The 108,725-nt window shown below is 44.6% G+C and overlaps 15 protein-coding genes and 1 non-coding gene across 17 annotated transcripts; 8 read left to right on the top strand and 8 right to left on the bottom strand.

Moving 5' to 3' along the window:
• Window positions 1–23,294: 23,294 nt before the first annotated feature.
• LOC131263467 (NADH dehydrogenase [ubiquinone] 1 alpha subcomplex subunit 11) lies at window positions 23,295–24,264 on the bottom strand. Its single transcript, XM_058265668.1, has 2 exons — window positions 24,198–24,264; window positions 23,295–23,902 (listed from the first exon to the last, which is right to left on the bottom strand). The coding sequence occupies exon 2, from the start codon at window positions 23,895–23,897 to the stop codon at window positions 23,397–23,399; it is 501 nt and encodes a 166-aa protein (XP_058121651.1). The 5' UTR covers window positions 23,898–23,902; window positions 24,198–24,264; the 3' UTR covers window positions 23,295–23,396.
• Window positions 24,265–25,178: 914 nt separating this feature from the next.
• On the top strand, window positions 25,179–25,914 carry LOC131265407 (oxidoreductase-like domain-containing protein 1). The gene is made up of 2 exons (XM_058267666.1): window positions 25,179–25,510; window positions 25,579–25,914. Exons 1-2 carry the CDS (start codon window positions 25,391–25,393, stop codon window positions 25,789–25,791), a joined length of 333 nt encoding a protein of 110 aa, XP_058123649.1. The 5' UTR covers window positions 25,179–25,390; the 3' UTR covers window positions 25,792–25,914.
• A 6,087-nt stretch (window positions 25,915–32,001) lies between these two features.
• Window positions 32,002–43,949, bottom strand: LOC131267180 (23 kDa integral membrane protein-like). Of its 2 annotated transcripts, XM_058269975.1 has the most exons (6): window positions 43,875–43,949; window positions 43,650–43,744; window positions 34,413–34,604; window positions 34,165–34,332; window positions 33,826–34,073; window positions 32,002–33,381 (listed from the first exon to the last, which is right to left on the bottom strand). In XM_058269975.1, exons 2-6 carry the CDS (start codon window positions 43,713–43,715, stop codon window positions 33,372–33,374), a joined length of 684 nt encoding a protein of 227 aa, XP_058125958.1. In that variant the 5' UTR covers window positions 43,716–43,744; window positions 43,875–43,949; the 3' UTR covers window positions 32,002–33,371. The 2 variants fall into 2 exon arrangements, with proteins under 2 accessions (XP_058125958.1, XP_058125956.1); XM_058269973.1 differs by lacking the exon at window positions 32,002–33,381 and having other exon boundaries at window positions 33,813–34,073.
• A 1,268-nt stretch (window positions 43,950–45,217) lies between these two features.
• On the bottom strand, window positions 45,218–57,877 carry LOC131265460 (tetraspanin-1). The gene is made up of 5 exons (XM_058267725.1): window positions 57,812–57,877; window positions 48,252–48,440; window positions 47,992–48,174; window positions 47,737–47,916; window positions 45,218–45,860 (listed from the first exon to the last, which is right to left on the bottom strand). Exons 1-5 carry the CDS (start codon window positions 57,875–57,877, stop codon window positions 45,627–45,629), a joined length of 852 nt encoding a protein of 283 aa, XP_058123708.1. The 3' UTR covers window positions 45,218–45,626.
• Window positions 57,878–58,785: 908 nt separating this feature from the next.
• Window positions 58,786–60,253, top strand: LOC131262015 (mitochondrial ribonuclease P protein 1 homolog). The gene is made up of 3 exons (XM_058263907.1): window positions 58,786–59,129; window positions 59,209–59,427; window positions 59,504–60,253. Exons 1-3 carry the CDS (start codon window positions 58,807–58,809, stop codon window positions 60,177–60,179), a joined length of 1,218 nt encoding a protein of 405 aa, XP_058119890.1. The 5' UTR covers window positions 58,786–58,806; the 3' UTR covers window positions 60,180–60,253.
• Window positions 60,254–60,338: 85 nt separating this feature from the next.
• Window positions 60,339–64,688, bottom strand: LOC131262014 (ATP-dependent RNA helicase DHX8). The gene is made up of 3 exons (XM_058263906.1): window positions 64,580–64,688; window positions 60,961–64,492; window positions 60,339–60,561 (listed from the first exon to the last, which is right to left on the bottom strand). The coding sequence occupies exons 1-3, from the start codon at window positions 64,671–64,673 to the stop codon at window positions 60,339–60,341; spliced, it is 3,849 nt and encodes a 1,282-aa protein (XP_058119889.1). The 5' UTR covers window positions 64,674–64,688.
• Window positions 64,689–65,067: 379 nt separating this feature from the next.
• On the top strand, window positions 65,068–65,742 carry LOC131263622 (ragulator complex protein LAMTOR2 homolog). The gene is made up of 2 exons (XM_058265852.1): window positions 65,068–65,273; window positions 65,353–65,742. Exons 1-2 carry the CDS (start codon window positions 65,206–65,208, stop codon window positions 65,660–65,662), a joined length of 378 nt encoding a protein of 125 aa, XP_058121835.1. The 5' UTR covers window positions 65,068–65,205; the 3' UTR covers window positions 65,663–65,742.
• Window positions 65,722–67,086, bottom strand: LOC131265222 (dynein axonemal assembly factor 3 homolog). The gene has a single exon (XM_058267484.1). It carries the CDS (start codon window positions 67,084–67,086, stop codon window positions 65,722–65,724), a length of 1,365 nt encoding a protein of 454 aa, XP_058123467.1.
• A 181-nt stretch (window positions 67,087–67,267) lies between these two features.
• LOC131262341 (phosphoacetylglucosamine mutase) lies at window positions 67,268–69,558 on the bottom strand. The gene is made up of 2 exons (XM_058264320.1): window positions 69,282–69,558; window positions 67,268–69,126 (listed from the first exon to the last, which is right to left on the bottom strand). Exons 1-2 carry the CDS (start codon window positions 69,383–69,385, stop codon window positions 67,578–67,580), a joined length of 1,653 nt encoding a protein of 550 aa, XP_058120303.1. The 5' UTR covers window positions 69,386–69,558; the 3' UTR covers window positions 67,268–67,577.
• A 346-nt stretch (window positions 69,559–69,904) lies between these two features.
• Window positions 69,905–71,938, top strand: LOC131262720 (pre-mRNA-processing factor 19). The gene is made up of 4 exons (XM_058264782.1): window positions 69,905–70,043; window positions 70,164–70,313; window positions 70,380–71,580; window positions 71,650–71,938. The coding sequence occupies exons 1-4, from the start codon at window positions 70,025–70,027 to the stop codon at window positions 71,792–71,794; spliced, it is 1,515 nt and encodes a 504-aa protein (XP_058120765.1). The 5' UTR covers window positions 69,905–70,024; the 3' UTR covers window positions 71,795–71,938.
• A 170-nt stretch (window positions 71,939–72,108) lies between these two features.
• On the top strand, window positions 72,109–74,212 carry LOC131263070 (eukaryotic translation initiation factor 2 subunit 2). Its single transcript, XM_058265215.1, has 3 exons — window positions 72,109–72,265; window positions 72,551–72,980; window positions 73,266–74,212. Exons 1-3 carry the CDS (start codon window positions 72,248–72,250, stop codon window positions 73,787–73,789), a joined length of 972 nt encoding a protein of 323 aa, XP_058121198.1. The 5' UTR covers window positions 72,109–72,247; the 3' UTR covers window positions 73,790–74,212.
• Window positions 74,213–74,285: 73 nt separating this feature from the next.
• Window positions 74,286–75,236, bottom strand: LOC131263071 (uncharacterized). The gene is made up of 2 exons (XM_058265216.1): window positions 74,758–75,236; window positions 74,286–74,695 (listed from the first exon to the last, which is right to left on the bottom strand). Exons 1-2 carry the CDS (start codon window positions 75,221–75,223, stop codon window positions 74,292–74,294), a joined length of 870 nt encoding a protein of 289 aa, XP_058121199.1. The 5' UTR covers window positions 75,224–75,236; the 3' UTR covers window positions 74,286–74,291.
• A 178-nt stretch (window positions 75,237–75,414) lies between these two features.
• LOC131263488 (uncharacterized) lies at window positions 75,415–90,523 on the top strand. Its single transcript, XM_058265692.1, has 3 exons — window positions 75,415–75,560; window positions 82,822–83,430; window positions 86,730–90,523. Exons 2-3 carry the CDS (start codon window positions 83,288–83,290, stop codon window positions 90,139–90,141), a joined length of 3,555 nt encoding a protein of 1,184 aa, XP_058121675.1. The 5' UTR covers window positions 75,415–75,560; window positions 82,822–83,287; the 3' UTR covers window positions 90,142–90,523.
• On the bottom strand, window positions 79,045–80,555 carry LOC131265221 (uncharacterized). Its single transcript, XM_058267483.1, has 2 exons — window positions 80,514–80,555; window positions 79,045–80,445 (listed from the first exon to the last, which is right to left on the bottom strand). The coding sequence occupies exons 1-2, from the start codon at window positions 80,553–80,555 to the stop codon at window positions 79,045–79,047; spliced, it is 1,443 nt and encodes a 480-aa protein (XP_058123466.1).
• LOC131265220 (DNA-directed RNA polymerase III subunit RPC9) lies at window positions 80,639–81,037 on the top strand. Its single transcript, XM_058267482.1, has one exon. The coding sequence runs from the start codon at window positions 80,639–80,641 to the stop codon at window positions 81,035–81,037; it is 399 nt and encodes a 132-aa protein (XP_058123465.1).
• An 872-nt stretch (window positions 90,524–91,395) lies between the features above and the next one.
• On the top strand, window positions 91,396–91,477 carry Trnas-cga (transfer RNA serine (anticodon CGA)). The gene has a single exon. It is a non-coding gene; the product is annotated as a tRNA-Ser (tRNA).
• The last annotated feature ends 17,248 nt before the right edge of the window (window positions 91,478–108,725 follow it).

Here is a 108,725-nt window from a genome sequence, read left to right as displayed (position 1 = left end):
AACCCTTGCAGAACAAGCTTAGGAACGACGTTCGGTGGAACCTTTTGGGAAAGCGGTTTCCCACGGCAGGGGGTGTATAGTAAACGGTTTTTAACCGACCCGCATGTGCTTTAGGGAGGTAAATGTTATGGCAGCGATGTAATTTAAGAAGCAAACAGCAATGTACACAAGCAGCAAAGCCACCTTTCAAGGTACTGCATTTTGGCACGCCCGGTGTCGCCGTTTCACCAAAAATTCCATCCACCGTTTGCGGGACCGAGCACACGATCAAACAGAAGACAGATTTATCAAACATTCCTTTGCATTTTACTTAAACTATCCTGGTTTTCCAACTCGTTTGCATCTCCTTCCAGTTGGAGCAATGCGCATATGTATTTTGTACGTTGGAAATATTAGGGCCGGAATCTCGTTTCCAGCGCGATATGATATGTGGGCGCAGGCAAGAGACAGGATCGACATACGATCGTTTTTATAGTTGTTGTAAACAAATCTCACACTCAACGCAACAGGTTAGGATTTTATGTTGTGTCCTCGCAGGTGCGCGCCATGCAGTGAGTAGGGACAAGGACGACCCGCGTGTCTATTATTGTATTTCAAATAAATCAAAACTACGATCGTAAAAAATAATCATATGTACAACATAGTTTTTTTTTTAATTCCCAAAAGTGTGTAGTTTGTAGTTTGATGAAGTTAATAATTGATGCAACGTGGAAAGAAAATACACTCGCGATCCACTGTTCTATGGCGACGCTGGTGAAGTACGCAAAAGGAAAAACACGATCGAGTTTCCCGATCAAGGCTGAAATTAATCCACTTCTGCCAGAGCGCAACAGCGCGTGTTGTAAATGTGCGCCTTTCTTTTCTCCGCACACCACAGAAAAACACACTGTGGGTATTGTGATGACGTTTTCGAGTGTGCTAGAGTTTGAGTGCGATCGTTTTCATTCGGGATCATGGATAACGGCAGGATGCAGCCAACGGGAAGCAGCGGAACGATGTGAAGAAAACTCTGCTCTAAGATGGAAAATATGATTCAAATCTCGAAACTAACCGTCCGGGTCGCGTTGGTAAAGAGAAAAAACACCCCAGCCTCCTTTGCTTCGCCTTTAGAACGTTCCCTGTTGGTGCGAGAAGACAAACATCGGCTGCGGAAGCGTAAAGGAGATGCAGAAAAATAGAAGGCAGCTAGTGGTAGAAGAAAGGCACGTTTTAATGCTGATGCTTGCCCATATTTTATCCCTTCCCGCGCAATCGTCGACGCCGGCTTGTAACGGGGTAAGTTGGGTTATTTTTCATCTCGCACCGGAATTTTACTAAGCACGATTATCGTTTTTCTCCGTTACCACCATAGGAACCGCAGCGCTCCAGGAGAAAGGTTTACAGCAACTTACGTGGTTGCTGGGATGGTTTCCCTTCATTGCAAGTGATTTTCGTCGGTGTTTCGGGTGTGTGAGCGAACAGTCAGTCTCCACCATGCATAGCAGGAGTTTGTTTGGAAGAGCTAAACGCGAAAGTACGCCTCAAACTCATGAACAAGTTCCAAACTTCACTAGTTAATTCGTGACTGTGGGGAAGAATTAACGCCACGAATGGAAAAGACAATGCTCGCCATTATTCCACCCTCGGACTAGCGGGCGATGAAGTCTATGATGAGGTGGAGAAGATGGGCGAGAGAATGTTGATTTAACAACAGAAGCAGACGAAAACTTGGATCGTTTCTTGGCCGCCGGAGAAGAAAGGGAGCAGGAGGAATTGGAGGTGTCGGCAGATTACCGTATTCCAACTGCTACTGCTGTAGGTTCAGTGTTTGAGTCTGACTATACATGTATGTGTGTGTGTAAATGCTTTTCTATGTTTGCGCTGTCGAATGTTTAAACATGAAGCATAGGTCGCTGCGGGTTCGACGACGTGGAGAACCCCGCGTGGGGCCTATCAATGAGGGCGACCTGTTGTCATCGCATCACGTCGCCATCATAATCGTCGTTCGCCGGCGTGTTACCACACTGATGTCGATGGAATTTGCTGTGGCCCATCCATCCCCACAAACGACAAGGTACGTATATGTATGTTTTTCAACTAATGCATTCGTTTTCCTTCTCCCAATGTCTCTCCTAACGCGATAACTTCGTCGTTGATCGGCATATCAACGGTTCAAGCAAACGATTACGGTGCAATATTTCAAACTTCCCCCCACTAAACTTCCGAATGGAATTGGGGAACCTTTCGGCGTGTCATGAAAAGGTCAAAGCTCTTGCCAACATAGGTCTTGTAGAGCACAGGCTGTCTCCTGGATGATGTAAGGCAGAACTTGACGTCTGCGGTATGCCTTTTTCGTGAACGAATTATGATTTGAAATTGGAGACTTTATTGCCACGTGATTTGGTATCCGTTACAACGTTGAACAAACATTTGATAATCTAGTTGGCCTTTTATATTGCATTAAAATAAATCATTGCTTTGCAGTAATGTATGTTCAGTGCGCAAATAACCAGTTGTTGGATTCAATTTTCGAATTCGTTTAAGTTTTGTAGATTGTTTATGATTAGGAGATTTCATGGTGTTGTTGTGGTTTTTTAAATATTATTTTCTATTATCGAAATAAGAGTAGATTAGAAACTTGTGAATTAATAAGTAAGGATTGGTAGTCACAAAATAAACTGGCCACATATCTTGGTGAATCAATTAGTAAATAAACAGTAACACATTTTTCGTCGTTATCAAGCTAAGAGCAAAAGTTGAATTTTAGCTAAAACCTATGAATCACTTATTAGTTGTTTTGGTATGTCGTTAGTTTAGTTTAACACTATGGAAGGTGAATGGAAAACCAACGAATAGAGCCCTTCATGTCGGAAACGGATAGAACTTTTCATGTTGGGCATAGGCTTGACCAGTGGCTACCGTCATCTCGATAAATCATCTCGAGCTTTGATCTTAAACTGAAACTGAACTCCTAAGGCGCAGAAGCAGCCACTTCTTCCAGTCCCTTTCGCGATACGCTCACGGGTGGCATATTAGCGTCGATAGTTCACCGAGGCGAGTGGCCGTTTCTGTTCCATTTTGTCCAGCCGCCTCCGGCCAGCTACCATCAGACAAACCCGTGGTTCGCCTTTGCTTGGGCCGACCGTAAAGGGCTATTTCGTTGCGCCTTTTCCGCCAGTAGGCTTGCCTTTTTTCTCCCATTTCACTGCTCTGCTATTATAAGCTAGGGGTTTTCCAGGTCACCCAACAGGCACGCCGGCGACGGTCTGTTGTGGCCTCGTTCTGACTAGCCGTTGAACAATCGCCGATGGCGATCGGTATTGGTTATTCCAAGAAGCTCATGGAGGAAACACGGGTTCCGGTTCAGCCATGCCATGGCGGTGCCAATCTTTCAAAAGGAAACCTCATGCAGTTTCACTTACTGCATCATGCATGCAAGGTAATTTCAATAATTCCTTTCGGTGGGTTCAGTTTATGCAAAGGTTTTCCTTCGGGATGGTTCCTTAGGAGGTCAGTGAAGATCACTCAACTCGGGTAGCGTGCGGAAGAGATCGTGCATACAAGATTCCCTATGATGTGTCGGTATGATTTTCTAGAATTTAAACTTTGAAACTCCGCGGAACTTACAGGACGGTAGAGTGATCCATGATGATTCGTTCGTTACCAGAGAAACAACCACCTCTGGTCATGACACATCATGTGCAAAAAGTGTTACAATTTGACATCATCCGGTTTTGAGTTCACGTTGCTCGAATAAATGTTTCGCATGTTTGTTGCTTCAAATTACCAGCATAACCCAGCGCTGATGGTCAATCAGTTTAACATTGACTCAAAAGCGATTCGTTATAAATGCTAAATAGTCCCCGTCGTTGCCCCGGGGTTCCCTCCAACTTGCCGTCTGACCCTTTTAATGTTGTTACTACACCACCCTGACGCCCACAGATTTTTGTCACGCTCGGTACATACAATGATCAATCGATGCCAACATTGATGACGCCATTTGGTGGAAAGCAAAAAAACCGTTTTTATTTCTTGTCCATTTCCACGTCTCGGTGGCAGGTTTACGTTTCGTTAGAGTTCTACATAGGATTGAGGTCACGCGCGCGCACCCTCAACTACCCCACACGAGAACCTTATTTGAGCGGGTCGCGGAAATGGCCGTTTAGGGTCTTGCGCAGGCAAAAGAAAGTGTCAGGAATCAGAACGCAGACCATTAGTCAGTGTACGTGCCAGAAGTAAGAAAAACGGGTCGCGCAACATAGGAAGCAACCGGTGGTTTACTTGGCCTGTTTCCCGGGGTGTGTAGTATGTTTGGGTCACAAACAGTAGTTGACTTTTTGTTCCCCCTGTTTGGTAGAGGAGAACCGAGTCGTCGTAACCTTCTCGGTTACAAGTGCGCCAAGCAAAATGTGTGCAAATGAGTCAGTTTAAGCTTAGGGATGTCGTTTTTTGTGTGTGGATAAAACAATAATAATATGCTGCATAGTGTGCCGTTAAGCCGGTTCCTTGGAAAGACCCTTTCTAACAGGGTATGGAGAAGCTTGTAGCTGTCGTAAGATAAACAATCCCACGGAGTTGGCTTCAAAACCTGACTGCCACGATGTGGTAATAAGAATCCCGCAATACATACACGGTTTGACTCGTGAAATGCGTCTGAACATTTTGATGGCCATGCGTTACAAACCTCCATACCCTATAGCCTATACCAGAACTTGGAGATGAACGAACGACTGTGTGAACCACGGTACGTGCAACTGATCGAGTTAACGAACCTGTACCCGGGACTGGTTGCATCGATCGTTTGAGTTCTACCATCGGAAACATTAGCAGGAAAACATTAACCAGATGCGCAGCCGAACAGAACTATCCAAATTAGTTCAGCAAGAAGGTACTTGACTATTTCGGTGCGACTCCGGACACGTACGTTTGTTTGTTGTTCTGCCAAAGGAGGATGGGTGTCTTCAAGTGGTTGGAACTAATCGTGGCTTATACTTTCTCATGACTCGACTCAAAACTTCCCGGGATCGCGTTGAAGAAGAAATTTCATTTGCCCTCTTTCCAAATCACACAACATCACGATGCCTCGGTTTTTCTTCTCGATCTTGCGATCTCTTGTGCACGGCTTCTGGTGTGGTGGCACGTTGTTTGTGCCCTGCGCTTTCAGTGTCTGTGCTCCTATTTTCCCCTGCGGTGGGTGTTTTTAATTTTCCGCTTGCGGCAGCGGATAGTAATTGTCTCTAAGCTTTCACAAGCATCGCCGGGTACATATTATCGCACATTATTGTTCTACTTTGTGCTGCAGTGTGTTGCTGCCATACAGTGTGTTTTTCTCCTTTCGAAACAAACGTACAATATTGACGACTTTGTGTTGATACCCCGCGAAACTTTGTGTGAACCAACGCAATGTAGCATTATGGGAAGCATTAATGCATAAGCCGTCGGATGGCGGTAATGCGTTATACATGAGACAGATACCCACTTTAAGCTTTTCGATTGGTTGCGATTTGGAGTTTAACATGGGATCACAAAACACACAACAACGAGATATAGAGAATCGATTGGATACATACGTTCACTGGTCTTGTAATCGGAGAGTTTTCTGGTAACGCTTGAACAAACCAATCCCCCATTGTAACATGGCAAGGGTTGACACTTGCCCCGTTTGCTTGCATCCTTGTGTTACCACGTCGTCAATCTTCCAACCGTGATTTCCCTCCTCTCCAACGTTTTTTTTTTCAAATCCGTACCGATTTGATCGTGAATGTCAATCCGGAGATATTCGCCATCGATGAGTATCGGGTGACCACGGCTGGATTCTGTTATTGTTCGTTCCACGAAGCACAAATAAAATTATGGGGTCTCTGGTGTGAGGTTTTATTTTACATTCGACCACAACGGGAGCAGCCGTTGGTGCGTTGGAAGCAGCTTTGAAAAGTCGCGAAGAAAATAGTGAGTTAGTAATTGTTTGTTTAAAGTTGCGTTCGTTAGTTCAGGCTTGCAGTGGAGTATGTTTTTTCTCCTCTACTCATATTTCGCCCGAGCTCCCCTCGATTGTAAGCTTAATGACTATTGATCTTCGTTGTGTATCAACTTGCAACAATCGACCCTTTTCTTAAGCTCGGTTACGGTTGAATAATAAATAAAGTGTTAATTTATTCCTGAATACATTTACTTTCAGCCGAGCACGCCAAACGATCGACGAATTCGTGCAGATGATGCCCCAACATGCGACCATAATGATCATCGGCATTTCTTTTAAAAAACCTCATTCAACGATCGAGCCAAGACTATGTGGAACACTTTCGCCGGTAACGATCACATTTACTTTTTGACTGATCATTATTTCTCCCGGTCCCCGGTTCGCGATCAAATGATGCTTTCCAACCGCATGGCTTTGGTGGGATGTTTTCCCCCTGCAACGAAAAGAAAATTGCAGCATGGTTGCGTGTCCCGTGGTAGTAGGGGTGGTAAAAGTAGATCACCAGTTCAGCTGCATCGTTTGAAACTCTGGTAACCTTTCGCGCAAGAGACGATCGATCGATTCCGCAGCCGCGAAGAAAGTGAGATCCAAATTCAAAAAGCTTGGCGCGTGCATGCAGACATACATTTATTGGACAACGCATACCGGGGGTTTATGATTTTATCGAGCACCAAATGCGCTCGATCAGCACCCAGTAACTGATTTCGATTGGTTGATTGATGGTATCACTTTTTCGGCCCCCCCTTCGCTTCTGTTTGTTTAATTCCTTTTCATTCATCTATTTCCGCTGGGCTTTTTTTCGATTTTTCACACCCTTTCATACCAGATTCCATTTTTTTTTAGCTTTTCCGTTCATCAGCTCCCGGAAATCGGACCCCGTGTCGATCGCGCTTCGGTTGAATTTCTTTATTTAAAAAGTGAAACCATTAGACATCTTGACGCTCGCATCTCTCTGTGAAGCCGTGCCCTGCCCTCTCGAATTTTCGTTAAGATTCGTTAGCTTGGTTCTTGCTCTCGGGTGTACAAACGAATGACGAATCACGTGACCGGCGGCCATGCGTTGATTACCTCATCAAGCGGTAGCTTCATCAGGGTGGTGGGTTCGTTGCGGTTCGATTTTACGATTCATCAATGAATGTACCCAGGCCCTGCGCGGTAGCGTCGGACGAGCCGTAACCGGCCTTTCGGCCCTTGTCAAAGCCGCCATGATGAACGAAGTCCTACAAACGAAACCCCTTTTTTCTGGGAATCAGGGACTCTGCGGTTGATCTTCCTCGACATGACGATCTTCTCCCCGAGATCTTGGTGAAGTGCCGCTTTTGTTTGTCCATGACGTGGGAAATAAGCAGTCTGCAGTGTGTGTATGGTGAGGAATCGTAGGTGCAACGATGGTGGCATATCGAACCGTTGACTCATCTCAATTCACGAGCTTCCGATATCGCGAGAACACCAATGATCACGTCCCGTACCGGGTGTTTCTTTTTAGTTTTCGCACCGCCATTAAGCTGACGAGAAGGCGCCCTTTGGTATGTAGATGACTAATGATGCCATCCCACCAATACCAGCACCAGTATGTAACTGCACGGCTTGGAGCATCCGTACCGGATTGTGTGGTCGCGGGCGATCGTGTAGCAGATTACCTCTCATTTCCTGTGAAGCCTCCCTGTACGTATTGGTGCCACACGGCACTCCGTATTTAAATGGCAATGGTGATTGATTCAGCACAGCAGCGTATCCCCGCCAACCAGTAACCAAGCCAACGGCAAGCCCCGGCCTTGCCTTAACGATTCTTTCTTTTACCACGTTGCGGCGCGGTGGAGATCACCGGCAAGCGGTCTCCAGTCCACAGGGGTCCAGAGGTAGGGCACTGCAAGAATGCAACATTCCTCCGCGGCAGCACATTCCCTTACGGGCACCGCCGGGGCTTCCACTCAAGGGCGACGGATGACAACGGTACGACGCGATGGCGGCTGCACTGGAGCGAGTAAATAAAACGAGTTTGCCCCAAGCCATCGCCAGCTCTACGCTCGCGTCTGTCTGTGTGTCGATGGTCTGTGGTGGTTTTCTGGTGGTACTGAAGGTAATACTTGAAATCATTCGCTCAGCACTCGAGAAGATTGCCTGCAAGTAGTGTAGCAAGTTTCGGACATCTGGACAATGAAAAAGCAAGAAATGGAAGATCATTACGAGGCGCTTATTTTCCCCCCATTAATGGTTCACCGTGTGACCTCCAGAAGGACGCCCCGATAAGCGACATGGCATGGGATGAATTTTTGACAGCCTCCAAAATGTGGATGGACCAATCCATGAGGTGTACAGGCGTACAATTCGTCTTTCAACTCGTTTGATGTAACTTCATAGTCGTTATCGTTTCTTTTTCATCTTCACCACATGTGCGCTGTTACTGTTTGAATTTAAACTAGACCTTCGCTAGAAAACCGCACAGTATGTGTGCAGCAGCAATAAAATAAACATTTTGCAAATATTAATCATAATTGAGTTCTATTCCAAGTGTAGAGATTCCGAGTATTGTCATTATCAAATTTTCAACACAATCGCTAATTCGACACCAATTATTCAATATTTCAATAACAAACCGTATAAAGGTTCTTTCAAGTACTGTAAACATGATTCTCCCTATGTATGCCATGTTTTATGTTTGAAATTTGCTAAGGAATTCCACGGATTGTTCAAAGTAGTATGCCCTCTACAATAAAATCTCTTGCCTCTCCTAGCACCGGTTACACTGTTGTTGGACAGTCCGTAAGATCAAAGTGGTAGCTGTGTTCGAGCGATCCAATTGAAATTGGGGCTTATTGGGGTCAACGAGTGGGGATATAGTGTGTATATTATTGCCCGGCACAAGCATGAAGCCAACTCGCGTGAGCTGTAGATGAAGGCTAGAAAAGCTTTGAGATTCATCCACTTCATTAAGCGTCTCGGACAGTGGCGAAGAAAATAGCATCAAGAGTGTGGCTTACGTATTTTTATGCTTACAAAGTGTTCTTAACCCTCAGACATCGCCCCGGTATAAGGAAATATTTATTTACGTGTATTTATGAACGATTTTTTTATTCTGAACTTCTGAGCCATAACTAAGATAGAAAAAAACCCATCCGTTCAGCTGCCATTTAACACATATGGGCGACTTTGCTGTTATCTTGCATGGTAAATAAACGCTCCATTGCAACGCGCATCGATACGGTGGAAGAAATTGCTTGCTCAATTTAGAAAACGCTTCACACAATCTTATTATGCAAACATCGATCGAGCCTTATGTTGCGCCTGCACAAAACCCGGCACAGAGAGCGATGGAGGAAGACAGCAGAGCATACGCAGTCCGCGAGGTAGAAGATGGTAAATATTTACACTCCATTTTAAACACTGCACAACGTAGCGAGGGCACACGCCCTACATCCTTGGGAGCGTATTTTTTTTTTTTGCTGTTCATTTTCTTCCTACACGCAAGGGCCGGGAGAAAGAGACTGATTGAACCACTCGATCATTTTGTTGGGAAAAAAAAGCGTTAACGTTACGAAGAAAACGGTTTAAATTGTAACCGCAAAAACCGTTGCGATTCGTATACCACACGCATACACACACTCGATCACGCATGCTTCGTTTCTAACGTGAGCATCATTTATGATCAGACGGGAGTGCGACCGAAAGGCTGAAAAAAGAACCAAAGAAAGAAGCGAAGAAGTTAGCAATCATGGCAAATGGGAAAGGCAAACAAACAGATATCGAGTGCCGAATGCCTATTTGTTTGCTTGCGTCCCGTTCGAAACACAAACATTGTCATTCCGATGGCGAACCAAGCGGCCATTAGAATTTCTGGTAACATTCTTGAGATCCAGCCTTCTTGGATGTGGTTCTGTGGCCGTAGCGGATCCTCTTGGGTTGGGTCGATGTGGAATGTTTGTTTTCTTTTTAGAAACCTGGTACATGCGATTTTGTTTTTATCATAAATGCTCGCAAAAAAAGGTAACAAGGTGAGAGAAAGTCTTCCACGTTCGCTCGTTTGCGTTTAATCATCTTCAAGTAGTTGGTTTTTTTTTCAAACCGATGTCGCATGTTCCGGGTAGGGCCCGAGTGGGGTTAACAAAATGTATGGAAGGGACAACCCGATCTAAATGAGGCACGGATCCGGCGACCCGACAGCATGCTGCAACCATGCGATGTCGTAAATCATTTTTTTATGCTCTTTCTTATGACCTCGAATATTCTTCTCTTTTTTAAGCCAGCATCAACCGGCAAGCAAGTAATCTGAGAAAGTTTACAAGGGTCAGAGCATGCATCCAGTTCCCATGCGATACCCTTCGAGAAGGATGTTTTCTTTAGGAAAAGAAACGATTTCTCATTGATAAACCAAAAGCCTCGTTTGAAATGAGTTATTCGACTGATTTGATTTTATCTATACTATGGTAAGCACTGCCTTGGTTAGGAAAGCTCTTTTTTAGGCCGATCGAAAATACATCGACATTTCACGAAAATTTACAAAAATGTTATACAGTCTGTTCTCGAGTTACGCGGTTCTCGACTTACGCGGATTCGGAGATACGCGGTTTTCAAAATTTGACAGTAGATTGGGTTTATTACATCGATTTAAATTCCTGAGATGTACAACCACACGAATAAATATGTAAATTACACATTTGCATAACTTACGCTTTTTATTTCGTTTGTTGCAATTTATGTTGTTTGAATACGCTTGCATTGCGTTCATATTAATGAACAAAGAAAATTTTTGAATATTCTGTGATACATGTACACAAGAGCTCGATCTCTTAACTCCTAGTATAAACTATGTGTCAAGCAATATTCGAGATACGCGGAAATTCGAGATACGCGGATTTCTCTGGTCCCCATAATCCGCGTAACTCGGGAACAGACTGTATCCTCCAACCCCCAATGATTGGTCACCATTTTAAAAATTCGATGTGCCTTTACGTCAACTGAAAGCAGTACTAGAATTCACCAGCTATATGCATCTTCATCATAACACCTTATTTAAATTTATTAATCCTAACAGTGCATCTGTTGATCATTGCATGAAAAGTGTTTGTAGAGAAGAAAAGTACGATCCCGTAGCAGGATACGGTTTGATGGTAGCTAACAAGCCCGGCCTATGCTTCCCAGTTGCGAGCATAATTTCCATAAGTAACGAACCGTCCAGCATCCGTTACGGTTGAAACCAAAGCCAATATACCGTTTTCTTTTTGGTGCTCGGAAGATCACCCAGTGAAGGAACCAGTGGCGTACGGAGAAAAAAGATCTCTTCACACATACATGCCACAAGAGGGTTGCATGCAACGATGCTGGATGATTTTTCCTCCTTTGCTACGTGTCGGAGAATTTGCACAGATGCACCAACGTGCGTCGCCCATGGTTGCACATGGAAGTAAGGCGCAATAAAACCAACGCAAAACAACGGTCTCGTTATGCTGCACCGATGGTGCGATGGTGACAACTTTCATGCCCCTTGGAATTAATAATATCTTCATAGCTGTTTTTTTTTGTTTGTTGTAGGCAGTTTATTTTCTTCAGAGGACCAACAGAGTTTTTCAACAGGGAGCCAATAAACCCATCCCCTACAGCGCGATCGGCTTGTTCCAAACGTGCGCATAAAAATTTGTTCAATGTTTTTTTTTCCTGTATTCTGTATAAATAAAGCAGAAGACATGCATAACGTGGAGCTGACTGAATCCGGTTTCTTGCCCGATTTTGGCTGGAAAAAGTAGAACTAAATTTTGTTATACAGTCCTGTAAGCATTAAAGCGTTTCAACAATTCGATCATACTGGTTGTATGAGGATTTGTACGTGTATTATAAATATTTCTTCCTGTCGTCATCAAACGATGCTGCTTTTTGTGTCCACCTCTGTGACGATCTTCGAACCGGCGAACCCGAAGACTTGTTCCGTTGCCGGAAAGGGTTGTAAAAGTTTGATTTAAAACGTCCCACCCCCGGGGGGGAGGGGGGGGGGGCCCGGCACGATTGGGGACGCTTTTATGACACCAATACGGGCACGGGGAGGTTCAAAGAATCGTGATCATTGTACTACTGGAAGGAGATTAAATTGTTGCTGAAGCGCGTGAAGTCACCAACCTCGACTCTCGAGCGCTCCAGATTTTCGGCTGACGCGAGATGAAACTCATGATGTCGTGATAAACGCTCACCCACTCGAACTGCTCCCTGGCTTCCGCGGGCAACAGCTATAATGTCATGTGTGTTGAGCAGAAAGGTCGTGCACCCTGACGATCGTAAATTTTTAATTTACGAAAGGATTTCGGTACTTTCCATCATCGTTTCGTGCGCGTCGGGAACGCTGGAATGGAATACCATTAAGCCATTAACCGGCGTTTAAATCGGTCGTCCCAAACACGCACATACACACAGACACGGACACCATCCGTGTGCCGTCATGGCATTGATTTACGCATAGATAATTAACGTAAATCAAACCGTGTCGCGACAATCCACGACGAGCGCAACAAGCGATTCTTTCTTCTTTTCCTGCTGCTCTAAATTGGCCTTGAGTTGCAGCTGCAACTCTTCCCCCCACCAATGGGTTCGTGCGTATGTGTGTATGTGTGTCTATGTGTGATGCATTTGATGCAACGGATGGTGGATGCTGGTGCAAATCAACACCCATTGCAGCGCCGATGCAGCACCGCAAAACCTGGCTCGTCACGATATATGACCCTCGTGCGGTTAATTCGCGTGCTTGTTAGAACGCATTAAACGATGCATCACGCCGGCTGGTGGCCGCGATTGATGATGCAGCGTGAGTCCACTTCTGCTTTCTTCATCATCGCAATCGTGGGGTGCACCGATCATCATACCGTGCACTTCATGATGGTGATGGACAGCAACCCAATCCCATTCCGGTGCAAATCAACTGCACAGTGGTTACTGTTGACCATTTAGTCGCCCTCGTGTGGTTCAAAATCTCTCCTTTCTAAGGGCAACTTCCCCGTTGATTATCAATTGTGTTAATTCCTAAGGGTTGAAATATAACCCGATAAAATCTTGCGCATTGTGATATGACGATTTGCTGTACACGGTGACATTCACGTTGGCACCGTTATAGAGTACATCAGAATAGCAATAATTTAGTAAATTGTCATTTCCGTGGACCATAATGTGTTAATTTGAAATTTTGAAATACTTAAACGGCGGGAAACACCTTGAGTAATGGTTCTTCATAATAAACTCTATTTCTTACATACTTTACTTATTTCTACAAAGCATGTACATTTTACCAGATTTTAAATGCCTTTTTCGAAGAAAGTTTTTTGCGTACAACTTGGACTGGGGTTTTTGCATATCTTTGATTGGAATGTTTGCAAAGCGGATTTCATGGTCGTTAAGCAACAAATGGAAATTTTTATTATGATAATTTTTAGGCAAGTAGCCTTCATCAGGTTTGATCATTGTTTCTTTTATTGTTCATGGTTCAAAGTTTTGCATATTATGTTCCAAACGACCTCTCTGATGGGCAAATGGAACGGTATTGCATCTCGGAAGAGTCATTAAGTAATTGTTAATTAACCAGCTACTTCCAGCGGAATGAGTCCTGCAAGTTGAATTGCAAGAAGAGGGCAGCGAAAGGAAATTTAAATTGACAATCAGAAAGTTCCCGCTTTGTGCGTCGTCTCCCGTATAAATTAAACTCGCGGCAAGTGCTGCTGGCGGCGTGATTTTTTCAATCAAAATCTGCTGGCTGATGTTATCGGATCGTTTTCACTCCGGTTGCATCGGTTCGCCGTCCCGAGGACAAAAGCGTCCAACATGACAGTCTCGCTGACGAATGACAGTTTGATGACATTAGATACAATTAGTTTTATCGCTTCTCATCGCCCTGCCCTGCTTCATCGGCATGTTGCTATAGATACGCGCCGGGTTTTTGGTTGTACGTTTTGGTGCAGCTTACTTGACAAACGGAATTTTTCTAGTGCCGTCTGCAGCCTTTTGTTTTCCACAGGAAAAACCGAAAGGGGGTACAATCTTCTCACTTTTTGTGTGGAAATTGATAAACCCTCTGCAGGGTAAAGATCGGAAATGATCACCAGTATGCGGCATAGATGAACTCCAAAGGAAAACATAACCCAATCGTGGAGGGAGAATATTTGACGAACCTTCAGAGGGGGAAGATCCATGATCAATTCGTATTTTAGACCCGTTTTATTTTTTGCCTTTCGGTGCTTCCAATCGTTTCTTTGATTTACTGATATGTTTCTTCTCACCCTTCTCTTTGGCCCGTGGTGCAAGAAAACACCGCACATATGTGTGAGCCGGAGTTTTCCCAACCCCACCAGCAAACTCCCGGGTACATGCGCACGCCGCCAAGATTTAATTAATTTCTCGTTGTTGTTTACTGAACTCGCGGGGTCACATCGGGGCCTGGTTTCCCCCTTTTTTCATGAGACCGCGACGTAACCTTCTTCGTCTTCTTTGGAGAATTATTACCATCGTGGATTAATTGGTGGCTTCGAGGAGCGAACGGAGGGGAAAGCGAAGCCAACTCCGATTCTCCCAATGTCGAAATTCGAAGGTCTTTCGGTTCCGGAAAACCCTCCAATTCTGTATGCACTTCCAAACAACATCTCGCCGTCCCCTGGGTGAATAATGAGAAACACATTAGAATCATGGCTTTTTAAATGCTTCATGCAACGGGAGATTAACTCCAAGTCTACTGCACGCGGTTTGGGATGGTTGGTAATAAATTTTAAAATTCACCCTTTCTGCTGTACAAACAGTGAGAGGCCGGGCCGCACTCCAAGAGCCGGTGTTTGAACAATCGTAAGCCTTGTGTTGAGCATTAATCTCGAACGGGAAAGATGAAAAACTCGAGATGATCATTTTCATCTAGACTGACAGTTCTTTTTCCCGCACGCTCGTATTTTTGGTGGGGGGAGGAATTGAAAATACACGTGTATTCTGTCAGGTTCAAGTCGGAAGGAAATAAAATAGTTATGTCTATGCAGCTAGAATTTCCTATCCAATTGGTTTTCCTTCCTTACAAAATAGAACCATCCGAATGCCGCTTCGATTGTCGATTTCAACTTGTCCATTTGGAATCGTTCCCCGGCACAACAGAACAGATAAATAAATCAAGCCCAAAGATTGTGAATGGCCCGCACTCCAGTCCCGAAGGCAAAGAACAATATTTATCTAAGCGGAACCTCATCGGATCGAAAGTACCATCCGCAATGTCAATCTCGGACGATTCCCTTTCCGCTGGGACAGGAAGCAATAAATCACCAGCACCGACGGCGGAGGGCGGAACAAAGGCAAACCTTCCGAGGGAAACCGAATCCATCGATTGAGTGCTGACAGTGTCGAAAATCTTAGTCCATTCGGTGGCGGGTGTATGATGTCAATTTTCCTTCCATATTTTCCCCCGGAAAAGAGGGGTGACAATCAACCGATCGTAACAATAAACCCATCAGACGGATAACCCGAATCTCTAACGATGGGTTTGAGCCACTGAAGATTGCCATTTCAACAGTCCATTTTCGCTCCAAATCGGATACCAAAACATGCCAGATTGTGCAGCTGCCGGTCGTCCCACCTTTTTCGCGCTGGGAAGCAACGCTCGGAAGTGGTCCTGCTGCGATGCGAAATTGCAACCCCCTTTCCGGTTCCACCGGCTGGTCCGCTAGACGACATCAATGGTAGACCTAGTGGGTGATCCGGGTGTTTGTAAAACCCATTAAAAGGCAATTAAAAGTGCAATAAATTTGTCGCACCACTCCACAGACGGAGACGACTTGAAACGCTGTGCGCCGAGATTTGTAAGAGAACTGACGAGGGAGTCCCATCATTGGCTTGACCCTCGTTACTCGGGAAATGGGTACTCTGTCCATTGACGGTGTCTGTCGAGGAGTGAACAGAGTGGAAACTTGTATTTATTGGGTTCTCTTCAGCTTCATACAATTTCAGCAGACAATAGACTACGAACCCGAGGGTTTTTAAATGCTTGAAATGGAACCGTTTGAGTCTTGAAGATTATTGTTGACAGACGTTTCTGTTACTATTGAACAAAGTAGAAATACTTTAAGCTCCAACAAATATTTATTCGTTCAGGGTGTGACCATCAGCCACCACATGAGGCGGCTTTCCCGGCCGTGCTTGTTTCTGATGGTTTGATTCCAAACTCGATATCAATTGGTCTTCGATGTGAACTCATTCTGGGCAACCCTTGGGAGAAGCATAAGTTGATAAGGCATATCAGGGTGTTGGTCATACAACCAATCGCTTAGAAGTATGCTGCAAGAGAGAACCCTGAAGGAAAAATATATAACTGCGTATGCTTTATCAACCCTTGCGAGAGTGGAAGATTGTATGAAAATCGATACGAATAGCTATGAGTAGTTCCATGGCTCTAAAATCAAATTGCTTATAGAGAACAAACAGTGGATCGAAGTGTATTACGTTTTGGTTTCAATCCTTATTTTAATTCCACTTAATTAGCATGAGAAATGTTTAGAACTAAATATAATATTTCGCTGCAAATATGCATTAAGTTTCGCATTTACAAAAAAAATCACTTGGTGGCCAAAATGTAATTGTTGCTTTGGAAATGTTATCAAAAACCTATTTGTAACTAAACAATTATTATTTATTTTATTGTACTACAATTTTATGAGCTTGTAAGGATAATTTTACCCCGTCCAAAAAAGAACACAGTTTGTTCTTTAGCTGGCTTGGGAAAACCGCACAAAAACCGACGGAACCCTACGTGTGCCATGCGCCAAGCAGTGTTTCCAGGGAGCCATCTGGACGAAAAACGCCCATACCGGGCAAGGGAAAACCGCTCACAGGACGCCGGGTGGGTATCAACTTTCATGCGTAACTTCAAACGCCGCCCAGAAACTCTCGGAGAAGGTTCATCAATTGAACCATTTGAACGGCATTCGCCGACATTTTTCCGGGTAGCCAGTGAGTTTGGTAGGACTTCCGAAGCCGAAGGAAGGGAAAATGTATGTCATTCGAATTGAATAAAAACAGGCTGGCGTCAACGGTGGAGGATTTTTGGCAGCTTTAGAGCGATCAGGGAACCGTAAGCCCCTATAGGGGGAAGATTTCAATTTCCGCAGGCCAAAGGTGTGTGCAGTGAACGACCCTCGGTGGGATTATGCAATAACATTTTTATTTTCTACACCAATTTTCCATCCCCCGAACCGTACAATGACCGAGTTCGGAGTCCCCCAGGTACACTCGTTCAGAACGTTTTTTAACGGATCAGTCAGAGGGTCGGGGACGGCGCGGTTTTACAGGAAAGTCGGGTACACAGCGGTATCGAATTTCCCTCCAAGGACCGTAGAAAAATCAGCTATCGTAGTACTACGCCACCGAGGATGTAAAACACGACAGCAAAGACAACACTGAAAACCCCACAAAAAAAAACACTCATAAACTTCCGCCAAACGGCTTGCGAAGGGAACTAAGGAACGTCCGGTCCTCGGTTCCATGTTGTAAAGTGTGTTCGCGTGGCCAATCGTCTTTACGTTAGTTTTCATTTTTCCTTTCCTTTCAGCTTCACCGCCGCTCCCTCCAAACGCTCGTCTTGTGCTCACCACTTGTAGTGTCGTGCGTCAAGCGCTTCTTGCTTGCTGTTCTTTTTGTGCCGAAAATATACAAAAATATGCCCGAAAGCGGAGAAACCTACCCAAGCAAGGATGCCCGAAACCGACGTCCCACGGTTCCACCATATGGCCCGGTTTTAGGAGCATCAGATTGGTCAAATCGTTCGCGAGCCCAACCGGGGTTTCCATCTTCCTCCTACGTAATGCAGCGGAGAAGGTGATCACGAGCAGCAGCAGCAGAAGCAGCAGGTTGCGTTGGCTTCTTTCCTACACCATCTTCTCATTCATTCGTCTTTTCAGCCTAAAACAAGCCCAAGCTCATGGTACCGGATCCTATCCATTCCGTATGGCATCTGTACTTTGGGAATGCTTTTTAATCTACCTTATTTTATTTTCCGTTTCTTCGAAGATCGCCCGAGCTCGAATGCCCACGATCGGATCTTTTCTACCGGCATATGGGCATTCCGCCCGGCTGCAGGGACTTTTAGTTTTCGTTTTCCATCAAGATAGGTCCTTAAAGCTTTTTTTTTCCTCATTTAGTCCCTCTTTGTTTTCCTTGTTTTCTCGGTTCCATTCCTTTTTTTTTGTCCCACATCTCTACCATTTCTCTTGATCGCGCAGGTAGCAAAAGACGTCTTCCGGAACAATAACACTCCCCTTGGGTACAATAACACAGAAAATTGGTACCGAAGGACGCACCGGTTTCGTGACGTCCATCTTCGGTTCGGTTTCTTGTTCCTCGTGTATGTAATTTTCTTGTAGTTCCCAATACCCTTCAGATTGACACGCAGGAAATCTTCCTCTAACTTTGTACGATTTTGTTCGTGTCTACATTCGAGTATGCATCGCGTGTTGGTGTTGGCTTGAGGAAAATTACTTCCGGTGGTAGTTATGGCAACATAAATTTGCATGCAACACTGTCCGGTACGCCGTGCTGTTTTCTATGCATTTACGTTGCTTGCAGCATGAAGGTAACCTGTCGTTTATTTGTTTATTTATGGGAAAATATCCAAAAGGTTTAATTTATAGAAAAATATTACGTTTAAGCGTGTAAAATATTCCGAGAATTGTAGGTGATGACAACCTTTACTCATTTATTACTCGGGAATTCTCCTTGTAAGTACGAGTACTTCAGCTATAAAATGATTTTCAAACAAACCTTTACCAAATCTCTTCATTCCTTCCCGCTATTTTCCCACCTCTGCGCTTCGGAACGTTGCGCTTTGGCAGGATTCCTCAACGTATTACCTTTACCCATTTCCCCATGCGTATCCGTATCCGCACGGTAATAAAGCCTAATTAGGGACGGAAGGTAAGGAAGGATATATTAGGACGAGGGATTCTCAGGGTGCGACGCTGGCTCGGGGAATGCTCCTCGTTTACAAAATCACGTCCCAAAAAAAACCCGGGGCCCTTAAATCCCCTGGGAAAGAGATGGAAGAGAACGTGTCCTCATTCCGTCCAATAAAGCTAATAGTCCATACCCTGCGGTAGATAATGAGGACTGGGGCGTTTTCTAGCCGAGATTTCACATGAGAAAAGCCGAAAACTTTTTCAGTAAGTCTAACGATCATTCATAACATTATTTTGATAATGTGGAATTTATCTTGTCAAACCTTTTTGTGTGGTCCTTATGAAATTGTTAAGGAATCGACGATTCTGACTGTCGGAAAGCCGTGTTCAACTAGAAGTGTTGAGAATATTCAGAGAATATAAATAAGTTGAAAATGTATTTTGTCCAATGGGTTTCCATAAGATTCAAAAGTATTACTGAATCACTGGTCGGAAAAGTTGCCCTTGAAATCTTACTGGGACATAGTTTGAGAAGCTCTGTTCCAGGTTAATGAACCATACTTGTTTTAAAAATCACGATCTTTATCTACTTCTCACCGTTTTTCACATTTTCACAGCCCGTAGAAGAAGCTTCCGTAATCCGGTAAAAACTCCCTTTACATTAAATGGAACCATTCCGGTTTTAACTTAGCGAAATGAGTCTAATTTATTTGATAACATGTATAGATTGTGTACCAACGTGCCGCTGTTGTTTTTTTGTTTTTGCGAAAAACCTTGCCCGAAAGGTGAAATGGTCGGACTTTTTGGGGGGCTTCACTGGGAAACAGTGCAGTCTGGTATTTTCCCATCCATCCATCCGTGGCAGCGAGCGAGCGGGTTTGCTCTCCTACCGAGCGGAGACACACACAAAAAGCAGTACCATGCTGCAAATAACCAACGATCCGCAACGATTTCAGCGAAGCTCCAATTCGTTTCCAACCCCGCGGTGTAATAAAACACGGGCTGGTTTGTTGGAGCCTGTTCCGAGGGAAATTAAACAACCCAATATTTGTGTATCGTGCACAGAAAATTAGATGCTCCGCATGTGGACAAGCCCTCTACCGCGGCGAAGGTGCGGGTGGTGACATTTCTCCCCGTGACACAATAGAAACAATCGGAAACCAACAACCAACCCCCGAGGGAGTTGCATCGGATGCCACACCTAACCTTAAAAAAATGTGTCGTCTAACGAGTTTCGGCTTCCATTTTGACTTCCGTGCCCTGTCGTGGTGGCCGTTCGTGGAGCCACAACTCGCACCGTGGCGCAGAGATCGACTGACCCGACCGTTCGATACGATCGCCTTCCTCCCCGGTAAACGGATTGCATATTTGAAAAAGCCAAAACCGGTACGCAAAACGCGTGCCCATAGGCCGTGACTGAGTTCTTTAGTATGTTAAAATGTGCCCTCCAAAACCGGTAAATTATCGCCCACCAAATGGACGCGATGAAACATCGGATGAAGATTTGTGTTGTCGTCCGTTTTCCGCTGTTTCATTGTCCAGGGCTTCACTCTGTTTTGACTGTGTCATCCGCTCCCCCCTCCACTCTATCCGTTTTCTCTTCCGATCCTGTGCGGCCATGATGGTCATGATCCAGTTCGGGGGCAAACAGGCGAACCTAACCGGAGTTAAAAGGAACGACCAAAAACCGGTACAGTTCGCTGGCTTACGGGCTTGGCATCCAAACACAGACAAGACCGCTAGACACCGCGCCGTGGCCACGTGGTGGTGGGAGACTGTTTTCGATGGCAACCATTTTTTCCTTTGTCCATCTACCTCTACTGCCCGGTAACGGGTGTGCAGTAACAACGCATACCGGGGTCCAGTGTTGCCTCATCTGAAGCATGGCATTGTGGACCACAACTGTTCAGTTCCTCCCTATTGCCCTCGAGAAAGCCTAACCAAACCGTCCCAAGCCACCGCGAGAACGAGAGTCCACCACTGAAGCGCCCCTAGGCTTTTAGTGTATTTAGGCGCTACGCCAACCTACGAGAGTTTTGTACTTCTAAATGGCCATTTATCGCGTGCTTTCGATCGACACTTTGTGCTTGTTCCGATGAACGTACAATTTCCATCCGTTTATTACTGTATCGAATTGTGCTTCGTTTACTCAAAAGGTTTTTGTAATGCTTGAATCATATTAATACATGTTCTTTGTTACTTTTGAAGAACACATTTTACATAAGACAATATTCTCTTGCGTGTTTAGAAGTTATTTGGGAATGTACTCCATTGGAGTTTCACGATATTTTATCGGACATTTGATTCGCAAGTGTTTCTGTCATTTTTGAAATGCTTAGAAAGTTAAATGAATTTCTTATTTTTCCTAGGTGAATGCCTCAATCACGGGTTTTTTAAATCCAACTTTGTCCAAAGATAACATCAGATACAACTATCCGATAAAATCAAACGATTTTGATTTTATCGTACGATAAAATCGGATGACCGACTTCTATCTATCAAAACGCAGACAGTCAAAATCTACCGCGTCCGAGCACAGACACCAGCTTTAGAAATGTGATTATATTTTTTTTTAGATTTTTCATTTTCACTGCAATGATATAGGTTCACACGGGTAAATTAAAATCGAAGATTTATCCTCGATTTACAAACCTTTTCGTACCCACGATCTCTCATAACCAATGAAAGCAGTTCAAAAGAATAACCAACAGTAGGGAATTCAATTCTTCTTCACTTTCGTGGGGGGTTTTTGAGTTTGCCCGCCGCCCTGGAGGCAATAGCTGCAGTCTACCGATAAGATATGGTTCAACCCAGAACCCCCGGAGCCTCGCGGGATGTCTAATGTCCGCTGCAAAGAGCTACTTGTAGGTAAAGCAAAGGTGAGTTGTAGATAAATCGAGCCGCTTCACGCAGCCACTGCCCAGGTGCTTATTGAACAAAGCAGGCCAAGATAGCTTTTTCAAACAACATACATTCGCTCTATGCCACGCTAGACATGCACATCGTCGCACGTTGACCTCGTTCCTGGTGAGGGGGGGTGCGCAATTTGTTGATGGTTCTTTAGCCCTTCCAGCGAAGGGTGGTAGACCCTTTTCGAAATGGAAAAGCAAATTTTATTGGACCATCACACACCCACACCGGTTGGTGATTCCAGGTGGACGAATTATGCTACCAACTGCATGCAACTAAGAGCATAAAACGTTGGCCAAACTTCTTCATCGGCCTGGGTCGGCTAACAAAAACGTCCCCCGGCGACCGCATGTGATTAAACGTGGAATCCAGCCAATGTATGCCGTAGCACGACGCGGGTGGTGAGACACGACCGGTCTGATGCACGCAGGAAGCACACCGTGTTTCATTTTTATCTTTTTTAGTTTCGCGAATGAAGGAAACAGAATGTGAACAACTTCCGGCTTGAATCTTTGCGCTTCCTACCTTCTTCGGTTGACTCTTCGTCATCAGGTACGCCGAAGCGTAAGAGAGTCAAGAACGCGAAGAGATTTTTTTTTTAAACGAAGATCGCTACTAAAAAGCAAAAGTGGGTCCACAACAATGTGAACTCTTGCGGGAACGTTGGGAAATCATTTTCAAATCCATCCACCGGTGCGGGGGAGGAGTGCGATGAAGTGCGAGAATTAGTGTTTGAAATTTCCATTCGCTCTAGGTGACAATTTAATCACCAATTAGTTCACACAACAATCGAGCGTTTTTTGTTTGTACCGATCACAGGCGTGACCCTTTCACCGACGATTTGAAAATGGTGTAACGGCGAACGTCACGATTAATTAACCGAGGACGGGCTTTAAACAACAGCCGAACGATGGGCAAACGTGTCCATTAACCCCACGTGAGGGAGGGTAATTTGTGATAAGTTTTACGCGTTGGAAAAAAACGATAAAACCATGCCACGGACAACCATTTCCTACTTCCTGCATCGGGTGAGCATCCTTTAGAGGTAGCTATTTAAACCCGAGGGGAACCAGGAAGCGTTGCTTTTAATCATCGACGCGGTCGCACGGAAGGGTCACGACAAAATGTTCCACGTCGATGCACACTAGCCACGCTGGATCGATGGAACCTGCCACATTTCGGGGCGTAATCGACCGTTCGGGCTCAATGCTTTCATGTTGCTTTGAGGGGGGTTTCAGTTCCAGATGCGACCCACCTGTGCGTACCGGAAGAAGGTGGAAGGGATTTTCAATTCCCGGGGGGAAAACAAATTTACTTTCTCGTGAAACTATGGCAATTTATGATATCGAGCAGGGTACTTGCATTTTTGTGCAATTACATAGTTGCAGTTGAATATGTTTTTTTACTATTACAATACCTCGGTATTTGATTTCTATTGAGCAAAAAACCGATGGAAGAATATTCAGAATTATCGATTACACAAACGTAATACCCAATCGAACCACACCATACATACACACGACTCCTTGTACACGCTGTAGTATCCACAGTATTTATTGCCTAACATGCTTTACAACATAACCGGAAAAGGGTCGATTTTGCGTTCCTTCATATCACCGCACTCTCATCAACTGCCCCCCCTATTTGCCGGTCGTCCATCCACGTTCGCGTTCCTGCGTGAGGGTAAAATCGTAGCGGTTCGGATTTATCGAGCTGACGGCGTGATGCTTCACATCCGGGAAGAACTCCCAGCCCTCGTCGATGGACTGTTTTTTGAGCGCACCGGCAACGCCGAAGATCAATCCAGCGACCAGCCCACCGACCACGGTCCGTTTCCAGGCACCGTAAACACCACCGGCCGCGAACGCTCCGGCCACATAGTTCCAGCCATCGTCCCGGCCACGCAGCTTGTTGGCGGCGTACGCACCGACCGTGAACGCCGAGGCCATGCCGACGAACGGGCCGGTAAAGTACACGTACCGGGCAATGGTCGGCAGGTAGCCCTTGGGCTTCGAAACCATCATCACCTCAACCGTCGACCAGCCGAGACCGCCGGCCAGAGCGTACTTGTTGGTGGCAAGCATCTTGCCGAAGAGATCCTCGCCCTCCGGCTGATCGTAATAGTTGGCCTTTAAGCTCATTTCGACTGAAACGCGATAAAGGGAAATAAAATGATTAGAGTTGATTGATGGCGAACTTAAACTCTCTAGAAAATCGATAAATTTTCACATTATTTTGATACTTTTCGTTTATCAAACGCATTTCGTAAAACCAAAACAAACGATTTTGCACTTGCGATTCTCAGCGGAAATCACTCATTCTGTGTTGAAAACATCAACACGTATGTTTGTAAGGTATAGAAAAGATTTTTCTATTAAATAATACTTCTTTTACGGTTAACAGTGGGAATAATTATTGGTTTTTTTAATAGAAAAACTTACCGATCTCTTTGAGGCCTAGCAAATTTTACGTAACTTCAACTTGGACTGACGTTTCTCATGCGCTGGCTGCGTACTTTAAATCAGGAACTGTCAGGGAAAGTGTGTGCCTAGTGGTTAGAATGCACTGGCGGTTTGATGAATCGGACGGATGGTTTGAAGCAAGATTACTAAACACTAGACAGGTTGCGACAAGCAGAACATTTTTACCGGTTGACGATAAAAAAATGAAAGAAAAATTTGACAAACAAGTTGGAATGGTTTGTTGCGCTGCTATTTTCAATCAAAGAAGGCTTTAACCAGATTATTAAAGTTAGCGGAGGGACAGATTCACAGTTCCACGAGAGCAGGCGTTAAGAGAACTCGAAATCTATTGAACACTATCTTTGAGTACCGGTGTGCCTGTAGCCGGGCTAAATCCTCGATAAACTTAGTAAACGATTTTTACTGGGGACGTACAAATGGATGAAGTTCATATCATTCTTCAAGATCAACTCATTGTACACATTGGGTCCTTCCTCCGATTCTACGATTTAGAGCAATGTTGTTTCTCACATCTTACGCATATCACAGCCTATATGGCCATGGTCCAAGCAAACCAAAAGAAGATTAAAAGAGAAGTATTTTTACGCGAGCCACTAGATAATTTCCATCATTCCTGCAAACCACAACACTATTGACAGCCAAGTTGTAAACAAGATATCCAAAATGGTTCCGAGCAAAACTGCTCTGTCGCAACCTGTCTAGTGTTTAGTAACCTTGGTTTGAAGAATAGAATTTCTAGTTTGATTAAGTTGAAATACAGTTTTCGATGCCGGGATGTATCGATTTTATTTTAAGTTAATTTTGTCCACTTTGAATACCTTTCTCTGCTTAGTATTTAATTCGCAACTCATAATATTTAGGCACCGCTGGTTTCCAAATCCCATTGTGCATGTCAAATGGATTGTCAGTTTTGCAACCTCAAAAAAGAAAAGTAAACAATTCCGCTCAGCTGTTTTTGTTTAGTAATTACTTCATTGTTTTCATAGTGCAATAGCAGAACAATCGACAGTTTTACCAAATAAATAAACAAACAAATGTTGGCTGGTTTGAAAAAAGTGTGCGCTATGAAAATAGTTTGTTGAATAATCAACCTTACCCAACCTAAGCGACCAAAGGACGAACTGCGCCACCAACGGTGCAAGGTGCAAGCTATGAATTGCGCCATCAACCGTAGTCGTATGCTTCTTCGTAACGCATATTTAGGAAATGTGGCTCGCCCTTGTTCGTCCAGTTCCAAAGGAAATGAACCAAAAGGATGTAGTACACCCGAGGTACTTGAATCTATTGGATGATGTGTTCCTAAGACCTGAAAAGGATTGAGCATTATTTCTCGTTTCAGCTTCCACCAGAGCCCACAACGTGTTGCATGTCCGGTTGCCAGAACTGTGTGTGGATTCAGTATGCCGCTGAGCTGACAAAAATACTGAACGATGGGGGCGAAAAAGCACGCGAACTCGTGTTGGAGAAGATAAGTGATCCTAGTCTGAAAATGTTTCTCAGAATGGAACTACAAAATATAGAAACCAAAAATGATCCGGACGATCCAACGTAACGGCGGAGCTAACAATAGCTGTTGAAAGGCCCATCGTTTGCTCAATGAAATATTCTTGCACTCAGCCCAGTTATTTTGTAGTATTTTAATGTATGAACCAAATAAACGAGAGGACGATTTATAGAATTACATTACCTGGCTGTTCAAGTCGATTTTGTAATGCGTTCAATCCAAAAACGATCAGATCGCCTCCAGCCGCCGATCGGATCGGACGCATTTGGTGTTCGCTCCACGCTGCGCGTTGTCGTCGCTTCGGGTTATTGCGCCCTACTTACCGTGTTCTAACAGTGTTTGTGCCTGCATGTGCAAAGTTCGTCCAGGCGCACCGATCACTCGGTCACCGCCGGGACCGTCCCGTCACCGTTATTGTGTGATTCGCTTCGTTCGTTTTGTGCGTATCTTCGCCAAACTCGAGGGAATCAGGTGTGTAAGTGTCCTTTGTCTTTCCCGTGTGGCTTATCTTTTTGGGTAAGTGGTAAAGTTCCTCCGTTTCTGTGGCGTATTCCCGAATTTTGCAGTGCGATTTCATAGTTTATGGCCAGTACGGCCGTGGTCGGTATGGAAACCGACCAGACGGTGGGCGGAAAACGTAAGGCCGCGGATTTTCCCGTGGATCCGACTGTTAAAAAAACGGTGACAGCAGCGTCCCGAAGACCTCGAGCCTATCCGGAGGCATGGCGGGGGGAGTTTCGGGTGTTCTTCATGCCAGGAGCAAAGCCCCTGAATCTGCGTTCAATCGCAGGTTCACTAAGGGCGCACTATCCGGCCGTGACGGACGTACTCCGCGTTCGTACAAATAGGATTCGGGTCACCGTAAGTGACCGGCTACAAGCTAATGCGATTGCGGCCAATCCGGTCTACACGACGGACTATCGGGTTTACATCCCCGGTAGCGTGGTTGAGATCGAGGGAGTCGTCGAAGACCTGGACTTCCCCCCGGAGGAGGTCCTAAAATTCGGATTGGGGGGATTCCGTTCGACAGCACTTCCTGCAGTGAGGGTCCTGGCGGTGCGCCCGATGTATGCCTCTTCCGTCATGGCGGATGGAAGAAAGGTGTACAGGGAGACGGGCTCAAAGCGGGTCACCTTCGAGGGAGATGCTCTTCCGAATTTCTTGGTCTTTGAGGGCGCCCGCGTTCCTGTAGCCAGGCCCTTCGTGCCCAGGGTACCAACTTGCAACAAGTGCAGCCAGATTGGACACCCGACAGATTTCTGTTGCAACAAGGCCAGATGCTCTAAGTGCCGTGGGGAGCACCTTGCATCCGAGTGTATGTCTCCAGCTTACAAGTGCGTGCACTGCAAGCAGGAGTGGCATGAAACGACTTCATGCCCCGTGTACCGGCGGAGGCAAGCAGAGCTGAAGAAAATTCAGCTCCAGCGAGCATCTGGTTCGTACGCGGCAGATTTGACGGGTGTCCCATCGAGTAATAACATCTACAGCGTGTTGAGCGACACCCCAACGGCCAACGCTCAGGAGGCTGTAGAACCAGCTCCGGCTCTTGTGCGAGTGGATGTGGGTTCGAAACAGAGTCGGACCAAGCCTCTAAATAAGCAAACCCAAAACGCAAAGCAGTCCAAGCCCCGGGCAAACCCTCGTCCACGCAAAGTGCCCCGCCCCACTCACAGCAAAGACGAGTCTTCCTCTCCCCTCCCTGAGCCAGTCGCCATTCCCGCCCCTTCCTCAACCCCAAAACCCCCCCGCCCCTTCCCATCCCAAAGCAAAACCCGCTCTCCCGAAAAAGAGAACATCCCGACTCTATCCGAGTTGATCAACTCATTGTTGACCAGCTTTAGCATCCCTGATCCGCTCAAAGCGTTGTTGGCCGTCGGTATGCCATGGCTAAAAGGTATATTGAAGCAATGGCTTGGGCAATGGCCAGCTTTGAATGAGTTGGTGAATTTAGACGAGTAAATCTCTAAATGGCTAACATCATACAATGGAATTGTAGAAGTTTTATTGGCAAAATAGACCTTTTCAACGGGCTTACAAACCATCACGACTGTGATTTGTTTGCCGTTTCTGAAACCTGGCTATCTCCGGACACATTTCTCACCTTCCACGGATATAACATCATACGTCAAGACCGAAACACATCAGGTAGTGATAGGCGTGGAGGAGGGGTGCTGATTGGAATTAGAAGTGGTCACAGCTTCTATAGAAAATCGCTCCCTCCTCTACATGTCATCGAAGCAGTCGCAATCCAGGCTAAGCTAGGTGGTCTTGACGTATGTATTGCCTCCATTTATATCCCTCCAGAAGCCAGTTTGGACTTGTCAGAGATCGCAATAGACCTCGAAACAATAGCATCGGCGCTCTCCACGCCGTATTTTATCCTGGGCGACTTTAACGCCCACGGACAAGAATGGGGCAGCGTTAGAGAAGATAACCGCGCCCCGATCATCAGGGATCTTTGCGACAAACATAGATTGGTCATTTTGAATTCTGGTGAAGCAACTAGGGTAGCTAGACCTCCAGCACGACCCAGCGCAGTGGACCTGTCTCTAGTTTCGTGGTCGCTGGCACTGGATGTAACGTGGAAGGTCATTCAGGACCCGAACGGCAGCGACCACTTGCCGATCAAAATCTCTATCCCTAAGCGGAGCCCCCCGGTCGAAAACTCCTCTGCTAATTGTGACTATACGAGGAATATTGACTGGGGGAGATACAGCGAGTTAATGTCTCGCTCCATGTCTCTCGTCGAACCTAATTCATCTCCTCTAGAGGAGTACAAAAATCTCGTTTCTTGTATTAACGAGTGTGCACTTGCGGCCCAAACAAGGAATCACCACCAAGGTACTAAATACAAGAAAACTACCAAACCTTGGTGGGACAGAGACTGTGAAGCAGCTTCGCAAGCGAAGCGAGAGGCATATGTTTTATTCAGAGATACCGGCTCCATGGCTCTATATGATACATATAAAGCCTTGGAGAACAAATGCAAAAACTTGCTAAAAGCAAAAAAGAGGAGCTATTGGCGAAGATACGTAGATGGTCTCAACCCCTCTACGTCACTAAACTCGCTATGGCAATCGGCCAGAAGGATGCGAAACTGGAACGTAACAAATGCGAGCGAATCTTATAACGATGATTGGCTAGAGCCCTTCGCACGAAGGGTTTGTCCAGATTCCGCTCCTGCGCAAATCTTCACACAACATGCGCCTGGCTGTGACCCCATCATGGACTCACGATTCACGATGGTCGAGCTCTCCCTCGCCCTTCTTTCTAGCCGTGATTCCGTTCCAGGCCTGGACATGTTGAGGATCAAATTGATCCAAAACATGCCTGACATGGGACGGAAGCGTGTTTTGATGCTCTTCAACAGAATGCTGGAGCTCAACACCGTGCCGGAGGATTGGAGAGAGATGAGAGTCATCGCCCATTTGAAACCTGGTAAACCGCCATCAAGACATGAATCTTACAGACCTATCGCTATGATTTCATGCTTACGGAAGCTCTTCGAGAAGTTGATCCTTTTTCGACTAGAGAGGTGGCTCGAATCAAGCAACCTTCTCTCCAATACCCAGTTTGGTTTTCGCAAGGGTAAAGGGACAAACGACTGCCTCGCGCTATTGGTAACCGAAATAGAGATGGCCCGCTCTCGCAAAGAGATGATGGCCTCGGTATTCTTAGATATAAAGGGGGCCTTCGACTCAGTATGTGTCGATATTCTATGCCAAAAACTACAGTCGGCTGGGCTTAGCCCGCGACTCAATAACATGGTATATAACCTCCTTTCGACCAAGGCAATGAATTTCGAGCACAACCAAACAAAGGTTAGACGGCTCAGCTTCCGGGGACTTCCGCAAGGATCCTGCTTGAGCCCTCTATTATACAATTTCTACGTGCGGGATATTGACTCGTGTATAGCGCCGAACTGTACACTTAGGCAACTGGCAGACGACGGGGTGGTCTCAGTCTCCAGCAAGACCATCGCCGGTTTACAAATCCCCTTGCAATCCACACTGGATAATTTAACCACGTGGGCGGACGGCCTAGGTATCGAATTTTCGCCTCAAAAAACGGAAATGCTGGTGTTCTCATTCGCATATAACACGGAGAGTAACAGACAGAAAAACATGGTTAACCCGGTCTTTGATGTCTTTATCTATGGCACAAAAATCACAATTGCCCGAACTTTTAGATACCTAGGCGTATGGTTCGATACAAAAAATGTGTGGAGGACACATGTCAATTACTTACTACAGAAATGTAGTAAGAGGATCAACTTCTTGAGGACAGTCTCGGGATTTTGGTGGGGAGCTCACCCCTCCGATCTCCTGAGGCTATACCAGACCACGGTGCTGTCCGTCTTGGAATATGGTTGCATTTGCTTTCACTGGGCGGCCAAGACGCACTTGATCAAGCTTGAGCGGATCCAGTACCGTTGTTTGCGCATCGCTCTAGGAAGCATGAAATCAACGCACAATATGTCCTTGGAAGTGATGTCCGGAGTGATGCCGCTGATTCTTCGTTTCACCCAGCTGTCGCTTCGCCTTCTTATCCGAGCCAGTGTATCTAATCCCTTAGTGATAGAGAATTTTGAGAAGCTGCTAGAGATGGGGTCAAAATGCAAAATCATGAAAACTTTTCATGACTTTCTATCACTTCAGGTCTGCCCTAGCTCTCCTCCTGTTGCATATCGTACTGCTCTCCCAGAATCCTACAATTCCCTGATTTCTATAGACACCTCATTCAAGGAGGAAACCAAGGAAATCCCAGATTCCCTACGCAGGATGTCCATTCCCAGCATTTTTGTGAATAAGTTTGGCCACCTTCCGACGGCCAACACGTTTTACACAGACGGCTCATCCTCGCACGAAGGCACGGGTTTCGGAGTGTTTAACCACACCTCCGAGATCTTCCATAAACTGCGCCAGCCATGCTCCGTCTACATTGCAGAACTGGTAGCTATCTTGCATGCACTGATGATCATCAGCGCGAGACCACCTGACACCTTTCACATTTTCACAGACAGTCTAAGTGCTGTGGAAGCGCTAAGCTCAGCCAAGTCTCTTAAGAGCAAAGATACCATTATTCATAAAATACACAACGTCTTGTGCTCAATGTTTGATAAAGCGTTCAGAATATCGCTAATATGGGTTCCAGCCAAACGCGGTGCCCACGAGGGCAGCTTCTTTGAGAGGCCGATTCCGCCTCACGAGTTCCTTTCCATGCCACAACAGCTCTGCTTATCTAGGTGGCAGAGGATGTGGGATGACGATGAGCTCGGGAGGTTTCTGCATTCGATCACACCCCAGGTAACTTTGCGCCCCTGGTTCAAAGGATTCGGAGTGGGTCGTGCGTTCATCCGCATGATGTCTAGACTTATGTCAAACCATTTTGCGATGAATGCACACCTGCAACGTGTAGGCTTGGTTGGCTCCAAAGCATGCGGCTGCGGCGAAGGATTCCACGACATTGACCACATCCTCTGGTCATGCGTGGATTTCGACGCCTCACGTCCCGAACTATTAGCCGAGCTCCAGGTATTAGGGAGGCCCCCGGCGACCCCCATCCGTGACATCCTGGGGCAAAAGGATTTCAAATACGCGTGGATAATCTTTAAATATGCCAGAGAATATGGAATCGCACTGTAAATAAATCCTCCTCCCATCCAAATTCCCTGTCTTCCTTTTGTTGTGTGAATTAATGTGTAGGTATGGATGCAATGGACTTCGGGGAGGGGATAGCGTGTGGTGGGGGGCTGCATCGCTGCGTCTGCCGAGCACCACACATGCGATCTCCAGCCACCTCGCACCATACATGAGACCCAACTCACCGACCGCCCGCACCGACCACAGCACAACCCGCCCGCACCGACCACAGCAAAACCCGCCCGCCCAATCCACAGCCAATCCGCCAACAACAACCGAGTTAACCCGGGATAAGGTTACAGCTGCTGTTAGCTGGAGGAAATGCCACGCTACAATTAGTTTTAAGCAGTAGGTTAAGAAAAATGTTATATTTTCGGTACAACAAGTACAATACGGCCTGGCCGTCCAAATATATATAAAAAAAAAAAAAAATCCAAAAACGATGGGACTTTCTTTCATACCTCAACAAAACAATTCCCATAGGACGTAATACGACAAATAATAACATGTATAACCCACGTAACAGATACGATCTTCCCCCCAGACACAATACGTAAAATGTACAAAAGCGATTGCCCTCCATTCAGACACAAAAGCACAAAACAAACACACCGCGTACTTGTTACAACGACCGAAAAAAATATTTCATATATTTTAACTGTATTTTGAAATTTGTCAAAAATTTAACTGCATCCTTTACAAGGCACGGCCGCTACGCTATATATGAGCGAATAAATCTTCGCTAAAGAATCCAATTTGTTCGATTTACAGGAACCTGAACCTATTTCGTGTGATGCTACTAAAACATTCTGCGTTACGTTCGATACTGACCGATGGCTTATTGATTGTGGGGTTTTACATGTTTAAAATGTTTTGCAAAACATTCAACTTCGTGTGTAGAGTACTCTCAATTGAGGGCGGGTGAGGAAAATGTTCTCTTTCACCTGGTTTTGTATGGCGTTTCGTTACGCAGTTAGTTTTTCATGTGTGTATATAAATCGTTAGGATGGATAGCTTACTTGCTACAAAAGTTGCTCGAGTGTTTATAGTTCCGAAGCGATATTCATTTTCGCGTATGCACCCATGCAGACACTCGGGAATAGTCGAAGATCGGAAAGAAAAATTAAGTGAAAGAACAGCGTGTGTCCTTTCCTTACCCCGTTGCTTGGGGGAAAAAGCCTTTTTGAAGCCAAATATATAGATAAATAAGCATATCTTTTTTAAATGTAGATATATGTAATGATATAAAGAAATGATGTTCTTCGAAAGCACAAAAAACTTGGACAAAGCAACCCATGTGCCGTAGTTCGTTCGTTCTCGTTCTTTAGAGCCAGTAGCCTACTTGTCCTCCGGTTCATTCTTTTTCTCGCATTGCTCTCATGTAGATTCGTTCCTTTTGCTGCTGCTGCTGCTGCTGCTGCTGGCACTGTTGGTGTAGGTTGTGTTGTTTTACATTCTGCTTCCGGTTATGTACAGATGCATTTCTGTACCCCTTAGTGGATTATCTATGTTGTGCAATTGATCCGTAGTGTATGAGATATCTCCTGGTGTGTTTCTCCTTGTCGCCCACGCCTAATAATGTTGCTCGCTGTTGATCTTCTGCTTCTTGGTTTAAAGTTGGTGGCTTGGTTTTTTTGTTTTTTTGTTTTGCACTATTCATCGTAGAATTTGAACAAACACGTCGAAAGCTTCTGGTGAGATATGCAGTGTACAAATAATACGAAAAAACAACCGCACGATGATGATGGTAATAATGATGGACATACTACACAGTCACGCCTTAAACACTATTTTGTAAGCGCAGCGGCTTCCATTTACGCCTCCGAAAAAGCAAGGGCAGTAGTTGTGCAACGAGTACGTGCGTTCGAACGGCCACCATAGATCTTCCACTGCCCGGCATTCGCCCGTGTGACACATTCCACAACGCCCACCCCCACCAACCAACCAAAAAGCGAACGTGTAGTGTCGGTTTTCTGTAGCGGCTTCTTAGCTGTATCTGCAGTTGTAGGACGGCACGAAGAACAAAGACAAGACACACAAAATATGCATTAGAGAAAATAGATCATGGTGGGATCGTAAGAGATCCATCACTGGAGGGAAGGGACCACCAGGCTGGACGTAATGAATGCAGAAGACAAATCCATCGACATCTTTGGCTTGTTCGTTTGGGTACGGGTAACTCGTTTGTTATTGGGACCAGTTATGATTCGGTGAGACATGTTAGTAGTAATTAGTAGTAGTACTAGTAGTAGTTGATGTTGTCAGCCTTGGGTTTTTAGCTGTCCTTCCACTCGGATGATGTTGGGTGAGGAATCGATGGTGTTGGGAAGAAAAAAGGGAGGAACGCGCGTACGTCGGTCGAAATGGAATGAATTCTTCTTGTCCCCCTCCGAAAGGAAGTATGTGGCGCTTCAAAAGTCACTTCTTTTAATAATCAGACCTTCTCTGCTGGTTGCGGATGGCGTTGGCCAGACAGCAGGCCGAGATGAGTCCGAGCAGCTCGACGGCGGCGACACCAAGCGACACCCAGGCAACAATGTTTCCGGCACTGTCCAGGAAGTCGGACAAGCGGCCCGTACAACCTCTAGCGAAGGGTACGCAAAGGGGAGCGTTACCGGGGGAGGAACAGCACGACTGCGGGAAGTCAACGCCATAGTCCAGGAAGCTACTCTTTCCGCAACACTCAAGCTGTGGGAAAACAGAGGCAATGGAAAATGAATTAACGAGATGCGGGATAAGTTGGCGAAGGATAGCTGTTCAGTAGTGGAGCGGAACTTACGGAACGTTGGATCGTATCAATCAGATCACGGTTGACCGGGTTGTCTCGGTTTTGGAAGATGCGCTCGAAGCCCTTCTTCATCGCGACGGTGACGTCACCGATGAACACAAACACCAGCACGGCGATCACGATCTGGGCGATGACCAGCAGGATCAAGAAGAAGCTGTACTGTGGTTGGGAAAAACGCAGCAGAAAATTAGAACGTTGAAGTTTTGAAACACCCAACCCAATGAACCACCACTACGTACGGTCGAGGTCATGCAGTACGATTCGCGAATAGCACCGCAGCATCCGAAGAAGGCAATGATGAACACGACCGAGCCGAACACGATCAGCAGAATGGAGGGGGCCACGATGTTGTACTCATCGGTGATGTCGCGTATCTCATCCAGCCGGACCAGCGAGATGGCACCGATCACGATCAGCGCAATGCCGCATAGCTGAAATGGAGAAATAAAATAAGGCAATGGTAAGCGAGGGTTAACTGTTGTACTTAGTCCGAAAGCATGGATGCTTTACTAAGAATGGAGAGTAGGTTTCCATTACGTGCATCCCACAGTCTCGTTAGAAATGGGGCTACTCTCAGTGTACTTAAAAAAAAGGACCCAATCGAACCTGTGAACAATATGACGTTACTTTTTCAAGTCTATCACAGATAAGTACGGACCTTTCGAAACGCAATGTCCATCTTTTCTTATTCTTAATTTGATCAACATTTTAAATTCAGCGATATTGAAACGATCGTGTCACCGGCCATATTTACGTTCGCGACAGCCTTTTTTTTGTCGATTTATCAGTAGAACTATTTTCACTATGGTGCGATAATCATGCGAAGCCGAACCATTCAAACAAAAAATAGCGAAAACTTAATTTCATCGATCGTTGGAGTTGTAGCTAAAAGAAATTTGTTTGAAGATTAACTTTCCCTTTACCTCTCTGTGATTAAAGCGTATGTTTGAAACATTTGACAATGAAACATGTTCACACCATCGTTCCGCTTAAATCGCGGCTCGGAAGCATGGGAAAAGTGTATCGGCCGGTAAGTTTCCCTCGCAGAACCACAATTAGATTCGAACGAACGATGGCAACGGGGGGTACGGGGTGTTGGTTGTGATTTTCAATCTTCCTTCGATCGATCAATTCATATCAAAATGCTTTCCTGATTAGATCACGCCGTCTCAACACCTAAAAGAGTACCACCGAACCCTATCCCTGCCCCGCCAATTGGTTATCGGGAGAATCCGTTCCTTCCGAAAGGAGCGCACATTCCTATGTCTGCGGACGCCAGAGCATCCGTCCCCCTCCCCACCCTCAAACCGTCGTCGTACGACAAATAGGACAATCGTCATCCGACTAGAAATCGGTCTCAACATTTACTGAACCACCACCACACATCACCTCGTGGTTCCAGATGTTGTTTGGCGTCGTGCCGCTTCGGGCGGTTGAGAAACTTTTACGCCTTTACTACTACTATACTGGTGCCACGATTCTGTGGGTTGGGGCATCGGAAGCGGAAAAGGCACCGCCATGTCGCCGCCGTTGACGCTCTCTGTGTGTGTATGTTTGCTGTTTTTTTGACGACGCCAGGGCAGCTCCTACACCACAACAGTCCCCAGTCTCCAGTCCCGTCGCCAATAATTGCGCCGTTTCGGTTCAGGATAAACTCAGGGGCCCATAAAAACAAGGAAGTGAGATGATCGGAGGAGAAGAAGACGGGGTGGTGTCGGAACATATCCCACTTAAGCAACGGCGTAGGGATGAGAAGAAAACACACCGCTGGAGAGATACGGCCGACACACAAAGGGGGACCCCCGAATGGAGTGGAGTCTGCGCATGAAACGGTGGGGACTAGTGGCTTTGGTCCACATGGACAAGAGACAAGCAAAACTAGTCGGTTTGGAATTTTGAATTTAGACATACGAGTATTTGTTCCTTTTTTAAACTTTTCAGTACAATAGTATTTAAATTGGTTTGGAATATAGAAATTGCTTGAATTTGGTCCACATGGACAAGAGACAAGCAAAACTAGTCGGTTTGGATTTTGAATTTAGACATACGAGTATTTGTTCCTTTTTTAAACTTTTCAGTACAATAGTATTTAAATTGGTTTGGAATATAGAAATTGCTTGAAAACACCGGGTTGCAAATTTTTTTCAAAACACCTGGTAACAAAACCAGTTCAAAAATCTTACATAAAATGATCGGTTGAATTCGTTATTAAGTTTTTTATTCATGAAGTCATTGACTGATTGAAGGGAATGGACATTTGGACATGAGTAATGTCCCACAATTTGTTATCGAATCACACACTCGAGATTTCTTGTTACTTGTGTGGAGAAAGCGATGACTGAGCTGTTAAGAACATTTGGGGGACAGAAAGCACGGGTTAAACGATACTGAATCATCAGCACGATCGCGAAACGGAACGGAAAATACCAAATCGTCTGTAAATTAGCCTTTGTACTTGACTGGCCAATGGTTTATGGAACCGTTGCAAGGCATCCAGCGTCTTCTTAACGTTCAATCCACTAAAAGATTGTTCGTGCTTGTTTATCCAGGTTGAACAGAAAAGCTTAAACTATCCCGATAGTTTTTCCTTCCGGAGGATAGATTGTAACTTTAAGAAAAATGGCAAGGTTCTAATATTTCTCTTTGGAGTAGAATCGAATGTTGAAAAAAATTGCACGGGCAGGGAACAACTCAAGTTTCATCACCATCTTCAAGTTCCACTAGCCACATCCTGTGGATATTATTCTCCAAAAGTGTTGAGGGTTGAGAAAGTACGATAAACATTCTTTCTTGCTGATTCACTCGAAAGATAAGAGCGAAAGCCGAGATGTGCACACAAGCTTAAAATAACTATATGACCATCTACAAAAGCCAGTGCAATGCCAACTATGACGACGACGACGACGACAGTCAATGCCTGCTCGATTGGATGACATATTTAAGATGAACAATATTCGTCAGCTTTTCCTTACGCCATTTGCATATAAACTGCTGGACACTGCTTACAATCAACACCGTGCGCGCGGAAGAAGGATGATGTCATCCGGGTCCGAATGCGAATGCCAATCAAGGCACACGAACTCTGTCGGTGTGTGACGGAGAACAATCTGCCATTAAAAGCGAACCAGACGGAGGCGACGGGGTTGGGAGAAAACCGTACCTCGCACACATGAAACATGGTCACGGTGGGGAGGGAGGGGGGGGGGGGGGAGTCGGTGGATCGGTATTCCCTTCAACCACTTGACCGTTCCTTCCCCACCTACCTGTTGTTGTGGGGGACCTCGGATAGCACATTTGGATTCCCCGGCGTTGTACCCGAGGAGTATGGAAGAAGGTAGAGGTGCTTGATAATGGGAGCACCCGGTTTTGGGAGGGGGTGGGAATTATAACTACAAGCGGGGTAGTATTTTACATCGGTTCCACCGCCATGCTCGCCACATATGCAACAATTCCGCGTCAACTCGGGGGATTTCGTTGTCGCGCACGACCTTGGCCGTGGCCATTAGTAGTCAACGGCGCGATTGTTGTGCTGACCCGCACACCCATTCGTTGTCAGACATCAACAGCATGTGTAATTATTGTCCCCCCGTTAGCCATTAGCATGCACGGAGCGCTCATCAAGGTTTTGGCTGGACAAAACAAGGATACCATCACTTTCTCCTGCAGTTTGTTTGGGACGCGCCGAAGGATCATGAGTGAATTCCCAAACGTGTTTTTGTCATAAAATAATCCTCACTCGCGACCTATTTTTGGTCGCGAAAAACCCGACACGGATAGCCTTTCCTCACTGCCAAGAAAAAAAGGAGACATTTCCTTTCCGGGGGTGAACGAAAATGAAATCCATCCGGAACACAACATCACCACCCAGGCCACATGGTCGGGGCGCGCGGCCACCGTCGTTTGTCATCGCGCTCCATTATTCACAACGTTTGTGCGTTAATGGCACGAAACGAGAGTGTTAGCACGGGGGAAAACCGGGAGAAATTAGGTTATCGAAGGTGAAAATTGAACGGCCCACGGACATGGACTTTTCCAATCAACAGATTTCCTTTTTGCTCGGTGGCTCCGAACCACCACGATGACCTTCGGTGGTTAAGTTCTGAAATCTTCTCCTCCGTATGTAGGTCGTGAATATTATTTCTTGCCCCGTCATGCTTGTGTTCGGTTGGTTATTTGTGCCCCAAAGGTTGATGTGCACTATAATTCTAGCCATTTTTTTTTTTTTGGGAAACAGACAACACACCACATTAATGGACACCTGACACAGGGCCACCAGTGGGCTCTCTTTTTACCTATATTAGAGAAGCAGCGTTAAATTAATAAATATTCCATCGATCCCATTACTAACGCCATCGTCACAACGATGTCGATCGAATGCCGTCCCAGGCCGCCCCATGTATCACATTTGTCCATGAGTCAGAATGTTTCCAGCCGCGTGCGTTTCCCGCCATTCGATTCGCTCATCAAATGAGTGGTTTATGTTAGTTAAATCGTAACCAACAAAAAAAACAACCCCCGGATTATTCTAATCCATCCGAAAACTGGTTGGCGCCAATAGGGTGGGCTCTTGCCGTCTCACTTTGTGCTGCTTTCCTGCCTTCTAAGCGCCAGCGAAGCGACGCTAAGACACGATGATACTCACGGATGGATGGATTGGAGATGGCGGGGAGGAGGGTTGGTTTTTGTTGTGTCCTTCATTTGTCCAATCTCGGGGGAGTTTACTACCAAGACATGCTTACGGTCTAGCAACTACACACCGCGTGGGTTTAGCAAGAGAAGCAGCATATGGCAAATTGATTGCCTTGAACTAAATGCAAGGCGACGTGGGTATCATGGGTTTGCAGTGCAAACTTTGCACATTAAACAAATTTGTAATAGAAAACATGCGATTTGAGCAACGTCTAGCAAAATTATAAAGTAAGGAACAAAAGATGATATAAAAAGGAACTATTTTGCTCAGTCAACTTATCATTAAGTTCATCAGATTCTTGCCCTTTGGCATTGGGGATGCAAAATGCACTCGAGTGTAACTCGTATGACCGATTGGCAGCGATACCATACAGATAACCCTCTCAGACAAGTTTGAGTTAGTAATCTCAGCCGGGAAAGCAAACACTCTGTTGATAGCTCTGTTTGTATCGGATGATCGTTATTCGCACTATCCGCCATTTGCAAACGACGGCCGTGTCGTCACCGGGGGCGAGTATTTACACCGGATAGGGCGAGTGAGTCACTTCGCAAGATGCACCTCGTCCTGCTTCTCGATCGCCCATCTACTATAACCCTCCCGTCGGCATCATGTGATCGTCATGCGGCGGTGGTGGTTACGGCGCAATGGGTTCGCAGAAAAACACTTCCGCGCCCGCGAGAGCAGGCATGACGTCAGGTACGGTGAGTCGTCCAGAACAAACAGACAAACGATCGTGCAAATTTCCTCCGAACCTCGATCACCCATCCGTATCGCGCGCACCAGAGCCAGAGTCAGCAAACGTTGTAAATGTTGGTGGCCACACTGATGGGCTTAGATCAAAGCGCGAAATACTCACACACACACATCTTACATCCCCCTCCCCCTATATAGTGTCTCTGCCATCCCCCCAGAGGGCAGGTGATTCACGCGAGCAGTGCGTTTGAAAACTCACCAAGAGCAGATCCAAGGGGTAGTGGCGTGATTTTTCAACCCTTCCTTACCACCTCCACTCTCTCTCTCTCTCTCTTTCTCTTTTTCTCTCGATGGCATTGGAAAACTAGCCACACGCAGTAAACGCTTTGGAAAAGTGTTTGTTTTCGAAAACGGAAAATCGTGCAACCTTGGCGTCGTTTATCGAGAACGGTGTCCAGTGTATGCCAAAACAAAACCACCAACCGCGACCCCGTCGTCGCTCGATACGTCAGTCACATGGTCTCACGTGCCGCCATCGAGGAAGGATCTTCATCAAATAAGGTGTGCGTGTGTGAGCCAATCAATATACACGCATCATACATCAGCCCCGGGAAGTCCTTCGAGCTGGCGCTGAAAAAATCCAATGACGCTAATGAAAAGGCAAACAATTAAAAGCATGCAACAAATACGGGTCGACAAGGTTCTAAAATCAAAACAATGTTAATGTTTATTAATTTTTTTAACCTCCCGTTTCACGAGAACCGGCACCGAACGTAAGATAGGGGATGAGCGTAGGACCAGCTTGGGTTTAGTTGGCTTGCAAAAAAGCACATATTGAAATAAGTGCTCGAGCACCCGCGTTATCTTATCATCATGCCTAATAATTCTGAGTTACGACCTTCCCCGAAGCTCACCGAAGTGGCAAATTAGTCACCATCGGACGTAATTTATTTCCATTAATATTATGGCATACACACTTCCGTCTGGTGTCGAACTTCTTGTTCTGGGAGACGTTCTGTTGTCAACTTAAAAAATCCACGAACCTGTCCCCCCAAAGCTATCTATATTACTTGCCTCCGGTGTTATCGGATCGCATGTCTGCGGCTCCCAACATATCGGTTCTATTTCAGTGATAAATTGCACAATATGTGTTAGGTCAGTTGATTCGGTACTGAGCTGAGAACTTATCGCATCGTTTTTTGGACGCAAAGGGGGTTTCAAAAAACACGATAAGATAAGCAGCTCTTCCGTTCGTGATGTTGCCTGATAACTCCCTAACGTGCCGTCATACCCCGATCAACCCCCGATGATCAATGGTGACCACCCCCCGAGCTGGTGTCTTTGTTATTTAACAGTAAATGAAACTTTACTACATAGTGTTGCGTTTCCCATTAGATACATTTTCAAACAACGATCATTATAAAATCGATTAGTTTTAATAGGAAATTACGCTGTACGAGAAGAGTAAACAATACTTGAGCAAATGTGGTAAAACAATGTTACCATCTGCCTCGCTCAGCTTTGTGGGGAATTGTTTTTCGACGACAACGTAGGATTCCCAACGCCGGAAGATTACGGATCGAATTCATGGTTCGATTCATGGCACGATTTGTTTATTTGACTTTCAAACTCCACCATTGCTCCACACTCTCCACCAGGATGTTGTGCCGGTTATGGGGTTTACGATCGCACCAAGCAATCGGTCAGTTCGTCATAAGAGGGACTATGGCTGTAATAGTTTGTTTACAAACTTATCGCCCGAAGCATGGCCAGTAGGGTGGAAATCTCGATTGGTTTTCGAGGTGGGAAGGGGGGAGGAGTTCTGAGAATGTGACCAAAGGGCGAAAGATTTACTCAAAACAAAATGAGCACGTCGAAAGGGCCGACGAATTGTTATAAACAATTTTCTGTCCGTGCCACACGGTTTGGAGCGGTAGAGCCAACTTTTTTTCCGAATTGACCGGGAACGGTTGGAACAAAAAGTGGCCAACCTTTTTCCACTTGTGTGACTCATAGAATGCACCGAAAAGGTGTGCCTCTCCCCTCACTCCTCGTATCTCTTATCAACTGTCGGTTCGTTTCTAAATCAACAGGTTACACGTACGTTTGCTGGTGTACACATATTTGCTGGCGGGGGAGCGATTGCTACATAAATAGATACTATGAGTAAAACCACTTGTGTGAGGAAGAAATATAGGACATTTCGATCTGAACTTGCATCGTGGGGAGTGTACGAGCAGCTTATCATGCGATAAGATAATGCTGACAATTGATTCAATGGGAAGGAAGGTTCCGAGGGGCATCGGACTGGACGAAATCACCTTCAGCAAACACGCGGTGATAAATTGGCGAGAGTATGCTACCACTGCTGCCAAAAGTTGCCATTTCACGAGAAGCTTTTCTAGTCGCAATCATTTAAAAGTCCAAGGCATTATAATTTTTTTAAAGAAACACCCTTCCCAGCCAGTCGGCTTGTGTTTGTGTGGGGCCTATTTTGTAACGCCCGGTGCAGGCATGGTACGCAGGGGGGTAAAGGGTTTAAAATTTCCATTTATGATTGGAACTGGCACAGGCCCCCAACACACGCGCATGTACGCTCCACAAAACAACTCCCAGGCGCGGCCATGTTGCACGCCAACCGCGCTGCAGTCGGTCGAGGTGAAACTTTGTGTGCGCCACGGAGTTAGTAGGGCTCGCGGGAAGGAACGACGTGTGTTTACGTAAGCGCTTTTGAACCCGCGTGAGCTCACGGCATTCTTTGGGGCGGAAGGGACCCACAAACAAACGCACACCGTGGCGCGGCGTTGGAGCGCACACCTTTTAAAAACAGAAAACTTTTGAATCGTTTCTTCGACAGTTTGTGTCTCTTATTTTGTTTCTTTTCTTGAAGCCACCGCTTAAGAGATCGGTGGTACGCTACGGTCACCATATCTTGAGGTCAGGACAAACACACACACTCACACATTTCGGGCCAGCCAAAAGTGTGCGTTCATGCGTCCGCGCAAGCATCACGAAGGGAGTGACTCGCGCATAGGGGAAAAATACCTAGAAACAAGACAAAGTACCATCATTCCTTCAGCGGCAAACAAGGTGGCGTCCAATTGGCACCACATTGCGAAAGTTTCCCCGCCTTGTTGTCGTTGCTTTATCAATGTGTAAACAAACGCTCGGGTTCTTTGGTTTGCTTTCTTCCCTTTTTTGCACGATCAACCTTTCTCGGACGTTGAGACGTTCGACGTGCTGTGTACTTGTCCTGTCAAGGTAAGCAAGTAGGCATTTGGTCCTTCGAACCTCGTCACGGAGCAATTGCAGTGTGCGTGTACAGCGTACAAACACGGTCAAAGCAAACCATGCAGCTGCACGCAGTAAGCGCAAAAGCGCAATTCTCGGTACCAAGACCTTGTGATCATTTGATTTATCACACAATCCACGCTAGTAGACACAAGAAAAGGGTTAGAAAAGCATGTTCGCAACAACAAATTCTACTTTCTTCGAATCAACGAACACCCCGAAACGGCGAACAAAGCCTACGGCCGGTATGTTTCTATTTACGCATCTGTTTATTTGGTATTGACGCTCGTAAGAAAATGGGAAGGGAAACAAACGCATCCCACACCATTCTTCTCCGGGTGTAATAAGGGACTGCCACAAAGAAAGGCACGTCCGCCGTTTGTCTGTGCGTGGTATATTCAACTTCAGCTGCGTTAGCCGCTCGCAAACATCGAATGTTTAAACGACAGCCCCAAGAGTGCATTCCGCCGGCTTGAATCGAGGTGTAACATGACCTGTTGGATGCTAAATATATATCCGAAACCGTCTGTTTTGTCGCGGGAAGTGTGTAAATTTAGCGTGCACGACAAGCAGGGAGCACGGAAAGCGCGGTGTCTTGCGCCCGCCAGACAACCATTTCCTACTGCGTAGTGATCGTAGAGACCACTTTCCCTTTTCTCAGCTCACATTGAACCACGACGGGCCAGAGGGCATTTTTAATTTTGTCTGCAACTAACGTTCACCGAACGAGACGCGATAACGCTCCGCCAACCGGAGGACCCCAAATCGAAAACCATATTCTAGCGCACAAAAGCACACATACCGAGCACAGGAGGTTAAAGATGAACAGTAGATACTTTATGGTCGAATGACCGCAGTTGAGAGCCATTTTGCACCGCAGGTGTAGTTTGCTGCTTACTAAAACAAAATAAAAGCACACGAGAAAAAACTTTCGTCACACCACTGTCGAATAAACTGCGCCTAGGAGGATTATTTTGCCAGCACTGCTCAAATTACAACAGGCACAGCCCTTAAATCACACACTCACGGGAAGCTTAACCGTTCGTCGGACGAGTCACAGAAGTAGAGCAAATTATCAACCAACCGCCTCAAATGCTGTCACAATACTGAATGCGCTATTCGTATTACGAACGATTTCTACACGTTGAAGCGGACCCGAAGATTTGTATCCGGAGGCGCACACGCCGTGTGCGAGTTCTTCGGGCACGGGTTAGCGAAACTCCTCCCCGAAAGAAACTGCTGCTGCGAGAGTGAGCAGCAATATACTACTTACCTTTGCAACCGTACAGGAGATTTTATCGGATTTTGCCGAAGCACACTTCGGCTGCTCGTTAGCCGCGCTCGAAGAACGCGCGGACGGTGTGTGCACACCCGCTATGAGACGTTGCAACAACAAGCTTCAAATACCTTGGTCACAGCTTGAAATAATGACTGAAATTGCTTATTTGTTAATAACTTTTTAGTGCCTCGGTCAATTTCACCTCACATGAAAGGTCTTTTGAAGGTAAATAACTTGATACAACAAATATTCCACCTCGATTCTTAGTTTTATGAAATAAACATTTGAATGGGATGTAGGTACAGATACCTTGTTCGGTATTTTCTGTTGGAATAACGAATTTGTTGATAACTTGAACGATCGAATAATCGATCGTTCGTAGAAAATGTTTATTTAAATTTTTTACATCGAAAAAAACATGGTATAGATTACATCTTGTTTAACAAATTCGTGTTAATCAATAATTTATATTGCAGTTTTAAAGAACATACTGTCATAATTGGTACATTTTTTAAATTACATGAATTCTTGAAGAAGCTAGTAGTAATCTTGGACGAATGGCGGAAAATTGTCTGACCTTTTGTGTTAGGTACGCTAAATGCTAAAAGCATGATTTTGATCCTTGCTTGGTTATTTTGTACAAATAGTTTTGTAAAACCCTTCATCATCCCTCAACACATATACTGCTAGTTTTTTTAGATGTGCGAACAAATGTCGGAAAAGTGGAAAGTAGGGGAGTTTGCTCTTAACAACGTTTTCACACTCCTAATGGTAAACATCCCATCCTGTAATTCAGTGTATCCGTAATATGAATGAATTTGATTTATTAAATATATTTCGAATCCAAAATTACCTCACACTCTCCTTATCATTATGGCTGTCATAGAGTAGACTGATTCATCACTTCCACTCTACCGTCTGTGTATCAGATAATACTGTTTAAACAATAACCAGATGATTCAAGTCTGTGGAAGTCCCACTGCTCCGCTCGAGGCACTACATTCTCTTATCGTTGCGTGGTAAGTACTTCGTGTCTTGTTCGTAGTGTTGTTTTGGGTACCGCAAGTTTAGCTAAATTGTTAATTTAATCGGTGAGTTTCGGATGATTAGGACGATTCATTGATTACTCATCACCTGTACTGCTTATTTTAGTTTTAATACGATTTAATATTAAATATTTTATTCGAACATTTGTTTGTGCTCAACCATTGTCGCACGTTGTTTGTCAGCTTAATTAGATCGTCGCGTTTTTATGTACGGAATTTAAGTACGTTGGCCTGTCTGTCTCTCCCTGTCTTCCATTCTTGTAACCCACATTACCACTAGCGTCCAAGGACGAACGATTAAAACAACGAAACCAAATGCCAACACACTGCGCGTTGCGGTGCTCTCTAAAACTATTGCGATTCACCTAACTGATATCGCATTAATAATGATAAAATGGGAATCTTATGGGCACTTTTGCTGTAAGCTGGCAGATTTGAAGTGAGGTGGCTAGATTCAATGGGAGGACGGCTTAATGACGGGTGGGTCCACTCGCGTGGCGACGGGCTTTAGCGGGATAGGTGGTTTTGTACTGCTGTGTGGTGTCGGATTGCTTATATTGGCCGCCGATAGTGGAGTCATCTCCCGCGTACGCTTTACCCGGATCGAGTGGTTATCTCCGTTTGGCAGCATTATGGTTGGTCGTCGCAGCAGCATCGTCAGTTGTATCACGCAAAAAATGCCGAGGCTCTGGGAGGATATAGGAGTGACGGAAAAAGTATGATTAGTTGGAACTGTGTTGAACGAAATTAAACAATTTTTAGGTTAATTAAAACATGTGGCAGAATGCAACGTTTTCAAAAATACCGTTTTTTCTACCATACCACCATAGCATGCTACATATTTCATGAAACTTGCACGCAAACTTGTATGGCACGTGAAACATTTCACTAACGAATGTTTAATTTTCCCACGTGGCTCTAAGAGACTTCGATTTTCCAACTTGTCCTAAGTTAATTTTCTCTTCTAGCAGTAGATTTTTCATCCTTCACATCCACCTCCCCGAAGGCCACAGCGAGACTAAAGAGGAATTTCACGAAAAGATGGTCAAGGTGCCGAGACCAGGACCGAGAAAATAATGGATGAAAGCAATCGTGTGGCGGGCCCGATTGTTTATTATTACTTCTGCCCCGCAACAACCGCGCACAGAGCGGCAGAAAAATTGTTTGCCTTTTCCGTGTGTTTATAAACTGGCCATCGAAACATTGCAGCAGGGGGCGAGTGGATCTGCAAAAAAGTGTGTGTGTCTGTTTGTGGCTGTTTGTGGGATGATGATGTTTATATGTTTGGGAATTGTGTGTGCGCATTTTCTGACCACGCGCAACAAAGAATTGTACGTACAAGAAAGGGAAACACACAAATCCGTAGATCCCGCACATAGACTTCCGTAATTCGACCTTAGCTACAAAAAATTTAAAATTATCTACGAACGATCGGAATGTGGTTTCAAGATATTTAATCGAACTGGTTCCTAGTTTGAATGTATAAATCGGATGATTTATTCGACCACAGATGCAGTAACGGTTGGCCGTTGTTCAATCCATACCCTCCTCCATTGCTTTGCATGAGACACCCAAGTGAAGAAATTCATTGTCAGAACGTTCCCAGCGGCACCGTTGGCAAGGTTCCATCGTAAAAACCGAGAACGGTAGAAGACCATGACCTACATCGACTGAATTTCGGGTACAAAACAGACGCTACAAAACAGAGTCATCGTTTAAGCAACAGGTATAAAGCAACGCTCACACCACATGACCGGGTTTGTCTCCTCGGGAGAAACTGGTTAAAACTGGGGGGGATGAATCTTCCCACTCGTTGGTACACAACAATGGCTACATTGAGTCCGGAGATTCGTCCGTTCGTCGCGGAAATCCGTCAGAAAGAACGTCTATCTTCTGATCGTCCGTCCAAGTCGTGTGGACACTAAATCAGCCAAGCAGGCTACCGAACCGGCCATTCGGGCAAACCTGCAGCAGCAGCAGATGTCGAGGAATGAGTGGTATTTGCCATACATTTTCTCGGGACATTCTGTTGTGCTTCGAGATGACGCGCAGAGACCACCGCCATGGGGAGGGAAAATCCATTCATACGCATTTTCCTACCATTTAGCATAACGGGGTCTACGTGTGCGTGCGTACCGGCTGACAGACAACGGACGCGTGACGTCGTCGTCTCAAGGGAGCAGACAGACGGACGTAGAGGACGCGCGTTTTATTTTTGACCACCCGAGGGAGGATCGAAGCGAAGAATGATGCTGCAACATCGCATGCACGTTTTGTAGAATATAAATAATCTATTCATTATTTTGAAATCCTTCCACCCGCTCACGCTCAGGGACCTTTTCTTTTCGTCGTTCTGGACGGACGTACGAGGGGAACCAGGATGACTAATTTTCTTAATTAGTTACTCCATTTATGCTACAAAGATTTATCACCACACTAAGCGCGCCATTGGAAGTGGAGCAATGGCGTTCTCCCCCGCAAACGGATGCACATTTCGTGGGGGGGAAATTAAGTGGCTAGCATTCTTACGCCATGCCGACACCAACACTGTACTGCATCCCTACCTGTATCAGCGCGGAGGCAATCGCGACCACCGCGACGCGAATCATATTCATCTCGATACTTTTCACGAACACGTGCATGCAACCGGCATTGAACACCTTCGAGTTGACCGGATCGTAGCAGGACCAGGGGACACCTACTTTTTTATAGTCATGGATGCCATTGTAACCGCAGCAGTGAAACTGAAAAATAATAAACAACGATAGATTAAACGCTGGGGAGGCGCGAAACCCTCGAGGTAGCCACTGTTGACTTACGTCCCGCTGTAACCGGTTCCATATGTGCGTTTGGTCCTTGGTGGTGCTGTCTTTTGCCAGAAACTCCCCAAAGCTGGACTCAATGGCTAGCTCGGCCGGGGTGATGAGATGCGCCTTGGTGGCCACCGACCAGCCACTAACTAAGAATAAAATCACAATGAGGCCCACTAAAAATGCGCAGAACTGAAATGGAAGTGACACGTGAGTGAGACGGGCGATGGGGTGATCAGAAAAAGGATCTCCAACCAGGAATAGCTTACCGTTCCTAGGTAACACCGATGCTTCCGGCTCGTCGACGTCCAGCCAAGGTAGCAGAGGAGCTGTGAGATCAGCCCGAGCACGATCAGCACTGCGAACGGTTCCCAGAACTGATCCTTTACTATCGGTGAGTACTGCCGGTGGGTCCATAGGAGGAATGCTCCGATTACCAGCTGTGCGCCACCACATATCTAATTTCCAGGAATCGTTCAGAAACCCAAAAAAAAGAGAGAATAGTCAATTCCACGCTGACTCAGAATTAATTTCCTCCCTCCAAACGTCTTGTAGTAAACATCGTTCGCCAGTGATAAGCCTCGTTACATCTTCGTTCATTTGATCTCCGAATGAGGGTCCGAGAATCAGTGCACCATTCGCTGCGGGGTCAGCGAAACGAATAGTGTTAATTAGTGTAGTTCGTAAAATGCGTTTGAGCCATGGGCCCGCAGAGTAGTATAAACAAATTCGAACGAACGGTTTATACGAGCGCGACGAGTGTGTAAATTAAGATAAACAAACGCCGGAAGAATAGCTCCCTGGTCCACCCTGGGGAGCGTTGAGGCACAACTTTCTCGGAACTCGCCCACCACCGCCGTGGGTTTTCGCGGCAACATTCTGAATGTTTTGTTCGACACAAAGGAGTTCGGTTTTACTACGTCTAGATCTTCGCGTCTTGATGGTGACTCGCTGCATCCATCAGCGCCAAGCGGCGGAGGAGAGTAGGTTAATGTAATGTGAACAGGTTTTGGGGAAAATGAACTCCCACTTCTAATGGCAGTGTGGAGAAGCCGGGGGAGGTTGTGCAAAACAGACCCTTTCCGTTGATTGACATTCTAATGCCGGGGACCGTTGGGTTGTTGGGCAAACCGAAACGTGAATCCGGTGAGTCTGGCTGATTGATCGCTGACAGGTCGTGGTGTTTTGGGGCCCGGGAAAGCGAGAGTCATTAAGATCACTTCTCGAACCAGGCGTACCGTAAGCTGGTTGCATCGCGGAAAACTGCATCATAATCTGTTCGCACCATCGCGCCCGGGGGGACAGTTGAGAAAGTGTTGCTAAGGGGACATGTTACGAAAAGTGTTTTAGAACCATCGTTAATGCATCCATAAAGCATCGGATTAACTATTTCTAGTCTCGGCAGTTGCTCGCAGAACCCTTATTGTTAAACATCGATTTAAGTATTTGCGTAACATTAGTAGGCGGGAACCAAAAATAGGGACCGAAACAAGATTTTTTAATTACTTGAATCGTAGTAACGACTGCTATTTTGGAGAGTGCATCATTAGGAGTTTCTCTTTTACAAGATGGAAATGTTCTTATACTTGTTGGTTCTTGATCGTTTGTTTGAAAAGGGCTGCAGTAAAATATAATGAATCGAGTTTTTTTATTGTTAATAACTTGTTCAACAACCACATGGCTTGAACATTTACGATCTAAATGGTTAAAGCTAGTCTTCTCTACAATGAGCAAAACTAAACTATGATTTATGTTAAATACACTCCAGCACGTTTACCGTCCCTTACGCATATCAGCAAATATTGAAATGTAATTTCCTACACCTGTACTTTTCCACGACCGTTGGCTTATCATACACACGCGGTAAATATTAACTGTTTGCAGTTTGATTAAACATACCATGGAAAAGCATGTGAGAGTGTTTATATTTAAAGCGCTTGTTCAGGGCGGATTGTACCGTAAGCCTGTATTATTTAAATCTAATGTTCGCCTTACGTCGCCCAGTTTCAAAATGTGTCCAATTTCCTTCAGTTCCGTCTATAAGCGATTTGGAGTCACATTCTGCCAAACCCGGGTAATGAATGGCTTCCCCTGTCCGCGGGGAAAAGAAGTCCATCACGTAATAAGTTTTCTCGCCCGGCCCAAATCGTCAAAAGAGCCAACGTCGAACGGCACGCGAACGATCGCCATTTGTAACCACAATCCACAAACACCATTCGACAGATTCGCGCGCCCGAGATTCATAATTCTCAGTCCTATCACGTCTACGTCCGCCGCCGCGAACGGTAAAAAGAAAGATGCCTGGCACGATTCTCAGGCTTTGGCCTTTGGTACGGTCGGAGTGACACATGATCCAACGAAAAACCGATATTCAAACCGGAAGGGCACAAACTAACCGCCAACCGATTATTCGAAACTAACTCCGATATGGTGGGCTTTCTTCCAACTAGCATGCATTATGCATATTGTGCTCTGTCGGGGGGAAGGGAAAGAATTTGCGTCACCAGTGAATGGTTCGCTTTTCTTCTCCTTTTTGTGTTGTGACGAACTGAGATGTGGCGTAAAATTTTACCATAAACTTTTACCCTCCCAACAGACCATTTTAAACTTCTTACTGCCTCCCTTTTGCTATTGTGTGCCCCCATTTGTCCATTTTATGACTCAACAATAACAACAAAAACTGATGCCGGTGTTATTGTGCGTTGGTTTTGAGTAACACAAGCACACGACGAACATGGGGGCTATCTTTTTTGATTAAATTTACAAACAATGTACTAATGTGCACATTTGGAAAAGCCCTCATAAAAGTATCCGTGATGTGAACCGTTTTTGCCGGCGCGAATTGAAAGCCATTTGAGCATGTACTTGGCACTACTTTGGCATGCCACAAAATGGTCTCGGGCGATCGATAAAAACGGGTGGTGGATGGGAGGTTGGTCGCGGGAATTGAGACGTTGTTGATACACCGTTGGTCGTTTGTACGTGGAAAACCAATGAAGTCATCGATAAAAGTCCCTCATATCGAGGAATTATTGAAGTAAAATGACCTACGGTGATATCAAGCCATGTTTGCCAATTAATACGTAACAAGATTCCTAAACAAAGCTGATTGAACATTCATTTACTAATTTAATACGATCTTCAAAAACCCTCAAGCTTGCCACCCTCCCCGCGTCAGGGAAAAACGATACCATACATCTTGAACGTTTTTTTTAGCTGGCCAAACGCCAACAGATGAGGAAAAACTGTATCAAGAACGAACCATAATTTTGTTCGAAAATTTATTAGAGCGACGCAACGCCCGTTCACACACGTTAGCGAACCGTTTCTGGGCTATTAGAAGGAAAGCATCTTCAAAAACTCTCGCAAACACACAAACATGAACTCCTCCACATCTGCTCTTAGACGAAACGAAAATCTCCTAACGATCGACAGTCGCGACCGACACAGATGTACATATATTAAGATCCGCGGAATGGAGTCAGCAAAGGAGAAAAAAGGCAACCAACTCACATCTCGATGGAATGCAAGGGGAGGGGGATGTGTTTTAGTAAATGAAGTGTGACTATAAATCATTTCTTTATGAAAAACAGATACGACAGCCCGTCTCACACCACCGAGCAAGTCAGTCAGCGGCCAAACTCAACTCTCGATACACCGAAACCGACGATGATTTAGATGAACTTCATCCAACAGAAGGGGACGGCGAATGTTCATCCGATTCTAGGCAATTTTTTAAATAAAAAAAACGCAAATTCGAACTGCATTTGCACCGCTTCGAAAGCCGTCGGAGATCAAAGGGCTCATAAAATGTTTGGAAAAACGGTTTGACTTGTGTGTGGAATAAAACAAACTGTGTTCCATCATCATCTAAACATGAACATTGAACGAACGTTTTATGGGTGCTGTTTTACATAGTCCAACTAGACGGGGACTTTGAGTTCATAAAAATATCAGCAGTGGATCATCATCATCTCCTGCTGAAGCTGGAAGCTGGGCAAGAACACGTGCTTCCTCTTGTTCTTCCGCACAGGCTCAGCTAGAGCAGCATCCCGCATACAGATGTTGATGGCGGACAGCGAGGGTTTCTAAGTAGCACACAGCACATTAAAATGGCATCAAGAGGATACATTAGTAGCGCAGTTTCGATGGGATTTCCGAACAGAGACTGGTGATTGCTCTAAATGCATGCATAATCGGTTACCCAACGTGCACTTGAGTTCACCGTTAGCTTAGCAATTGCCAAGAAATAGGTATTCAAGAAATAAAAATCCAATGCAACAGACTCTCGTCTCGATGATGGATGTGCCATCCCTGTGCTGGTTCTCCCTACATTCGTTCCCTTCGGCGGATGCAGATTCAGTTCATGGCGCGCACTCTGATCGGTATATCCATTAGCAGCATAGACTAGACACAGCCGCAACCAAAGTCCACGCCCTTGCCAACATCCACAGCTGCAATGGAAAAGGGAACGGAGACAATTTTACCGAGATGCCGGGCGGGTAAATACTCTCCTTCGTGTACTTAAAGACTCTCGTCTATATGGCTAAACTTAGATTCGATCGGTTGAGCGGAGTACACACCTTCGACGTAGTCTTTTTGTAGCACGAAGATCGGTCTTTGGAGCGCCTGAGTATCGTTTTTCCATTCCCCCGTCGGGATCATTAAACGCCTCGATCACGCTCGATCCCGGTTGTTTGCAAAGCTACAGATTGGTGGCGACACGGGTTTCGAGAAGATGTTTTCCAAGTCGGAAGATATATTGTATTGGCGAACTACAACCGCACGGTTCGATGAGGTCCAGCAGCACGATCGAACTAACCGCCCCCGCTTAGCTTCCTCCATCCAAAACAGTCGGTCCAAAGCGACACATACCGACGGTAAATGTCATTTGTTTATTTATACGATCCGCCCGACCGAAGTCGGGAAGTGTATTCGGCTGGAAACCTCCAACCTTCCTACCATTCGGAAGATGTGAATTCTAAGCCGCAGAGGGTACACACCGCAGGAGAAGACGCCGGAAAATGCACCCTTCCGTAGCAAAGTTACGCAAAATCAGACAGACTGAAGCTGTTTCGCTACTCGAACGTTTGTCGGTTTGTTTGCTTTTGCAAAACGAGCAGAAAGTGCAACATCGGTTAGTTGCCGGTTCAGGTTCCTTGTTTGACAGCATTTGGCGGGTAGTGTAGACAAAAACAAACATTACCAGCGACCCTTCAACGGGCGGTCTGTCTTAGGTCAATGCGACGGAAAAGAAAAGATCCTTAATAAATCTAATGCCAATGAAGGTAAGTTTTGTTAACACGAATAAACCCAACATAAGAACCGAGCGAGCACAAGAAAAAGAACATAATTAGCAAAAGCTACCCAAATAATGCGCATCCTTTGAAGTGCGATCAAAAGGTGTGATCAAACAGTTCTAAAAATCGCTAATTTGAGAACTTGTTTGAAAGAGACCTAGCATCATTTAGCATCGATTCTCACCTTCGGTACGGAAGATTTGGTCCCCTCTATCGACCGGAACACCTTCTTGTGTACTAACCGGTTGTTTGTTGATAGCCGATTGAATTTATTGGCTTACAAAGTTAATTTGACAACTAAACATTGTATTGCTGCTAAACTGCTAACCCGCTGGGAACCCGCTCCATGCCACACCAGGTGGTTTCCACGCGGTTAACGTGTTTTAAGATAATTATCGGCTCTTCCAGCAAAGAGAAAATAAACATCCAATCCGACAAAGTGGGAAACTTTCTAACTTTCTTGTCTAGTGAGGTCTTTTGCAAGGATTCTGTTAAGTGATTGGGGTGGGGAGAAACCTTCGTTCTGTTCCGAAGAAGTCACATCCAAAGTTGGTGCATCGTCTTTTTATCGTCCTGTTACATGCAATGCAGTTACATATCTTCCACCGAGACTATTTCATTAATTGAATGAAGCCCTTTTCGCCACAATACGCAGCGAGCGCTTGCAGACATCCACTTCCATCCAAAGGGAAGGCTAAAATGGAACGTTTTCAAAATGGGGACGACTTATAAACTAATGCGTAAATGTGCAACGCGTTATTGCGTATTTACCCGGAGCGGTACCACAAATCTAGTTCTTTCTCTCCCTTTTCGAAACCGCAGGATACGCATATTCCGACGGAAGTTGGAAGAAGCTTGACACAGCGAATGCTGGGGTGTTCACATGAAATATGGTTGAAGCGGCAGCATCTTTCCGCGCAATAAAAACGGCACAATCTCGCGGCATCTGATCTATGCAAAATAAAGCCATCTGTGGCGTACGGTCGGGCTTCCCGGTACCCGTGGGAGGAAGACGATAATTTCCCGAGCCAGTACGAGGGAACAGTCAGTTCTGGCGAGAGAAGAATCAAGAATTCCATTAATTTCACTACATATGTTTTGTGCGAACGGAAACCGTTCCGTTGGCTGGTTGGGTGGCTGGTGTCATGCCAATGATGCAAATCGTACATTTCTGACCCCCCCATGTGGGGAGGGCTTTACATATGTTTAAAGCAAAACGTACACGCTTTCCGGGCAAGACAAACCGCCATGAAAATGAGATGTGGTACGGAGAGTAATCTATGAAATGCTTTTCTGCAGGATTAGAGTAATTGCGCCCTGGTTCAGTAAACGGTTCGTAAACTGACCAACGGGGTCAAGGGTCAACGCGGGACGTAGATGTACAGTCAGGGGCCGGTTCTGTTGAAGCGTGCTCATAATTTGGACCACATCCAAGCCAATGTTCTTACGACACTGGGATTGTGGTTCGTTGTGCGGATTACTTATGCGAAAGAACCGGCCAGCCTCTTTCGGTTGGTCATGGATTTGCTTCGAGCGTGGCGTTGGAATATTTTTTTTATTGCCCAAACATGTTAAGAATTATTATGATAGCTCCACGAGGCTGTACGAGTACATCGAAAGCTTAACTGAATTAAATGGGGAAAGCCACACACGACGAAAAGAAAGTTTGAGAGGGGGAGGGGGGGGGGGGGGGGGGGGGTAAATCGGAAACCCCGAAACGATTAGACGTCGAATCAACTTGGGCGGAAAGTAGAATCCCACCAAAAAAAAAAACCAAAAAACACACACAAAACAACAAACTGGGGATTAACTCCCGGTCACGATAATCCTTGCCAACTAGTTCTCTTTGGCCGGTTAGAGATACGTAGGGTCCGGGTAGATGCTAGGTCTGTAGGGCTTCATCAACAACACCACCAGCCAGCAATTCTGGCGTGACGAAAGTGACGCGTCCAGGATGACATTTACGTGTCTGGCAGGGATATGGGAGAGGTTATGGAGTCATTCCAGAGCAGATGGGAAGGAGCACTGTAGTGTGCTTGTTCCATTACTTTTCCCCACAGGCACCATCATTGAGTATTGTTTAGCAACCATTTTCCAGCCCAGTGCCTTTTTCTGCACATAACAGCCATGTCTAACGTGGCATCGGGAGAAGGGAGATAATTAGAAGCGTGTCGGGCAATACCGTGGAGAATTTGTCTCGCCAAAAATGCTGAAGATAATGATGGCTCTTTTCCTTCCCTTCCCAGGCTTTCCCTCCTGGTTCGGGGTACGGTGGACGACATCAACGATAACGACACCCGGGACTGGCCTCGGGTCGGATGAGGAGTGTGTAGTTTAGTGGCTTTGTGTCTACTCGTTTGCCATACTCAGCGCGCACTCGTTGTTGTTTATCATCAACAATTGCTAAACAGAAGACAAGATAAAACAGAGTCTACGGTACACACCCAATATTTCACCCCAACCTTGTGGGGATGAGTTTGTCGGTTTGGGGTAGGTTTGTTCTGGCTGTCTTTGTACCGTTCCCAGTGTTGTTCCACTACCTGTGGTACATATTTCTTGCATGCGTCAATGGGAGCAGTCGCGATATGATTGCTCAGCATGTTTTGAAGTAGCGTTACCCGAAGCATCATCTCGCATGTCGAGGGAATATTGTTGGGGTAGGGAAATTTGATTCTTCCCTCTCGAGAGGGAAGTGAGGTCATGGTGTGCATTCGAGGGTTGGCGAGTTTGTTCCTTTGTAAGACCTCAACATCACATATTCTTCCTTGTAGTTTCGAATGACATTTTTATGCTCCACTCTTTAGCTGCCCTCCGTATTTATTTACGTAAACCATAACGCGTTAGAAAAGGGAAACGTTTTTGGAATGATTTTCTTGGCTAGATTTCGTGGCATCTCGCACGCGTTGCGTTTTGGTAGAATATTTTGTTTGTTTAAACTTCGGGACCAAGTCAACATTAACGCCACCGGAAAACCACCGAAAAGTCGTTCGCGACGGACAGATGGATAGTCCTCGATTGCTTGGATTTCCCCCCAGAGTAAAAGATGGGTCATTTTAAAACAGTACCGCTATGCTTAATCATCCTTTCCGGACCACGATAACCGACAAGGGTAGCGCCTGTATTCCGTTGAAAAATGTGGCCGCAAGGGATGATGAATACAGTTTTCCCGCAACAAAGACTACTCCTTTCTGCGAAAAGCTATCTATTTTTATCACAATTCCAGTGAGATTTTGCCTGTTTTCTGAAAATGGAAAAACCACTGTCACCTTAGTAACCAACCGTCAACTTTTCGCTGGAGACTAACGGTTATTCAGTCTACATTCGTTTGTTCATCCGCGTTTCACTCCACACCGCGTAGCATGGCTTTCAGATTGTGCACCGAAGCATAACACCACCATGAGGTTTTCTTTTTTCTGAATTTTCATTGTTTGTTGTGTGATGATTTTGTCTAATGTGGGCAGCCGGTTAAGTCAATGAAACCTCCTAATGATGTTTAGCCACGCATTGAACCGTGTTTTCATAGATTTTTGGGAAAAAAATCAGCACTTTTCGTGTGTTATTTGCGTGATCTCTGCGCTTTTGATGGATAATACGCTGCCAAGGAATATTCCACAAATACCATGATCAACATTGAAGGGTCCGTTGGTGCAAGATCACCGACGATCGTAGCATGCGGCCTCGAGTCTGCTGCGATTACACCTTAAGTTTTTTTCCTTATGCACCCCAAGAAGTACCTACACACCCCCCTCGGCACGTTTTTCTCAACGAATTTTAGGGTGTTTCTCTAACACCACGAAACAGGCTTTTTTTCTCTTTCGTACATTCACAACTTTTTCCGCTAGTGCCGTTCCCTTCGCTCTAGCGTCGGAAACATTTTCTCACCTGCAAGACTTAACTTGCGCGTTGTCTGTTTTATTTTACCTGGCTGGCAAAGGAGGTTTGTAGCATTAATTAACCTGGCACTACGAAAGATAGAAAGAGAGCGAGAGTGGGCCGAGGGGTGTCGCCGATCGACGGAAATTCCGGTTTAGAGAAGGTAATTGTGTAGGTTATACCTGCGGCGCATTGTGGCGTTGTTTGAGAGATGCATGGAACTGATGCGATTCTGACGCAAATTGATGCATTTGTTGAGATTTTTCTTACACTAGGCACACTGTTTAAAGGGCCGATGGGCCACGGGGACAACGTGTGTGCGTGAATTGCAGATAAATAACCTTCGGCGATCCCTTCCAACAGGCAGCAGAAATGGCTGAATCGACGCGAGAAGGGGTGCACACCTTCGGCACGACACATCATCAATGTGCCCATTTTCATCAGCGGTAGCATGAATTGCATGATCACTTGCGAACGTTGCTGTTTAGCAGCAATCCAACTGCAGAAACTAACAGGAACAACAATCCTTGAAACAACCCAATTTACGAACGGATTTCAAACGAACGAGATGCGACGCCATACCGCTTGGAGGGGTAGGTTTTTCTTGCGGAATAAACCTTTTATTTTTGGAAAAACAGTAGAACCGACTCACTCACCGATATTAAAATAACATATGCGTACACTAAATACTTGAAACACTTGATGCGAGCGGAAAGACGCATTTTAGTATGGCTTGCCTACGATACACTCGATGGAAACATGGGATCACTTCGAAGCACGGTTAAGACGGAAACTGCACTGTTACTGGCGTTATTTCAATACATAGCATGTTTTAAACTGGAATTGCATAAAACAAACACTGACAATAAACCCACAAAGATACTTCTGAAACGCACGGCACAAAAGGCGTGATTTTTAAAAACCGAACCGTCGCGATGCACTGTCTTGGCTCAAGACAACAAAATAAAAGCACACGAGAAAAATCTTTCGTTACACCACTAACCTACCGTCTCAAATGCTGTCGCTATACTGAATGCGCTTTCTGTAATTCGAACGATTTCTTCACGTTTCCCGAACGGACGGATGGTACGTTGCAACAACAACTACAACTAGAACGAAGCAGCGGCGCGCCAACAAGCTTCAAAAACCTTGGTCACAGCTTGAAATAACGACTGAAATAGCTAATTTGTTAATAACTTTTTAGTGCCCCGATCAATTTCAGCAACAGACCACACAAATGAAAGGTCTTTTGAAGGCAAATAATTTGATTCCATAAAGATTCTACCTCGATTCTTAGTTTATGAAATAAACATTTGAATGGGATGTAGGTACAGATACCTTGGTTGGTTCTGCTGAAATAACAAATTTGTTAACAACTTCATGATCGCTTGATCGATTTGTACATGTGACTCCTCAAAAAAAGTCTTTTCAGGACACACAACTTTGTGGTACAAAAGATCTTTCCGTCTTTTATAGTTTTTGAAAAAACTAATTGTGCGGGAAAGAGACAGCCGGGAACAAGGTTGATAAGCCTCGATTACTGACACCGGCAGCGATTGTAAACAAAGCAGCATGCGTCTAGTTACGAAAATCCATCCAATCGAATCTTGTTTTGTTTTTCCTCGATATTACTGTTGGTAATTTGGCAAAAATGTTAAGAACTTTTGCAAAAACAACGAGAATGCTGCTACAGGCTTCCTTTGCAGCCATTCCACCAGCTGCAGGAACTAGTGTACTCCAACCACGTGGGATGTTGTGGAAAAATTACGCCAATTTTCCCCACAGCAAAGAACGGCCAGAAAAAAGTGTTACCACCGAAGGGACAAAAGTACCGAAACCGTCAACCGATATGGAGAAACGTAGAAAAATTCTCGAGCTAGAGATCGAAGTGATGCGGCAAGAAGGACGAAAGGTACCTTCGTTATCCACAATCAAACCAGACCAGTGGGAACATCTGCTAACACTAGGCTCACGGTAAAGGAATGCAGTGCTGGATAAAATGTTGCTGGTTTTTTTTCTTGCTTCGTACATTAACTCATTGGTTGCTCAACAGAAATCAACGCCGGCATTATTATATGTACTTGTGGAACATTGAAGTGGTACGCCAAAGCCAGAAGATTAAAAAGGAACGCAAACAAGAAGAGATCGCCAAGCGACGAGAGGAACTAATGAAGGCAACCGCGGAAAACGATCACATCGTGTACGGTCTATTTCACAACACCATGTTCCTGAGGATATACGACTCAACTGTGGACCACTTCCATAACAATCGGTTGGTGTTACGGTAATGGTTGTAATCCGACCTGAAGTTTCTCAACGTTCTTTTCTGTCGTCATTGCCCTTTATAGGCTCATTCAAGCGATGCAGTTTGGTATCAATCTCGTGATCGACTGCTCCTACGACGAGTACATGAACGACAAGGAAATGCGCAATACAGCGAAGCAGCTAATGCTATGCTTTGCACAAAACCGTGCCCATCCGGAACCGTTCAACATACACCACTGCAATGTAGACTACCGTAAAACGACGATGAAACAGCTCGAAAAGCATCTCGTTCAGATCCACCAGCCCGAGTTCCCGTTCAACATTACCGAACGCAGCTATCTGGATCTATTCCCGAAGGAACGGTTGGTGTACCTAACGCCGCACTGCAAGAACGATCTTACCGAGTTCAATCCGGACGATATCTACATTATCGGTGCGATGGTGGACAAATCCTCACAGGAAGCGGTATCGCTGGGAAAGGCGAAAAAATTGGGCCTCCGAATGGCACGACTACCGTTGGATAACTATTTTCAGTTTAAAAGTGGAAAATCGCTTACCCTCGACCAGATGGTGATGATAATGTTGGAGCTAAAGGGAAGCAATGATTTTGGCAAAGCTCTTCAATTTGTTCCCCGGCGGAAGATTATAACGATGGATGAAGAGACGGAAAGGGAGAAACAGAGGCAAGAAGCAAGCAAATTTAAGTTTAACTTTAAACGCTCTGGTGACAAATGGAACAGTAGTAAAAAGTGGCGGTAAAAGCAAATACGCAACTATAGTTTATGTTAGTAATACACATTGGTGCACCCATATGCGCTACCGACAGTGGTATATTTCAATTAACATTAAAAATATCTTCATCCTCTCTGGTGAAGATGAGGATAGTCCAGTCTAGAGCGCCATGTCGTCTGTCTATGCTTAATTTCTTCGCCGTCTCGTTCGACTGATACGCCACGCGTTCGGTTCCTCGTACTTGTTGTATAACGGTTCCAACCGTTGGTTCTTCTTGAACTTGCTCAGCTTGGTCGGGTCGGAGAAGCGGAAGAACGCCGGGGCAAACTCCACCAGCCACTTCGGATCGATCGTAGTCACCTCGCGCATGTACTCCTTGGTCGTCTGTACGAGTTCGTGATAAACAACCCTAAGAAAGAGACAAAGAAAGAAATAATCGTTAATGAAATTTGTTATTCTTTAGGCTATCATGCGCCGTCGTTTGTTGCTGGTTTCTGGTTATCCCACGCACGCAGGATATCTTGCTTTTGCCATGGTTACCTTTCTAATAGCCTACTTTAATTGAGGCAGTAAAGTTCGTTGGTTTAGCGAAAAAAAGTAAACGACGAAATTTTGACATAAAAAAAATCGAGATTTAGTTTTTCAAATTCTAAAACCAAAATCGTTAAATCTCCAATTAATAATCAAATCTTCTTCTAGGTGGGGTATTGTTTAGGCTAAAGTTCCTGCGTTCAGCTTTCAAACAAGGAGCATTTTGCATATAATTTTTCGTCAAAAACGACCATATGTCCATAAAGATACTACTTACCATTCCGGCTGCCGATTGAACAATGCACTGGAGGGATGAATGTAGACGACCTGTGAATCAACCAACGTCCGGTAACCTTCCTGAGGGTCCTTTTTCGCTGCGTTCCTGAAGAAACCGGAACAGATTGCCTTCTGCACCCGGACCGTGTTCTTTCCCGCCGACACCACGTCCAGTTTGTGACGATCCATAATGCCCAGCAGCTGCTTCCGGACATCCTGAGCGCGCTTAAGTGTACGAATCTGCACAAAGTTTTCGTAGCACCACGCGTTGGAGAACTTATTGTTTTTCCAGCTATTGTAAACCGCCAGTAGCGTTAGATGGTCTCCCTCAATCTGATTAAACTTTGCCTTCTTTTGATCGGCAAGTGCCTGCTTGTCCTTTGGCCGATAGAACACATTCTGAACGGAGAGCATGGAAACGATCGTGAGTACCTCGTCGGAGCACTGGAGTGCCACGGACATAATGAGCAGCTTGGAAAGGTTCGGCTCGAGAGGAAATTCGGCCATACGTCGGCCGAGGCGCGTCAGTAGTCCCTCGTTGTCGAGTGCCGACAGCGAGTGGAGCTGTTCGAGGGCCATCACTAATGATTCTACGGGTGGGGCGTCCATGAAGTCGAAGTGCAGCAAATCGTTGATTCCCATCGTTTTCAGCTGCAGCACGGTGGTGGCAAGGTTCGTTCGTTGGATTTCCGGTACCGGCGTGGGTAACATTTCGTCTCGATAGGCACGCTCCGTGTACAGACGGTACGCTTTGCCCGGCCCGGTACGTCCAGCACGGCCGGCACGTTGTTTAGCGGCTGCCTGGGAAATGGGAGTTACGACCAACGAGTCCATGCCGGTCTTTGAGTTGTAAACCTTCTGTTTTACGAATCCTGGATCGACGACGTAGTAGATACCGTCGATCGTGAGTGACGTCTCGGCAATGTTGGTAGCAATTACAACCTTCCGGCTGCCGGGTGGTGCTGGGTCGAAGATGCGCGTTTGCATTTCCGAAGGAAGGGCAGAGTACACGGGAAGGATAATCAACTCCGGCACGTCAGGGCCGAGCGATTTCATGCGCTCGTAAAGAATCTCGCAGGCAGTGTCGATCTCCTCCTGTCCGGTAAGGAAAAGCAGAACATCCCCGGGCGGTTCGCGAAGGTGAATCTGCATCACGGTAATAAGCGACGCGTCGAGATAGTCCGTTTCGGGTTCTTTTGTGTAGAGAATTTCTACCGGAAATGTTCGTCCGGGGATGGTGAAAATTGGTGCTTCGAAAAAGTACTGCGAAAATTTAACCGCATCCAGCGTTGCCGACGTTACGATCAGCTTAAGTTCGGGTCGTTTTTGTACCGCTTGCTTTAGCAACCCGAACATGACGTCGGTGTGGATCGTCCTTTCGTGTGCCTCGTCAAGCATAATAACGGAGTAGGATTTGAGATCGAAATCGACCAAACACTCGCGCAGCAACATACCGTCCGTCATGTACTTGATCACCGTCTCCTGGCTGGTGCAGTCCTCGAAACGAATCGTATAGCCCACTTCCTGTCCGAGCCGACAACCGTACTCTTCGGCCACGCGCTTTGCCACAGACATGGCAGCAACACGACGCGGTTGCGTACAGCCAATTTTTCCTCGCGCGATAAACCCGCTCTCGGCGAGATACTGCGTGATTTGAGTCGTTTTGCCTGAACCCGTTTCACCGATTACGATCAGTATTTGATTATCGGTGACGGCTTTGATGAGATCGTCCCGGAGTTTGTAGATGGGCAGTGATTGACGTTGCTCGACGAGACTCATGTCTGTTTTTCGCCCGAACGAACTCTTTTTACCACCAATGATGGCTTTCTTCCACTCCGGCACATCCTGCGTGGACATACCGACACCGCGTGTGTTCGCTGCTGTCGTACGCTCGTCGTCCTCATCTGGCAGCGGATCGATCCAGTTTTTGTTCATGTTGGTCGGTACCGCGTCCATTTCCTGCTCTCGCTGGAGCATTTTGTGCTCGCGCCGTTCTTTTGCCAACGCAGTCTGCATCATGGCAGCTTGCGCAAGAGAACCATCGGGATTTTTAACGATCCTCACCGGTGATAGGTCGTGCAGAGCTCGTCCATGGCCCTGCAGGAACGGTGGTTCATCTTCGACGATCTCAATCTCAATATCCGCCTCACTATCTTCGTCCTTTGGTAACAGGCCCGTCTCTTCGTCGAAATCGGGCATTTCGGATCGATCGATCACACCGGACGAAATCATCTGCTTGATTTCCCAACGCTCGGGGGAGGAGATTCTGGTAACCTTTTTGCGGGAAGTTTCCTCTACTGGTTCGAGCGTGCCCTCCTGAAGGTTCAGCATCGACGGAATCATCGACATTGGCCGGTCGGGATTGCGACCAGGTAGATCTGATTCGGCCGCATCCTTAAGGTGTGAGTGCGAGAGTGGGTTCAGATCGCGACCCGTCGATTGCTCCACTTCCTTCATGCTTAGGGAAATTTTATTGCCCGCTAGGGACATTACTTTTACCTTCACGTCGTCGCCTCGGTTTACGACATCCGTCACGAGGTTCACGCGCCCCTCGGTCGATAGCTGCGAGATGTGAACCAAACCTTCCTTTTTCCTTCGGAAGCCAACCAGCTGCACGAAACAACCGAATGCTACGATGTTCACCACTCGACCATCGTAGATTTTTCCTGGTTCCGGTTCCTCCGGCATCGGAGGCGTACGTTTTCGTTTCTCCACCATCATGCGATCCATCGAAGGGCTACGATTCCGTTGTCGTGCACGATCCTTCGAACGACTTCTGGAACGGCTTCTTCTTGTCTTCCGCTCGCGATCGCGTTCACGATCCCTGTCTCGGTCACGTTCACGATCCCTGTCGCGGTCACGACCACTGCGATCACGTTCCCGATCGCGGTGTCGTTCGCGACTCCGCGTACGGCTTCTACGTTTACGATCCTTTGATCTGCTTCTCCTCCGACGATCGCGTGATTTGCTTCTATCTCTTCGCTTCTCGCGCGATTTGCTCCGTTCCTTTCTGCGCTCCCGTGAGTGACTGCGACGATCCTTTCGCTTTACTTCCTTTCCTCCGTCTTCGGTCGATTTCGACGGAGCGAGACTCTCCAACTCTGCAAACATATTATCCACCTCCAGTTGTTCGCGGGACTTGCTGTCGATCTTTTTCTCCACCTTGGATGGAGCCATTTTTTCCAGTTCCGAAAACATATCGTCCACAACCACTTTGTTCGTAGTCTTTTTATCTTCCTTTCGGTCCTTCACGTCTTCCTTTTCGTCGTATTCGCCTTCGTCGGATGAGTAGCCTTTTTTGTTGTTCGGTATAGCCAGGCCGGGAAATTTGTATGCTAAATTGTTTCCATCGTTCGCGTCGTCCTCGAAGGCGGATCCAGTGCCTCGTTTGCCCGATGCTGGTTTCATCAGCTGGATAATGCGCAGCAGGTTTGTCGTGAAGGAATCGGAAAATTCTGCTCCATTCTCAGCCAGAACGCGCTTGAACGCGTCGAGGGCTGGGTTTTTGTGTGCCAGATCAATGATAAACTCCGCTGTAGAAGAAAAGTTTTTACTTATTAGATACATGTTCCATGAGGTCACTACCGTCCAGCACCATAGCTCGGGAAAAATGTCCTTACCCAAATCCTTATCGTTCAGTCCAAGGTGGTTCTCTAGTTCCGTACATATCTTCGACACCAGCGAAAGGTGTTCCAGTTGCTCCAATTCATCCATTTTGTTGGACGAAATCAAGTAATTACAAAGGAAGAAGTAACTTTTTTATCCAACCAGGTTTTTTCCCAAATAAACTTTCCACTTTTTCACAAATAGACGCGAGAATGTTTTGATAATTTGACAGTCTGACAGCCACTTCGTCAAGTTTAAATCAAGGTACATACATATGTTTCGTTCAGTTTTTGATTTTTATGTGAACTTTGCTGCAATAAATCCATACAATTTTTCGGTGAATTTCGATACGTGTTTATAAAATAAGAATCTTTTTGTTCATTTTGAATGCATTCTGATGAAATTTCATTAGTTTGATCATGAATAATTTTCATTTCAATTCGCCGTCACTGAACTTATGCTGTCATTATTCCATTGTAGACTGTCACGGCGATAAAAAACCATAATAAACATTGCTTAAATGTGATTTGGCAGGAAACCACAGCGACTTGCGGTCTGTATTTTCTTCAATTTTGTGATAAGCACCAAACAAAGTAGTGATTAATCCACTAGAATAGCCTTATCAGTTCAGAAACTAGAGATGCTGCAACCAAAAGTGCTCACATCGGTTCTAAGCCAAGCAAATACGGGAGGAGTGGAAAACACAATGTAAGTATTGAATTCAAGAAACAACATAAACAGATCCACACAACAGATTGAATGTGATTCTTACTTTTGATTTTCATAGCTTACTTACTCACGAAGGAGCACTATTGGCGTTTTCTGGTTTTGGGGATCGAGACGCTACGGTAACGGCTGCCATTGCCAGTAATATTTGGTCAGTGTATGAAAAAAATGGCCGAAATGCATTCCGCGAAGATCGCTTGCAGTATGTTTTCCTTCAGTGCGAAAATGGCAATGTAGTTATCACACAGGTGGCCAATCTACTGCTGTGTCTTTATGCACGAGACACCGTTGGATTGGGCATATTGAAGGAGAAGGCACAAGCCCTCGCGACATACCTGGAAGGTCCATTAAAAGAGATAGCGACATCGTAATGCAACCTAAAAGATCCTTTTTGTTTACTAATGTTTATTAGATTTATAAATACACCATTTTAATCGCTTCTAAGCTGCTTGTAAAAGTGAACAGAGTAATTTTTGTTAATTGCAAAATTCGTTACAGGCTGCAGTACCTCGTGTTTAGCAAACGTTTTGATAGCTTCATTGTGTTCCCCAATTTCATCTTTGCTAAAGGTGGTCAATTGACGTGTTTCGAAGCACAGCAAACAATCAGGTTTCCAATTTGCGCGGAATCCCGTTTTCAGCAGACGGAAGTAGTTGGCAGCCACGAAAACTGCATCAAACTTGCCAGCGTATCTTGCATCTTCCTGTACACGTACGACGTCTTCGACAGACAAAAAGAATATTTTTAAATTTTCACACCCAACCATGGGACCGTCGTAGCGTGTAGCTTCCAATACTTCCGTTCGGGCATCGTGTTTGTTGAGATTTTTGCCAGTGTCCAACTTATGCGGACCGTATTGATGTATATCCTTTGAGTCGAATTGATATGCTTGCTTTTCTTTAATTTCATACATTATCTGCATTATGTTTCGTTCCGTTATATCAGTCGAACGGAAATCGTTCACTCCATGCTTCGAACGGGTAAGCCGCTCCTCGGGGCACCGTTGGCCGAAGGAAATAAACGGTCCCGTTGAGTTATCTCCAACCGATCCGCGATGGTGGTATGTTTTCCCCTTTCGCACAAGCCCCACGGCGAACGTTTTGTTTGGGTCGCTTTGTTCGTATTCCGGAAACGTGAAGGCAATCCCCGTCTCACGCCAGTGCTTGTACTCTTGGGGACATATTTGTTTCGCTCCGTTTTCGCGTAGCCTCATTTGTAAGTCCCAATCAAACGCACCATTTCGGTGGTCATAGCGCACGCCCAACTGTGCCCTCGTTCTATCTTCCCAATAGCGGGCAATGTTGAACACATGTTCCCTGGCGTTGGTCCAGAACCGGAACACATCTTCCAGCTGATCGCGTTCTTTGTACCTTAGTGCTTCGTAATTGAAAATCGGAGAATAGCGCTGCGCGTACTCGGGATCCGTTACGATGTTCGTGAGCACTTTAGCTTTACTGTTCAAGTAGGCGTTGCTGTATGGCCGAATGAGACTGTTTCCGAAGAGGTCCATAAAAAGATGAGTTTTTCCCCGTGTGGAAAGTTGCTCGGGATCCTCGAGAGCGATTGCCACCAGAAGCATATGCCTGGCAATAAGCTCTATGCATCCTTCAACGATGTAAAAGTTTACTGTCACTTGTGGATGACGCCAAAGTGTAGCTGCTGTCGCCAGGATGTGCCGCGGATCACCACTGCCAAATAAAAGGATATCCAGAGAGTCGGGTAATGGCGTATCTTTGGGACGGATTTTTTTATATTCCTCAACCAGATCAAGAGCTTCACTAAATCCCCAAAACATGTTGCTGAAGGAAGGTCACTTAATGTACTGATGCGTGAAAGTTCCAAGCAAAATTCTATATTGGTCCTAGCAACGGGTTAACATGTTTCCATAGTAATACGTTTGATATCATGTTGTCGCTGGTAGATTTCTTAAGTATTAATCGCGGAAAGTATTAAATAATTCAAAGAGGTCCTTTCTTTTGAGCAAATTAAATTTTTTATTGTTTTTCATTAAAGAACAGTAGAAATAAGCATATGCATATATGTTGTCTTTATTTTGATTCTAATTTTTGTTTTGTGATGCATTAAAATATTTAACATTTACCGAATTAGGACCGTTCTTAACGGATAAAAATAATCTCATTGCTATTGATGCATTATTCTGGTGCTTGTATAAGCGAGGGCGCAGTGGTTGTAAACTCAACAAAAATCAAATTCGTTCCATTAACATCATTTTGTTGGCAGTTTAGTAGCACAGGTCTCTGTTGTGTTTCACTAAATGAGGAATATTTAGATTTCCATTTTCTCCGGTCGTTTGCCAACTCCTCCGGCTTTATCGAAAACCAGATTAGCCACCTCGTACGCCAGTTGCACAGCGTTGGCTCTAGTATCCGCCTCGGCATACACCCTCACGATATCCTCCGTACCGGAAGGACGAACGAACGAACGACCCTTCGGGAACTTGGCCACAATTTCGTTGATCGAATCTTGAAGACCCTCCGGAGTGACGACGACACGATCCGCGTCCGTAACGGTGATCACGTTGCGATCAGCAAGGTAAACCTTCTCCAACAGATTCGGCAAATCGGTATAACTCGCTAGCCAGTCGTTAAGAGACCAACCCTTAGCATGTAGCACCGTTTCAACTAGCAGCAAATCGGAGATTGCGTCACCGACCGTTTCGTTGGTTAAGTCAATCATTTGCAGTAAACGTTTGGCAGTTTCTCGTTGCTCTTCGGAGATCGTTTCATCTTTGCTAGCCGCTCGAATTGCATCCTTTGCCTTGTTGCTGTAGATTATCGTCCCATGACCGTTTGCCTCAAAATACACGCCGATGTCATAGTCGAGGGCTTTGTGGTGCAGATGTTTAACACCCGTCCTTGTACAGCTGACGGGGATTTTCATCTGATTGACGATATAATCCGTTGATGCACCGTTTGCGTAAGCAGTCTGGACCAGACCCATCTCCAACTTTACACCACATTTTTCAATGAGATCCTTCAAATATCCCGCCAGCAGGGTAGCTATCCGATCACCGTCCAGAAGGTGGAACACTCCGTCGCTATCGGTGAAGTAGTACACCACACGATCGGCATCACCATCCACCGAAACGCATCGACCATTAGGTAGAGCGTCCTCCGGTAGTGCCTCGGGGACACGATGGTTCGTTTTGACGAAATCGGCTCCACATTTAAAGTTGATTTTCCCATTGCTGTTGAACACCTTTACGTTCAGGGATCCGTTGAGCTTCTTGATAAAACCCAGCATTTTAAGCGAACCCACACCGTTAGCCCCGTCGTAAAACAGTTGGTTCTTGTAGTTGCCATTTTCGGTTGAGTCTCCGCGAAGCGTTTTGAAAGCTGTTATCAACTTGTTCATGTACCCTTCCTCCGTGGGTAAACCGTAAGCATTCTGGGTGTTGGTGCAAGTCACGAAATAGTGCAACATCGGTGTTGTAACGATCCCGAACTCAGTAACGGTTCCTTTGAGGGCCAACACACCGTTGACTACGGCACGGGAAAGCTGCGGGCTGTGATAGCGTGTATCCATCCCAACAAAAACCTTCGCCTGTTCGTTGTTATCTATCTTCTCTTGTTCGCAAATTCGCGCTACCTCTGCCTCGAGCTCACCGTCGGGTACGTTGACCAGGTCGGTGGCTAGTTTTTCCCACCGCTGCTCCAACATTTCTCCCAGTGGGTCAATCAGTTTCACCCCATTATCGTGCTCCGGATTGTGCGAAGCCGTTATCATGACGCCAATCGCTTGGCTTGCTTTCGCCCGGGACCGTAGGGCGGCCAGCACACCCATTCGATACATGACGTAGTCCAAGTTATCCGCGCTGGATGGAGGAAAGTAAACAAACGTATTAAGAGATAAGCATTTTATGGTCGCACGATAGCGACTTGCGCGTTCGTGCTACCATTCAAGCAACCACTCAACAAGGAAATGAATGTCTTGCCCATTCCCTTTCACTAAACCAAGCCTTCTACTTACTGTGAACGGAAACCTGCCGTTCCATACTGAATATCCTTCTGAGATTCCTTCTTTTGGTGGTACTCCTTCGCAAATGCAAACACTGAGCGTAAGTTAACCGACATTTTCTCTATTGATGTTGATGACCGGTTTCCTTCCGTTTAACACACAAGAACGCACCAAACCGAGGTAGAATTTGATTGGAAAATTGGTTTAAATTCGTTACACCGTCCTGTGGGTGGTAGAATGCAGGTTAACCGACCGAACAACAACGAGTGAATGGAAATGAAACCTGTTCGCCCGCTACAACACAACGTCAGCAGCATTCGTGTGGAAGGCAAATTTTTGAAGGAATGAAAAAAAACACCGAAAGAGGGCGAGAAGTAAAAACAAGCTGTTTGGAAGACACAAGGTGGAACTATAAGGCAAATAAACATGATCTTTTTTTTGTAATCCCCATTTCTATTGCAGTCTTAGTTTATTTATGTTACATAAATAATTTTTTAATAAATTCAACAATTAATTTATGAATTTTAGTAAAGGTCCATGCATCGATAACTTAAGAGGAATGTCAAAGTATTTTTTTCAACACCTTTATTCTAACGCCTTGGTTTAGGTTTGGCAGAATCTGTCAAAAAGAAAGCGACAGCAGCCGCAGATTCCGAATTCGCAGAGGCGTCGTATTTTGGGCAAAGTTTTGTGTTAAAAAGTGTTGTATTTAGAGAACCTGAACAAAAGACAACTAACCAGGTGGCTTGTACAACATGTCGCTGATTTGCAGTAGTAAGTAGTGGAACCCAGTGATTGGGTTTAATATCGTTTTCCTCGTTTCGTTTACGGGCTGACGAAAGATTGAGGTTAGGCCGGCGATAAACATTTCCTCTTCTTCAATCCGCTTTTTAGTATCAAACGAAGTGCCGGAACATCCGTGCATTTCACCGAAATCAGGTGCAATCTTTGAACGGCGCCTGATCGAGAAGTATCTGATCGAAAATGAGTGCGATCCAATCAATGGACAGCCATTAACAGCGGAAGAATTGGTCGATGTGAAAAGTGAGTACAGCTTAGATCACCTCAGTTTGTTGCTGGTACTGATAATGCAGTTTAATATTTTTGCAGCTCCTCCGATTGTTCGCCCGAAACCACCGAGTGCTACAAGTATTCCTGCCACACTCAAAACCATGCAAGACGAGTGGGACGCATTGATGTTACATTCTTTCACCCAACGTCAGCAGTTGCAAACGGCGCGCCAAGAACTGTCGCACGCACTCTACCAACATGATGCCGCATGCCGTGTAATTGCTCGACTCAACAAAGAAGTAGCTGCTGCACGGGAAGCTCTTGCTACACTGAAACCACAGACAGGAATGTCTGCAATTCAAGCCGCTCCACAGCCATCGATAGCGTCAGAGGCTGCCGGTGTGGCCACCCAACCAGTGGAACAGGCCGGAATGAGTGCGGAGGTCATACAGAAGCTACAGGATAAGGCAACGGTACTGACGCAAGAGCGCAAGAAAAAAGGCAGAACTGTACCCGAGGAATTGGTCAGCCAAGAGAAGCTGCGTGGATTCCTCACCTTGGCTTCGCATCCGGGATTGCATTCAGCTAGTGTACCTGGCATTCTGGCATTGGATATAAACCATTCCGATCAAAGTAAAATCCTCACTGGAGGTAACGATAAGAACGCGACCGTTTTCAACAAAGACACTGAACAAATCGTTGCCGTGTTGAAGGGTCACACGAAAAAAGTAACAAATGTAATTTTCCACCCGGAGGAGGATACGGTCATCACTGCATCACCCGATGCTTGCATGCGCGTCTGGCATGTTCCAACTTCGCAGACCCAACTACTTCTTCGATGCCACGATGGTCCCGTCACCGGCCTTTCACTGCATCCGACCGGTGATTACGTACTGTCTACGTCTTCAGACAAGCATTGGGCGTTCTCGGACATCCGCTCTGGCCGGCTGCTAACCAAGGTTGCCGATACGGCCGAATTTGGCTTAACGACCGCCCAGTTCCATCCTGATGGGCTGATCTTCGGTACCGGCACAGAAGATTCTCAAGTAAAGATCTGGGATTTGAAGGAACAAAGCAACGTGGCAAACTTTGCCGGTCATACCGGACCAATAACAGCCATATCGTTCTCGGAAAATGGATACTATCTGGCCACAGCTGCTGACGATGCGTGCGTAAAGTTATGGGATTTGCGAAAATTGAAAAATTTCAAAACCATTCAGCTGGACGATGGGTACGAGGTGAAGGATTTGTGCTTCGATCAAAGCGGAACTTATCTTGCCATTGCTGGTACCGATATCCGGTATGTCACAAACCTTATTCCTTCGAATTCTTAAGAACTTATATGAAAATGTTTTTGTTTTATTTTCAGCGTATACCTCTGCAAACAATGGCAAGAGTTGAAAGTGTTCAATGACCACACAGCGCTGGCAACGGGCGTTCGTTTTGGAAAGCATGCACAGTACATCGCTTCGACGAGTATGGATCGAACGCTGAAGCTGTATGGGGTCGAGTAAAGTGAAGATAGAAAGTATTGATTACGTCGCACTAGAACTAGCCGTCTGTTTTGTGCCGATTTAAATTCATTCTTTGAAACAAACAATTTATTACACAAATAATAAATAAAATTTGACGTATTCTGTGTGCCCGGATCAACCAAATTGCGAATTTATTTGATATAATGGGAGATGGTCTTGATGAAATTTAATTTTGCATGTTTCGTAACGTCTGTTTTGTATTTCATTCGTTACTAGCGTTTGCACTGTTAGACCGTTACCACCGTTACGGTAAGATGAGAAAAAAAGGAAAACTACTGTCAAACACTTGTCAAACGTGACAGTTTGCAGATTCTCTAAAAAGCTGATGCAATATTGCAGAAGTGGCCAGTTTCTCTCGCCCCAAAACTCTAAATAAACGTGTTAAATTTCGTGAAAATTCCGCACGAACAGCCTCCAGAGGTAGAGCAAACCATGGCTGAAGAAGACGCGGTAGGTATTCAATGTCCACCGTTGAAAAACTCGGTATATTTGGTTGGTGAAAGGTGAACCATGCCTGGTGTGCCGACTGTCGTAAAAAAGAGCCACATCGCTTCGAACCTTCGTCTCCCGGTGGGAAAGAGAGAGTAACTGCATGCCGAAGGTTTTAGGTTATGGACACCCGTGTTCCACTGAAAAGACGGCGATTTGACTGGGCTGATAACACCTCAAGATGTTTTGAATGTGATATTAATAGCTAATACTTTCCCTAATGCTTTCCCTCCTCCTCTTTGGCAGATCTTTGACCCTTCCTTGATGAAGAAAAAGAAAAAGAAGAAGACTCCGTTTGACTTGGACGCTGCTATGGCAGCGACGGAAGAATCGGCTGACACTGAGCCGGGTGCAGCAGCTCCGGGCGATGCGAAATCGGTGGCCGAGGGCGATGATGACCTGGATCTAGAGAATTTTAACAAGAAAAAGAAGAAAAAGAAGAAGCCCTTCAATCTGGAAGAGCTGGACGGTGCTCTTCCATCGGCATCGGGTGATGGAGATGCAGAACCGAAGGATAACAAGGAAGATGGTGATGGGGGCGCCGAGGACGCGCTGGACGAGGACTTCAAACTGGACTTCAGCATGAAGAAGAAGAAAAAGAAGAAGAAGGATCTTACCGAGCTCATGGAACAGGAGCTGGCGGATGGCGTTGATGGCGAAGATGACAAGGATAATGGTAAGTTTGCGGGGGTGACGTTTCCTACGATCATATCGAATCTTGTAGAATGGGAAATGAGGGTTTAAAATAACTTAAATCTGATGATATTTTGCCATTGTGTTGACTTTACATGCCTTACCGAGAACGATGGGACAATCACCGAGATTGGTATACCACTGATGTTACTAATATTTTTAAATTATGTGTTCTTCCTTAGTTAATAATTAATGATTTCATGTATGAAGTGAACCCAATGTTAAAATAACTCTGTTGTATTTTCGCTCTGGCTATTCTTGTTTACAGTGGATGATAATGCATCATCGTGGGCTGGTTCGGACCGTGACTACACGTACGATGAGCTGCTGAATCGTGTGTTCGAAATCATCCTGGATAAGAACCCGGAAATGGCCGGTGGCCGCAAACCTAAGTTTGTGATGCGACCGCCGCAGGTGTTGCGTGTCGGCACGAAGAAGACCTCATTTGCAAACTTTACGGAAATCTGTAAAACGCTCCATCGACTTCAGAAGCATCTGTTGGACTTCCTGCTTGCGGAATTGGGTACGAGTGGGTCGGTGGACGGTAACAATCAACTCATCATCAAGGGACGCTTCCAGCCGAAACAGATCGAGAACGTGCTGCGAAGATACATCAAGGAGTACGTCACATGCCACACCTGCCGCTCGCCCGACACCATCCTCCAGAAAGATACCCGCTTGTTCTTCCTGCAGTGCGAATCCTGTGGGTCGCGGTGTTCGGTGGCTAGTATTAAATCTGGTTTCCAGGCCGTCACCAGTAAACGTGCGGCAATGCGAGCAAAGACCGCCTAAGTCTCAGGCAGTGGTGGTACGGACGATGGCCGTTTTTCGAACCCGTCATCCCGGTATCTGTTTTTGCAGGAAAGGACATTTGGTCGTGGTGTTGTGTGTGTTCATGCACTGGAGTGGTGTGGTGCTCCCGTTCTCTTCGTTTCATTTGCGCCCTTTCCCTAGTACACGTCCTATCACTTTTAACCTTTTCGGACGTTGGTTGATATCGCTTCGCCACATTTTACTCGAAGTGATGTGAAGCAGCAAATTGTCTTTGTCCCGCGTGTGTAGGGGTTTGTCTCGGCGAATCCTGTATTCATTTCGGAATAAATATAAAATGTCATTTTTGCTAAGTGGTACGATAGGTATGTTTATGTGAGGATTAAGAGACACATAGCGACAGAGCAACATGTGAATGTGCAAGAAAGCAACTGAAATAAATATTCCTTACAATCAGAAACATGTTCTTTGGCTCGAAACGGACGGAGGAAACGCACATATATTTAAATGCAATTGATATTGTCTATACCCCCAAGTGATTATCATTTACTTCTGTAATGTTTTTCCCAGAACTGTTATCACTGTCCACCGTAGGCACATCCTCTGATGTAAGAAGGGGTTCGTAGATATTTAGAAGATGAGTTTTCCAAAATAGCTCACAGGATCTGCCCAGTTCGTCGTCAGGAAACATACTGTGGGCAAACACGCATACCTTATCCTCCCGGCCCATGAATGGATTTCCGGCAACGAAGCAAAGCGTTCCTAACTTTATTCGGTTTAAGCGCTTAGTACATTGTGCTTTAGCAATCTGTATTAACAGTCTTAGATGTTTCCTCAGTTCCGCAGACTCCGGTACGGATTCTTCGTTGAATGGAGTATTTTTCCGACGCAGCAGGTCATCGCAATACTCCAGCTTGGTAAGATTATCTGTAATGTGACGTACAGGTACCGTGAAAATAATGTTGTGCCTCTTCCACCAATTTGCTTACCCGAATATTTTTTATTACCGGGCCGGTAAAATATATCTACCGCCCCTGTACCATCATCAAGGCGGTATATTACCACATCATCTTTCACCGTTTCGGCCGTTACCCGACCGTACAGCATTACATTGGTGAAGGTAAAATCAAACAGCTCGCAGATGAACGTGTCTTGCTGAAAGCAAACGTGTTCTAGATAGTCTATGGGCATGCACTGTGTCCGTTGGGAAGCTTTAGATTTCGCTTTTGTTGTGTTTTTCCTGGCATCCTTATCGACACGACGTTCGGGCAGGGTAGTTAAAAAGCTTTTAAATTCGTTTAAAAACTGTTCCTCCGTCAAATCGATTACTTCGACCGAGGACTCGAGTAGAGATGTGGGAGGTTTAAGGACGAATGTCGGAATAGCGTGCTCGATATCATTCTCTTTATCAATTGGCTCGGTTTTAATCTTTTTCGTTGGTAGCTGATCGCCCATGTTTACCCGCCGGTATGTTTACAACGACTGCGGCTTTTTGACATTTGATAGCGAATGCTAACCGTTACTACCATAGTGTCATAACGTGTAACGCGTCACAACGCAGCGATACTGTCATAACGTAGGTAACGGCATTCCTAAAAACGATGCAGTGCTACCAACATAGCGGAAATGCTATTCGTATCTAAAGTCAGAAAAGTTTGCTCCGTTTGCTTTTGCGCTGCGTTAACGAAAAGCAAGAAAACTCCGTTTTCTACTGTGCGTTATTGAAAAAGATTGTTGAAAAGACAGCATATTCAATAGTAGTGCGTGGTTAAACTGTTTTAGTAGTGTTTAGGTAAGTTCAACAAGGCCTAGAGCGTAATATTCCTGCTGCTCGCGTAATCATCTTCCTCATGCATTGTGATCAAACGTGTGAAAATTGGGCATGATGGCGGAATGGTGATGAATGCATTGTTTCACGACGATGCATTCGCAGATTCCCAGTGTGAGTCGTATTATCAAAATGTGTAGAATATAAATAAAATTTTAAGTTAGCTCATCCTCAAGCATAGCGCATCTGTGTGGATGCGTAGCTTTGGTGGACACTTCGTCGGAAGTACAGTGTTTGCGGCAAGGAAGTAGGAGCATCAATCGGAGGATTATTTCGTTGCCTGGAGGATTTTGCAGAGCACCATAGAAATTAAAACCTCAGATCAACAGTATTATTATTATGTTAGTCCTTTGATCAGAAAAAAATTGTTCCGTTCTGCGTTCGTCTAAAGCAGTGATGTCAAACTCGTTTTACCTCGCGGGCCGCATTTCCTCCCAAAATAGGTTCGCGGGCCGCATTTCCTTCCAAAATAGGTTCGCGGGCCAAACCATATAATTGATTGGATTGATCAAAATATGTTCTTATCAGTGTAGTTTTATCTTAACAGTTAATCATGTTTTACTTTTTCACATTTTTTCATATTATATTACTTCTTAAAAAAAAATTACAAATTTTGAGTAAAAGAGAGAGTTTGTCGCTCAATCGTTTTCCAAATTTTAACGAATTCAAATCAAGTTTATTGAAATATATTGTTATTGTTATTGTTATTGTTGTTTAAATTGACATTCGTTCAGTTCTCTTGCAATTCGCAGTTCGTAACGCAATTTACATTAAATATTTTGCTATTGAAAGGAAAGTCAATACTCAAGGATCCAAACTTTCGATGTATTGTTTCAAAGGGGTCGCGGGCCGCACCCAATGTTCTTGCGGGCCGCATGTGGCCCGCGGGCCGCATGTTTGACATCCCTGGTCTAAAGTTTCCCTTGGATTTTTCTGGACTGTGAGTCTTTCTTTATTTTTTTTTTTCACATCGCTACTCTTGGGTGTGGTATCAAACAAATTACAACATTTCATAAGTTTCGTTTAGTTTTTAGAATCTTATTTTACTAGAGATGATGAACACGTACAGTGCGGTTTTGATGAGCATTATTTTTATTATGAATATAATAGTATGATTTTACAAATATGCGTTCTAACTTATTCCGCGTTAACACGTTAAGCGTAGCGCTGCGTAGATTGCACTGCTTTCCCCTCTGCCGGCGATTCGTAGCAAACCATCGACGGCAAGCGAGCAGTGCTTTCACGTTCAATCATTTCTCGACGATACAGAACAAGGCAAAACAGCCCTACCTAACCGGCTCTGTCGATCCGAGCGAACCGACGTCGGCATACGGGAAAGAACGCTGTCGGTCCCACGGGACTGACGTAGCGCTCAACGTATTAAATGTAGTCCACCAAGTAGTCAACTTAAAAAGATTTCTAGTCTTAAGATCTTGAACGATCTGTTTGTTTATACCTTTTCTTATTTATCAAGAGTTTCCTAAAAAAAGAGCATGTTACAATGTAAAAAAATCTTACTATTATTCCAAAAAATGGGTACATTCAATTCAACAAACTATCATTAACAATGTGGATGTAACATGCTGGAGTAAGTGTGGGTATTTTTGCCAGTGAATAGTTTTGGTCATAAACAAATAAGTAATCAAATATCACAACAATAACAAAAAACAAAAAAACACTGCAAAAAAGATTGTTTTGTGACACATTGTTTACAAGTGATAGTAGCTGAGAATAAGTACAGTATAGACATTTGGTACCGTTTGATATTTTGATATTTTTATGTTATCAGTTCACGATGAAATTGTTTTGGCTATTGATATAAAGATGCATTTTCGATTGTTTGAAATGTTTGATTGTCTATGGCCAGTACTCGATCGTGTTAGTAAGTAAGTTGCTGCTGCTATATAACGACATTTTTCATTCTCCAAAAAATCTAAACTAATTAGCGAATTTCAAGACCGTTTTTGTCCATGGCGCAGCGGTAACGCGAGGGAACATCACGTCATAGGTGTGGCATGATCGAATCTTGAGTCTGGCATCCCCCCCCGGTAATTATGAGCGGTGGACCACCGATTTAGAATATACCGTCTTTCGGTCACAGTAACTCTCTTCGGAGAAAGGCTTAGTCCCAAATGTTGTGCCAATTTAAAAAAAATAGGATACACAGTGACCAGCCGAGGGTAGCGCCGGTTAGAAAATCGACCCATGAGCGCCGGGGCTCATCACCTCGACGGGCGTGGGTTCGAATCCCAACCGAGACCAGACCCCTCCGCTGTACGAGAGGACTGACTACCCACGTACACATAGGGTAAAAAGTTTCGTAAACCCTTTACGGGCAGGCATGACCAACAAGGTCGTTACACCAAGAAGAAAAAATGACCAGCAGTGGTATGAAAGAGGCAAACACATATTTTAACAACATAGCGGTGAAAACGATAAGCGATTTTGGAAAATGACGATTTTTCAGTTCCTACCTTCTCAAGCTCCTGTTTTTTGTTTTGCGATCAATACATTAACTCCTATAGAGCATTTTGTGAGGATGCGTAATACTAATGTGGCGAAAAAACCCTCACTTACTTTTACATTACAATCAAATTTTCGAATTACAATCAATAAACAAAAATAAAATAGCCATAATATATTATTAATAGTGAGTTAAACACGATTAAATAATAGGCTCCGCCCAGCGCAAGTGAAATATTTGGCATTTTTGCACTATAAATATCAATGGTTTAATTTGTTGTTTCTGAAGTAAGCGTAATATTATCGTTGTGTTTAAAAAGATATCTCCACGATGCTGTTAAAAACTACATATCACACGTTTATTTCAAATAATAACTGAATGGAAGGGATATTGTTAGAACGTTCTCAAGGTAAGGATGATTGTGAAGAATTGAGAACTCGTCTCGTCTCAAAATGTAAACAGCGAAATATTCCTACGTTTAGTATTGAACTGTAAAAACTTCACTCCCAATGTCCCCAAATTCCCATGTCATCTATGGTAAACGTGAATATTGTAGCATTGACGCAGCATATAATCGCAGAGAACCGTTGTTTATTCACTTTATTGAAACATAACCTACAGCATTATCCGAAACGTGATCATGTTGTGGAAGAAGTTTTGCCTTAACTGCTAGTTTTACACCATTCTGGTAAAATATACGTTTTGACTTTATATAATAATTGATTCTACATACAATGCCACTAATGCCATTTAGTAATTGAACGATGGCTCGGAGTCCGATTAAATGATTGATTATGGGAAAATCGTAATTCGCTTCGTGAGATATTTTAAACATTTCCAGTTGATTTGACATGAGATTATTGAGTCTAATCTATGATAACGTAACGCCCCCTCGAGCTAAGCGCGTACCAGAAAACTAATAAATAAAATCCCAAAAATATGTTTCGTATTTTTGTGGAACACCGTCACGCCGCCATCTAACATTTAGTTGCTCTGTCGCTTGGAAGAGAATCGTTTGAATCCGCGTAGTTTAGGTGCAATGTATCGAAGGGGTTTTTTCGTCGTGGTCGGTATAGTTGTAGTTGCCCTTATGGTCGTGCTGGCGACGGCAGCTTCCGTAGCAGCCTCCTGATAGTCCATGGTCGTCGTCTCCGATCCGTACCCGAAATCGAACGGTGGTCGACCGGTTGTTGTCTCCATCATCATCACCATCATCGTCGGTTCCGCCGTCGGTCGTCGGTCCATGTCTTCCATTTTCAGCGACTCAAAATCCATCTTCCCCACGTCGAACGTTTCTTCCAGCTGACTAGCGAGCGATTTGATCATCGTTACATTTCGCGTGGCTACGGCGTTCCGAAGCTCGGCGAACAGTAGCTCCGCGGGGCTGCTGTACGTGTTGGTATCATCCTGGCCCATCGATGGCTCATCGGTTTCCTCTTTCGAAGACGTTGGTTGTATCTTGTATCCACCATAGGGACCGGCACGGAGATACTCTTGGACAGCCTTCGGTGCTTTGGACGCTTTTTTGAACTCGAACGCTCCCGTTCGGTGGTTGAATACGTACTCGGACTGCTCGAGCTCTTTCAGCGGGATCTCCTCGCTGGAAGTGGAGGTCGGTTGCATCGTCGGTGCCTTGGTCGGTAGGTCTACCTTCGTTCTCAGTTTGCTTGCGATGGGCTGTCGATCCTTCGGGTCCGTTGTCAGGATGCTGGTGTACTCTTTGGCAACACTGACGATTCCGTTAATCTTTTTCTTCATCTTTGTGGCGTCGGCTGGGAAGGTCACAGGACCTGTGTTCGTACCACCGATCTTTGCCTTTTGGTTGAGCGTTTCAACTGCCGATTTTGCCAGCTCGAGCAGTTCGACCGGGTGCTTGGGCTCCTCCTGCACATGCTCTTTAATTGCTGGCGGTTTGTGGGATGGCGTGGTCTGCGGCCGACCCCGATATTTGCTTCCATTATGCGATGGAGGGTGTGTATTACTGCTGGTCTTATGCCGCTCCAGCTCTGGTTTCTGCAGGCTGCTCGTATGCTGGTGGTGGCTAACTTGGTTGTCCTCTTTCGGTGGCCAGTATTCCACATGGGTGCGTTTCTTATGTCCGTGGCCTGCGGTGGAGCTTTTTTCGATCGTATCGTAAAAATGCTCGGATCGATCGCTGAACATCGTACTGGTCGGTTTCGGGACGGCAATGTTTTTAATCACCGTCACCGTTTTGTAGCGACCGCTTTCCGGCGAACCCATATCCGTCGATGAGTAGCTGTACGACACATCACCCAACATCACGCCACGTTTGAACACGGAAAAGCTATGCGGATGTTCGATTTCTAGAGCACTTTTGGGATGCACATGCAGGAACAGTGTGGCCGCAAGGATTAACGCTGTGTTCTGAAATTGTAGGCAATTTAAAAACAATTAATGATACACGGGTTGTCTAACCAAAAATCGATCCTAGCCAATTGCTCAATACAACTAGAAAGTTTCTTCCGATTCCACATCCTTTCTGAATACTCGTATGTCATCATCTCCACATCCTTCACTCTTCCGCAAAACAGACGCTATTTAAGACACCCGTGAACCGATGGAGATTGTTAATCCAAATGCGGCCATTCTCACCAACTTCGAGGTAATGACGGCGCTGAAGAACATGAAGAACAACAAAAAAAAGTTTGGCCTGCGCAATCTAGCAACTATCACGTACGAAACGGTCCAATATCTGGAGGACACACCGTGCAAAGAGCAGTCGGCGGCCGGAATCGTACAGTTCTTGCAGGCGATGAAGGAGTTCAATCTGACGAAGAACGAGTGTCTAATGATGGTAAACGATCCACCGCTGTCCCCGCTGCACATCCAGCTCATGATCGAGGACTCGGACGAGCGGCTGACGGAGGAGCAGGTGGCCAAGATTCTTGAGCTAGCGGCCAAACTACGAACAACGGACGCGACGACCACCGCGGAAGAGGCGACCGTAGACAGTTAATACGAGGGAGGAGAGAGGGTGGCTATAGAAATTCGCGAGAATCAAAGACTGCCTCTATTGTAAATATATTACGATTGATGATTTACTACATCAAAACTGGTACTGTTCTGGTGTATTTTAAAGCTGCATTTTAAACGGGATCAATTGAGAAGGACACTGAAAAACTTTGCAGGCTTTCTGGCGTGGACTTTTTCGATAGAGTTTGTTTTTATCAATTGTCTATCAAATAACACGAGTTTTCTTCTCTAAACCACATCCCTTCTAGCTGCTGCTGAATTTCTACTCAATGTAATATCACTTTTATGGAATAATTATTTGCGGATCGTGTGCCGATCGTGCGGCTTATGACTTAACACAAAAACGAGACAAAACTCACTTTCCACGGTATCATTTTCACTTTCAAACAACAAACAAGAAAGAGGACGTTGTCTTCTGGAAAACGGGCACACACCAGGCACGTTTGAACGGAGACTCCAGGTATCGATCGAGGATAAGACTCTGGCTGATACTGCGAGATTTTCCGTTGCCACCAACCGATTTATAGTTTTCAAGAAAAGCTTTTCCTTTCTCGTCGGCATCGAGTGAAAATGACGGCGGGGGAAAGGAAACTCCTGTTTCTTTCTTTCTCCTTCTGCCATTTCCATAAACTCGGATGCTTTTGCTCGGATTGTCCGTACGAAAAACAACCTGTGGATTATAGACGCACTTCCTAAGCTCATTCCACCATCACCACCCTAAAGCTTCATGATCGACAGAAGACTTGGCGGTCCCCGATGCTGCGAGTACGGGTTCCGTTGCAATTTTCTCTACTTAGGTAGAGGCCAAGTATCTCGTCACCGTTGTGCGACAAGTAGCCAGGTGAGGGTTCGCTGAAAAGAAGCGTAGGAAGGTCGGCTTCGATCTTGTACACAATGTTACAGTTGAGGCAATTTCTTGCATTTTCCTTTAAAAATGTAGGCGTGTTTGATTGAGCATTTGTAAGAAAGAATTCTTTAATGTTCGAAAAGAACTCTATGAGCTGTTACCATGTAACTATGCCAACGTAGGTTACTTTACATTCCAATTCTGTTTTTCATTTAAAGCAACATAAGCAACATTTTCCATTTAAGAAAAGTGATTGCTTATATGTGTCCTTTTCGAAAGAAATTGTAAAAGCCTATACATTTCTTGCTTACATTTGCACAATCAGTGGAGTTTCTGTTGTTGGTACAATTTTTCATGTCAATAAGGCATTCAACAATGAAAAAATGTCTCAGTAGTGCGAAAGAAATTGCTTATTGCAGGGCAAATTTTGGATCTGTAAGCTGTTTAGTCGTACGTGGAATGAGAAAGAAATTTGTTTCATTTGTACCGCGCCTTTTTACGGTGTTTTAGTGATAAGATAAACTTTGCAGCAAACCCTCCCGGCTCCCGTTTCTATCAGCTCGGAGCGTACATTGGCTTGGTTGCCAATGAGCTTGGCTCATGAGTCGAAAACAGGTTCCTGCCGGGGGTTATGCTTCCCAACCAGGCGAACCCGTTGCCTGCAGACTGCTCGTTAATGAGCGTACAAGATGGAGGAGCATAGGTATTGAAACGCACGCACTAACGTACAGCAATCGAATGTGTGCTGAATACAATGTTTGATTTGCAGGGATTTAAATTGTAAATTTTATTGTAACGCAAGGAAAAATATTGTTCATCCATTGTTTATGTAATTTCCTCTCGGGGGGTAGCTTTGGCCCCGGAAGCACGTGTTGCATTTCTTATGTTTTATTTCGATTATTTATTTTCTTCCGTTTTAGGACTACTCAGGCGATTTATCAGCAAGAGGACAGGTAGAAGCACCTTTCTGGAAGTTGTGTGCCGTTGCTTTGCTTCATACTACACACGTCGTGGCGGAAAGGGACAAAGGCACGACGAGCCACAACAACGTTGGACGGGAGAAGCACGTGTGATCGAAACGATTGTGTTCCGTTTGTAGATCATCATCAGTAAAAAAATTGTCAACTGACTATTCTACGGATCTAACACGACGTCGATCGCCGATCGCATTCACTCGTAATTCGAAGGAGTATGTTGAATTAGAAAGAAAGAAATCGAATCGACAAAAGCCGTGTTTGGCTTGGCGGTGGTCGGTGGTGCCAACGCTCCTTTATCTTCTGCTGTGCTCGTGTTCGACGTTACTACTACTGGTGGCTCTGTGGTTTCCCTAGAGCCCGGGGAAACATATCTTTCCGACCGAAGGGACCCAAACTGGACGGCGCGAGCATGAGCGTGATAATTCGCCTGCAGAAGCTGCCCTTGACGGCCAATGCGTCCGATGTGCGCAGCTTTTTCAGAGGGCTGTCGATTCCCGATGGTGGCGTCCATATCGTCGGCGGTGAACTAGGCGATGCCTTCATTGCGTTCAGGTTTGTATTGATTCCATTTTCTTTCCCGTTTCCGATTGTTAGCTTAGTGCGCGGGGCCCCGTTTGGGCGTCGAGGTACGACTTAATCACTGATGACCAAAGAAAAGATCTCCCATCGCTAGTAGCAAACTGTAGCTGTTGATCGTTGGCATAGTTCAAAGAAGAAACAAAAGTTTGATCGTTGATTACACATGATCGTACAGTTTGGTAATATGGAAGTGAAACGATTTGTTTTGTTATCACAAGTTGACAAAAAGAATTTCCCATTATAGATTACCAGACGGCCTCCAGCACAGGTGGTAGATAGGAGAGCCGAGCCATAGGATCAACTTATAATGTTATCCATTTTCTATCTCGGTTGATAAGCTTTCACTCCCCAGGGATCACGCGGGCATCTTCCGGACTGTTTGAAGTCGCGTGTGTTTGTTATACAACCAGCTTTGGTATCTGGCGTTTGGGTCCATTACTCGTTGTGTAATCGTCTTGCGATGGTTTCCTATCATACCGGCATAGCTTACCACGGCTTACAACCCCCTCATCCCTATCGCCGGGATCTTCGGCATTTGCGAAATCATGCGTATTTCAGCCGCAGTCCCAAAACATGCTTGCATGTTTTGCACGTTGGCGTTGGCGTGTTCAGTTCGTTCCCCCATACTTCCGTGGGTGGAGGACGATGGCAAGGATAACACGGTTAATCTTCATCGCATGACTTAACGAATCATCGGAGGATTTTATGCGCACATTTCGCCTCGCGGATGATATTTTTCTTAACCAAACGATGAGCGAGCACTAAATGCAAAACTCGTAAACATCCCGCCGCCACCGACACGGAGCACCGAGAGCTGGAACTAGTTGTGAGGTCGAACCCGTGATCGAACCCGTGTGTTATGTCACTGGGGTAGCGAAAATGGGGGAAAACGTATGCAAAAGAAAAAAGGGAAACATGTGGAGAAAAACTCGGTGGCGGAACCGCGCACCAGGCTGTCGGAAGTAACAGTTGCAAGATAAACTAATATAGCAAGATGTAATCGCTGTTTGTGTCATGCCGATGGAGATTACGCCGATAGAGTAAAGCCGTTATGTCGCGTGTCGCGGGCACACTCTTTGCACGTGGTGGCCAGCAGTCCGACTTCTAGTCCACGAATGAGGAACGGATTCTTTGCAACCGCGGGGTAACGTGCCACGGGACGCACGCGTTGGAAACGGTTGTGGAGGTCTCCCGTGATTCAGCTTTTCTTGTTTGTTTCTGTCTCCCCAACCACCGAATGCAGGAGCGTGCGACTGGTGCAATGGTCGCGGGTGAGTACGATGATGTTTCACTTTCTTTCACGATCAAGTTCGTTCGATTCCGCTCGTTTTGGGTATGCTGCATCTGTCCGCTCGGTGCCTGTTTGCGCCAATGCGCGCTGCAAGGAAAATGTGGAAGGTAATGGAATAGGAAAAAAAAAACATTCAGAAACTGGATCCTCTGTACGATGTGAAGATCTCGAAGACTCGTTTCGACTTGCCACCGCCGCCGCCGAACTGGATAGTTCCTTCTCGAGCCATCGGTGCGAGCGCGCTCGTTATGATCATATAAGTAAAGCACTATTTCCTCTCACCGTTTCGCCAGCGCGAACCGGTGGTGTGACATGCCATGAATCACTTTAGGAGGTTTTTTTCGCCTTATGATGACCACAAACAGAAATACCTTTGGCTCAGGGAGTGGTCTAATTGGTTACTATTAAGCGGCAGCTCAACATGAATGGGTGATAATAGCCAAGGGGAAAAGCGAAACAGATACCTATCGGATGCGGTCATAATTGACCGATGAACCTAATGGTTGATGTGTGTGGGAGTCCAAGGGGTGGCTTCACATGTCATTGGAAAATATATATTTTTAGGAACTTACTATTGGTTCCGAAGAGATATTTTCTTTTATCTGAATTGCCCATATGCTGAATGGTGTGATGTTGCATCGTTTCCAGGAAATTACTTAAAAATTTTAAAACATCTTTATTCGAATTTTAACAAAGTTTGTTTCCTACCTTTGGACACATTGCTTTATTGTTAGTTGTAATAAACTGATCTAACAACGTATAACAGGATCTTGTTAAAGCTTCACGGGTAAAAATACAAATTTTGGGTCCATGTTGTTTTTTCTTTACAGCATATCATGTTAAGGCGGTTTCTTTTATTACATTTGTACTATTGTAGATCAAATAAACATATGGAAAGCTCACTTATAATGTAGAATAAAACAATAGCTATATATTGCGCGAGACAGCTGTGGTGTGAAATTGCTTCGGCTGATTGGAAACAGCATATGTTTTAGGAAAAATCGGAAACACTTTTTTGTTCTCGATATTGTAAAAATTTTAATAACATATTTTTGTTAATTAAAATTTAAGCCTTCCAACTATTAGTAATAAATGACCTATAGTCAAATAAATTGATGTGAATCCTATAGGTTAAAACAAGATTGAATTTTCCTGGTTGATCGATAGCTGAAAGATCATGTACACTTAATAGACTTGCAAATGTAAGAGTATTATTAGATCCAGTTGTCATGTTTCAATCTGTCGTTAACATGTTTAAACTTTATAATTTTGATTAACACCCTGAGTCTATTCACTGAGTATCTTGTACACTCATTGTCTTAATCTATTTATAAATTGCTTTAATTTTCATTTCTTTAATCATCAATACAGTCCGTTCGGTCAATTTATTTGACTATGACATTGAGTATGGTCCATATGGTCTTAAAAGATCGTTTCTGTATGTTTTAAATAAGTACTGAAAGTCATAAAACCCCCTTTTCGAGGAATATGATTAAAAGAGCAAGGTTTTATAACATTAAAGACTTTGAAAATAAATCATTTTTTAAAGAAAACTTGGCCGTCAAGATTTGCAAACTATTGTTGTAAGATACATATTTTTTATATTCCTTAAAATAAGATGTTGTATAAAAATTGAGAATTGTATCCTATAATATTATTACTAGCATGTTATTATTCACTTGCTCACAAAAAAGTGTTATTGGATATCGAATACTTAACACGTTACAGACATTCTTTGGTGTTCGTGTTGGTAAGTATTCAAGAAAAAACGGTAAAATTCCACCCTTCCAAAATTCTTAACTCGTTGAGGTCTTCAAATTCGTTTTACAAAATTATAAATGCCGAACTATGTCTTAAAACCGTGAATCAACCGGACAGTTGCGAAGCGTTGGGAGCGTTTGTTTGGTCCGAAAGAATGCGGAGCGCATTTTTATGATTTTATTTATGATTGGTTTTCATTCTATCCTTGACTCCCGTATAGCACCGACGAAGATGCCCGCCAGGCGATGGCCCTCAATGGAGGCCGGATAAATGGCGAACCGATAATGCTACTGCTTTCCTCTCGCGCCGAAATGCAAAAGGTGATCGATCAGGCGCGCAAGGCAGCCCTCAGCTACATGCAAATGAGTCGAGTCGTCCCGACGGTGGTAGCGGCCAGTGCCACCGGTGTGATGTCGGGCCTCCAAAAAGTTGCCCTTCCGGAGACAAAAATACAACCATCGATCATCCCTCAGGCCGTTGGCGCACTTGGTGCGATTGCCTCGGTCGCCGCTTCGTTGCCACGGTTCAACAATCCGCCACCGGCGTTAAACAACCCGGCCGTGCAGCAAAAACCTCAACCGCCGGTGATCAGCCTGTCCGGGTTTCTGGCCAATGCAGTAAGAAATCCGTTGGGTGGTAGTTCACTTCCTACTCCTGCTTCTGCCACCAGTGTGCCTTCCGGTGGTTCGATGGCTACACAATCGTCTGCTTACGGGTCCATGTTGTCCCAGGGATCGTCCTACAACGAGATTCCGGGCTTGTCCGTAGGAAATCCGGTTGACACGAGCCCTTCTTTGAGCGTGAACAATCTCTCTGGATGGCTTTCGGCTTTAAATGGGCAGCTGCAGACTAAAGCACCAAGTACATCACTGAACGGGGGCATCGATACCAGCTTTCTAGCGAACAGTGTAACGCCGGTGAACCTGAACGGCCAGCAGAAGGACGCCAACAGTGAGAACTCCTGGAAGTTTCTGAAGAAGGAACGCCGCAGTCGTTCTACTTCGAGAGAGCGTGGTGGATATAAGCGCAGTGGCCGGAGTCGTTCGTCGTCACGTGATCGCGATCTGAAGCGGGATCGCCGCAGCCGCTCTTCGTCGCGTGGAAGAAGCTACAAACGGAACGGTCGAAGTAGATCTTCCTCGCGCGATCGTGGCAGCCGATCGTGGTCGCGCGATTCCAGCCGGGACTACAGTCGTCGCTATCGCAACAGTCGTAGTCGCAGCTCGAGTCGCGATCGTTTTGGACGCACACGGCAGCGTAGCCGATCGCGATCGCCACGAAACCATCAGAACAGCCGCGATAGAAGCATGGAACCATCGGGCAATCCGTACGATCGTGACATCCGACAGGGGCAAAACCGTCCTTGGGCTTCTAATTTCAGCGGCAGAACGGCGGGCTACAATGGATCGCAACAGACCCAGCAGTGGAACGGGATGGATAAGGGTTTCCCGGGGAACTCTAAACCGATGGACGCCGGTGGGATGACTCGACACGTGGAACCGATCTTTGGACTGCATACGCAGGGAAGCGCCCAATCTGGTGGTATGCACTTCTTACCGTCTCGTAGCGGTAAAATATCCCCCCTCCCGACTTCCAATGGAGCGTTGTCTAGCGGTGCTGATGGCGGTGGTCCATTCCGCAATACTTCTCCCCTGCCGGAAAGTGTTTACTCGATCAACTTCAACAACGGTGGCATAACAAATGATTACTCCGTCAAGGTGTCCAATCTGGATTCACTCACGGGATACGGAGAAATTCGTCGCTTCTTCAAGTCGCAGGTCATCTCCAACCAGGGCATTAAGATGATAAACGATCAAAATGGACGCCGGACCGGGGTGGCGTATGTGCAGTTCCTACACAAGGATGGAAAGCGTAGGGCCATGTCGCGCGATGGTTCAATGCTACGTCTTATGCGCCTCCGGATCGAATCCATCACCGATCAGGAGTTTGAGCAGGCCATCGATTCGTATCGTCCCGGCATGGATGTTAAGGATTATCAGCCACCGCAGCAGCAGCAAAATCACATGCAACAGCAGCAGCAACAGCAACAGAATACGCAGCCCTGGGGTGCGTCGGGAACCGGATCATCATGGAATGCTCATGGTAAAGACAGCTCGAACGACACGAACGATCAGAGTGGTAGAAAACAGCAAAAAGCGGTCGAATATCAACCGACTAGCACGCTGAAGGTGTGGAACCTGCCAACGTTCTCCACGGAGCAGGACATTATGAAGATGTTCTCCGACTTTACCGTCGTCGAGGTGCTGATCGTGAAGAATCATCTGATCCCGAAGCAGCTGGATGGGTACGTTCGGTTTCATCGGCAGGAGGACGCGAAGGAGGCGTGGTTACAGGTGCACCGGCACTACATCGGCAACAAGAAGGTTTCGGTACGAATGTGTCCCGAGCTGGATTACGTGGTGGCAAAGAATGAGTATGAAAATCCGGGCGTTGCGTCACCGAACGCGGCTGACGCGCCGAAGGATCCGGAGGATGGGCGGATGAACAGTTCGGACGAGCAACCCTCCGGAGCCGGTGAGTCGACGGCCGACGGTGGGATGGATCGGGAGAATGATAATCAAAGCAACGGCGATACCAGCGGCAACAACGGTGAAGCCGGTAGCGAGCGGTCTATGGGCAGTAACGAGCGCCGTGATGAAGAGGGTGGTAATGGTGCTGGTAATGGTAATCGAAGAACAGGCGGCGGTGCACGGAAGAAGCGTTGGGATACGGAAAAGAACTGGGACGAGGAGGAGGGAAATCCACGCGTTGCTATTAAGGCACTCGATAATGCACCACAACGCCAGACGGATTCTGATGCGGGCGCTGGCTCGGACACGAACTCGTCGTGGGTTGATCGTAACATGCGAATGAACAGTGGCGATGATCGTGAAAGCTCACAAACAGGTGATTATGGCAATGGAAACGGAGAAAATAACAACAACATGCGCAATCGTCGCATGCAACAGGGTTCATCTGGCGGTCGTGGTGGTGGTGGTGGGCGGTTCAGCAGTGGCAACTCGGTCGACAATGGTGACATGTTCCAGCGAACCACCTGTCTGCTGCTGCGCAACGTCGACTTCCAGGTGTTCGAGGAGGACGTGTTTCAGTTCTTCGCCCAGGATGGCTTCCAGGCGAAAAACGTACTGTTGGTACACAACGAGCGTGGCAAGCGGACGGGCGAGTGTTTGGTGGAGTTCAACTCACCGAGCGAGGCAGCCCACGCCGAGTCCAAATCGTCGCAGAATCTTGGCCGCCGGAAGGTGTTCGCTAGCCACCTCGATCGTGGCCAGGTCGCGGATATGATGAAGCACTTCGATGCCATCTCCACGGGGGTGCGGGAGAATCCGGAAGACAGTCAGGGGGTGGGCTGTGGACCGTACCGCACCTCGACGGTGGGCCTTTTGAACTTGGCGTACAAGACGACGGAGGAGGACGTGCAAAACTTTTTCCGCGAGTTTGACCTCCCGTTGGAGAACATTCGCAGACGGTTTCTGGACAACGGACAGGCCACCGGGGAGGCGATGGTACGGTTCGCAAACCACATCGACGCGGAAAAAGCACTGAACGAGTATCAGAACAGGAAGCTGTTTGGCCGAAATGTGCGCATTCGGTTGATCAATGACGATTGAATGTGGGTATTGGAGGGGCGTGGGAAATAGACTCCAAAGGAGTCACAGGTTGAACAGACGTTTCACATCCCCACAACAGTTTTACATAATAAGTAGAATGCGAATTGACACGGATTAAATCGGTATGAAATAACGGATTGGAAGTTCATCACCAGTTGGAGCAAGAAGCTCGTACTTGAAGTAATTGGTAGCATCAGCATAAGGAGCATCTTACTGTACAGATTAGTGACAACATGTTATAGTGTAATTAACTTTAAATTTACCTCTTATTATTTTTGCTTATTTGGTTTACTGTGTACTGAAGTGTTTCTGTACTTTATTATCAACTTGATACTGAATTGTATTTGTAAATAGTACCATATATTGTAATAAAACTATATTAAGAAAATATGAACCGTTAGTGTTTCAGGAATTATTTCATTGAATATTTATAATTTGTTGCATCGTTTATTCTCATTGTCCAAAGTTGTAATTTGAGCTTTCATGTTAAAATGGGGGTTCAAATGCACCGGTAATGACATATAAATATTAAATCAGTAAATCTAATTAAACCCATCGTTGGACGTTGACGGTTTCTTTCTCCACATTGACTTGATTAATGCCAATGGCGTCATGGTTCATTTTATGAGCTCATTGTAAATTCATGGATAGAACACATTTGATTAAAGTGCTTCTGGTTAATATTGCTGTTTGCATGCAGCAAATAGTCTGTATGTTTGTATTTGCAAATTTGTGTGCATTCTGAGTGGAGGAAACGATGATTAATTTTATAATGTAATATGATGTCATTGTCAATGGTGGTATCAATATTAATTACAAGTAATCTACGTATCCGCAATGCATAGTGTGGCAAGGGTCGTTTCGGATTGGCAGGGTACTTCGTGCAATTCAAACTCTTTTCCATAAAAATTGCCCGGAGCAAATGAACTTGTTTATTGATACATTCATCATAATATTATGTTGTTCATAATTATCATACCATGTTAATGAGCTTCGTTCTCAAGGGCCTCGTGGGTTGGAAATTGGATTGCAAATAATAAATTCAGCTGTAAATCTATAAAGCAAATAATTGTATTTTCAAGATTTTGATAAAAAAGAAAAACCAAAAAACTGAGAAATACTCTACTTCGATTTTCTTTAACTTATATTTTGACCGCAACAAATGTATTTATAGATTTTCATGTACGTTTTTGTCATGTCATGTCATCATGTTTCTCTCTATTAATTGGTGTTTAGACACCCAAGGTGTATAGAGCAGTCGTGGCCGAGTGGTTAAGGCGTCTGACTCGAAATCAGATTCCCTCTGGGAGCGTAGGTTCGAATCCTACCGGCTGCGCATTTTTTATCACAGTGAATTAGTTGAAACTCAGTTAAATGGTTATGGTTTTTAACTTTTGGGGGTGTTTTTGAGAGAATATCGCAAAAGAATAAAATAGTTTCTTTTATAAAAAGACCATCGTGAATAAACATCCTATTCCCATGCCATGTGTTACAAAACATACCAAATTGTTGGTATAAAGTCAATGAATGATACAGTATAATATGCTTCAGTTCGTTGACCTCTGATCTGGGAGAATGTTTAAAAAAAAAAGAAATAATAAAACAATAATTTCCAGCGCATTCGAGTTGGTGTGTGGATTGTGCATTTCTATGGCGCACGCGAGCTCCAGGATTTTCCATTCATTTTTGGGGCACTTTCTCGCTCATAAATTCCCTCAACACCGTGGACGGATAAGCCGACGGTGTTAAAATCATTGGTGCGTGCAATCTCCTTTTTTTCTCCATCTCTTCCATCCCTTTGTGTATTTTATGTTGGTGTATTTACACGCATCTTCATTTCTGATGATGCGGCCTTGTTTTTGCACACCTTCTTGGCACTTATCAAGCCATAAATCCTTCCGATTTGCGTTCGGCTTGAACCAATGCACCGGATGCCGGTCCATTTCATGGCTGGTCCTCGATATGTTGCTCTTTTTGGTGGTCATAAATTTTGCAAGCAAATAGTCACAGCAGTGGAACGCGTTCCGTTTGTTTGGCTATTTGTGCACGCTTGGTTTGGGAGGGATTGAAAAGTAATTAATTTCATTCAGCTGCTCACCCATTGCATTTGGAGAATTTATTTCCATAAAATCAATATTTGCGAGGCAGCCAATGGGAGGTGTTTTATGTGTTTGCTTCTGTATTTGCTGCCCATTTAATGGTCGGACCATGGTTTGGGTGACTTTTTCCTGCCTCAGGTGGGCAACTTCGCGCTTGGCAGCAAAACTTAATATCTTATGAAACATAATATTCAACAGCAGCAAAATATAAAAATATAGTAAAATACAATACAATTAATTAATGTTATTAAAAATGGTTTTATTCAAATATCAGCATGCCACGCATAAAATATGATCTGTATGCTGAGGAACTAGAGCACATAATGATATGATTGTACGCGTATACGGTTGAAGGAAACCCCCAACAATGCGCCCGAATAAATTAAATTTGCTTCACCTCGGTGCATACGGTGATCTCAAATATGTCTCCTTACCATTTTCCCGCACGGTGGATTTCCTTTCACATACCAGGGAGGATTTTCCACCGTTTCGCTGGAGGAAAATCGGTGTTCTATTTCTGGCGGATGTTACTTTATTCTACCTGTACAAAGTTATGGAAAGGACGCAAAATAGAGGAAAAGTTGTCGGTTCAAAGACAACGGAGTTCACGGATCCATGACATGATAAAATATTTCCACTTCTGGTGTACGTTTTACAGCAAATGCAGCCAATTTGTACATGCCATTCATCGTGCAGTGTTGTCTCACGATGAAGGTACTGTTTTCTATCCGGCGTCTCTGCTACATATGAGAAGAAAATCCACATTTCCCAAACCCTCCTATGTGCAGTGTAATATTTATTAACTGCATGATTATAACATCCTTTACAGCTTTAAACGGTGCTTGTTTTTCGAAGGCGTTGGAGGAAATAAAAACACACACATGTTTCATTACAGGACCAAGCATTGGGATTATAAATCTACCAGATTTACCCGATCAGTGTGGACGATGTTAAACCATAATGGCTTTTAACGGATTTTTTTACTTCTGACGCAAGCTATAGCCCATCAAATAGTAAAAACTGTGTCTGCTGTTGATAAGTTGTTGGAAGGGGAAACTCGAACTTTACTTGGCGCCATTGAAATGTTTATTGTTTTAATTTCCGGTTGCGTTTTACCATTTTGGGGATCGTTTATCGTGGAGGTTTATTTCGTTTCCTTTTCCGCGGGATGATCTCTGAATAGGTTTTCCTTATTTCGTTCACCCTCAAATCCGCTCTTTCTTTTCCATTTCAGTTTCTTATCAGTCGTCCAAGTGAGTTAGGAACCGGATGAGCTTAATGACTGTACGAACGTTTCTCCTTTATCGATCTACCGCAGATTTAAGTTTGGTTTACTTGGAAGATACTGAGGGAGTCTGTGTTTCTGTGTATCTATCGATACTCAACGATTTGAAACGAAGTTTTCTTAGTGTAACGAAACGGAAAATAACACTTTATGTGAATGATCCCTTAAGCAAAGGGTGGAAAACCGTTTTGTCCGTATTTTTTTATGAGAACCTCCATCACTGGTTTTTATTATGCTGAATAGTAGGGTTATATTCTTTTTTTTTTATAATCACCAACCCATTTTCGTCACAAAAGTGTTTTGAATAAATCGGTTCATACAAAACAGTCAACCATCTATTGAAATTATTTGAGTCGTTGATAAAAGGTTGTTTCATATTTCGTTAGGTTTTACATTTCCCGAAACCTCACCTGCACTAAACACCAACATATTTGCTGTACGTACATAAATACCCTGTCCTGTATTTTGCAATGCAGATACCCTACACTATCTTCATCTGCATCCAGTTAAACGCATCTGTCGACTTCAGGTCACCCGCTAATGATAGTAATATGGCCGCATCAATTGCACATCTAATTAATTGGTGTGTTTAGCGAATAGATAAGCAGCCGGTTTTGTGGTCCGGTTCGTTTGGGTTTCGCTGGGCAATTATCGTCCACGCTCGCATGGGCTTTGATGTTAGTATCGCAGTGTATCGGTTTCCTACGTTCGAAATGGGGATGATAATGAAGGAAAAAACATGTTGATATAGTTTCAGCATTGGGATTAGTTGTTAAATTGCGCATTTCAGAAATTCAATAGATTGTTTCATTTATTTTAGAATTTTAGCATTTAAATTCACATTATCAAACAGAAGCCATAATTGTCCTTCGCCAAGTACGAAAATTGAACGTCCTATTTGATTTTGGAAACCATTAATTTGTACAATCGATGAAGTACATTTTTGGTGTAAGTTGGTTCATAAATAAATAAATAAATAGTTCTATAAATAATTTAGCTTGGATTTTAAGTTACGTCATTTTACTAATGCTGGTTGTATTTAAAAGAATATCAGTGCTAATCTGTATGAAATCAATTGTAGAAAATAGGAAAAAAAAATTGGAAGTATCTGAAAACAAATAATGCTCTTTAAATAAAATTCAATTCATTCAACTACGGCTTCCGTAATACCGATCCTAGCATAACGGATCTAACGGTCAATTATTTCAACCACACTTAGCACAATATTTCATTTCATTTTACGCTGTACCGTTCCTTCACCCGCTATTCCAATCCGCAACCATTATGGTTCTTCGATGGCGATTATGTCGGTGTGTTAACATTGTCCGCTACGCTTGGGTAAACAATGCTGGGCCAACCATAATTTCTAGGTGAAGCTAAATTATGCACCGTAGTGTTTGTCGGTTCCAACGACCACCATGAATCCATCCTTTCCACCGTAGTCCTCGGTTGCCATTTTGCTTTTTCACTATTTTTCTTTAGCATTGCATTTTCGCGTGTTGAAATTTTAGCCATAGACAGCGTAGCGTTTACTTGAGTTTTGCGAAATGACAGGAATGTAATGATACCCGGCCAACTTTTCTATCCGATAAAGCTGTGGACGAATAAACGCTTCCAAGCAACACGAAAAGAAAGAATAATTGTAGGAATTTTGGTATGGTGGAAAAGATAAATGGAAATTCTTGTCTTTAACTCCAGTTAAGTCGCAGTAAGTCTCGAGAGAATATACTCTCTGCGTTTAAACGTGGAAACATTTGTCGTACACTGGTCAGCGAACTTCGGGAAGTTTTTCTTATCGCTGTAGGAAAATTATCACTTCTTGGAAACAATTTATAGGTATTTTTGGAGCAGCAAATTGGTCATACTCTTCGTTTTTATTTATTTAAAAAAAATTCTACCATTTGATCAAATGAAGCACTTTTACGATCAGAGGAAGTGATATTGATTCCCAAAATGCGGTGGGTTATAAACAAATTGTATTGTCGTGGTTTTTTAAATGATACTGTTTCATTATGTTGTGTCAATTGTCAAATATTTAATAAAGGAAACATAATTCCTTTATCCTTTTTTAATTTACAATTAACCATTCAATTTTGCTGGTGAGAAAGTTTCGATGTCGAAGTGCAAAATAAAAGTGTAAAAAATGCAACAAAATTTAAATAGGGGGACCATAAACGCAAAATAGTTGACCACAGATATTTATTCAAACGTTTAAAATGCTATTCATATTTTTTAAGACCGAGATTGCTGCTGTCAACATCTCTTGCAGCCCACAATTTTTAATTACTTTTCGACTGGTAGGAAGTTTTTTTGTATTTTTTACCCCATTGTCGCTTTCAAAGCACCATTGTTGGTGTAAAACAATAATCCAAGTTTGGTTAACAAATTGTCCGTTGGGACACATTTTCCGGCAAACAAAAGCCATAAAACGTTCGGTCTAGAATACCGAGGCGGTTCGTGTTGGGTTATGAGTTTTGCACCAACAGTTTTCACTGCTCTCAAATAATACAAAAAATCGGTTGAGAAACATGTAAGACCTAAGGACTTATCGCATTGAATAGAGCAATAGCTTGCACCAGCAAGAATTAAGTTGCGGTAGATGTAATGTAATAAGAAAGCCATTATTTAACAACGTTGCCAAAAACTTTCCAAGACAAAAGATACTTACAACAACGAATGAAAAACTCTAACTTAAGATTTCCGCAAAGGATGGGAAGCAATTGTTTGTACCCCTACAAGCACGATGATTGAGTATCAACCACTTAAAACTTGTCATGTCGGAAGCAAAACGTCTAAGACTGACGATTGGTCATCGTGGTTGCAATTAATTGCTTGGGTAATGTCATTCGGATTCCGGCCAGAACCCAAAAAGCAGAAAAGCCTCCGCTTTTGTGGTGTTCGACCCGACCCAAGATAATTAATCTTATACCACTGATTGGATTTCCCTGGTTGCAGGCAGAAAAAATCAGAATACTTACTCTCTGCCGTTCTGCTGTGAACCGGAGTTCCAACGAATGATTGAAAGATTAGTTTTTCTCTCTCTCTATTTTATCTTAATTTTTCTTCATCTCAAATGCTTCGGTCTGTGAAATGAGCCATTCGAGTACTGACACGATATGGAGAAAGGAAAATTATCACAGCCGCCTTGTTTGAAGGGAGCAACGCTCTGACAAGACAAGGGAAGGAAACAATTAATACCCCTAACCTTCTCTAGATTCACTTTTCTTCCTTTTGCTCCCCTTCCCTCCTGTGGGACAACCACTTTCCACAACGATTTGCTGATTGTCACGTACGGTTGGAGAAAATTGAAAGATAGAGCGTGCTGAATTAATTAAAATAAGTAGGAAGTGCATAAAAAAAGGGAAATGACACGGTTTGCAGATTTCCTGACTCCAAACTGTCAGGTTCAATGTGATTGGTGACAGGCGGTTTTGCTCTTTGGTCATTACAATTATTGAGAGATTATTTTGCATCGGTATTCAGTATTTCAATATTTATAGAAGGTAGAAGAACTTACTGGAGACAGAAGCTTTAGAAAATATAATTTGAACAACTTTTTACCTACTTTTAAAGAAGCAATCTTTTTGTACTTATCTGTTTCTATTATTCGTTTGAAATTCCATTTTCTTGTGGCAATAAAATTTTCCGTGTAATATTTATGTTAAAATAGTTAATTTTTTTATATCATGATTCGTCTAATACACTCAACTAGCACAAAACTAGAGCTTGAATGATTTTAGACCTATTTTGGTTTATTGACGGATGACGGAGTTATTGGGTAGAAATGCAAAAATGAAGTCGAGAATCGTGGCGTAGCTTCCGGAAGGAAGCGAAAAAACTATGCACAGAAATTGCTGGATTTGGTTCCTAGTTCAAATAAATAAAAAAGGAACAATGCCCGGATTTAGATTTGGTGTTTCATATTTTCAATGAACCCTTTGGAGCCTCCTTTCCGTTGGTTATTTCGAAATTGTCGGTGGTGTACGGTTGAATGAAAGTCGAGTGTTGGGAATAAAACATACCTTTGAAAAATACCCGCTCCTGCCGGAAGTTCTGGAAAGGGTGAAAAATGGAGGAACTCATTGTTCGAACGGGAACCCAACACACCGACGGCATAAGAGCAAGCGATGCATGAATGTGCAGTTTGTGAATGATGCAAGATTTATGTGCACTCCCGTTGTTCGCATTGTGGTGACGACGACACCTGCGAGCCCAGCGACGATCTAGACGGAAAAGCGCACGGTGCGCTTGAAACGAATCGGACGAGCTTTCCCGGGTTCATATAAGCGAGGTCCCTTGGCTTGTTGGTGGTGCCTGCATTCGGTTGGACGACCGACTGCATCGAGGTATGCACGAATGCATGCATCACGTTCGTGCATCGAGCTGCTGATGTCATCACAAATGCATTTAAAGAATAGTCAAAAAATTGATATTCAAAGTAATTTGCATAGCGTCATGCTATTCAGTACAGACGTCGAGAACCGATTTCGAGAGGAAAGGAAAAATATAAAAAGTAAACAAAAAGAGAAGATTGAAAGGTTTTGGGGAAAAAGAAGGAAATGCACCGTTCTTTTCCCATTGATTCTGTGGGAAAGTCGTGCTGTGCGCAATCCTGCCGTTACTGGCCGAAGCTGGCGAGCGCATGACGAACAATCTCGTGTCATCAATCACGGGAAAAGTCGGAACATGTGATGTGTATTTTCGGAAAATATTTGAATATGCATTCTTCCGACCGTGGGTCTTCGAATAGAAGTGAAGGCAAAGTGATGTGAAGAGTGGGTCACACCAACAGGGACACGCTCTGTCCTGTTCGGCGAGTTGTTGTATTGTGGATGCAATGTTTTCGGGCGAATAAACATGACAAATGTTTCCTCGAGCTATACAAGCGTCTCACGCTGAGGTCGATTAGTACAGAGTTGTTGTTAGTTGTTGCTTCGTTGTTCCAATTAGAAACCGCGGATGATTGAAGGTAAGTCGTGGAACAGTGTTAACAAATATATAAAGTTTTTACTAGACAGATATTCGTTAAAGATTCAAGTACCTTTCAAATAAAACAAGCCGTTGGAAAAAATACATAAAACACATGAATATAAAAAACCATAGACATATTAGTTTTATTTTTTTAATAACTACATTTATGTTAAAGATATCATTAAACTGTATAATTCAACACACGTGTGTCTTCAGTATGAAAATAAACAAATTTTCACGTACGTTTCTCTCGTAAATTATTTCCCAGAGCAGTGATAACTGTGAAACGTGGAGTAATATATCGCACTGCATCGTAGTGTGACCGCGAAAACAACTCTACTTTGCGTTTCTGGTTGGTAATTTACGTTCATTTGCATAAGAACCCCTTAGTGAGGGTAGCTTTTGGAAGAATACCCTGTCATCAACTCAGGGCACGTGTATCCTTAAATGTAGTTAAAAGCTGACTTTTGAAGTGGTTCGTTTCATACCATTCTGTTCTCTTGAACCGCTTACAAAGCCTCCTAGATTCAACCTAGTTTGTACACGTGCCGGAAGCATTTCACCGCTAAGTTGAAGCATGGAGGCTTGAAGGTAGGATGTCACCGACGCCACGCGTGGCTTTCTTTATCGTGTTTCACTATGCGTTTTGTATTCTTCCTATTACACGAGCAATGGTCTAGTTCTGTTCGTGAGGAGGAACCTTGTTAACGTGGATGGTTTCTCGCAGCGCGTTCAAGGCCATTCGTTTTGGAAAAGAGATGAATGAGTGGGGAAAGTCGAATAGAACATGGTCACTTCCTTGCAACGAGAGCTCACGAGCTGAATTACCTCTTCTGGAGCTCATTAAGGATTTTGTAGTTAGGTTTAAAAATTACAACGTTCACTGTGAGGAACTTGTCTCGGATGGAAACATAAAACTATTCTCCGAAGGTACCCGGTCGCTGCGATCTCGCATCAACGTGAGACATTCTCGATTCTGATGTCCTTTGGTTATCGTTTCCAAGTGCTTTGGTCCTAACCGTGACTGGTAGAGGAAATTCGACAAGGAGATGTCCAATGGTAGAGATGTTAGCTAGTTTCGGATATCGAGAAGCAGTTTAAACACGATTCCCGCCAGATAACTAACTGATATTGTATTCTTTATTGGAGAAATTCGGTAAAATATTCTAATCTGGAGGTTATTCTTATTATTTGATTTCCTCAGTGGAAACTAATACCTTTGGCGTGGTACCTTTGACTACTCTTATTTCTACACTTCCTGCACAGATCAGTGCTTTGATCTTTCGGATAGTTGGCGGAAAACCCATCTTTAGAAAATTATTCAATGTTCATCTGGCTTTTTCTTTTCAGAAAATTTTGACATGACAATTCGAATGCCCATGGATTAATCAGTTTTAGCAAGCGGTTGTTATTAAAAAAAATGTACAGGATTAAAAAAACAGTAAAAGACGGTCATAAAAGATAATAATAATCGGTCTCCAATCGGCAGGAAAATACTTCTGAGAAAGTCCTATAATTCTTGCTGATTTAAGTCTTTTTAGGATGAAACCAACCTTTGAAATGCAGTAGCCTCCACTCCACACAGTCCTTGTCAGACATGAATTGAGCCTAAATGGTTCCATAAATCTTCCTTTTTCTTGGCACCAGGATACAGCCAACGTACCAGTACATCCTTCCGCTCGATCGATGGAATAGCATTCCGCTTTGCTGCCGGAGAAAAGACCGGTGAAATTATTCTCATCTAAAATTTGCATAATCTTCTTCCATGGAAGAAACAGCTCCCGGTGGAATGGGAATGGCCAGTGCTGTAAGACGTCACCGGTGTAGAATGTTGTTTCCTGCGTTCGGCTCCGTGTTTGCGGGTTTTGCTGCTACATACGGTATTTATGTGCGAACCCGAAAGAAGGTAAGCGATCGGAAGCGAAGAGATTAGCACGTTCTGGCTGTTTTCCTTGCTATTTAAACCAATCATTAGAGCACTGCTGCTGCTGGCCTTCACAACGATGATGATGATGATGATACTGAACTCTAGACACATTGGAACAACCAAGCAAACATTGGACGACGCTATACTCAGCATCTTCCAAGGCAACGGGATTAGCTATTGCTCTACCGTTGGAACTTCGCAACAGCCGTATCGTTTTCAAGAATGTTGTTGTTGTCGTATCGTTGTTAAAAAGAGCTGTTTACACAAGGTGGGATTTGTGGGATTTGAATGCGGTCCATTAGGTTCTTTGTTTATGATCCTTTCCTTCCGGTCCGTTATGGCGCAGGCTAGGATAGAGTAGGGTCCGATTAATTACACGATTATTGATCAAGGTAGTTTACGTAGGTAATTAAAAGTGCTGTCCTATGAAATTGAACAGGGAAATATTCTGAATTATTGTTTTAACTAGAACTATGCAAACGAACCCGAGATAATCTCTAATAAAGGTAGGAAATTTAATTTATTTAATATTTTCTTTTGGATCAACTCGAGATTACAGAAGTAGAATTATTCCTGAATGTTGACCTGAATGTTATGAGTTCCAGAGATTATTTTCTATATCAACCGTTAAAACGACCCAAGTGCAGAAAGAACTTACCCATTTGAGTTCTGGCTTGTTAATCTTTCAACAAGATACGTTGCATTCTTTCTTCATTGCATCGTCAGTAAGGAAGACTTGGTTTCATTCGGGTGTCCACTCAACTTACACACTGCAACATGAGGGTTGTTTGATATTTATGTTTTGATTTTTCATCCACAGAATTATTGTCGGTGTTTTTGAAGGCCCAAAAACAGCAATCTCAGAGGAATGATAGAGGAAAACCAGAAAAATACATAGCTGGAAAGACAGATGAGAAAATGAACAAGCAAGAAGTATAATGTTTTTAAATTGTCGGACTGTTCTTGTAGCAGACGAATATTTCCTGCCAAAATCAATAACCTCAAAACCATGCAAACGCCAAGCAAATGAAAGAAATTGCTTTATATTGCGTTGCTGTTAAAACCTTCTTCTTCTCAGAAAATGGTTTCTGGTTTCTGTGGTGATGGTGGTGATGGTGGTGATGGTGCGGTTGAATGCAACAATCTCGTCTTTTTCTGTTGCCGGAAATCAATATTTTTTGTTTACAATTGATGCCTACATGGTTTTATCAAAGCACCACAGTTCCAGTCCGGCATGAATTTCACCAAACGCACTATCAAACCACCAGGAACCGTAAGGTCTGGCTCGAGGATCCCGGGGCAGTGGGGAAAGGTTTCACAAATGGATTCGATACAAGCAAGTGGTTGTTTGCCAGTGCACTTGCATTGGCATGATTTCGATTACGAATTTATGAGAAACAGAAATGGGTTTATCTCGTCCGTCTAAGAGCCCGGTATGACTACGCCATAAAACCGGAGTGTGGTTTCCGAGAAGGATTGAACCGGAGATGCATTTTATTTTGCCAACCACTATACGATGAAACTCTGGAAGGAATGGTTTTGAGGAAGGCTGGGATAAAGTAGCAAATAGGATAGTGCAAGACAGGATTTACAAATTTATTGGTAAATATTTTTCCTTTGTGAAAGCTTCATTTCTGACCCGTCTTTTCTATGTTGCCAACCACATAAATTTCTCGGAATCACGTTTTTAGAGTTGTGCAAACAATAGGCACTGGGATGGAAAGCTTTTAAAAAAATTCACTTAGCCCACTAGCAATTGTCTCTTCGGTTCATCTGACATCTGTGTTTGTCTCACTTTGGGTTTGACTTTTTGTAATTGAAGAAAACGTACAAAGTGAAATTTGCTTTTCTTTTTCTTCACTACGACAAACAAATCTTTCACGGCTCCATTGATTGAGACAAATTTCCAGACAAATTGAAAAGTTCTGGGGAACCTTTCACAGACGAAAGTTGCTTGGAGAAAAAACTGAAATCGTGGAGTGGAAAGATATACTTTTTATGTTTGTTTTCAACTTTGTAAACATTGGAATTAAAATGAAACATTAAAACGACTTGAGAAGCCGGCTGAATCGATATAAATTTTGGGTGGAATTCCATTTTCACGCTCCATAACTTCCAATCAAAGGATCAACCGTGGGAAACCACAATTTGTTATGCAACAAGTGCCTTTCCCGGGCGAAGAGAGCTATCTCAAGGGGAGTAGAAGGCGTTCCTCCTCATGGCAGAAAATGCAAATCAAAGTTCAACTCGGCTTCGAAATAAGATATCAGACCGCCTACTCTTTACCATCAACCAGAAGGAAGGAATTGTAGGCCAAAGGAAGAGATTGTAGGCCATCGAGCCAATGAACTTTTACCCCACACCTTTTCTGTGGTCCGGCTGAAAAAAACATGTGGAATCTTCTACTTCGTGTGCACACTCCACAAAGCTTGGTAAAATATAAATTCTCTACCTCAAGGAACACTCCAGAATTCACTGTTGAAAAATTGATCGCAGAATATGATGAAGCTTTCGTGCAAAAAAAGTGTAGAAAGCTTAAAATAACCTCTAGCAGGAAGCGCCTCAAATGCCATAAGCCTCACTTACCGAACATTATCCCATGTCGTGGCCGACACGCGGAAGAACATCGTGTTAAATGGCCGACTTCCGTTCCGGGCCACAGTGCCCCTAGCGAAACCGACAACCCTTAGCAACTGCGAGACGGGATCAAGTGCAAATGGAGCACCGGTGGAGCGTCGGTGATCAAAAAGTGTGGGTGCTTTTTTAGTGTGTTCTCAGTTCGTTGTAAATTATGCATTCAATATGCCAACGGCCGTCCAAAGATAGAACGAGAAAGTGCCAGACGGAGGAAGAGACCTCCACGAAAGATTTCGTCTGGTTGACCCTTTTCTCATTTTCCAGCGCCATACGACGGGCCAGAATATGTCATTGACGTTTGGCAGTGAACTCCCGGTGTTCCGGATATATCCTCGAAAATACGCTCAGCTCTTCGGGTCGGACGAACGACGGATTCGGATTGGAATTAAATGGCACGACAAGGTGGAAGATAATTTGATTGGATCCATTTAACCGTCCACCGGCAACGGGGAAGTTGAATATTGTATGCCATTGCCAGCCGTCGCCTCGTTCGCAGTCGTCTTTATTTTTTGCCGGAATCGAATTACATTTCTAGAACAATTTCGAAAGGCGTTGCTCGCATCGTATTTTAAGCGGGTTGAGCTAGATCCTCGATCGGATTAAAACGAAGAAAGCAGCTTCTGGCGACTCAAATTCTGTGAAGAAACTGAGAGTGTCCTCAAGTGTTTATAAGTGCATAGAAACGGAATCAGCAAACTTTAAAGCTGTCTTCATTTAGTTGTAGCTATTCTAGATGTACGATTTCAAGTTTGTTAAACACGAGCTGTCGGATGGAATACAAAATAATTTCTACTATTTGATCCAAAACCTCATTAATAATCTCTGTATTAATCAAGACTAGATAACAAATTGTTAGGGAAAGCACCATCGTCAGACCCTTGGATTAATTCATGTTTTTGGTCCATCTCATTCGTTCAATTTATTTCTTTTATTCAGTGATCGTGTCCATTTCCATTTCCATTCCCGACGCCCAGTGTCAGCTTCCGTCACCGTCAATCTCGGAACTCCCCAAGGACGGAACGGATTTGACAGCCCAGCGTGGCCTAAACTTCCACCCAGGCAAGCACACACACACAGACAGCCATCGGGCAAGCAAATCGAGGGCGCGAAAGCAAATCGGAAATAAAATTACATTCCATTCATTACAAATCACAATCAAACGGTAATTTCGGCGGACGTGCTATCGCTCAGCTCTGGGAAAACACAGAAGGTCCCACAAGAGTGTGCCGAGTGGTTGGGAGGGAAAGAACAACCGTAGGCCACATGTATCCTGACCGTCTATCCATTTCGCAGCAGCCGAAATTCACGCTGCTTCGAGTGCTCGAGCATCGGTTGAATGGTTTTTCGTTTTCGACTGAAGAACGGCCAAGTCGGGTTTTCTTTTTGTAGTCCGTCCAGATGAACATCAGGAACATGTGCGATGCATGTGTAGTTTTCACGCGGCTTTTCCATGCCCCAAAGCGTGTCGTGTTCCACAGTCGTTTCCGTCAAAAACAAACTCGTCGAAATGTCGGTTCCGTTTTCCTAGGTCCGCTTGTCGACGTTGGGTGATGATCGAAATCATGTGTGCCAGATATCGCCATCCGCCGTTGGTTGTGGCGTTTGAAATTCAAATCACATCTTCTCCCCATCCCGACTCTGCGCCACACAGATCCTTAAGTTGAAGAAACGTTCTGGCATTCCTTTGACTGACTGACTTCGAGCATCGCTATGATATGGAACCGTTGGCGCCGGGTTTTAGTGGAACCACCATCGGTGCGTGAAATTTGTCAATCTGATTATCGTGGTATCAAACACTCAAGCCTCAAGGGGTGTCCAGGGATTCCGCTGGCATCAGTTGATTATGGAAGCCGACCTAGGGCCTTGGGTAGCAGTGTAGGGGTGTCACCGTCTACTCATAGTAATGTCAGGTTCATCCAAACTCTCGTCGAGCGACATCATCACACAATCTCTTTTTCCCAATTTTCCGCCACGTGTGCTTGCCTTGAAAAACCATTAAACAGCGTCGATTGCATTTTCCGCAGGAAGGGATCTTTCGCTTACGGACTTTGGGCACTTGGAATCGAATTCCGGGAAGTCTGAATTGTAGTCAGGGATACGTCCACAGGATTGCAGCATTATGTCAAGAACAAACATTTTCTCGAAGATTCATCGTTGGGCTGAACCAATTGACAATTTCCGTCAGCAATCAACAATCGGATAAATGTGGGTTTGACGAAGCTGTTCGATGTATTTGAGACATTTTACATAATTCTTGTTCTATTTAAAATAAATATCTGACGTAAAAGATCCATTCCATCCATACTGCTGTGCTTTCGTAGTAGTGCAACTGCATCCAATCAGAAATCCACTTAAATAGCGGACACACTGTCCCGGGATACAAAATCCTAATCAAACAAGTTTCTGGAAGGTTGATGAAGAGCTTTTGTTTAAGCAAAGCGCCAGAAACGATTCGATGGAAAAACACCATTTGTTAAAATCCTTATCCTTCCCAGCAGAGCTACGGACAAACAGCAAAAAGCACGATCAACATCCGATTGCGCTTGAAAGTTACCCGAAAGAGTGACAATCTGTTTATCCACTGGCGATCGTTGATTAAACACTCCATAATGGATGCGTCAATTTCATCCTCTTTTTTCAACGAGAATGACGTTCGTTTTTGTGGATCCGTCCAGCATTGAGTTGGAAATTTTTGCTCACAGCAGAAAAACAAGGACAAGGGGTGGTCTGTTCTTTTTTCGTGTTGAAATCTACAGTCCTTCAATCAAACCGGCTCGTGCGGAAAAGAATTTCTTCGTGTACGTTTCGCGTTGGGTGGCCAAACCCGGTGGATACAAAGGAAGTTCGCGGAGATGCTTATCACTTTTTCGCGATGTTTTTCGGTCGCTCGAGAAAACTGTTTTGCATAAATTCGCTTTTGTACGCAGCCATGCTAGCATCTTTTGGTCTTTATCGCTACATGCTCTTTTGTTTTTCAGTATTTCTTCTTCATCTTATCATTTCAAACAACGGCGGAAACAAATAATTCCAGCTTTTAGGGAATCTACGTTTTCCGAAACGGAGCGATATGGTCAGCGAAACGTCATAAAAAGTAAACTGTTTCCCAGACATTCTTTCTCGGGCGCGTCCGAAGAGACGAAGCAGGAGGCATATAATTATGCCCGTGAATGACGTAGTTACTGATGATAAGTAGCAGACAAGCCGCATAATGAGAACAATTTATTTACCTATCATTATTTTTTCATTTCCTCGGGTGGGTTGGGACTAGTTTAAGCTTGTTTAATTGTTTATATCCTTATGATGGCCAGCCAAAAGAGCATCATTTAATCTCCTCTCTATTCTTTTAGATATATTCAAGTTTAGTCACTGTAAGGTACCTGAATATGATGGCATGAAAGTCTCACAGGATTTGTTTTGTTATTGAATTCATGAAAACAGGTATAGGACTAAATGCACTTCAAAAAGAAACGTGTTCATAGACTGAACTACAATATTTGCTCTGCATGCACCATGTTGTTCGTCAGCTCTTGCCAAACCCGTAACATTTGCGTGGTCCATTTGCCAAGGCAGGTACGATATTTAATTAAATATCGATTGTGTGTACTGCGCCAGGTATGTACGAAAAGCTAGAACGTTTGTGGTTCGATCGTGTATGGCGCATACAGCATGATGCAAGCTGCCAACTCTGTCCGGATCCATGTTGTTCGGTTCACTTGAAATCGCCCATGAAACACACATTGGTACGGATGTGTTTACATCCCTCGTGCTTCCCGGTATTTTATTAGTGCGTGCGCAAATACTAGCATGGACGCATTGATAAATAACTGAAATGGGCAGCCAGCCATCAAAACACCGGTTGTGGGAAATATTTAATGACAGGTAGCCAGAGAGATGTAGACCGGGTGCAATATATTAATTTGTCACAATGCTCAATGTCCTGTAAATTGTATGTTTGTTTTACAATAGGAACGAATACTACATTTAATTTACAGCACAGTAGACTTTTGGAGAAAAGGAAAAGCGTATTTCTTATTTGAGGAACACTGCGCATTAGTGAATATCATCTATAGTCAGATATGTCGGCATTCGTAACATCATTATCATAGCTATCGTCCAACGAATGAATGAATTGTGCTCCACATGGTCTCTTCCTGTCACTTCCAAGTAGGACACACTACATGACTCATTAGGAACAGCTCGGGCCTGAGGAATTTCATCAATTACCTTGTATCTGAAGGCACAAATAAATTACATTCCTTGGTGGGAGCCGTGTCTGCATGACCACAGGAAATAGTTGCAATTATTTGTATCCACGCTCAAAGCATCAACAGACGGAATGGGATATATAATAGGTCGTTCCAAAGGAAAATTAATCGCACGCATGCATTTGACAGCACTAACAGTGAATCATCGTCGAAAAAGACAAACAGAAACATCAAAATGTAGATTCGGTAGGTTTTAACCATCGGTTCGATCTGACCGCAAAACCAATGGAAATAGCACAAATATCCGAAACGGAAATCTACGAATGATACTACTTTTTATCGAAACCTCTGCCAGGTTGTTATATTTGCTTTGAATGAAATTGAAACACAGTGGGATTGAAAGAGTTTTAGCCGCGAAACCAAAGCCCCAAAATCAATATGTTTGCTTGGTGAACCGATAGCCGAGTCGATGAAAATGAAATTGATTTGAACTGTTTGCTTTTCGTGTCATCATGGTACTTTTTCATCCAGGTTATTTTTTCGTAAATCCTTGCAAATCGATCTAAACTCGAAGTTCCTTAACTACCGTAATCGGTATGCAAAAGTTCTTCCACTACGTCGTCGGACCAACCCTTAACCCAGTTTTAGGGCTCGTGAAACGACGCTATGTTCCAAATTCAGGCACGAAGCAGACACGTACGGAAACCACTGCGGATGGAAAGTTTCATCAGCTTTTGGTCGACGTGCTTTCACTAAACTTTCGCCAGGATTGTGTGCCGTTGCCTATGTGGGAGAACAAACCATTACACCTGTGGTATAATTCGTTTAATCGAGCAAAAGACGTCCTCGTGTACGCGTGAAGAGCTTCGAGCCGTTGGGGAGCTCTCTTTAGAAGGCATTACAGAGCCCAGGATATTTTGGTGAAATTGTGGAGAAGGGTGGCGTTAACCGGTTTGAGCGGAAATGGACTATACCGTCCGATAAAAGGTGTCTCGTCAGTTCAAGACTACGAACATGTTCCTAAGTTCTACTGGCGTTGTTCCCAACTTCTTGAATTTGGGAAATGTCGCTTTGTAACACGATTATCCTACTTCAAAGACGTCATTCGTAGAGCGATCTTGAATGGCTTCGATTCGACAGACCGTGAGAAAAGCACGCCCAAGTCTCCTCCAACACCGCGCAATGAAAATCGACACATTCAAATCAAAGACATTCAGGCTCCGCGATGTATAATTGCAGATATAGGGAATTAGTCGTCGTCATATAACTGTCCGTCTAGTGGTTATGTTTGGTTGCCCACTTGTGTCCTACCTACCGTTCACTATGACCGTCACGTTTACCGATATGTTGCCGAGAGCGTTCCCAGCATAGCAAGTGTAGACGCCACCGTCGTCAAGTGTCGAAACCGGTAAAATTAGAGACCCGTTGCCGAAGAGTTTGATGCGCCCGTTCTGGATGTT

Source organism: Anopheles coustani, chromosome 2 (assembly GCF_943734705.1).
Source record: "Anopheles coustani chromosome 2, idAnoCousDA_361_x.2, whole genome shotgun sequence".
In the NCBI taxonomy this organism is placed as follows: Eukaryota; Metazoa; Arthropoda; class Insecta; order Diptera; family Culicidae; genus Anopheles; species Anopheles coustani.
This window is presented reverse-complemented; position numbering and strand designations above follow the sequence as displayed.

What these genes read in the sequence shown, in the direction of transcription:
- LOC131263467 (XM_058265668.1), bottom strand. Translation starts at nt 23,897, where the DNA reads ATGAGCTTAAAGGCCAACTATTACGATCAGCCGGAGGGCGAGGATCTC.
- LOC131265407 (XM_058267666.1), top strand. Translation starts at nt 25,391, where the DNA reads ATGAATTGCGCCATCAACCGTAGTCGTATGCTTCTTCGTAACGCATAT. An exon ending in AAGGATGTAGTACACCCGAG is followed by an intron (nt 25,511 to 25,578) that starts GTACTTGAATCT and finishes TTCTCGTTTCAG; the next exon opens with CTTCCACCAGAGCCCACAAC.
- LOC131267180 (XM_058269973.1), bottom strand. Translation starts at nt 43,715, where the DNA reads ATGGCTCTCAACTGCGGTCATTCGACCATAAAGTATCTACTGTTCATC. An exon ending in CGTACTGCATGACCTCGACC is followed by an intron (nt 34,333 to 34,412) that starts GTACGTAGTGGT and finishes TCCCAACCACAG; the next exon opens with TACAGCTTCTTCTTGATCCT. An exon ending in TTGATACGATCCAACGTTCC is followed by an intron (nt 34,074 to 34,164) that starts GTAAGTTCCGCT and finishes GTTTTCCCACAG; the next exon opens with CTTGAGTGTTGCGGAAAGAG.
- LOC131265460 (XM_058267725.1), bottom strand. Translation starts at nt 57,877, where the DNA reads ATGCGTCTTTCCGCTCGCATCAAGTGTTTCAAGTATTTAGTGTACGCA. An exon ending in ATCGGTGTTACCTAGGAACG is followed by an intron (nt 48,175 to 48,251) that starts GTAAGCTATTCC and finishes CTTCCATTTCAG; the next exon opens with TTCTGCGCATTTTTAGTGGG. An exon ending in GGAACCGGTTACAGCGGGAC is followed by an intron (nt 47,917 to 47,991) that starts GTAAGTCAACAG and finishes ATTATTTTTCAG; the next exon opens with TTTCACTGCTGCGGTTACAA.
- LOC131262015 (XM_058263907.1), top strand. Translation starts at nt 58,807, where the DNA reads ATGTTAAGAACTTTTGCAAAAACAACGAGAATGCTGCTACAGGCTTCC. An exon ending in CTGCTAACACTAGGCTCACG is followed by an intron (nt 59,130 to 59,208) that starts GTAAAGGAATGC and finishes GTTGCTCAACAG; the next exon opens with AAATCAACGCCGGCATTATT. An exon ending in GACCACTTCCATAACAATCG is followed by an intron (nt 59,428 to 59,503) that starts GTTGGTGTTACG and finishes TGCCCTTTATAG; the next exon opens with GCTCATTCAAGCGATGCAGT.
- LOC131262014 (XM_058263906.1), bottom strand. Translation starts at nt 64,673, where the DNA reads ATGGATGAATTGGAGCAACTGGAACACCTTTCGCTGGTGTCGAAGATA. An exon ending in ACTGAACGATAAGGATTTGG is followed by an intron (nt 64,493 to 64,579) that starts GTAAGGACATTT and finishes TTTCTTCTACAG; the next exon opens with CGGAGTTTATCATTGATCTG. An exon ending in TTCAATCGGCAGCCGGAATG is followed by an intron (nt 60,562 to 60,960) that starts GTAAGTAGTATC and finishes TCTCTTTCTTAG; the next exon opens with GGTTGTTTATCACGAACTCG.
- LOC131263622 (XM_058265852.1), top strand. Translation starts at nt 65,206, where the DNA reads ATGCTGCAACCAAAAGTGCTCACATCGGTTCTAAGCCAAGCAAATACG. An exon ending in GGAGGAGTGGAAAACACAAT is followed by an intron (nt 65,274 to 65,352) that starts GTAAGTATTGAA and finishes TGATTTTCATAG; the next exon opens with CTTACTTACTCACGAAGGAG.
- LOC131265222 (XM_058267484.1), bottom strand. Translation starts at nt 67,086, where the DNA reads ATGTTTTGGGGATTTAGTGAAGCTCTTGATCTGGTTGAGGAATATAAA.
- LOC131262341 (XM_058264320.1), bottom strand. Translation starts at nt 69,385, where the DNA reads ATGTCGGTTAACTTACGCTCAGTGTTTGCATTTGCGAAGGAGTACCAC. An exon ending in ACGGCAGGTTTCCGTTCACA is followed by an intron (nt 69,127 to 69,281) that starts GTAAGTAGAAGG and finishes TCCTCCATCCAG; the next exon opens with CGCGGATAACTTGGACTACG.
- LOC131262720 (XM_058264782.1), top strand. An exon ending in AGAATTGGTCGATGTGAAAA is followed by an intron (nt 70,314 to 70,379) that starts GTGAGTACAGCT and finishes ATATTTTTGCAG; the next exon opens with CTCCTCCGATTGTTCGCCCG. An exon ending in ATTGCTGGTACCGATATCCG is followed by an intron (nt 71,581 to 71,649) that starts GTATGTCACAAA and finishes TTTTATTTTCAG; the next exon opens with CGTATACCTCTGCAAACAAT.
- LOC131263070 (XM_058265215.1), top strand. An exon ending in CGAAGATGACAAGGATAATG is followed by an intron (nt 72,981 to 73,265) that starts GTAAGTTTGCGG and finishes TCTTGTTTACAG; the next exon opens with TGGATGATAATGCATCATCG.
- LOC131263071 (XM_058265216.1), bottom strand. Translation starts at nt 75,223, where the DNA reads ATGGGCGATCAGCTACCAACGAAAAAGATTAAAACCGAGCCAATTGAT. An exon ending in CGGTAATAAAAAATATTCGG is followed by an intron (nt 74,696 to 74,757) that starts GTAAGCAAATTG and finishes GTCACATTACAG; the next exon opens with ATAATCTTACCAAGCTGGAG.
- LOC131265221 (XM_058267483.1), bottom strand. Translation starts at nt 80,555, where the DNA reads ATGTGGAATCGGAAGAAACTTTCTAGTTGTATTGAGCAATTG. An exon ending in CTAGTTGTATTGAGCAATTG is followed by an intron (nt 80,446 to 80,513) that starts GCTAGGATCGAT and finishes CTACAATTTCAG; the next exon opens with AACACAGCGTTAATCCTTGC.
- LOC131265220 (XM_058267482.1), top strand. Translation starts at nt 80,639, where the DNA reads ATGGAGATTGTTAATCCAAATGCGGCCATTCTCACCAACTTCGAGGTA.
- LOC131263488 (XM_058265692.1), top strand. Translation starts at nt 83,288, where the DNA reads ATGAGCGTGATAATTCGCCTGCAGAAGCTGCCCTTGACGGCCAATGCG. An exon ending in GATGCCTTCATTGCGTTCAG is followed by an intron (nt 83,431 to 86,729) that starts GTTTGTATTGAT and finishes ACTCCCGTATAG; the next exon opens with CACCGACGAAGATGCCCGCC.